The sequence below is a fragment of the Panthera tigris genome, chromosome X (assembly GCF_018350195.1).
Source record: "Panthera tigris isolate Pti1 chromosome X, P.tigris_Pti1_mat1.1, whole genome shotgun sequence".
Taxonomy (NCBI): Eukaryota; Metazoa; Chordata; class Mammalia; order Carnivora; family Felidae; genus Panthera; species Panthera tigris.
In genome coordinates this window covers 125,850,373-125,988,356 of record NC_056677.1, presented here as the reverse complement: position 1 = coordinate 125,988,356, position 137,984 = coordinate 125,850,373, and the positions used below count along the sequence as shown (strand labels likewise).

The 137,984-nt window shown below is 50.9% G+C and overlaps 2 protein-coding genes and 2 pseudogenes across 3 annotated transcripts; all 4 read left to right on the top strand.

Moving 5' to 3' along the window:
- The first annotated feature begins 16,412 nt into the window (after positions 1 to 16,412).
- Positions 16,413 to 17,418, top strand: LOC102970282 (annotated as a pseudogene).
- A 5,772-nt stretch (positions 17,419 to 23,190) lies between these two features.
- On the top strand, positions 23,191 to 30,501 carry LOC102970565 (annotated as a pseudogene).
- A 4,409-nt stretch (positions 30,502 to 34,910) lies between these two features.
- Positions 34,911 to 102,777, top strand: MECP2 (methyl-CpG binding protein 2). Of its 2 annotated transcripts, XM_042975277.1 has the most exons (4): positions 34,911 to 35,053; positions 40,163 to 40,286; positions 91,126 to 91,476; positions 92,645 to 102,775. In XM_042975277.1, exons 2-4 carry the CDS (start codon positions 40,261 to 40,263, stop codon positions 93,726 to 93,728), a joined length of 1,461 nt encoding a protein of 486 aa, XP_042831211.1. In that variant the 5' UTR covers positions 34,911 to 35,053; positions 40,163 to 40,260; the 3' UTR covers positions 93,729 to 102,775. The 2 variants fall into 2 exon arrangements, with proteins under 2 accessions (XP_042831211.1, XP_042831212.1); XM_042975278.1 differs by lacking the exons at positions 34,911 to 35,053; positions 40,163 to 40,286 and having other exon boundaries at positions 91,454 to 91,476; positions 92,645 to 92,699; positions 92,809 to 102,777.
- A 2,268-nt stretch (positions 102,778 to 105,045) lies between these two features.
- Positions 105,046 to 113,459, top strand: IRAK1 (interleukin 1 receptor associated kinase 1). Its single transcript, XM_042974805.1, has 14 exons — positions 105,046 to 105,190; positions 105,274 to 105,441; positions 105,563 to 105,694; positions 105,813 to 105,916; positions 106,122 to 106,310; positions 106,550 to 106,614; positions 106,807 to 106,921; positions 107,881 to 107,993; positions 108,479 to 108,686; positions 109,113 to 109,178; positions 110,658 to 110,894; positions 111,543 to 111,978; positions 112,384 to 112,527; positions 112,935 to 113,459. The coding sequence occupies exons 1-14, from the start codon at positions 105,055 to 105,057 to the stop codon at positions 112,994 to 112,996; spliced, it is 2,175 nt and encodes a 724-aa protein (XP_042830739.1). The 5' UTR covers positions 105,046 to 105,054; the 3' UTR covers positions 112,997 to 113,459.
- Positions 113,460 to 137,984: the final 24,525 nt, after the last annotated feature.

The window sequence follows — 137,984 nt, the reverse complement described above, 5'->3', positions numbered from 1 at the left end:
GCGTGGGGGTGCCGATTAGGAGCCCCGGGAGCCGACCGTCACCTTGATGCAGCTCCTGGCTCTGGCCGGCGGGCCAGCGGCTTTGTCATTAGCAGCCACTGGCTGCCAAAGGGACGGAGCGAGCAACCGCTCGGCCGTTGTCTTGGGCTTTTGTGTGCACGTGCGATAAAATAGAACATTCAAGTCACCATCCGAACCGTTTTTAAGTGTATGGCACACCCACGTCCCCACTGTCCACCCCCGGAAACGCAGCCCCGTCCCCATCAGACGTCGCTCCCCCGGCACCTGCCATCCTGTGTTCTGCATCTGTCAGTTTGCCTAGTTCTCGCACCTCGCAGGGGTGGAATCGTCCGGTACCTGCCCTTTTGTGTCTAGCTTATCTCACTTGGCATGGTGTTTTCAAGGCGCATCCCCTGCCTTCGGCTTTTGAAGACGTTGACACGCTTCGTCAGAGACCCCTAAACGTGCACCATGTGTACAAAGGCCAAAGGCAAGGGCTGGGCTGTTGCCCCGTTCCTGAGACGGTCGCGTGACTTCCTGAACCGCTCGCCTCAGAACCCGACAGCGATCAGATTTTCTCCCCCCTCCAGCCGACCGAGTCCCCATACCGCCCGTGTCCCCCTCTCGGTCCGATCCTCACGCTCCTCAGCTCAGTCCCGTAATCTCGCCCCATCTGCTGCGGGCCTCCTGGAGCGCTGCCACGCCTGCCCCCTGTGACCTTGAGCAAGTCAGTCAGCGTCTCCAGAGCACGTGTCCTCATCAGGGCCATGGGGATGACATTCACTTGCTGTGAGGCTTAAAGGACATCATCCTTTTGAAAAGCTCTAGCACGGTACGTGGTACAGAAAACTCAGTCCACGATTCATCCCACAGCTACTCGCCAAGCACCTGTTGAGGCCGGCGCTGTTCGGCGCCACAGTGTGCAGACCAGTCGGGAGACCCCTGCCCTTTGCAGCTGCCTGTCCAGTGGGGGCGGGGAACATGGACGCCAGCCATAATGCGTAAGCTGTGATGAGTAGGTTGGAGAACAGGGAAAGGAAAACGGGATACAGACGTGCCAAGAGCGGAAGGGAACGGATGGCCATTTTAATAGGGCATCAGGTGGGCCTCTCTGAGAAAGGCCTATGTGAGCCGGGACTCAAAGGAGGGAGGAAAGGAGCCATGCAGAGATCTGAGGAAGGCATCCCGGGAGAGAACCAGGAAGAGAGCGCAAAGGCCCTGGGGGCGGGGGCATGCCTGGCACGCTCAGGGGAACACCAAGGAGACCAGGGTGGCAGGAGCAGCACGAGGGAGTGCAGACTAGGAAGAAGAGACGTCAGAGAGGGGATGGGGGCCAGGGCGTGGATTAGCTTTCACTGTGAACGAAATGGGGGGCATCGCATGATTTTGAGGGAAAGGTGACACGGCGTGACTCGGCTGCTGCTTTGAGACGGGTGGGGCCCGGGCCGAAGCAGGGAGATCGGGCGAGAAGCGCTTTGGTGGTCCAGGTGAGAGATGGTGATGGCTCACCAGGGACAGGCCAGCAGGGTGGTGAGGAATGTCCGACTCTGGATAGAGTTTGCAGGCAGAGCCGACAGGATCTCCTAGTGGCGCAGGTGGCCGCAGTTGGAGAAAGGGAGGGGTCAAGGCCAAGTCCAAAGTTTGGGGCCTGAGCAACTAGACGATAGAGTCGTCCTCGGCGGAGAAGTCGGTGCCACGGGCGGTGGGGGGTTGCCCGGAGGAGGGAGGCCGTGAGCATCAGGATTGCAGGCGTGAACGGCCAATATGAGGAACAAAAGGGGCCATCGCCCGGGCGCTGGGGGGCTCAGGCAGTCAAACGTCTGTCTCTTGATTTTGGCTCGGGGCATCATCTCATGGTTCATGAGTTTGAGCCCCACGTCAGGCTCCGTGCTGACAGTGCAGAGCCTGCTTGGGATTCTCTCTCTCCTTTCTCTCTCTGCTTCTCCCCCAATTGTGCTCTCTCTCTCTCTCTCTCTCAAAAAAAGGGGGGGGGGGCGTCACCTAGACCCACAGACATTATTCAAACAGAATATGCTGAACAACTTATCCCAATCAGTGTGAAACTTTGGATAAAAAGGGCCAACTTCTAGAAGAACACAGCTTAAAACGGGCTCGAGAAGTAGAAGATGTGAAGGGTTCTGTATCTATTAAGACATCGAAGCCCGAATCACAAACCTGCCCACAAGGAACGTCTCTTCTGTTGCAGACGCAAACAGCCTCGCCAATTTTCAAGGCTCATCTGCACCGTCTTCCCCAATAATCCTCAGACCTTCGCCGCTCATCCCCAGAGGTCTTTGTAGCCACACAAACGAGCAGAATCAATAAGTCAGAGCTGGACAGTTTTGGTGCGAATATCCGAAATTTGAATGGATTAAAATTCGCCATACCCCCACCCCCGAATTCTGCTTGCTGTGGTAGCCATATGATCACCACTGAGGAGAGACACGAGTTTTGTTCATTTATGATATGAAGTTTTACTCCAGAAAAACCTATTGGGTTTCTGTTGCTTTTTTTTTCTTCTTCGTTTCTTTTTACTTGCATTTTTTAAGTTTATGTATTTATTGTAAGAGAGAGAGCGTGTGCAAGAAAGAAGGGGAGGGGCAGAGAGAGAAGGAGCAGGGTCTGGGCTGTCAGTGCAGAGCCGGATGCAGGGCTTGATCCCACGACTGTGACATCATGACCTGAGCCGAAGTCAAGAGTCGGATGCTTCACTGACGGAGCCACCCAGACGCTCCGTTGTTTCCTTGTATTTTTCAATCGATGTTCTTGTTTTTACTTGAAGCAAAAGTGTTTCATTTCTAATCTGGTCCATAGTTACAATCTAGTTCAGAGCCACGCCTTAAACTTCATAATTTCTGCTGCAGTTTAAAACTGTTTCTTGTTTGGGTATAGAGGGCCTTCACGAAGATATAGTCTACAAAGCCAATCACGACAGGACAAATACTATACGATTCCACTTATATGAGGTCCTCAGAGTAGTCAAAGTCCTCAAGACCGAAAGTAGAAGGGAGCGCAGTTAGTGTTCAATGGGTACAGAGTTTCAGTTGTGCACAGTGAAAACGTTCTCAAGCTTGGCTGCACAAAATTCAACACTACTGACCCGGACGCTCGGAAATGATTAAAATGGTAAGGTTTGTGTGATGCGTATTTTAGTACAATTAAAATTAGAAAATATACATTCTCCATTCCTTTAAGTACGGCCCGGCCAATGGTGACTGTACGTGTCTGCGTGGCACAAGAAAAATGGTGAAAGTCATCTCCGGAAACCGTGTGCCACATCAAGGGAGAAATGCTCCATCACCTGCACGTGTCAGAGCAATCCGGAGGAACACAAGAAGCCATTACGCAGTGGACACCGAGGGCCCTAACAGGCGTGAGGGTCTATGAGAGCCGCACCGTGGGGCGCCTGGGGGGCTCGGTCGGTTGAGTGCAGACTTTGACTCAGGCCATGAGTTTGAGCCCTGCGTAGGGCCGCGTGCTGACCGCTCAGAGCCTGGAGCCTGCTTCGGGTTCTGTGTCTCCTTCTCTCTCTCTGCCCCTTTCCTCTCCGCTCTCAAAAATAAATAAACATAAAAAAAAAAGAGTGGCACTGCTACTTTGCAAATATTGGTGTTCCTCTTGTGACCAGGCCAAACAGGCCAACCACACGCACATTTGGCTTTGAGCTTGAAGCTGGGCTGGGCCAGGGCCTGTCACTTCTTCACTACCTGGGTCTGTCCAGCCAGCCTCTGGCTGCACCTGGCCGATGCAGCCCGTAGCGTCCCGCACGCTGGGTGACATGGTGCGCACGAGGGGGAAGGCCCCGCTCCCGGGGCTGCACCCCTGTCCCCACAGCAGGCTTCTCTTTCCCCAACAGTATCGTCGCGCACCAGCTGGCTTCTTTATATCCGAGGACACAGAGAATTAGAAGTTCGCTTTCTAAATCCCGATCTTCAGGGTAAGAGAAAGGAGAGCCACAGGCTAGTGCGTGTTAAGTGGCAAATTCGATCCGAGCTCGTTTTTTATTTTTATTTTTAATGCTTATTTTATTTTTCAGGGAGAGTGCAAGCGGGTGAGGTGCAGACAGAGGAGGGACAGTGCCCGACGCGGGGCTCGAACTCACGAACCCGTGAGATCATGACCTGAGCCGAAGTCGGAGGGTTAACCGACTGAGCCCCCCAGGCGCCCCCTGAGCTTGTGGTTTTAAATACGCGAGTGTAGACCACGCACCGCATCCGTCTTTCCCTGTACCGCTGTCCAAAGAAGGACAAGGTGAGCCTGCAGCATGTCCTCTGCGCCGGAAACTGCGGGGACCGGCAAAAGCACACGGGGGCCGGCTGGAGGACGGTCCCCCCGGCCAGCCTGGCGACAGGTCGAGCGTCAGAAGGAATCTGCGACGGGAATTTCCGTGCGAGGCCCCGACTCCGTACCCGCGCGCAAGGCGTTTCGCTGTCCGCGTCGGAAAGGCTCGGGTTTCCCTGCGGGCTCCCCGGCGGGGGCCTGGCGGACGGGGAGGGCTCGCCGCGGGGCCGCGCTACGGCTCTCGCGCGCCCTCTCCCGGCGTCGCCGTGCCGCCCGCCCGGGGCCGCCTCCGCCGTCTTCCCTCCCGCCCGCGCCGCCCGCCTCGCCGCTCCCCGGCGTCCGTCCGCCGCCGTCCGCCTGCGGGCTCGGGCCCGGCCGCGGGGCGCGTCCTGCTCGCTGCGCCCTGGGGACCGCCGGGGCCCTTCGTGCCGCCCCGCTGCCCGGCCTCGCCCGCCGTAGCGGCTTCTGGTGCTGCGGCTCCCTCTGCTTGCTTCCTGGTCTCAAGAAACACGGGCATTGCCGGGGGCTCGGGGGGGGGGGGGCTCGGGGGCAGTGTCACTCGAGCCCCTTGTGTTTTTGTGCTTTTAGAAGCGGGGGGGGGGGCAGGGGGTCCGGGTTTTCTGCTGCCTTCGGAGTCCTGCCTGAACCCAGAAATCTCTGATCTTTTTTTTCAATCGACTTTTACATTGCGGTAAAGTACGCAGAACATTTACCGCCGTGACCATTTCTAGGTGTGCAATTCAGTGGCGTTGGTACGTTCCCGTTGTCTTTATTGTCTTCTTTTGCATTAAGATCGTTCATTCAAGTTGTGGTCCGGTTAATTGGTTTTTTATTTTCGTTTCCACCGACAGTGGGAATCGGACAAAAGCTTACACAATATACTTGCAATTAAAATTATCAACAAGATGTGCCCGTCCGACATGGTTCCCTTTAACTGTCCGCCACCGTTGGGGAAGATATCGCAAACAAAAGCCCAGGGTGAACCCATTTTAACAGTATTATTTCCTGTAGCTCAGGGTCTTTTGTTTTTATTGTGTATATTCCCTTTATCTCTTACTGCCTGTGTTCTTTATCTGTCCTCCCTTTTTTACACAGTGCAACAAGAGATACGCTTTGTTTCCATTGTTCTAGAAATGTTCTTACTGGCTTTGAGTCAGGGAGCCAAGGACAGAAAGCTTGACCCCATTGGGTCTCACTGCAGGGCCCCCTCCTTCTCTGCTGGTGTGACATATGCCCTCTTGTGCTGTGACCCTCTATGTCCGTAGGGGAGGCCGCAGGCCATTTTCCGGGCGGGCCCTCCGCACCTTGTTCTGTAAGGCCCAGGGTCTCGATCTGATTACTTAAGCTTTACCTTTACAAGTGACATTTCTGGTAAGGTGGTGATCGCTTATAGTCTACAAGGCAAGAGGGGTGACCGATTGGCTGATGCAAATAACCACTTTGCTCATAAGCCCAGCAGCCCGTGGGGAAAGGCCCAGCATGCTGCCCGGGCTACAGTGCTTAGGGTCAAGTTCTCCTCTGACTTGCTACAACCACCGCCCCCCCCCCCCACACCTGAGGTTTGTTACAAATGTCTCACAATTTGCGATGACCTGAATGTTTGTGTTCGCCCCCCACCGCCCTGCAACTCTTACGTCGAAATCATAATGCTCGGTGTGCTGGTCTCAGGACGTGAGGCCTTTGGGAAGTGATTGCGTCATGAGAGGGGAGCCCGGCTGAGTGAGATTACGCCCTTATCGAAGAGCCCCGAGAAAGACCCCTTCCCCTTCTCCCACGGCAGGACACAGTGAGAAGTGTGCCACCCGGAAGAGAGCTGTCACGCAACGGTGCTGGCCCTCCCGTCTCTGCCTTCCAGCTTCTAGCACCGGGAGAAACTACTTTCTGTTGTTTATAAGCCAAACCAATAGGTGGTATTTGTTATAGCAGCCCAAATAGGCTAAGACGGTAAGTTGGTACCAAATATCGGGGCGCTGGCGCTGCTGTAACGGACCCCTAAATGTGTGGAAGCAGCTTTGGAACCGGGTCATGGGGAGAAGCTGGAGCTCGGAGGCATATGCTGGAGAAAGCCTGTGTTGCCATGAAGGGACCTTCGAAGGCGATTCTGATGAGGTGCCAGACATTAAAGAGGAGAGCTGGGAAAAAGTCCTCATCTTCTCAGATGCTACCTAAGGGTCACGAGAAGAATGTTGGTAGAAATGAGGGACAAGAGGACATGTCTTTGGAGATGGCAGGAAAGGCCGCCCTTGCAGAACGGCCAAGAGCGTGGCGGAGCCGCGCTCGCATCGTAGCGTCGTGTGGAAGGCGGAGTTGGCGAGTGACAGGATTGGGTACTCTGCTGAGGAAATCTCTCAGCAAAGGGATGCAGCTTGCCTTCTCTTGAATGCTTGTGGTAAACTTCGAGAAGGAATGACTTCAAGATGAAACAGTCAGTCCAAAGGGAAGCAGAACTTAAACATTTGGAAAATCCTCAACCTAGCCGCGTCGCGAAATATGAGAGAGCACATTTGGAAGAGAATGCTACGGGCGTGGCCGGGTGAGCCTTTGGGAAGGCGTCTAGCGTGGGTGTGAAACCCCGGACCTCATCGGCCACCCCAGCGGGCACGCTGCCACTTTGCACCGAAGGGGAAGGAGCCAGGCAGGCAGGCAGGAAGGCCGGGGACAGGGCCAGAGAGCTCTTCTTCGAGGCAAAGGAAGGACCCCAAAATCTCTTCAGAGATTGTCAGTGCTGCCGCCTCGGCGTCAAAGGGGGGCCATTGCCTGGGTTTCATCAGGCCGATGCGCCCGCCCAGAGCTGTGGGGACGGGGCCTCCCGAAGCCCCAGAGACGGGGCTGCCCAAAGCACGAGGACCGACTACTGCCCGGCAGAGCTGTGGCGGGGCAGGGCTCCCTCCACCTGGATTTCCAAGGATGCAGCCCCTTGGAGATGCGGGCACGCGACCCCGGCAGAGGGCCGTGGCCAGGGTGAGGGCCAGCAAGAACCGTGGGGTTGGGGCCACCTGTAGCTCAGGGACCCGCACTGATAGAGAGGCTCCAGGCACGCGACTCCGGTGTGTGAGAGCTGCCATGGGGGCTGTGCCCAGCAGAGCTGTGGGGACCCAGCAGGACCCCCACCCCAGTGGGCCTGGTGGGCTTTGTACTTGCCCGGGACCTTTCAGCCCTTTCTTTCCAATTGCACCTCTTTAGAACGGGGGTGATTACCCTCTGCCCATCCTCCCAGCACAATTTGGAAGCCCTGAACTTGTTCGCTTTAAAGGCTCACAGCTGGGGGCGCCTGGGTGGCTCAGCCGATTGAGCATCTGACTCTTGATTTCAGTTCAGGTCGTGATCTCACGGTTCACGGGATCAAGCCCCACGTCGGGCTCTGTGCTGACGGCGCGGAGTCTGCTCGGGATTCTCTTTCTCCCTCTCCTCCGTCTGTCTCTCGAAATATGTAAATAAAACATTGAAAAACATTCACAGCTGGAGAGGAATCTGCCTCAGCATGAATCAGACCTTGAGTCTTACTCATTTCTGATTTTTAGAATATATAGATGAGACTTTGCACTTGGACTTTGGGTCAGAGCTGGAAGACCTTTGGGGCTGTTGGGACGGAATGAATATATTTTGCATGTGAGAAGGACATGAATCTTGGCGGTGCAGGGTCAGAATGCTAAGACATATTTGAATGACTAGAAGTCAAGGTGACTGCTCTCAGCACAAATTTCTCTCTCAAAACATGGGCGTACTTGTTGTCTTGAGAAGTACTACAATGCAGAAAACGGATAAGAAAACCCGAAGACACAAGTGTCTGAACCTCCATCCATTCTCATTGTCTTCAGGTTTTCGTATCCGTTTTCTGCATTGTAGTTTGTCTCCTTCCCGTGGTGGCAGCCAGGGAACGTGCTGTGATCCCGCTATCCGTGGGCCGCCCGGACCAGTCTGCACCGGCGTCACCTGGTAAACTAGAGGTAAACTAGGCACCGAGGATGATGCCAAAAATATCGTAGGAACAGTTTCACTTGATCCCCGAAAGGCCTCTGTAATTCTGCCCGACTCCCCCGGTCGTGGGCCAGGAGTCTTCGGTGTGGACTTGGTCCTAGGCGTCCTGGGCTTCAGTCCTTTACAAGCTTTTCAGGCGTGTTGTTCGAGAACTCTGGGGCTGTTGTCAGGACTCCACGTATATTCTGCGATTCGGTCTGGATCTCAAGTGTCTCTGCTGACAAGCCACGCCAATACTTAGTGGCCTAAAACAGCAATGATTTGTCATGTGTCGTGAGTTTGTGTGTTGACTGGGCTCTGGGGGGTGGTCCTTCGCGCCACATGGTGTCGGTTGGGGTCCCTCGTGTGACTTCGTCCAGCCGGGAGCACCGCCGAGGAGGCTCCGTCTCACGTCTGGCCGTCGGTGCTGGCTGTTAGCTGGGCTGTATTATCCTCCTTTGCGAGGCGGCTCGTCCTCTAGGGCCTCTGTCCTCGCGGCCTCTCGAGCACGACGGCCCAAACTTCCTGCCACGGTAGTGCTGGGTTCCGAGAGGGCAAATAGACTGCGAAGCCTCTTCTGGCTTAGGCCCGGAAGTCGCCCAGTGCCATCTTCTGCCACATTCCGCTGTAGTCAACCCGAGTCACCGGCCGGCCCTGGCCAAGAGAAGTGGAAATAGACCCCACCTCTAGTCGGGAGGGGGAGGGGTCAAGTACAACGTGCAGAACGGGAGCGACCGAGGCAGCCATCTTCGGAAAGCATCCACCTGTCCCGAGAGAAGTGCGCTGGCATCCCCACACCCGAGAGGAAAGCCAAGGGACCAGAAGAAGCTGTTGAACGGTTGGCACTGAGGTCTCTGGTATGGGCGCCTGTGGGTCCGTGACAGCGGCACCGCCCTTCCCGAGGGTTGGCGACCGCGTCGTCACCACTGGACAAGCCAGGCTGCGCGCCACGACCCCGTCCGGCTGGCCGTTTGTTTGCAACCACCTCGAGCCCGACAGTCTGTCCATTCTGTGTGTCACTGAAGCTATTAATAAACAAGGGGATTTTAAACGTTGGAATATGATCTCTCAGAAGGTATAAAAGCCATCGTGCCAAGAGAACTTGTATTTGCTCTTGCATAAAAACACGAGCATTTGAACATTCACCCGGAGAACTTTTGCAATTGCCGAAACACAGTTTGAGTGTTTTCTCCTTGAAGAGAAATTCATATGACATGCAATTCACCATCTTAAGATGTACAGTTCAGTGGCATTCAGCACATTCACAGTGTGGTACAACTATCACCACTAATTCCAGAACCTTTTCATCATCCCAAACAGAAACCCTGGACCCATGAGCAGTCACTCCCCAGTCCCTCTTCCCCTACCTCCCCGGCCGCTGGCACCCACCCGTCGGCGTTCGGCCTCCGCGGATTTGCCCGTCCTGGACATTTCCCGTCCGTGAAATCACGCACCATGCGGGCTTCTGCGTCCGGCTGCTCTCACTCCACCCCGCCCTCCAGGTCCTGTTGTGGCAGGTCCTGCTGTGGCAGGGGTCAGAACCGCATTCCTCGTTCCGGCCGAGTCGCCGCCGTCGCCCGGACGGACCGCATTCTGTGTGTCCGTTCACCTGTTGACTCGCTTTTCCACTGTTTCTGCCTTTTGACCTCTTGTGAGGTGCATACTATTTTTGAGATTCGCCTACAGTGTGTCAGCACTTTATTCCTCTTGGCCAAAACATATTTAAATTAACGACGTCTTAATAAATGCACAGGGGAGCTTTGATCATCCCGCTGCTTTTAATAACTGTGGCACATCGTGATCCTGCCTCATTATTCCCAACGGCCCCCCCTTTATCCGCATGCAGTGTACAATGGGTCACCCGGGCCAGCCAGAGGAGCAGACCTTGGCGCCACGGAGCAGCCTTCTAGCGAGGGCAGTGGCGTGGAGAACACTCTCGCGGACGTTATTAATGTGAGGACTCATCTCGGAGAAAGGCAGCATCGAAGAGAGTCGTCAGAGGAGTCTGGGCAGTTGCTTGGTAAGAGCACAGGTGCCCTAGAGCCAGAAACGCCCACGGCCTTGCCAGTGTAACCAGAGTCACAATATTTGATAACAACCCACAGGAGGAAGAAACATGATAACCAGTTGGAATTTTAGCTCCTCCTCTAAGAAAGAGTCTTGGCCGCTTGGTTTGCTTGTTTTCTTATAACTGGCCTCCGTTGTGAAGGACACACACCTCCGTTGACAGAGTTTTGGGCTGCGAGTTCCTACTAGGCTAGCGATTACTTCAGGACTCAGGCCTCTCTACCGTACGTAAGCTTGTAAAACATCTATTGACTTGGGGCGCCTGGGGGCCTCAGTCGGTGAAGCATCTGACTCTGGGTTTCGGCTCAGGTCACGATCTCACGGTTCTCGAGATCGAGTCCTGTGTCGGGCTCCTGCTGACCGTGCAGAGTCTGCTAGGGATTCTCTCTCTCCCCCTCGCTGCCCGTCCCCTTCTCTCTCTCTCTCTCTCTCTTTCTCAAAATAAAAAAATAAAAGAAAAACACATTTATTGACTTCATACACCTTTATACGTATTATGCAAATGAACACTCACGTCCAGTCACGGTAAAGATGTTCAGATGGCGATATTATCTAGAACTTTAAGTCTTTAGGGTTTTTTTTTGTTTAATTTTTAATGTTTGTTTATTTTTGAGAGAGACAGAGAGAGACAGAGCACGAGCAGGGGAGGGGCAGAGAGAGAGGGAGACACGGAATCCGAAGCAGGCTCCCGGCTCCGAGCTGTCAGCACGGAGCCCAATGCGGGGCTTGAAATCACAAACCGTGGGATCATGACCTGAGCCGACTGAGCCACCCAGGCGCCCCTAAGTCTTTAGGTTTTTAAAATATAATTAAAACAACTGGGTGTAGCACAAAACAATGTTTATACTATGGTGATTTTCTGAGTGTGAGCCGTATGTGGGGCAAATGAGTTTATACGCAGACAACAATATGTAAGTAAAAAGTGAGCAGTTCTCCATTTTCTGTCTGTATGAATTTTAATTCCTTTGGAAATTGCCCAGGTAGAGATTATGTACTAACCACCTCAATTTATTATTCACCCAAGGTCACAAAGTCAATGGATTAAGAAATTATAGTAGATTAGTAGATTGACATTGAAGAACAATATAATCACGCTCGATGAATAAAAAATAACCCAGTTTACAAAGTGGAGTAACTTTGGACAACTAAATAATTACTGGTATTGTTGGACATTTAAAAGGATCAATTTTTCAAATAAAGACATTAATTATTTTAACTCAATTTCACTCAACTCATGTGTACACATTTACATAACCATAGATATTCAGTGTAAGAAATGATAACATATCTGATCTATAGGATAAGTACGACAAGTTTAGGAAGTTCCATTTAATAAAGCTTCTTGTAAGAAATTAATAGTAAATGCATCTCAAATCTGGCAAAACCCCAAATGTAGCATTTGCATATGGTTTTTAATGTTTACTTATTTTTGAGATAGAGTGAGCAGGGGAGGGCAGAGAGAGAGAGAGACAGACAGAGAGACAGAGAGACAGAGGATCCGAGGCTGTCTCTGCGCTGTCTGCACAGAGCCCGATGCGGGGCTCAAACTCACGGACCGCTGTGAGATCATGACCTGAGCTGAATTTGGATGCTTAACCGACGGAGCCACCCAGGCACCCCTGCATGATATTTTATACTGTAATAAAATTTGGGAGGAGACATAACTATCTTTCAAATGAACATTAATAAAACAATTTATTCAAGGGTTTACCTTGCAAAGAAATATTGAAGGAACTCGGGAAGCTTGGATTGTTTTCTTGGCTTTATTTTACCAAGTGGAGTAGGACAAAAGCCACAGCTTCAGAAGTAGGGTCCGAAACTTTGAATCACAAGTAATGAGGGGTTGCGTCATGTGGAGATGGATGCAATGACCAGGGCCCGTGCCCCCCAAGGCCACCCAGTCCCCAGCTCGAATGGCCAGAGAATCCCATGACCGGTGGGGCCTGCGGCCCCCCTCCATTGGCCCCATGGAGGCACGTGGGGCGGGGTGAACCTCTCTGCCCTCCCTTTCCTGTCAGGCTGGAGGCCACTTCCCCATTTGTCTCTTATGTTGTTAAAGCCCCTGAAATATCAGTAAGAGTGTTTAATACAGGAGAGGTTCCCGAAGCTTCTTCGCAACTGTTGATGTTTGGCCTGATAGCGGTGTGTGTTTCCTCGGCCCTTATCCTCTAACTTAGCAACCAGGATATCATGGCAATTAAGACACACACACAACAAACCCACTTCTCATTTTCTCTTCCTCGAAACCTTTTTGAGAGAGAGAAAAACAGTGTATTGTGGAAACAAGACTACTGTTTCGGACTTTTACTGATAGCTTGGTTGGTTTATATGGTTACAACATACATATTTTATCCTCACTTATTAGAGTACGGTAACCAAAAATTCAATGATTTTATCGATCAATTTTTCTCTTTACCCTTTTGAGCACTTGGAGATTGCCTTTGTGCATAGAAAAAACCATGATATTAACGAGGGAAACAAAGGTAAGAAAGATGTAGTTTAAATTAAATTCCCCTGCAGCGTGCAGCCCGTCGGTAGATGTCAGACATCTGCAGTGAGTAACACTCCCCTAGACATTTATGGCTGCCTTAATGCCCTAACGTTTACACTCCCTTAAAAACTAAAAGCAACCTTATCTTGACACTAGCTAAATCTTCAGGGTCCTGTGAGACCCTGCTTTCAGCATCCAGAAATTCCTTGGAGACTCACGTTATCTATCCCTCCCCTCCCTCCACAAACTTAAGAGTATATCATCAGTCTCTCCTCACACTCCCAGCGCAGCTTTCTGCCCATGGGTCCTGTCCCCGTGCTGTAATAAAACCACCTCGTGTACCACAGACGTCTCAAGAATCCTTTCTTAGCCGTTTGCTCACGAACCCCACTTCAAATTTCATCAACGTGATTTTTCCCCCCTGCAAGATCAATATCTTTCATTTATTTAAATATCTGAACAGGCATACCAGAGGATAGATCCGCATTGCACGGGGACTGAAGTTCACACAATCGGGGTCCTTCTTTAAGAAAAAGAACACAGGGGGCCCCTGCGTGCCTCAGTTGGTTAAGCGTCCAACTCTTGATTTCGGCTCAGGTCACCATCTCACGGTTCTTGAGATCAAGCCCCATGTTGGCGTCCGTGCTGACAGTGTGGAGCCTGCTTGGGATTCTCTCCCTCCCCCTCTCTCTCTGCCTCTCTCTCTCTCTCTCAAAATAAGTAAACAAACTTAAAACAAAAGAAAAAGAATACAAAGTTAGTTTCAGAAACGTCTGTTTATTTGGCAAGAGAAAAGAAATCACAACAAATCGCTCCCTGCTCTGGCACCAGCCCTTGGGCTGTGGCCTGGGGTGTGGGCTGAAATGGCCCATCTCCCTCCTCGTGGCTGCTGGGTCGCTGTCAGGGGAGCGCCATCCCTGCTGCTTCCACTGCAGGACCATCCTCGTGACCGTGACCGTGACCGTTGCAGCCTCACGTGACCACCCTAACAACCCACCCTCAACCTGTGGCCCCGTCCCCTCGAGGTCAAAGAGAAGTCAGGCTCCTTGAGGAGGCCTTCGAGCCCTGACCAGGGTGTGATGGTAGCCTGGGCCTCTAGTGCCTGCTCCCTGATCCCGGGGACAGCCCTCCGAGCTGTCAGGGGACTGGCAGTGAGAGTTTTGCTCAGGAAACCTGCCTGGGCTCAAACCCAGCCTGTGGTTTCTTGTTTCCTAACCTTAAGGAGCCAGCACTTTCACAGCGTCAGAGGTGTGGGCTTACATTTGTTCGTTTCCTCCGGATGTGGGCAAACGTACCTTTTAAGGAAACTCCTCCCATCGATACGCATACGGACAAAATGCCCCACCTTCACCCAGCTGAAGAATCTGGAGACTGTCCAGCGGCCTCCTGCGGAGGATAGAGGTCCCCCCCCACCCCGCCCCCACCATGGCGACCGTGCCTGAATCGGGGATCTTCGTTGGGTACCAAGTTTCAGCATCTCCGTGACAAGCTCGCTAACTCCTGGGTGCAGACTGACGCTTCGTGGGGCCCCACGGGAAGTTGGTACTTGGTCGGAGCGCACTGCGGGCAGGCTAGGAATCGGTGCGAAGGTTCCACATCAGACTGGCATCCACAGCTTCCCCTGCCATCCCGCCTTAGCCTACATGTGTGTTTTCCCGAAATTCCTCCGGTTCTTCTGAGGGGGAGAAATAAAGAAAAACAGAACCAGCCTCGGGGAGCTTGGGTAGAGAGTGGGCTCATGAGCTGGCTGGAGCTCACTGCTTCCCTCCCAGTATAAGACTCAGAGCCGCAACAGCCACGCTCCGGATGTCACAGGTGCCCTGGACTCTGCCAGGAAGCACACTCCTCCAGAAGCCCATTCACATGCGGGCACCTCTCCTGCGAACCCGTCCCATTTCTACAGCTACTTGCATGTACCTTTCCTTAAAAGACACAGACGCACAGCACAGTGCGCCCCGGTCCCCTGGACGCCAGGGAGCAGAGCTCCAGGCAGGCAGAGACCACAGGAAACAGGCAGAACCAGTTCTGCAGCTAGAGCTGGAGGTTAAGTGTAAAATGACCCCCCCCCCCCCACGAGGCCACAGGGAGGGCCACCGGGCTGAGGCTGGCCCTGGGCACAAAGCATCAGCGCAGGGGCACAAAGACTCTGGCGTGTCACTTCAATCTGGGAGAAGGACACCTCACCCAGGCTTGTGATTTCTAAACTGGGAGACGGACCCGCTAAAGGGGTCCGGTCAGTTTTGCATCCTGGGACACGGTCACAATTCACAGAAACAGCATTCTCACTGTCTCTGCATGAAACACCAGAGAAACTAACAAGGACGGACCAGGAGACGGGAAACGTCAGGTAGCCACCAGACTTTAACGGACAAGAACCCAAAAGCAACACCCAACTCCCCAGTCAGTAGCCACCCTCCCGGAGGGAGGGCTGGAGACTCGAGGACCCTCACCCCCAGGACTTCGCAAGGGCCAGGGCTCCCCTTCGATGGCAGCTGTCGTGAGGTGAGTGACAGTGGGGGAAACCTCTAAACTGTGAAAGTGACAGATATGATATGTGATGAGGGAAACCAAGGCAAGAAAGATGTAGTTTAAATCAAATTCCCTTACAGCCCGTTGATAGACGTCAGACACCTGCGGTGTGTAACACTCCACTAGACGTTTATAGCTGCCTTAATGGTTACACTTCCTCAAAAACTAAAAGCAACCTTATCCTGACAATAGCTAGATCTTCAGGGTCCTGTGAGACCCTGCCTACAGCATCCGGAAATTCCATGGAAACTAACTTTATCTCTACCCTCCCCCCCCCAACCTAAAAGTATATCATCGGTCACTCCTTACAAGCCCAATGCAGCTCTTTCTGCCCACGGGGCCTGTCCCTGGTGCTTTAATAAAATCACCTTTTTTTTTTTTTTTTTTTTTGCAACAAAAGTGTCTTCAAGAATTCTCTCTTAGCCATTTTCTCGTGAACCCCACCTCAAATTCCATCAATAACAAAAGACGATAAGCAAAGGGCAGTGAGGCAGCCGGCTAGAGAAGGCTGCCTTAAGGTGCAGCTCTCAGGGACAGGCTGCAGCGGAAGAGGCACGTGTCAACAAACTTCTTACATAGGTGTAAAGCATGTTACTTTCCCAAGGGCATGATCTCAGGGTTGTGGGATTGAGTCCAAAAACAGGCCCCAAAGATAGGCTCCACGCTCAGTGGGATTGTCTCTCTCTCTCTCTCTCTCTGCCCCCTCCTGCTCTCTTTCTCTCTGAAACAAAAAAAAAAAAAAGAAAGAAAAAGAAAAAAAAGGAAAGGAAAGCACCCCCCCCCCAAAAAAAAGACAGAAAGAAATACAGTGGAAGCAAGTCCAGTTTATTTCTCGTGAAAAAGTCCTGCTTAGGTTGGGAGACATTCCATTTTTTTCTTAAGTTTAAATAAAATTTACCCACTGTACTTGGGGTCTTCGTGTCATTCCCACTTCAGACACCAATCTAGACTGTTTTCACCAGAATGGTGACATGATCGGTAGAGCAGGGGGCAAAGCAGATCTGCCTGGCGGAGGTGGAAGCTTCGGGATCATAATAACATTTGAAAACGCTGTTGAAATGAAAAAATTCCAAGAAAAAAACAATGACCAGTATTGACTCAAGAAAAGACAGAGGGTAATCAGAGCTCCTTCCACACGTGCGTCTGCGCCTGTTTCGTGGACTGTCCTCGCAGCACGGCCCCCAAATGCCAGTCGTCGCTCCCGCCGCCTGGAAGAAAGAAATAAAGACTACCTCCCGCCCCCAAGCTGGAGGAGACGTCCACCTGTCAGCACGTGCCGAAGGGAGGAAGGGAACAACAAGAAGCAGTTGAACATATTGATGAGGTACAAAATGAAAGAGACAGACTTAATGAAGAAGCCAGGGAGCCCGTTTTGGAAGTAGAATCGAAATGTAACAAACGCCGCCAACCACGTTTTCAGAAGCGGTCAGAGTCGATCGCCCGGATCCCAAGTTTGGGGGTGACGACGTTCATCAGCCATCCACAAGTGTGTGCTGCTTGGGGAGGAGGATGAAGGGCGCTGCGTTATTTGACAAGAGTTGAGGGGACAGAATTTGAAGATGTTAAGTCAGGCGACAGAATAGATTTCTATTTTGCTGAAAACCCTTATTTCAAAAATAAAGTTCTCGCCAAAGAATTCCATCTGAAGGAGAGTGGTGACCCATCTTCCAAGTCCACGAAAATCAAGTGGAAATCTGATGAAACGTTCGAGTCAAACGCAGAGTAGAGCCAGCGGGGAGAGACCGCGTGAGGGACCAGAGGGCAGATGAGTTACGAGAGGCCATCAAAGATGCTATTTGGCCAAATGCGTTGACAGCGCTACGTGGTTCCCGATACGGATGATGAAGGAGGGAAAGGAGTGGAAGATGACCATGACAGGGAGAAAGGACCTTTTGTACTGTTCTCCAGTCCCAGGGGGCAAGTTGCTGTCTTTACTTTTTCCCTCCTCTTATGCTGATTTTTGAAGTCTCTTTTCTCTCCCTTTATACCATGGTTCTCAAATTATTTGGGGGGGAAATACCCGGAGCAGAACAGCGTGGGAAAAGAATCTCCCTGCTTTTCTGTTCCAAATTTATTTTTAACCCCTCCCTGTCTCAACGCAAAGTGTATGGAATCAACACACTGTGCTTGCTCTGTGGGTGAAAAGAAAACCCTTCTGGTCCCCTAGCTCTGCCGGAAACGGGAGGCTGCGAGGCCCCTGCGCAGTAGTATGTATAATCCTAGCTGTCCCCTCCTTTCTCTGTATATTGTGCTCAGAGATGACATTGTGTCTCTGGGAGAATATGGACAGTTAGCATTTACCAACGTGTATCTGTCTGTTGTCTCTTGTTTAAAAAAAAAAAAGAAGAAGAAAACCCTTAGAGAATAGGGTTTTAGAAGGTCCACAAAGGGTGGGTTTGAGATATTTGGGTGGGTTAAGTGGGCACTTTGACAACATGGCTTCTCCTCTGGCATGTTTAATTGTGATGTTTAACAGATATCCTTGCAGTTGAAGATGACACTTTTATTTATTTATTTATTTATTTATTTATTTATCTATCTATTTATTTATTTTGGAGGAGACAGAGGGAGCACACGGGAGAGGCGGGGGGGGGGGGACAGAGAATCCCAAGCACGCTCTGCACTGTCAGAACAGAGCCCGACTCGGGGTTCGAACTCAGAAACCGTGAGATCATGACCTGATCGGAAATCAGGAGTCGGATGCTTAACTGACTGAGCCACCTAGGCGCCCCTGTTCCTGTTTATTTAAAAATTTTTTTTTTGTTTCACTGAAAAGGAAAGATAATGCTCAGTTTTAAATGTTAAAATGTACAGTTGCTTTTTTAAAATAAAACTTACTGTGGACACACACAAAGAAAAGGCAGAAACCCTACGTAGTCATATAATCATAAAATTATTTTTACCAGTAAATATCCCCCCTATAGCAAACTCCAGGCCCAGATGACCTTGTCAGCAAGATCTGTCAAATATTGAAGAACAAACGGTTCTAGTTTTATACACATTCTCTCAGAAAATAACAAAAAAGGATACAATTTTGTTAGAAGGCAAACATAACTCTGACTCCAAAATGTGTCAAAGACATTACAAGAAAGAAAATTATTGGCCGAGCTCACTCGTGAGCATAGATGCAAAAAATCCAAGCAAAATATTAGCAACATCTAAAGATGATAACACGTGGTGACCAGGTTGCATTTATCTGTGGAGTGCGAAGTTGGTTTAACAAGAGAATATAATTTATTGGGGCACCTGGGTGGCTCAGGCAGTTGAGTATCTGACTCTTGATTTCAGTTCGGGTCATAATACTGGGCTCATGGGATCAAGCCCTGAGCCGGGCTCCTCATTGAGCATAGAACCTGCTTGAGAGTCTCTCTCTCCCTCTGCTCCTCCCCACCTCTCTCTCTCTCTCTCTCTCTCTCTCTCTCAAAAGAAAAAAATAAAAATAAAAAAATTAAAAAAGAATCCCTCTTAAAAAGAGAATAATTTATTGTAATCAACCACATTAATAGGTTAAGGCAGAAAAATTACATGGTCATCACATTAGGTGCAAAAAAAAGCGCATTTGATAACATGTCTACTATTCATTAAAAAGAAAACTCAGGAAACTGGGAATTAAAATGAGCTTCCTTCGCAAAAGCCCTATAAAAATAGTGGTAGAAAATGAAAGCTTTGCCTGGAGATCAGAAGTAAGAAAAGGCTGCTCGTTACCATCGCCACGTTTGTTGACATTGTAATGTCCGTTCCAGTCAGGGCAAGAAAAATAAGTAAAAGCTAAAGGCGGGGGAAGGCTGTCATTATTCACCGGTGATTTGATGTGTATTACGATACACCAAAGAATCTAGAGATAAATTATTATACTTACGAGGAGAGTGTAACAAGGTCGCTGGATGTAAAATCCATATATAAAAATTATTTATATTTCTATGGGGAGCGAAGAGTTCAAAAATGAAATTTTAAAAAATAATACACCATTTGCAATAGCATTATATATTTTTTCAATGTGGAGAGAGAGAATGAACGGGGGAAGGGCAGAAAGAGAGGGAGACAGAGGATCCAAAGCGGGCTCCGTGCTGACGGCAGACGGCCTGATGTGGGGCTCCAACTCACGAACCACGAGATCGTGACCTGAGCTGAAGTCGGGTGCTCAACCGACTGAGCCTCCCAGGCGCCCCTGCAATAGCATTTAAAAAAAAAACACAATTGGGGCGCCTGGGTGGCGCAGTCGGTTAAGCGTCCGACTTCAGCCAGGTCACGATCTCGCAGTCTGTGAGTTCGAGCCCCGCGTCGGGCTCTGGGCTGATGGCTCCGAGCCTGGAGCCTGCTTCCGATTCTGTGTCTCCCTCTCTCTCTGCCCCTCCCCCGTTCATGCTCTGTCTCTCTCTGTCCCAAAAATAAATAAAAAACGTTGAAAAAAAAAAACTAAAAAAAAAAAAACACAAGATAGGGGCGCCCGGGTGGCTCAGTCGGTTGAGCATCTGACTCTTGATGTCAGCTCAGGTCCCAATCCCGGGGTTGTGAGTTCAAGCCCTGCATTGGGACTCTGTGCTAGGCATGAAGGCTACTTTAAAAAAAAAAAATACTTAGGAATACATTTATAAAAGATTTGCAAGCCCTTTGTGGGAGAAGTTATAAAACTTTAATGAGGGACGTTAAGGAAGAAGACCTAAGTAAATGAGACACATACATGGCCGGACTGGAAGCGTCAATACTTTAAAGGTGTCAATTTTCTCCAAGTGGATTTATTACACATTCGATGCGGTATCTATCAAAATCATAATACAACAAGCTGATTCTAAAGTTTACTCCCCTGCTTGCACTCTGTCTCTCTCTCCCTTTCGAAAATAAACAAACATTAAAAAAAAATTTTAAAAGGGGGCGCCCGGGTGGCTTAGTCGGTTAAGTGTCCGACTTGGCTCAGGTCATGGTCTCGCGGTTTGTGGGTTCAAGCCCCGCGTCGGGCTCTGTGCTGACAGCTCGGAGCCTGAAGCCTGCTTCGGATTCTGTGTCCCGCCCCCTGCCCCTGCCCCACTCCCGCTCTGTCTGTTGAAAATAAATAAACGTAAAAAAATTAGGGATATCATACAGGAATGAAAATCCATTAGCTGTGGCTATATTTAATAACATAAACATAAAGGTTAGTGAAAGGAGAGAGACACGAACTAATGTATACGAGGCAGTGACTATCACAACAGCACAGGCCGGAGTGACAGCCGGTAGCTGTGGACGGGCACCTGGCGGTGTTGATTTATTCAGCTGCGAGGTGGCGACACGGCTGTGTACCTCAGGATTGTCCTTTCAACCGTGCAGTATATTTGATGCACTGTATTTCAAACAGCTTTATTCGGATGGAACTTACATACATCAAAGTGTGTTGTCTAAAGTATACAATTTGGCACATTTTGACACTTGTTTACTCGTGTAAAACCACCACAATCGGGATGATGAGCATAGCCAGAACCCCCCGAAAGCTTCTTCGTGCCCGTCTGGTCTGTGAATCCCCCCTCTCACCACTCCCTTTAGCCCAATCCCCGTGCAACACCGATCTGCTTTCTGTCACTACGTGTTCCTTTGTCTTTTCTAGGGTTTTATAATAAATGGAATCGTGCAGTGTAGACCCTTGTTGTGTCTGGCTTCTTTTCGCTAGCATGATTACTTTGACGTTGTCGTTGAGTAGCATTCCCCTGCATGGGTGTATCGCGATTTCCTTCTCGTTCATCCCTCTGAAGGACGTCTGCCCTGTTGCACCTGCTGAGGGTGCTGAAATTCTACCCGGAACAGGGAGACCCTGTGAATGTCTCCAGCCTGGGTGCTCAGAGTGGAGACCCCTCCTCCGCACCCAGATCCGGGCCTCCAGGTGTGGCGTTAGCCATGTCTTCTCCGGGGAACTGGGGTGGGACTGAGCTTGTAGCCACTCTGTCAGAACTGAAGGCCCACAGAATGCCCAGCACGTGGGTGAAAACAGGTGCATCCTTCTAGATGCTGGAGGAAAATCACTACCAACCGGGACTTCTATAAAGTAGTCAAATTATCACTGATATCTAAAGGCAGAAGACAGGTTCCAGGTCTGGGGCGGCCAGTCTAGATCGGAAAAGTGTCACAAAAAAGACAGACATATGCGGTCCTTGATCCCCATCCCAGCCCTGCCGGATGCCCATCCGGGGAGCCCTGTTTTCCAGTGGTCACTCATGACCTTGCCCACTGGCTTCCCCAGAAAAGAACTCCCAGGGAAGGTGAGGCCAGACCCCGGCCCAGAAACTCTGTCCGGCTTCTCTCCAATGATGCGGTTGCCCTCTCCTTATTTATCGCTCAGCTTTTATATTCATCAACCTTCTCGTGCCTTTCTACCAAGTGAGCCTTCCCTGTCACACTGTCCAGACTTGCAACCCTCCCTCCGTGCATCCTTCTAGACCCGAGCTAGCAGAGTGAAGAAGTCTGATGAAGCTACTAGTTCCTTCTTGACACTGACAACAAAGGCATTAGGGACGCAAGTGTGTTTGGGGAATGTATCTGCTAGGGCACCTGACATTTGAGCGCTGACTGTGGGCCAGGCACTTTTCTGGTCCCGGAGAGAGCAGAGGACGAGGCGCAGCCCTGTCCTCATGGCGTTCACCTTTCGGTGCAGGGGACGAAAGCTAACACGCGTCCAGACTCTATAACACTGGGGGGAAATAGGTTCCCGGAAGGGAAGGAGAGCCAAGGCATAGCGCGGGCCAGCACTGCCGCTATTTTACTCGGGACGCGTAGTTTGCTACATAGACGACTAGTGTCACAGATTATAGTGTTAGCCAGTAGGGGCGCCTGGGTGGTCCCGTTGGTTAGGCGACCGACTTCGGCTCAGGTCATGATCTTGCAGTTTGTGAGTCCGAGCCCGCGTTGGGCTCTGTGCTGAAAGCTCAGGGCCTGGAGCCTGCTTCGGATTCTGTGTCTCCCCCTCTCTCCGCCCCCTCCGCTGCCCACAGTCTGTGTCTCTCAATAGTAAATAAACGTTAAAAAAAATTTATAGTGTTAGCCAGCTCTATTGGAAAGATTTTTAAATTTTCTGTGTATTATGATGTTTTGACATCCGAAAACGGACAGACAAAAAAACCCCTTTCTGGCCGGGGAGAGACTGCCCTTCCCATGGCCGGCCAAGTCTTCAGCTCGAGCCAGGAGCGTGTCTGTGGTATGCAAACTAGCTGATCCGGGTCAGGTCAGCCTCTAGCTGGCCCCTACAGCACAGCAGGCTCTGTTCCTCTGCCTTAATCATCCCAGGGTCGGGTGTCGGGCAACTAGAGACACCCCCCATAGCCCAGGGCCTACTGAGACTATTCAAATCAGTCAATTCTAGACTCTTAGGCCTGTCCTGCCTTGCCGTCCTCGCGGAAGCCCCGGTAAAGTCTCTGGCCTAAACCGTCCCCTCACTCCTGTCGTCTGCCTCCTGACCACCTGACTCGTCATCCCGTAAAAGAATACAAAATGCTAACTTATGTCCTTCTCTTTGTTTTGCCCCAAGAATAGGACTGTCCTACTTCCGCCCATTTCTTTAGGGACTTCCAGCAACTTGTGCAAGCTCTGCTTCAGTGAAATCCTGCTCTGTCCGTAAGCATTCATTACAGTGGCTTCTTGATGGCAACGTGCTCCCTTTATTGACATACACGGAGACTGTGTGGATGCCACTGAATATTCTCTGCATTCCCCTCTGTCAGACGCTAATGTTGCTGTTTCCATTGATTCAAAAAGAGGCAGCTGAGAGCAGACCGGTCTCTGAGGAGTTCAGCCGGTGCACGGGCTGTTCAAATGAGCCGGGACATTTGTCCGTGAAGACCGAGAACCGCGAGACACAGAGCCGCGAGGGTACAGAAATGAGAAGTCAGAGAACGGAAGCAAGCATGGAGGGAGGAGAGGTGAGAGAAAGATTCCCCGATGCCCTGAGCTCTCGACAAAAGTTGCCCTTGTCAGTAGATATCGTTCAATGTTGATCAGTCGCGTAGTAAAGGTTTGACTGGATTATTTAAAGGCATAAATAAAAGCACTAGAAGATCTGAAAGCAATACCGTAAACACAAAGTTCGCCAGAGAAGCAGGCAGAGAAGGAGGAGGGAAGAGTGTACTTACTTCCTAGACTTTCATTTATTTATTTATTGAGAGAGAGAGAGAGAGAGAGAGAGAGAAAGCGTGTGTGTGCGGGGGTGGGTGTAGAGAGAGAGGGAGACAGAATCCCAAGCAGGCTCCATGCTGTCAGTGTAAGTCCGATGCGGGGCTCGAACCCATGAGCCATGAGATCGTGACCTGAGCTGAAACCAAGAGTTGGATGCCTAACCGGCTGAGCCACCCAGGCGCCCCCGCTTCCTAGGCTTTTAAAGTTCACCCATGGGCCTGTTTGTCCTGAGATCCGCTGCTCACCTCTCCCTCACCCTGTGGGGAGAGGCCTTGCTGCCGGCCCTTCCCAGGCTTGGGGCTTAGGGATTGATCATGGAAGGCATGAGCAAGACTAGAGAGGAGGAGGAAGGGGACGGTCTTCCTCTTTGTCTCAGGGGCGGCAGCTGCAGCTCTCACCAGGAGCCCTCCTTGATTCCACCCTAGGAATGGCAGTGACCTCCTACCCAGGTGGATCTCTAAGCTGCCTGCACATTAACCTCCCAGTAGTCCTAGGTGACCCTTTCCTGGCATTCAATGCCCTCACTTGAAGTGGTTTCTGTTTTCCTGGGAGGACCTTAATGCCTAAAATAGCCAGTTTGAGACCACAATAAGGAAAAGCCCATGCTGGGCATCTTGGCAGAGGGAAGGGAGAGACGAACCACTGACCGCATACTAAGCCAGAAAGGGTCCTGAAGACATTTCAAAAAACAGAAAAGAATATGAACACATTGTTGGAATAGAATGTTAGCAACTAAAATGGAAAACAAAACAGAAGCCTACCTTTAGAATTTAAAGCTCCCTTTAAGGGGCGCCTGAGTGGCTCAGTTGAGCGTCTGACTTCGGCTCAGGTCATGATCTCACGGTTCATGGGTTTGAGCCCCGCGTTGGGCTCTGTGCTGACAGCTCAGAGCCTGGAACCTGCTTCCGATTCTGTGCCCCTCCCCCACCCAGGCTTTCTCTATGTCTCTCAAAGAATGAATAAACATTAAAAAAAATTTTTTTAACTCCCTTAAAAAAAAATCTTTCGTTAAAAAGAGTCAAAGAAAACTTGCCAAATGCCTAGAAAACAGGAATGATGAGAACAGAAAGTACTGAGCTGGTACACAGAGAAACCAGAGAACTGATAATCTCAAAACTGGTTCTTTGAGAACCCAAAAACAAGACAAAAAGATAAAACAGTAGCCAACCTACATAAGGGGTAAAAAAAAAAAAAATACAAAAGAAAACAAAATTAGGGGAGCCTGGGTGGCTCAGTCGGTTAAGCCTCCACCTCTGGATTTCGGCTCAGGTCATGATCTCAAGGGTTCGAGAGTTTGGGCCCCACGTCGGGCTCTGTGCTGATAGCTCTGAGCCTGGAGCCCGGAGCCTGCTTCGGATTCTGTGTCTCCCTCTCTCTCTGCCCTCCCCCGCTCGTGCTGTCTGTCTGTCTGTCTCTCTCTCAAAAATGAATAAATATTAACATTTTTTTAATTAAAAAAAAAAAGAAAACGAAATTAAAAGCCCAAACTGGGAAATAACAGATACCGAGGAAGTCTCTAATCCCTCCAAGACCTCACAGAAGGGCCATAAGCCCCCCAGGGTCACAAACAACTTGTGATGTAGGCAACAGAACCCTTAACCACAGAGAAAGTTCTCCTAAAGACATCCTTGATGCCTCAGTGAGCTATCGCCACTGCTTCAGAAGTCACCTCCGGACCCAACCCAGCCCAGGAGGAGCAGAGGGGCTGTGGCTTCCCAGAAGGCCCCAGAGGACTTCCCGGAACTTACCACGGGCCGGAGCCAGCTTAGTGGCCACCACAGTTTCCCACGCAGGGTTTCTTCCTGAGGCACACAAGAGCGGAAGCCAGAATCTAAGCAGGGCTCTACAAACAGGGGGAAAGGGGCATCTGTCCCGAGGGTGTCTGGGTCTCTTCGGGGCAGCTCTCAGTCCCACTGATCACTTGCCTCTTTCAGTAGCAGAGCTGTGCTGTCTCATCAACACGTCGAGTCACCGTTTCTGTGGCCCATCTTGCAGAGTTACTCCAATGAGCCCTAGAATCGTATCGTCACGTTCCATGACACTCGGGGAAACAATGGGCATCACTTCTCGGACCCCTTCAGAGCCCAATGTTTCTGTTCCCCTTCCCTCCACTCTCTTACTTCTCGGAGATTATCTTTTCACCTGTATCGGGATGACACGTAAATGTTAGCTCCGACAGCGCAAAGGTAAAGCGAGGCTGCTGTCGAGTGGTCAAAGATACATTTCTATTGAAAGTTAACAGCACGGGAGGTTCGAGTGTATTATTTATACTTACAAACAACTAAAGAGAGCAGTATGACTGTCGAATCTGATGCGGCAGGGGTTCCCCAAGGCCTCTCTCAGGAGCACACGGGCCTGCTGAGTCAACCCTTCACGCTACACATAAGGAGAAGGGGGCCGTGTCCCATCCTGCCACACAAGCCTGTCGTTCTGCGTTTTGTGCATAGGCTGACTCTACCAGGTGAAAACCAAAGACACAAATGCACGTTATGATGTTTATGTAAATATATATATTTTAATGTAATTTTTTATTTTTTAAAATGTACATCCCAATTAGTTAGCATCTAGTGCAACAATGATTTCAGGAGTAGGTTCCTTAGTGCCCCTTCCCCATTTAGCCCATCCCCCCTCCCACACCCCCTCCAGTAACCCTCAGTTTGTTCTCCATATTTGTGAGTCTCTTCTGTGTTGTCCCCCTCCCTGTTTTTATATGATTTTTGTTTCCCTTCCCTCGTGTTCATCTGTTTTGTCTCTTAAAGTCCTCCTATGAGTGAAGTCATATGATACTTGTCTTTCTCTGACTGACTAATTTCACTTAGCATAATAGCCTCCAGTTCCATCCACGTAGTTGCAAATGGCACGATTTCATTCTTTTTGATGGCCGAGTCGTACTCCATTGTCTATATAGACCACATCTTCTTTCTCCACCCATCCATCGAGGGACATTTGGGCTCTTTCCATACTTTGGCTATTGCTGATAGTGCTGCATAAACACGGGGGTGCCTGTATCCCTTCGAAACAGCACACCCATATCCCGTGGATAAATGCCTAGTGCCATTGCTGGGTCATAGGGTAGTTCTATTTTTAATTTTTTGAGGAACCTCCATACTGTTTTCCAGAGTGGCTGCACCAGCTGGCATTCCCAGAAATATATTTTGATGCCAGCTGAAGAAGAGACATGCTAGGATTCCATTTCCCTTGTATAAGTCAAATTTGGTGAGCCCTGGGCCATCAGGAAAGACTTGTTTCAGCATCGAGTTATTTGTCTCTTCTTACGCACCATCGGTCGGTAAACTTATAATATGTTTTGCTTTCTTTCCTATTTTGATTGTAAATTCCTCGTAAGTTCTTTTTTATCCTGTTTCTAGGGCTGTTTCTAGTTGTTTTTCCTTATTTTCTTGTACTAATTACCATCGTCGCATTCAATTTTCTTCCAACTCCCAATCGCAACAGCTAATACGTTGAGTTCACATACACACGCTCTTTTTTCAATTCTTGGAGTCCTCTCTCCCAGGGCCTGCCATTCTCCTAGTCCAATCCATGCTGATTGCCAATCAGGCCTTCTGCCCAGTTGGCATCTCCAGTATTTCCTATCACTGTGGTCCTGGATTAGATCCACTGTTTTGTGGATCCCACATTTTCCTTTTTCTTGGCTTCCACCCTTGTGTTGCTGGAGAACATCCTCAAGTAGATTCCTAAGAAAGTATATTTGGGAGGTGAGTTTTCTTAGCCCTTCCGTATCTAAAAATATTTTAATTCCATTGTCACACTTGATGGATATTTTGGCTGGAATTCTAAATTGAAAATCATTTTCTCTTGGAATTTTGAAAGCATCACCCTATTACCTATTATCTTTTTAAAACGTGTTGCCCTATTGTCTTTTATCATCCAGTGTTGTAATGAAGTCTGAGGTGACTTATTCTGATTCCTGTTCTTTTTTTCTCAGTTTTATCTTACAAGAACTCTTGTTAGTTGTCTGCTGGACTTCCTAGATCATTCTTTGAAGTCCTTATGTTTCCTCTCATATTTTTTTCATCTGTGCTGTTTTGTTCTATTTCCTGGGAGATTTCTTCAGTTTTGCCTTTTGATATTTCTACTGGAACTTGAACTCCAATAATCACATTTAATTTCCAATAATTCTTTCTTGTTCTCCACTCCTTTAAAAAAAAATTTTTTTAACGTTTATTCATTTTTGAGAGACAAAGAGAGGCAGAGTGCAAGCGGGGGTGGGGCAGAGAGAAAGGGAGACATAGAACCCGAAGCAGGCTCCAGACTCTGAGCTGTCAACACAGAGCCCGGTGTGGGGCTCAAACCCATGAACTGTGAGATCATGACCTGAGCCAAAGTCGGGCGCTTAACCAACTGAGCTATCCAGGCACCCTTTGTTTTCTGCTCCTTTCACATACTATTCTATTCTTGTTTTGTGGATACAATAGTTTCTTTCAGTTCTCTGAATATGCTAATTAAATTTAAATTTTTCCATATGTTCCCTGCATTTTCTGGGGTTCCTCTGAGCTCATTTTCCCCTACAGATTATACTTGATTTAAAAAAATAATAATTTTATTTATTTTTGAAAAGAGAGAGAGAGAGCCCAGGGGAGGAGCAGAGATTCCGAAGTGGGCTCCACACTGACAGTCCCCGACGTGGGCCTCGAACTCACAAACTGCGAGATCACGACCTGAGCTGAAGTTGGATGCTCAGCCGACTGGGCCACCCAGGTGCCCTTATACTTGGTTATTTTTAATGTTGAAGACCTTAAAATTTCTGATGCTCCTTCATGGCTGATTTAAATTTAATAAAGAAGGGCTGGGTAGCTATTTTGGATTTAATCTGCTTTAGGGCAAATAGGTGTGTTTTTCCTGCTACGACTCTTCTGTGTAGGACGGGGAGCCAAAGAAGCGTGTTCGCATTCTGCAAATGCTAGAATGAGGAGAAAATTGCCCAGGAGTTGCCAACATCCATGCTGGCAGCCCTGGCTCTCTACAGACATTTCATTCAAACTCTTTAGAGAACTGTCGGGTATTTTTCCTGCGGGCCTCCGCCAGCTGTCAGCCCGGCTATCCGGTAGAGAGGAGGAGGGGACGTTCCCACTCTCTGGTCCCATTGATTTTGATTTTGCCCTTGTACCACAGGCCCGCCGATTCAGAGCCTACTCTCTGGTCTTACATCGGGCGAACTCGCTCCCACGTCTTCTGTAGCTCCCTTATCACATATGCTAGGCTCGATTTTTTCCGCCTATTTCTTTCAACTAATTCCTACCTGCTTTCCAAAAAACTTGAAATCTGCCCATTGTGGAGAACCTCCCGTCTTCGCCACACTCTCTTCACTTTGATGGGTTTATTTCTTTCTGTACCTCAATACTGTTCTTATAGCGAGTTTCTTTGGGTCAAGAAGGAAAAACTCTGCGTGTGGGCACGCACGAGAGTGACCATGATGTATCGAAGTCTATTCATTCCTGGCCTATTTTCCTATTTTCTAGTACAGGTAGTTAAGGTTATTAACTTCTTCTAGATGACCATTTTGGCCACACGGCTTAGGTTTTAATACGTGGAACTGTCACAGTTGGTCGTTTCTGAAGAGCTTATCATTTTGGTTTCTGTTTCCCCTTTAACCAGAGAGCTATTTTGAAGTCTGTCTTAACACTTCCAAGCAGAGAGTGGTTTTTCGTTTCGTTTTGTTTTGTTTTACTTTTGCCCATTCTTTTGTTTCTGAGTTTTCATTTTATTCTATTGTTGCCAGAGACTGGACTGCACGCTTTCTATAGTTTGAAATTGACTGAGACTTTTGGTTTGAGGAGTCTAATTCATAAGTAACTTTGGGAAATGTCCCATAGTACTTGAAACGAATTTATGTTTTCAATTTTTTGTGGTATCATCTGAGATGCTAGCTCTAAACCTCTGGACTGTCTGTTTTTACCCTTCTTATTTTCCAGTGTCATTTTGCATTTCCTTTTTAAAAAATATATACAATCTTATCAGTTCAAGGGATTTTTAGACAGATTGAGTAGAAGTTGGTGCTCTGTCTGTTTTATCGATAAAATCCTTCTGGTTGTTGTTTTTCTGTCAACTGCTATTCATACTGTGTTTTCCTGGTTTTTATCTTGTACAGTCTGAATTTTGAGGGCACCCATTTAAAAAATAGTCTAACCCAATGTTTTAAATGACACATTTTTAGTTCTACCAGTGAATATTTTATTTTTTTTAAGTTTGTTTATTTATTTTGAGAGAGAGAGAGAGAGAGAGCACGCAAGCACACACACACACGTGAGAGATGGGAAGGGGCAGAGAGAGAGGGGGAGAGAATCCCAAGCAGGCTCCGCATTGCCAGCGCAGAGCCCGACGCAGGGCTGGAACCCACAAACTGTGAGATCGCGACCTGAGCCGGAATCAGGAGTCGGGCGTGTAGCCAACTGAGCCACCCAGGCGCCCCCCCCCCCCACAAGTGTATACTGAAAACTCTAGTATATTTTTCTACTTTTCAATGGTAAAAGTGCATTTGGATTATTTAAGCCTCATTTATTGAAACTAAGGTATTTAGCAAGACCCTCTTCATTGGTTTTCTCTTTAAAAAATGTCTTGACTTCTAGTCTTGTACACTTACTCTTCCCAATCTTGAGTGAACTTGCTCCAGTCCACAAAAACTCCTTGATTTTGACTTGGGAAAAAAATTTCCAGATTAATTCCTGAAGAATTGACACCTTCTTGCGGCGGCAGCTCCAAAGCAGAGTTCGCGCTGTGGCGGCTGGAGTCAAAGCAGGACAGGCATTTAGAGAGTTTCTTCCCCTCTTTGACCGGCTTTTGGTTGAAAGGAGTGCAGCCAAAACTGTAACTAAAGGAGGCATTGTGCTTCCAGAAAAATCTCAAGGAAAAGTCTTGCAAGCAACGGTCGTTGGCTAGGGCTCTGAAGGAGTGCCCTGAAGGAAAGGGTGGAGAGATTCAAGCGGTTGGTATGAAAGTTGGAGATCAAGTTCTCCCAGAATGTGAAGGCACCCAAGTGGTTCTTATTTAGAGATGGAGACAGTCTTGGCAAGAATGGAGACTGAAATACGTAATTATCGAAATGGCATCAAGTGAAGCTGCCCATTCCGGTGAATTTGTGAAATCTTTCATCAGGTAGATAATTTTCATGGCTCTCTTTTATAATAAACTAATGACATCCAGTGTCTCTCAAATTAGGTTTAGGGTACTGTTATAAACATCACCAAATAAAAATGCATAAATGAATGGTTCAACAAAATTGACATCTTTATTATGTCCACCTCCTTCTAGGAGTATGATAGTTTCTTTCTTTTTTTTTTTTTCAGGTCTTCTTTTATGTTTTTCGGTAAAGTGTTATAGCTTTTAAATATAGGTTTTTGAGAAAACATGAATAGACACTTCTCTAAAGAAGACATCCGGATGACCAACAGGCACATGAAAAGATGTTCAACGTCGCTCCTTATCAGGGAAATACAAATCAAAACCACACTCAGATATCACCTCACGCCAGTCAGAGTGGCCAAAATGAACAAATCAGGAGACTATAGACGCTGGCGAGGATGTGGAGAAACGGGAACCCTGTTGCACTGTTGGTGGGAATGCAAATTGGTGCAGCCGCTCTGGAAAGCAGTGTGGAGGTTCCTCAGAAAATTAAAAATAGACCTACCCTATGACCCAGCAATAGCACTGCTAGCAATTTGCCCAAGGGATACAGGAGTACTGATGCATAGGGGCACTTGGACCCCAATGTTTATAGCAGCACTCTCAACAATAGCCAAATTATGGAAAGAGCCTAAATGTCCATCAACGGATGAATGGATAAAGAAATTGTGGTTTATATACACAATGGAATACTACATGGCAATGAGAAGGAACGAAATATGGCCCTTTGTAGCAACGTGGATGGAACTGGAGAGTGTGATGCTAAGTGAAATAAGCCATACAGAGAAAGACAGATACCATATGGTTTCACTCTTATGTGGATCCTGAGAAACGTAACAGAAACCCATGGGGGAGGGGAAGGAAAAAAAAAAGAGGTTAGAGTGGGAGAGAGCCAAAGCATAAGAGACTGTTAAAAACTGAGAACAAACTGAGGGTTGATGGGGGGTGGGAGGGAGGGGAGGGTGGGTGATGGGTATTGAGGAGGGCACCTTTTGGGATGAGCACTGGGTGTTGTATGGAAACCAATTGGACAATAAATTTCATATACTGAAAAAAAATAAATAAATATAGGTTTTTGGCATTTCTTAAGTTCATTCCCAGCTGTTTTATAATTTTTGTAGCCAGAGTGAGTTGAATCTTTAATTACATTTTCCAGCTTTTCCAAAATATTTGTTTTGAGTGAGTGAGAGAGAGAGAGAGCATGAGTGGGGGGGGGGGAGGAGAGAGAGAGGGAGAGAGAGAGAATTCCAAGCAGGCTCCGCACTGTCAGAGCAGAGCCTGATGTGGAGCTCGACCTCACGAACCTTGAGATCATGACATGAGCCAAAATCAAGAGTCGGATACTTAACCAACTGAGCCCCCTGGGCACCCCACATTTTCCAGATTTTTATTACTTGCTGAGGTCTTTCTCTACGAGGTCTAATGGCTCTCCTCACAGTGAAACACAAAGGATGGGGTTTAAAAGAGAATCAGAGGAGGATACATGTGTTTTATTTTACATGAATGATGTTGCACCATAGCTCCTGTTCTGTTTCTTGCTTTTTTCCCACTTAACACCATTAAATATGATGTTTACACTAAGTTTTTTAATAGATACCTTTGATCAGATTGAGGAAGCTGCCTTCTATTCAGAGCTGTCTAGGTTGTTGTTTTTCTCGTAAGTAGTCATATTTTACACTTGTACTGAACACTTTTCCTGTATCTATTGAAATAATCATATAATTTGTTCCCCTTAAATCTCTTAAGGTTGATTTTCTAATTTTAAACCATCCTTGCATTCTTAGGATAAATCTCAACTTGGTTATATCATTATATTCCACTGGATTCTGTTTATTTGGCTAGAATTTTTACATGTACTTACACATCCTGTGGCACACTTTCATTGGCTCATTATAGTAGTTACATTAGTCTCATAAAATAAGTTTCGAGGTTTTTTCCTCAGTGTATGGTTGGAATTACCCATTCATTAACAATTTGGTAGAATTCATCTGTAAAGCTCTCTGAGCTCATTGTTTTTCTTTTTCTTTTTTTTGGCAGGGGGTAGATTTTTACAATATGGTATATAGTCAATTTCTTTGTGGTTATAGAGGGTCTATCCAGGTGTTATGTTTCTAGAGTCAGTTTTGGTAATCTGTGCTTTTCCAGGAATTTATTCATTTTGTTTATGCTTTCCAATTTTCCGACATACAGTTGTTCATAATATCCTTTTAAAAATGTATGTTTTATCTATTATCTGTTGTATAAGCTGTTGTATTTGTGGTTACGTCTCTTTTTCATTTCTAATATAATTTGACTTTTCTCTCTTTATACCTAGACTGTTAAAGGGTTGGCTCTTTCCCCCAGCTTTTCAAAGAATCAGCTTCTGGTGTTCTCAATCCTATCATTTCTTTCTGTTTCATGGATTTCTACTCATCCTTATTTTTCTTCCTTCTATTTTCTCCAGGTTTACTCTGCTGTTTCTTTGATAGCTTCTTGAGTTGGATGCTGAACTTGTTATTAACCCAAACGCCTACTCAACATCTCCCCTTGCACATCTAATGGGCGCTCCAAGCTTAACACGGCCAAAACAGGACTCTTGGTCTATACCTCCAAAAATGTGTTTTTCCTACAGTTTTTCCCATCATAGTGAAAGGCACCGGTTCATTCAGTTGCTCAGTGAAAAATTCAGGAATCATCCCTGTTTCCTCTCTTTCTCTATACTCCACATCCAATCTTTTCTGCCCAATTTTAAAAATATAGCTTGACTCTCACAACTTTGCAGAACCTCCCCTACCACCACCCTAGTTACTGCCACGATCACCTGTCCTAGACTGTTGTCAGGGCATCCTGACTGGGCTTTTCCTCCTAGTTTTGTCCCTCCATGGAAGTTCTCCACACCGCACGTACAACATAGATCTGATGATGTTAACACTCACTTCAAAATCCTCCCAAGGCTTCTCATCTCAGAAGATCCCAGTTCCCATGGTGGCTCTAGCTGCCTCTTCAACTGTGCACCCTACCATTCTCTAGCCACATAAGCTTTCTCCCCAATATTCCAGGCATAGTATCTCCGCAGGGCCTTTCAACTTGCCAAATAGATATCTCTCCTCAGATATCCATATGGGGGAATAAAATGAGGGCAAAAGCCTACAGATATCTAGATAGCTCCTCCTTCACCCTTGTTTTATCTGTCTCAAAGCCCTTATCATTATGTAACATTATATTATATATACTTATTTGTTGTATTATATGTTTAGTATAAATCTTTGCCACAAGAATGTTAGTTTACAGTCTTGTTCAGTACCGTGAGTCCAGAACCTGGCATATAGCAGGTATTTAATAAATGAAGTGGGGGCGGGGGGAAGAAGCAGAACTAGAAGATTCCTTGTTAAGCACAGAACTAGTACAAGGAGCATTGGATTGATTGGATGATGGCTGGAATCCGAGTAAGGTTGCCTTGAGAAATAGTCCTGTCCTGAACACCCCATTAGATAAAACTTTTCTCATAGTCTTAAATATTTTTTTCTGACACAGAATTGCTGGATCTTAGCTCCCAAATCAGCTCCTCTAGGAAGTCTTCCCTCTCCCCTCCTGGCAGAGCTAAGTGCTGCTTCCTTTGTGCTCCCAATGCCCCTTCGCCACACCTCCAGCAAACCATCTGATAAAATGACAGGTCTCGGTGCAGTCCTGGCATGCACCGTCTCCTCCGACCAGAGTTTCAGGAAGGCCAGGGCTGTGATTTGTTATTTATTCCTTGATCCTATGAGAGGCGGGCTCAGATGAAAGAATGCAATAGGTAGGCCCCTGAAACGAAGGTCCCTCGAAGGTCCCTCGTCTGGAACAACGTCAGGCTCCAGGGCAGGCAACTTTGCTGCTTCTACTGAAGGTGACGATATTGAGAAAATGCGGGTGCGGTGAAACTCTTATGGCAGCGCAGTTTGCGCGTTTGTGTACAGAGGGTCAACGGCCCGGAAGGGCCACGCAAAAAGACGTGCGAAGCCTAGGCCTTTACTTGCCCCAGCATCCGCAAGGGCCTATTAATCCTTAATATTCAAATTCCTCCCACTAAACCTGCCCCTCCGCGCCCAAGCCGCCTCTTTTCCCCAAATGACGGTCGACAGCAACCAATCGGGAGCTTGACACGGTTTCCACCCCCTTTTCCCTGGCCGGAACGGACACAAACCCCAACCAATTGGTAGCGTCGTCGCCGAGGCCCCGCCCCACCCTGGCCGCCGCACCCAATGGCGGGCGGGCTCGCGGCGGCGCCGGGGGCGGGGCGCGGGCGCGCAGGTGCAGCAGCGCGCAGGCCGGCCGGGAGGGCGGGGCGCGACGTCGGCCGTGCGGGGTCCCGGCGTCGGCGGCGCGCGCGCTCCCTCCTCTCAGAGAGAGGGCTGTGGTAAAAGCCGTCCGGAAAATGGCCGCCGCCGCCGCTGCCGCGCCGAGCGGAGGAGGAGGAGGAGGCGAGGAGGAGAGACTGTGAGTGGGACCGCCGTGGCCGCGGGCGGGGACCCTTGCCGGGGGGCGGAGGGTAGGGGCGGGACGTGGCGCGGGAGGGGCCCGCGGGGTCGGGCGACACGGCTGGCGGATGGCGTCCCTCCTCTCTACCCTCCCCCTCCCGCCGCCACCGGTGACGGCTCCCCCCTCGGCCCGTCACCCGCACTCGCGGTGACCGTCCTCGGCGCGGTCTCCCAGGGCAGCCTTCGCTTGGCGCCCCCCTCCCTCCCGCCTCCGGCGCGCATCCCGGCCCCCGGGCCCGCGGGCGCCCCTGTCGCCGGGGTTTTGCCTGTCGGGGCTGCGCGCGCGTCGTGCCCTTCTCGGGGCTTCGGGCCCGCGGCGTCGTCGCGCGCCCGCCGCCCCGGCCTCTCCCTGGATCGCGCTCTCCCCTCTCCCTCCCTCGCGCGCCCCCTCTGCCGTTACTCGGCCCCCCCACCGGCGCGCGTGCGCAGTCCGCCTCCCGTCGGGAGAGTGCGCCACAAGGGCTCCTGCGCTCTCACCCCCATCTCCAGGCTTTGCCTCCCCCTCCTTCTCGCCCATTCCATGACTTTCTGCCCCCACTGCGAGCGAGTCGGTCCACCATCTCCTTTTCTTTCTAGCAGGAGCAAGTAGGTGGGAATTATTGCCCACCCACCAAAGGGACTAGACATTGTGTTCCTGGTCCCACAACTCATCATAAAGAGGCGGTTATAGTTCCCATCAGGAGCCGTAGGTAGGGGACTGCGTGTCAGGGAGCACCAGAGGCTCTTCGGTGGGAGTGCGCCCCCAGGGTCTTTGGGGGGTTCCGTGGCCTCAGAATATGAGCGCCCTCCCATCCTCCCCGCCCCCCTTCGCCGGAGATCTTCCAGTTACATAAGTGGAGTGGGACATAGTATGTAACCGGCTCCTATGGTCCTGGAGCGCGCCCTGCTCAAGATCATCATTACGATGGGGGCAAGTTCATCGCATCGCTGTGGTTCCTGTCAATTGCCCCTGAAAGTTTATTTCCTTTTTAGTTTGGTTATAACTGAATCACCCAGACTGAAACTCAGGTGACTTTTACGTGGTGTGGCATTGTTTCTGTGGGTTTTGCCCTTAAGACTTAATGTCATCGTAAAGAGTCTAAAAAAAAATTGCTTTCACCGAGAAGACCGTTGATGACCTTGCTAAGTGGACCCGAGCCTGGGAAAGCTTGCTCTGGAATACCTACCTCTGTGGTGGTCGCCTGTGTCGTGAGTGTGTTCGTTGTGGATTGGTCACAGCAGAAATGGGCTCCACCACAAAAGTGATATTCCTGACTCATGGTCAGGCAGATGTGTGCTTTTGGTTCTTTTTCCAGGAACAGGAATGGACTCTGCAGAGCCATTCACACGTTGTGTCTCTGTTGTGTGGGATCAGTACCCCAAATTGTGAGATGGTAGGCTCGAATTCAGGGGGGTGGTTGGTGATGGTGGAAGCAAATCTAGCAGCGCGTGATGCCGAGTGGCTTAGACTTTGGAAGACTCTCACAAGTTTCAGGTGTTTTGTTATACTAGAAAAATGAAGCTTATTGGTGCCATGGTAGTAAAATTCACTGTTGTTAACAGGCAGTTATTGCGGAGAAATTTGGGGTTCGTGGCCAGAATTTTCATTTGGATCTCAGCGATTTCAGTTAACAAGATTAAGCTGACCTCTTGGGTATTTTGAAATATGCTAGATCCTTATGAAAACAAAAACGGTGTCTGGGTTTTTTTTTTAGGTCTTTTAGGAATTTCCACCAAGGATTTAGGGAATAGGCTTATTTATGGGTTTTTTTAGAACTTCTATTTCAAACTCCAGTCGAGAAGCCTAGGAAACACTTACTTTTATTTTCTTACCCGGACACAGAAGAACCGTAAGGGGCACAGCCAATCTAGTAGAGTACAGTCGGTTAAATAAGTTGCCACAGACACCGATTTGTGGCATGTCAGCTTCATGGCTGAACACTGAGGGACATTCCTATCCACAGACACACAAAGATTCCAAGGCTTGTGCATCTGAGCCTCTGATGTGACAGGATGAGGACTCTGCTTTGTTTTGCATCATTGGCAATGCGCTTGCCTCCTCGGGTGCCCCTCCAGTTAGCTGTCTGTCATACCCCCAGCCTTCTAAACAGCACAGGCTGCTTCCAGAGTATAGTTTCTTCGAAAAGTGCCTGGTGGCATCTGAACTCTGTATTCCGACAGCTTGACTCTATGGCTTTTTTGCTATTAGGGGCCTATCACACCGTCCTATTTCTTGTTACAAATGTGCCTGGGATGCTTGAAACCTAGAGTAGCAAGTCTTTATTTCACCTGATAGAGCATGATGTGCTCAAACCCTACTCCCCCTTTTGTGCTGTTTCCCTATTGGGAGGGTTAGAATACAATTTTGCATTCTATATGCAATCCCCAGTTAGAGTCATTGTTTCTTCTTTGCTCTGTTTCTATGTAGCCAAATCTAGATGGTGGGGAGGCACCCTGTGGAGTTTGGCTAGATAAGTCCAATATGATGTCACCCCCACCCGAATACTGCTTCTCCCATGTGGACATAGAATGAGAAGAGCAGAGGTAAAATTGTTAGTTCCTTACTCCAGTCCCGTTTCCACCGCTGATGTATCTGCCTGGGACTATTTGCATGATAAATGTGTGTCCTGGAACCTGTAATCTTTTCAAAAGGCAAATATCAGTGGACATCTTTTAATTGGTTAGGAGCAGTGTGTCCTAGGCCACTTGAGTTATCTATGAGAATACCTACCTCTGTGGTGGTCACCAGGAGAGAATCACAGAAAATGTTTCACGTTTGTAGTAACTACAGTTGACTTTTGAATGATGCAGGGATTGGGGGCCCTGACCCGCACCCCCAATGCAGGTGACAATCCACATATAACTTTTGACTCCCCCCAAATTTAACTACTAATAGCCTACTGTTGACCGGAAGTCTCACCATTAACATAAACAGTTGATTAATGTATTTTGTATGTTATGTGTGTTATATGCTGTATTCTTACGATATAGATAGTAAAGAAGACGTTATTAAGAGAATCATGGGGAGGAGAGAATACATTTACAGGACTGTACTGAAAAAAAATCTGCATATAAGTGGACCCGCATAGTTCAAACCTGTGTTATTCAGGGATCAACTGTAGTGTCTGTAGTGCTTTAAGTGCACAGGATTGGATGGGTGGGGGAAACACAGTCCTAGACTGGTGGTGAGTTCCAGGGAGCACAGCAGGACACCTGCTTGTTTTCACCACCCTCTGCTTTGGTGACGTGCGTGCAGACACAACCTGTTTTCTTCCGTAGAGCATTATTGCTGTTCCAACAGAAGGACCTTGTCCTCAATTTTTCTATACCAGCCTTCTCCAGTCAAATTGCCATTGTCACCACTGTGCCTTACCTTGTTTCCAGCAGGACAGATGTAAATGGTTTCTTCTTCCTTGGGCTCACTTACACAAAAGTTACGCTCTTATGCCTTTATCTGTTCTCTTCTGCCTTTCTCTTGCAAGGACCTTTTTCCTTTTGAAATCTTGATTCGCATGCCGTTACTAAGTACTTGGCTCTACCATTTTTGATGGTAGGTAATGGTGTTCGGGGGAACTGAATGGGAATTTGGCAGCAGGCAGGGTATCCCCACTCCCATAGCAAAAGAGGGGTGGTCATTCTCATGAACAAAGCCTTGGCCTTTATAATTTCTTCAAGGCACACTTATGTTGGGTCTGCTGGCATAGGAAGGTGTCCTCACCGTGGCTGTTTTGCAGTTACTCCAGATGTCTGAACTCTCAGGAGCAAGCCTTAGGAAGGGTTCACTTGTCTTCCTTGCCTAGGAGCTGGGAGCATCATATATAGAGACCTACAAATTACTGCTTTATTGGGTGTCTGTCTACCTGCTTTCATTTGCTGGCTCTTTTTTTCCATGAAACCGTGAGTTAATCAAAGATCTTAAAAATTTCACAGCTGGAAGGCACCTTAGTCCAGCTCCCTCAGTTTACAAGTAAAAAACAGATTGTGGCTGTGAGAAGTTGCGGCTTTGCCAGGGCCTCCCAGCCAGGGTACCAGTTTGATTTTTATGATATAGCTGAGTAGTACTGTTACCTTGACTTCTGGATTTCAAAGCATTCTATGACTTGACTATCTAAGGGAATTGTAAGGCCTCACTGCATCTCAACAGATAATTCTAGGTGGTATCCTGGTAGTTATAGACCAGTGGTAAAGACTTAGTTGGTGTTGCCCTTCCTCTGGGTTTAATTACATGAGTAATTGCTTGTGTGAATAGTCTCGAAGTCGTGTGCTCTAGGCTTTTTTAGTCTAAAGATAAAAGTGCTGCTCTTGGGCCAGTAAGGGTACCAGAGATTAGCTAATGTGGGGCGGTTTAGGTTTTAACAAGGAAATGATGGTTATATTGATGAAAAAAATGTGATGACAAAAGTCTTTTGAACATGTTCAAAAGCAAAACAGAAACTATCGAATTAATAACTTAGTTTGTTGAACATCACGATTTACTGATCTGAGAGGCTTAACAGTGATCGCTCTGAAGCACACGTGCGTATTTTGGAGGAGGGCTTTGGATCTCCCAGGGCGCTTGGTTTCTGTTGGTGCTGCTTTCTCTCTCTCTCTCTCTCTCTCTCTCTCTCTCTCTCTCTCTCGGGGTTAAAGCTCCTTTAAGCGATGTTACAGCAGCTCATTTCAAATTCAGCTGCTTGAAGAAAAAAAAAGGGACACTTTGCCTCTGGATTTTGCATGTTCTTTTTGGGATGACATTTTGATGTTGCATGTTCTGTTGAACATGTGTTCTCTCCCTGAGTATTTCTGCATGACATAGCGCAAGAAATACTTACCAGGGATCACCACTAACGGTCTGCTGTATAAAAGTGTCGAAATGTCCCTCAGAGGTGACAAGGCTTGTGATAGTGTTGATTTTAACACACACGAATCTTTATTTTAGTAATGTGTGTTATGTTCTAGTAATCGGTTTATCCTTTGTTTCTAGTAGGTAAGCTGGGAAATAGTATAGTACTTTGTCTATATGTTTATCTTCAGAATGTCCCAAATAGCCCTGGGAAAAAGGTCGTGCAGCACAATGGGGGCTTTCAACTTACGATTTTCTTTGTTTTAGGCTCCATAAAAATACAGACTCACCAGTTCCTGCTTTGATGTGACATGTGACTCCCCAGAATACATCTTGCTTCTGTAGACCAGCTCCAACAGGATTCCATGGTAGCTGGAATGTTAGGGCTCAGGTAAGTAACCTTCCTTTTTTTTTTTTTAGTATATGTCCTGGTTTGGCCATCTGTTTTTAAAAAAAAAAAAAAGGAAAAAAAAAAACAAGATGTACTACTCTTGGACAGTATAAAAGTACCCCAAAGACTAAAGATATAACTGTGCCAAACTGTGCCATATAATAAAAAAAAGTCACTTCCCTGAGCCCTGAAAGGTCAGTTTGGGTAGGGTTACTTGGTAGCCACAGCGTGATCTGGGGGCGGGCGTCAGATTAGAGCCGGAACTGGTGATCTGCAACTTCAGTTCACCTTGAAGCAGGTCAGCTGAGCTGAGAGCCCTTTGACTGAGCTCTTCACCTGCCACTGCTGCTGTCGCCTAGCGGTCTTCAGCATGGTGCTTTGTGTGCTTTGGTCTTGGGTAAATGACTTCCTGGTCAGTGTTAGTGCTCAGTGGGAAAACATGTTCAGTTATGGGGACTGGTGAGTGGTCCCCTAGAAGGACGGCCTCCTGAAAGCTGTCCCAGAGCAGCAGAGCCCATGGCTAATAAGGTGTGCACGGGAACTGAAGAGAGCACCCAGACACGGGTCTGGCTCTTGAGACTCTAGAGCAGAATGAATGTCTTTTGAAAAGCTGAGGATCTAAGCCAGACAAGGTCTGACACTCAGGTGCTCTCTCAGCCACACTTTGGGCCACGTTGGTACCATCGTGTGGACTTTAATTTTGTAAAAATTAGTGGTTCCTTAATTTCTCAACTGTCAGGCTCATTATCTCCAGCTTTTTTAAAATCAGTGGTCACTCCCCGTTTGATGTTTTGACACCTGGATTTCAAACATTCCATGTGGTAAGGCAGAACATACTAATTGAATTTTTCCGTTCTTTTCCTTAAGAAAAAATGTGAGTTTACACATATGCTGCCATTATGATTCCAGCTGAGACCCCCCCCCAGTAGCACTTTGTTGTGTCTCTCTGGTAGTTTCGGACGCCTCAGTCTAAAGCTTTATGGACATCCGTGACACAGCCTGTTTGGGGACTATGTAAAGGGCTGGGATTTGGGTGGAGGAGAATAGAAGGTGTGAAGGAGTGAAGAGCCTGGCACTGCCTGCAAGTCCCAAATTTGGTTCCACTTCTGATCCTGTGACTCAGATTGTCATTTCTCCTTGATTGCTGCGGGGTGTACTCTGGGCCCTGCTGACAGGACGTTCTTTGTGCACCACGTATTTATGCTGGTGGGAGTTGTGTGGCTGGCGCTTTGTGCATTGTCTCAGAAATTGCGTGGACTAAATGTCATATGGGCAGTGAATGGGTTTCTTCTGGTAGCTGTTAGGCCCGGGGGATGGTTTATGTTTTTAATAGTCTTTTTCTCAGATTATGAATGGATTTTATAAAACAGGCAGTGGTCACTCTATCTAGTTCCTTCTAAGAAATGTAAAAAATATCTCTTAGTACTTATGAGTGGGAAAGACACAGCCACTTAAGCTGCAAGAAACTTTGAAAGGAATTCTCCAAGGATAGAACCTGTGTTTAGTAGATAAGTGTTTGATATCTTGTTATTTTCCTTCTTTTAGAAATTATAAAAATAATGCATGCTTTTATGGAAAACAAACCATTTTAAAGCCTACCGTGTAAAAAGATGAAAGCTCCCTGTTAGTCTCCGTGCTCATTACCCAGAGTAACCACTATGAATGTAGATCCTTCTGAGTCTTCTCAGGCTCTACAAATATGCACTCTTTGTGTTTTTAACAAAATGAGGATAATATCATACATATTCCGCATCTATCCAAATCCACGTGATACGTTTCTTTCTGCCTCACTTCTGTTAAGTAGCAGTGTGAGCTGGTGCTGACTTACTGTCCTGCATTGTCCTCCTGTTGGTTTTCCCACTGGTTTGCTATTAAACATACTACTGGATTGAACTTCCTTGTGTGCCACTCTTTGAAGAACGGCTACCTAGGCTTGGAATTGCTGATGAGTGCCACCACATTGCCTTCCAAAATGGCTGTCTCAGTTCTCCTGACAGTCTGAGAAAGTACCGCTTCCTATACCCTCCCTGAATTGGATGCCCATCTTTTAAATTTGTGCTTCTTGGGTTATTACTGCGGCTGAACCTCAGTAATCATCAGCCATTTGTATTTGGTCTTTGTGAATTGCCTATTCATGTTCTGCATTTATTTTTCCATCAGGATGTTTCTTTTTACGGTGATTTGTAAGAACTTGTATTAAGGATAGTCTTTGTCGTCGTGCAGATGTTTTCCTACTTTGTCATATATCTTTTGATTCTCTGCTTGTCATGTTGCCGTATCCAATTTCTGTTATGTTTTCTTCTTTTGATTTTGTACTTAGAACGTCCTTTTCCCACTTAAAGAACGTGTGAATATTCGTCTATATATTTTTTCTTCCTAAAAAAACGTGAGGTACTGTATTGATATATACAAAAGAATCTTCTAGGTAAGTTGTCCTTTGTTTTTCGTATGGTTATAAAAATGCCTGGTTTTGTATTGAACATCGGGTAAGGATGGGATCGAGAGCCCACTTAGCCAGTCGTGTCATAGCCGCGTGGGGATTCGGTCAGTCATCTGGTCTTCACCTTTATCATATGTCGACTTCAAGTAAACAAACATCTCTTACTTTTCTCTTTCCGAAGTTTTTCTTTGTGAGACTTGATGGCAAGCCTGTCAGCAGATAATCATTTATTCATTCACCCAACACATATTCCAGGCAGGGGCAGTGTTGGGCCCTGCAAGTGCTGCCTTCTCCTTGACTTGGGGCAGGGCTCTAGGGGCTGCAGTGCCAGTGGCCGCGGCCGCAGCGCTCATTCCAGAAGACTCAAGAAAATAGTGGATCTTCACAAAGTAGGTTTTGGATCAACGAGGAGGAATCCAAAGGGTGTGTGCATGTGTGTGTGTTTAAAATTCTGACACAGAAGTTAGAGCTTAGGGTAGACTGAAACATAAGCATAGTTTGTTTTCTGTCTCATGTAATTGCGGGCTGATTTTCGTCTTGAATTATGATGAGGGCTTTTTGCTGTTGAAACAGTTCTATATTCGGCTATCTCGGTTGTGATGGAATAAAAGTTGTGTACTGATAAAAATGGTAATTTTCTTCTATGATTTTGGAGCATTTCTGTAATAGCTGATAAAAATAAAGTCAGGCTTTTGGTGAATATATTCTTAGGGGGAAAAGTGTAATTTTTTGCAGCTTGCATCATTTAAATCTAATAAATAACCTTAAAACTGAAGTGGAATCCTGGTTTGGAATGAGAAGTATTTTTTTACTTAGAGAAGGGATATGAACAACTTATGATTAAGGAAAAAGCTTCTTGTATGAGGCTGCTTTTTTCATGAATTTTAAAAATAAGTATATGATACAGAATGAGAAAGGTTGTATAAAAGGTTATGTGGTTAAAGAGCGCCTTGCCACCCTGTCCCCAGATATCCATTTCTCTCCCTGGAGGCAGCCATCGTTACCAGTTGTTTTTTTGTTAATCTCTGTGTGTATGCATGTATGTATGTGTGTGTGCAGTTTTTAAATTGTGGTAAAATCTACGTAACAGAAGATTTACCATTTTAGCCATTTTTAAGTGGACACTTCTGTGACACGGAGTACGTTCTTGTGCAGCCATCCCCATTATGCATCTCCAGGACCCTTTTCATCTTGCAAAACCAAAACCATCTCCATTAAACTGTAACTCCCTATTCCCCCTTCCCCAGCCCCTGGCAGCTACCCTTCTCCTTTTTGTTTCTATGAGATTGATTATTCTAGGTACCTCATATTATATTATATTTTATAATCGTGTTTATATATTTTGTGGGCATATGCACACAAACAAGGGTGTGTGTGTGTGTGTTTACACAAACAGTGAAATGCCATGCACATTTCCAAAATTTGCTCTTTATAGTGAATGTATCTTGGAGATTGTTTGCTATCAGTTTCTATAGAGCTGTATCATTCTTTTTAAGGGTTGCTTTACTAGTATAGAAGAAATTCCTAGAGATGGGGCTTGCTGGGTCAAGGGGTATGTGCATTTTAAACTTGGAGAGATATTGCCAAGTCAAGGGTGACCTTTTAATTGCATAGTTTTAAAGAAAAGACTACATATGAGGAGATGAGCACACGAATTTATGTCTGCAGTGCTATTTGTAGAGACTAGAGAGCTGTTAATTAGGCTAGGAAGAAATAATTTTTAGCAGTTAGCTCTAGAAAGCAAAACTTCGGAAGCTTCCATTTCATCAGATGTGACCTCATGTGAGCAGAGCCTGTGAGGCAAGACCCTTTACTTGACAAGGGGAACCTCAGCCAGTTCTCGTTTGTGAATATTGAAGAAAATGGAGCATTTTTATTTTGCTACTCAGTTGCAGTGGCTCCTTGGGACTTAGAGTTACAGGGTCTCCTGAAGCTGCTGGACCTTCTTTCTCATTTGTATTGTAATATGCATAAGGAATATACTGGAAGTATTCAGGACCAGAGTGCTGTTGCGTCATTCTCTTTGATACTTTATAGAGCAATACTTCATTAACTTACCCTATACCAATTGAGTGTCTATTCTGTCATTTACTGTACTAGACGGTACAGACTTCCACTATCCTCAGTGATCCTCTGATCTAAAGGAAGATACGGATTGGCAGACAGACGTTATTTACGAGGGGCCAAATGCTACGATGGAGGAGTACTGACCACTGAGGGAACACATCAACGTTAGAGAGGTCCCACCTAGACTTGAAAGTGAGATTGGGGAGGAGACTTCTTTGAAAAGTGACCTCCACGACCTGAACCATAAGGCAATATTAGCTAGTCCAGGAGAAGGTGGAACATAGGAGTGGGGGAGAGACCAGCATGCACAGAGGCTCAGACGAGAGAGAACTGTTGGGCTGGGCCTGAGGAGTTTGGAGAATGGAGAGGAGACAGGTGCGGCAAGCCAGGCCTAAGGGCTGGGAGCAGTTTGCAGAGTGTGCTGGTAGGAAATCAGACACACCACACCAGCTGTGCTAAGCAGGCTCTGCTTTCCTTCTAGGTCACACCCCATTCTGAGATGTTCCCACGCCCCAGAAGGCAGTGTAAGGAGCTCTGGCCATCCATCCTGTCCCCTTGCCATCCCCATGGCTCTGGAGGCCATCTGCCCTGAGCTGGCTTCCCACCCACCCATCAGGGCCCCGGGGCTCTCCCTCCAGGTCTCTTTATGGAACCTTCCTTCCCTCCCTCCACTTCTGCCCCAGGAGACCCATGAGGAGAGGGCTTCCCATTCTCCAGCACACTTCCTTCTGTGATACTCCATGCCGAGAGGAGGGCGGGAGCTTGTGTGGCGTGACCGTCCACTCTGGTGCCAAACTCACTGCTTAGTTCTTCTGATTTTTATTTATTATTATTATTTTTTACCAAGACTTTCATGGTGAAGAAAGCAGTGCATAATCAAGCTCACTCTGTCTTGTCAAGGGCCAGGTCCACCCTGATGAGCCACCACGGATGGCACTGCTGCGATTCCCACAAGCCTGGGCTCAGGAGGTTGGATCAGAGCCCTCTTTACCTCTTCTCTGTGTGGCTACTCCTTGGCCCTCCCTTAGGCCATCCTGACCCTCCCGTCTTTGAGGTCTTGCCTTCCTGCAGTCCTCCTGGCCCTCTTCCTCCCCAGCCTCTGCACTCTGCTCAAGCGTTAGCTACTCCGGTGCTTTCCACTTGGACCTCAGAAACGTTAGCGGTTTGCCCTGTTCACATCAGCCTCCTTTATGGAGCTCCATGTGACGGCTCCCGTGAAGTCCCGGGCACGGTTACACTTGCTTGCCCTGCCTCCCCGAGGTGGCCTGTCCTCCGCAGGTGATGGGGATGCTCTCCATGCAGGCTTTATGCTGCGTCACACGTGAGAATGTATAACGTTCAAAACTGTTTTTACAGGCTTGCGGGAGGGTGTCCTACTGGATGTGACATTCTGCAACTCGCTCTTTTCACTCGGTACTTGGCTTTTGAGTTTGGTCCGTGTTGCTCTGTACAGACCTTCATTCAACATGTCTCCTTGTGCTGTAGAAACATCTTTACAGCAGAAGCCCCACCAGAGCCCAGAGGGAGAATGGAATTTAGAGAAACGGGGATTGACATCTGGTTTATGTTTACATCCTTTGGTCCTATTAACCAAGAAGATATTTTTATTTCTTTGTTTGTGAAAGCTTTCCACACAAAAAAAGGCATCCATTTTCTAGATTTATTAATAGGGCAGTCCGAAGGTTTTATTTTTAGATTTGAAAGAAAGCAAAGCAGGCTTCTCAGATACGCACGTTTCCCTTTGTTCCCATCTTTGCAGCATTCCACACTGCTGCTAAAACACAGACGTGAGCACTTTAAAGCATGAGCTGACCTCTACATATGGATTCTTCTTAAATATTAAAGTATTTTGATTTCTTTGGGGCCTCTAGTGGTACTCAAGTTTTGATAGTACTTTGATAAGTTATATTTTAATTTTGTCTATACATATTCAATAATACAGTTTTAAAGTATAAATTTGTGTGTTTCTGGTTTTTGTGTTTTTGTAAACAGCAGAAGGTATCGGTCCATATTAGTGCTAATTTGCTCTAATATTTTCAGCTGTTTTTGGAATTGCACTTGGCAAAAAAACACAAACGTCTGCAGTTGTGACAGTTTGTCTTTTTGTTCCACTTAACTCCAGAATAAATAATTCTAGTGATTTTTTTTCTAGGCTGGTAAGAACATAGGAATGATTAAAGTCGTCATAATACTTAAGGAGTTAGGGAAAGTTGAAAAGTCTTTAAGTGGTCACCCTATAAAAAATGTTAATGTAGCTTGTACACAGCTGTCTAAAATTGCTTAGCCATTCTTCTAAGTTGTTTAAGACAAAAATGTAGTATTTATTAAGCTCTTTATTTTTTAATTCCACAAGTAATTTTATCATTGTGGAAAACGCATATGGAAATGACTGTGGAAATTCCACCACGCGGAGAAAACTGCCGTTACTGTTTGGTCTGTATGTTCTTAGACCAACAGTTCTGACTCATGGTTGAAAATGCACGGGTTCCGTAACCTTGGATGGGAAAAATACTTCATCTTGATTTTCACTAACCTCTCACTGAAAATTCAGTTTTCCTTCAATGACAAATGTAGGCCACAGACCATGGTAGTGTTAGGAGTACCTGTGACTTTGTCACCAGTAGAGGTGAAAGATGCTTTCGTACCACATTACAGTTACAGATATTTTGGAAACATCATTTGTCCTTATCATACTTCAAACTTAGGGTAGTTATTAGACCTAGGTGTTTAATGGCTTCCCAAAGAAGCACGTAATACTCCAGCACCATCTCGATGTGATAATTCATCAGTTTCTATGCATTTAATTTTATGCATTTCAAAACATTCTTCTGAGAAGGGTTGCGGAGAGCCAGACGGGCCCGCGGCAGAAGAAGGTTAAGAACACCCAGTGTGTATGTTACGCCGTGCGACTGCGGACATCGGAACTGCCAGCCCTTGAGTAGTCAGTATGTGGGGAAAAGAGTAAAGAAAGCCCTAGAGCACAAGTGCCAGGAAGGGAGACAAAATGGCATTTAAAGCTTACTTCAAACTATTCTGTCAAATATTTTTATGAACCCATTTAGTGTTTTTGCAAAATCCATGCAAAGTGTAATGCAACTAAAACTGTTTAAGAATGCTTAATACCACATAAATTTCTTGATAAATGATAGTCTTAAAGTTACCTTTGCTGTTGGCATTTTAAACATTCTTCTTGGGGCCCCTGCGTGGCTCAGTCGGTTAAGCGTCCGACTTCGGCACTCAGGTCACGATCTCACGGTTTGTGAGTTCAAGCCCCACATCAGGCTCTGTGCTGATAGCTCAGAGCCTGGGGCCTGCTTCGGATTCTGTGTCTCCCTCTCTCTCTGCCCCTCCCCCACTTGCACTGTCTCTCCCTCAAAAATAACCATTAAAAATTAAAATTCTTCTAGAGTCTTCCTTATGCACCCTGTGCATACGTACATACTGTTTTAAATAAATGGGATGATATTATAAATGTACTGTTGTAACTTGCCTTTTTTCCTCAGTGATGGGTTGTAGATATCTGTGTCAGTAAAAGTAGATTGATAACACCACCTTTCTCTAAGATGAAAATAACTTGTATTTACTAATTATAAAAATAATATCTGTTCAATGGAAATTTTTTTTAGAAAATAAAGAGGAAAAGTAAGAATTGCCCATAAATCTGGCATCTACAGATAACATCTGGGTAATGTCTTGACACCGTCATTTTTGATGATCACATGACATTTCATTGATGACTATGCCTCGATTTAATTTGGGGCATATCCATTGTTTATGTGTTTCCATTGCTTTGCTGGGTTCAGCTGTGTGCTGATGATTCCACTCTGTGCCTGCATATCTAGCCTCCCTCTTGAACCCCACATTGGATGGCCTCTTCAGTATTTCCACTTGAGTTCCTCAGACATTTCAAACTTAACAAGTCCCAAACAGTTCCCTTGCTTTTTTTTCTCCCCTCAAGTCTGCTTTTTCTCCTGTCTTTTCTAATTTTTTTTGATGTTTATTTTTGAGAGAGAGAGACAGAGCATGAGCAGGGGAGGGGCAGAGAGAGAGAAGGAGACCCAGAATCCGGAGCAGGCTCCAGGCTCTGAGCTGTCAGCACGGAGCCCGACTTGGGGCTCAAACCCATGGACCATGAGATCATGACCTGACCCGAAGTCGGACACTTAACCCACGGAGCCACTCAGGCGCCCCTCCGCCTGTCTTTTCTATCCCAGTAAATAGCATCAGTATCCATCCAGTTACCAATGCAGAATTCCAGGAGTTGTCCTTTGCCTTCTGTTCTTTCCCTTACCAGCGACTCATGTGGGGATCCGTGTTCAAAATGGACCTCACAGCCAGCCGCGTCTCACCACCTCTAATGCTAAGGCCTCAGTCCAAGCCCCAAGTCACCTCTGAATGGATGCAACGGGACTTTGGGTGACATTGAACAGCTTCCTCGCTGACACTCATGAAACACCACACATTTCATAGGACTATTTGTTATACTGACACTCAATTCTGAGTGACAGGACTGTTCCATATTTAGTAACTTTTTCATCTGGCTGATACAGTTCAGTTTAAATACTGAATTCCTTGCTGCTCCATGCCGAAGGATCTGCAGTTCATCAGGCTGTCCCCCAGCCATTCATCCCACGACGGAGTTAGGTGTCTCCAGTACCTCAGGCACTGTAGTAGGCAGGTGGAGACAGCTTGGTACCTTTCCTCGTGGAACTTAAGTTTGGCGAGAGAAACAGACTTAAATAATTCACAAGTAATTATGTAATTACAGCAGGTTAAGTGCTCTGAAGGCCAAGTGGCGGTGGTGGGGGGAGGGGTGGTTACTCACCATGCTCATGAGTAATGGGGGAACAGTGAAGCCTTGGGAGGGATAAGGAAACCTGTGCTCGGCAGGCAGTGCTGAAGCCAAGACTTGAGGGGTGAATAGAAGTGGGCAGGACACAGAGTGGAGGAGGGCTTTCCCAACTGGAAAGGGCATGTGTGAAGGCCGCGGGCCTGGCAGGAGCTTAGCCCTCTAAGGCACTTACAAAGCCCTGTGTGGCTGGAGCAGAGTTGGGGCGGGGCAGGTGGCGGTGATGCAGGCGGAGAGAGGTTGACAGGCGAGGTGCAGGATTTTTTGTGTTAATCTCAGAGCAATAGAAAACTACTGAAGAGTTAGGTGGTTTGGCGTTTGAGTTTTTATCAAAATATTACGGCCACTCAATAACAATATAACTCCTCAAAAGAGGTTATGGTGAAAACAACAGCCTACCCCTTCCCCTTCCTGCTCCACAACCCAGATAGGACAGCTTTTAACTGTTTCTACTTTCAGTTTCTTTGATGGTTACCTTCAAAATTAAATCATCTGCTTATCCATCTCTCTTGGTTTACCAACTTTGCAGAATTAACTCCCTGAAATGGAAGAGGATGGCTTAGCTTCCATCACCTCCCACGTTGAGACTCACACTCACGTTTTCTCTCTGACTCCGGACGGTGCTTCCTCTTCTGTCAGCTTGCGGCCGTGTGGCACTTCCCCTCTGTTAAGATGAGGATACTAGTGACCCTGCTCTTCCTCCCACCTTGACCTAAAAGCTATACTTGACCTGGGCACCTGGCTGGCTCAGTCGGTGGAGCATGCAACTCTCAATCTCGGGGTTGTGAGTTTGAGCCCCATATTGGTGTAGAGATTATGTAAAAATAAAATATTTAAAAAAATAAAATAAAAAATAAAAGCTATACTTGATCATATTCATTCTTACAATTACTAACATTTGTGCTCTGCCCTCCAACTACATCCACATGGTCGTAGGTTGATTCTAAAGTTGAACGAACACCTGTCAACATCCTTGACACCGTTACACGTACGTAAATATTGTTACCCTGAGGCTAAGTCACAAGTGCTAGGATTACATTCCCTTCTTTATAGGTCTGGAGTCACAGTCGCTAGACCACTCAAAGGAGAATGACCAAGCAAGGTAAAATGGATTCTCCTTTCTTACACTCCCATCACCTGCTTACAATCTTTGCCAGAATTTAACGTGCTTCATGTTTGGACCTTGGCCTTCTTGTACAGATCTTTGTTTTTCCCACTGTTTCTGATGGCCATTTGCTCTTCCTTAATAGTATTTCCTGGTTTTGTAAAATCTTTCCAGCCGTGCTGTTTCTTTCCTGTAGTTCTGCATCGTCCTCTCTCCTGCCCCCCTCCCAGAGGGGGGCAGAGCTCTCTGTCCCCCTCCTGCAATCTGGATGAGTACTTGCTCTCTGAGGTGGTACACAGCTGCCACCCGGGTCTTCCCTTCGCTGAGCTCTTGGGTTGGACCCACTGTTTCTCAGAAGCCGTGTCTTTTACATGGTTTATTCCTCATTTCCTGGATACTGGGATAGGGTGTGTGGGTAGTAAACTGTAATGGACACGGTTGTTCCTCACCACATCCATTCCCTCTTTTCCCGTTCCTAACAGGGCCCTGGTGTCATCTACCTTTCTACCTTGCTGCCGCCACCAGCAGGGATCCTTAAGACATTCCACACATTGCATTCCCTTGGCAACTGATACTGTGTTTTAATTTTTTTAGAGAGAGAGTGAGTGTGAGCGGGGGAGAGGGGCGGAAGGAGGGAGGGAGAGAGAGAGAATCAAGCAGGCCCCGTGCTCAGTGCGGAGCCCAGCACGGGGCCCAATGCAGGGCTCGATCCCACGATCCCTAGAATCATGACTCAAGCCAAAACCAAGAATCGGACACTCAACCAAGTGGGCCACCTGCGTGCCCCTGGCAACTGTTACTGATCCAGGTTAGACCTATGTTCTCAGTCCACTCAGAATGAAGGGAAGGGCTTTGATGGCATGTTCAGGGTAAACCGACCCTCACTGGGTATAAATAAGGAAGATGCTGTTGGCGGCTTTGGTGTAACCTCAGACTGAGGTATCAAGCCTGAGGACAGCACTTCCTCACCAAGGTTCGGGGGGCAGATGGACAGGAGGAGCCTGGGGCCTGCCCCCGCTCTGGGCTTCCAGTTGTAGGAGAGAATACATTTTCTTACTGTGTAAGCCAGTTTGAGTTGGCTTTTCTGTTACTTGCAGCCAAAAGCATTGTAACAGACAAGTCTTCCGAGTCACTGCATGTCTGAAATGCCCTTCTTCTGCTCTTCTACTCAATTGACTGAGCATAGAATTCCAAGTTGAAAATCATTTTCCCTCCTAATTTTGAAGGCATTGCTTCCATTGTCTTCTAGCATTCAAAGTCACCAATGGAAGAAACATCTGATGTCAGTCTGATTGGGGTTCTTTTGTAGGTGTCTTTCTTTTCTTTTCTTCCCTGGAAAATTTTTAGCTTTTTTTTTCTTTTTCTTTAGTGTCTTGGAATTTCATGAGAATGTGTCTGGAGTTGTGTCTTTTTCATTCATTGTGCTGGGGTCATTCAGTCAGAATACTTTTGTCTATTGTCAACTCTTTTCTAAAAAATGTTTCATTTTTCCATTTTCTCTTTTTTATGGAGATTCCTCTTAGCTTAATTTTGGACTTCTTATATTGGTCCTCTGTCTCAATCTTCTCTCATATTTTCCTTTTGTTTTCTTTCACTCTGAATTTTGGAATGTCTCCTAGACTCTATTTCCATCCCTTCTGTTAAATTCTTTATTTCAGCCAAATCTTTTTTTCTACTTACTGTGAAGCCTGTGTGCCTACTGCCTAGATTCAACAATTGTTAACATTTTGACATATTTGCTTGGTCTGTTTAGATGTGTGCATTTTTAGGGGCACCTGGGTGGCTCAGTCGGGTAAGTGTCTGACTCTTGATTTCAGCTCAGGTCATAATCTCACGGTTCGTGGGATCGAGCCCTGTGTTGGGCTCTGCGCTGGCAGTGCGGAGCCTGCTTGGGATTCTCTCCCCCTCTCTCTGCCCCTCGCCTGCTCGTGTGTAGGTGTGCTCTCATAATAAATAAACTTAAAAAAAAATGTGCATTGTTATATCTTTATGCTGACCATATGAAAGGAATTCGCGGACATCATGGCATTTCCTCCCTAAGTACTTCAGCATACATCTCCTAAAATTAAGGACATTTTCCAATACAACACAATGCCCTGAGCATACCTAAAAACATAAACAGTTCTCTAATGTTATCATCAGACAGCCATTCTAAATTCTGATTTCTCCCAGATGTCTCTTACAGCTGTTTGGGAAGAGGGGAGCTAGAGAGCAATTAAGATTTATTCGTTATATTTGAGTATGTTTCCTTTTTCTCTTTTGACAAGAACAGCCTCCCCACCTCCAGTCCACCTGTGACATTAGCTTTATGAAGCAACTAGCCCACTTGCTTTACAGAAGACCCACATTCTAGATGTGTCTCTTTTCCTGTTTATCTTTTATATTAATTGTAAATGAGAGGTTAGATTTTAGGGCTTACTTAGGCAAACATTTTGGGCAAGAGTATTTTGTATTAGTATCAAATCAGGAGGCACGTTCTGGTTAGTTCTCTTGTGGCTCCTGATGCTGTGTTTTACCACTTGGTTGAAGAAGCAGATGACTACCAGATCTCTCCATTGCAGATGTACAGTTTTCGCTGTAATTGATAAGTAATATGTGGTATGCTTTGGCACCATACAAAGATCCTGTTGCCCAGCAGTTCACCTAATGATTTAGCATTCATCGATGATCCTTGCCTCAATCGATTACTTCATTGGCAGTTACAAAATGATGGATTTTCTAGTTCTGTCCTCTCTTCTATATGTAGTATTGGCATTCTTCTGTAAAGAACTTTCCCTTATCAAGTAAGGAGGAACTATATTTCCTCCTAAAAAGATAGCATAAGCGCTAAATCTTTGCCTTTAATTACTAAATTAATTACTAAATTCCAGAGCAAGGAGTTGGTGTAATAGTCACCTCCAGGTGGTGGCAAACCCTTTGCTGTTGTGTTTTCTCTTCTCTTTTATATCAATATGGACTCATGGATTTTTATTTATTGAATGTTTTGCAATTCAGCTACAGTCACTATCTTTTTAATAAAATTATTCCAAATTTGATCAGTGGGAGTCCCTTCATACTGGCACCTGTGTCCTCTTGGCATACTCTCATTAATTAGTCTTTGAGTGATTCTTTGCTTTCTGGCACAAGACATTCCATGTGTGCTTTTCCTGACCCAGAACTGGTTCCAAGAGCTCTGATTCCTTTTAGTGGAAAATGGTATTTAGGAGCCAAGCTTTGGGTGCTAGATGTGCTCATTCTTACTGGGGTGACATTCTGTCTAGGTTCTCTCAATGGACAAAGCTAAAAACGCTGAAAAGATAATTTTTAGACTCATGAATACATAATGATGTCTTTGGTGGAAATTTAACATTTGAGGGTTTGTCTTTAACTTTTATTTTATCCTTCTATATCAACTGAAAATGTTGATTCCTAATTAACCTACTTATTTGCTTTATCTAGTAATATATAAAGTAGTTACAAAATTACAATACCAATATTACTACTAACCTGCAGTCTCAAGGGCTGAAGAATCACAGGACAGAGTTCACAGCAACCACAGCAGCTGAAAACCAAGAGCAGAAATCCCGGAAAGTAGATAGCCACAGGCAGGGGGCCCCAATTCTTCATATAACTCTGCTAAATTCCAGCGAAGGCAAAAGAAATGAACAGAGATTTCAGATGCTGCCCACCATAGGGAACACAGTTTGGAGTTTGAATTCTACTGAGTTGACTTCCTGTTAAATCCGTACTCTTTATTGCAATATAGCCGAATCCAAAGTCTGACAGTGTATCATTCACAATGTCTAGACGTTTGAAAAAATAGGAAAATGTGACCCTTACTCAGGAGCAGGGGTAAGCAAATTATTTTCTGTACATAGTAACTATTTTAGTCTTTGCCAGCCATATAGTCTCTGTTACAGCTACACAACTCTGCTGTTGTAGTGTGAAAGCAGCCATAGACAGTATGTAAATGAATAGGCCTGACTACATTCCAATAAAATTGTGTTTCCAAAGATAGTCAGCGAGTCATATTGGGCCTGCAGGTCATAGTTTGCCCACCCCTGTTCAAGAGAGAGGCAATCAGGGGCACCTGGGTGGCTCAGTCGGTTAAACGTTGACTTCGGTTCAGGTCATGATCTCGTGGTTTGCGAGTCCGAGCCCTGCGTCTGGCTCTGTGCTGACAGCTCAGAGCCTGGAGCCTGCTTCGGATTCTGTGTCTCCCCTGTCTCTGCCCTTCCCATGCTCATGCTCTGTCTCTCAATAATAAATAAACGTTAAAAAAGTTAAAAAAAAAAAAAAAAGAAAGGCAATCAATGGCAACCTACCCCAAGACGACCCAAATGTTGGAATTAACAGGATTTTATTTTATTTATTTATTTTTGAGAGAGAGAGTGAGTGCATGCGATGTGGGGAAGGACAGAGAGAGAGGGAGAGAGAGAATCCCAAGCAGGCTCCTCACTGTCAGTGCAGAGCCTGATGCAAGGCTCTATCTCAACGACCCTTGAGATCAAGATCTGAGCCAAAACCAAGAATTGGATGCTTAACCAACTGAGCACCCCCCCCCAGGTACCCCTAGCAGAGAAGGATCTTAAAGCAACTGTTGTAAACTGTGCTCAAGAATGTAAAAGAAAATACACTTGTAATGAAAGGACAAATCAGTAATCTTAAATCCACTCATGTCAATAATTACAGTAAATGAAAAGTGGATTAGACATTTTAGTTAAATGGCAGAAACTGTAGGCTGGATTAAAAAGCAAGGCCCAACTTTTGTTGTCTATAAGAGAAGCAGTTTTTTAAAGTTTATTTATTTTGAGAGAGAGCGTGTGTGCACGTGCACATGGTGGGGGGGAGAGAGAAAGAGAATGAATATTCTAAGCAGGCTCTGAGCTATCAGCACAGAGCCCAATGAGGGGCTTGATCCCATGAACCACGAGATCATGCCCTGAGCCAAAATCAAGAGTTGAACACTTAACTGACCGAGTCACCCAGGCATCCCTGTAAGAGAAGCAGTTTTAATGCTAGACACAACTAGATTAAAATGAAAGGATGGAAAAAGGTATACCGTGCAAACAAACAGTAAGCGTAGGAAAACTGGAGTAGCAATACTAATATCAAAAAAAGAGACTTTAAAACAAAGGATATTACCGGAGATAAAGAGACACACACTTCATAATGAGCAAAGGGTCGGCTCATCAGGAATACATTACCAGTCATGAATGTGTATGTGCCTAATTATAAAGCTGCAAAATACATGAAGAAAAATTGGCAAAATTAAAGAGAAAAAGACAAATTTCATAATCATACTTGGCAATTTTAATACTCTTCTCTCAATAATTGTTAGAACTAGACAAAAGAATTAGGATACAGATCTGAACAAAGTCAAAAGAAAAATTAGGAAAAATTTCAAGCAGTAACAAATTATAATGAAAATAAAACATGTTAAGATTTATAGGATTCAGCTAAAGGCGTACTTAGAGGGAAATTTATATGAGGTATGAACAGCCAAATTAGAGGTAATTAACAAAGCCAAAAGTTGGTTCTTTGAATATATCAACAGATAATCTGCTGGCCAGACTAATCAAGAAAAAAAGAGAAGTATGTAAGTTACCTACATCAGATAGAAAAGGGATATTACTGAAGCCTCTTCAGACATTAAAAGGATTATAAGGGAATGTTATAAACAACTAAAGTTGGCAAATTGGATGAAATGGATAAATTCCTTGAAAAACAGGACATATCAAAACTGACATAATATGAAATAGAAAGTATTTAGTAGTCCTTCATCTAGTGAAAATATTTAATTCATTATCAGGGCACCTGGCTGGCTCAGTCAGTAGAGCATGTGACTCTTGATCTTGGGGTCGTGAGTTCAAGCCCTACATTGGGCATGGAGCCTACTTAAAAAAACAACAAAAAAAATTTAATTCATTATTAAAACTTTCCCAAAAAGAATATTCTAGGCCTAGATGGTTTGGTTTCACTGGCCAATTTTATCAAACATTTAAGAAATAGCACCAATCTTAACATAAACATTAGCTTTTAGAAGAGAGAGGAGGAAGAAGAAACACTCCAGCATAACCCTGATACCAAATCTTATGAAGACATTACATGACAAGAAAATTCAGACCAATATCCATCATGAACATAATGTAAAAATCTTAATAAAATATTAGCAAGTCAAATCCATCAGTATATAAAAAGATAATGTGTCACAACCAGGTGAGGTTTATCCCAGGAACACAAATATGATTTAACATTCAAAACCAGTCTATAATTCACCATATTAAGAGAAAAAAGGAGAGGGATGCCTGGCTGACTCAGTCTGAAAAGCATATGACCCTTGATCTTAGGATTGTGAGTTCAAGCCCAGTGTTGGGTATAGAGATTACTTAAATAAATAAAAACTTTTTGAAAAAGAGAATAAAGGAGAAAAATATGGTTATCTCAGTAAACATAGAAAAAGCATTGACAAAATTCAGTGCCCATTCATAATAGAAACTCAGCAGATTAGAAGGGAACTTCCTCATTTGATACAATGCATTTATGAAAGCTACAGATAAACTATTTAATGGTAAAATATTGAACATGTTACCCCTAAAATCAGGAAAAAGGCAAAGATCTCCATCCTTAATACTTATGTTCAATATTGTACTAGAGGTTTAGGCCAGTATAATAAGGCAAGAAAAAGATAAAAAGCATGAATGTTAACAGGAAATAAAACTGTTTCTTTTTTGGAGGTAATGGAGAAAATTTGAGTCTATAAAAGAAAGAAAGAAAAACCTTTACTAAAATTAAAAAGTGAATTCAACAAGGTCTCAGGACACAAGGTCAATTATACAAAAATTAATTGGAAAGTGAAATTTATAATGCAGTACCTCTAAGAATAATTTAATGAAAAATGTACATGGTCTATACATTGAAACTGAAAAACTTGCTGAAAGAAATTAATGGCCTAAATAAATAGAAAGATATACTGTGTTCACAGATTGAAAGACTGATCGATCTTTGCAGTGTTAGTTCCCCCATATTGATCTGTAGATTAAACATAATTCCAGTCGGGGTGCCTGGGTAGCGTAGTCAGTTAAGCGTCCGACTTTGGCTCAGATCATGATCACACGGTTCATGGTACCGAGCCCTGCGTCAGGCTCTGTGCTGACAGCTCAGAGCCTGGAGCCTGCTTCAGATTCCGTGTCCCCCTCTCTCTGCCCCTCCCCCACTCGTGCTTGGTCTCTTTCTGTTTCTCAAAAATAAATAAAAACATTAAAGGTTTAAAAAATATAATTCTGATCATAACTAAAGGCTTTTTTTTGTAGAAATTGACAAGTCAATTCTAAAACGTATATGGAAATGCAAAGTGCCTAGAATTTTCAGAGCAATCTTGAAAGAGAACAAAATTGGAGCATTTACAGTACCTGATTTTGACTTACTATAAACCTACAGTAATCAAGACTGCTTGGTACTTGCATAGGATAAACACGTAGTTCAGTGGAATAGAATAGAAAGCCCAGAATTGACCAAAGTTCTATGATTATTTCATTTTAACAGAGGCACCAGAGCAGTTCGATGGGAGAAAGGAAAGCCTTTTCACCAGATGGTTCTGAATGATAGCAAATGACATTTATACCAGACAAAAATGAACCTTGACCCTATCCATATTAGTTTCCTGGAACTGCTGTAACAAAATACTACAAACTGGGTGGCTTACAACCCAAGGTGTCAGCAGAGCCATGCTCCCTCTGAAACCTGTAGAGAAATCTTTCCTTGCCTCTTCCTAGCTTCTGGTGGTTTGCTGGCAATCTTGGATGTTCCTTGACTTGCAGCTGGATAACTGCAGTGTCTGTCTTTCTCATCACATGGTGTTTTCCTCATAATATGTGTCTTTGCATAGCTGTCTTCTAATCAGGGCACCAGTTATAGTGGATTAGGGGTCCACCCTATTCCAGGATGACCTCGTCTTAAGTGATTGCATCTGCAAGGACCCTATTTCCAAATAAGGTCACATTCTTAGGTACTAGGAAACTTTAACATTAAAATTTAAAACTTTTGTTCTTCAGAGGATACCATTAAGAAAATGAAAAGACAGATCACTGAGAAAATAGTTGAGACAAGTCATAGAGAAAATAGTCATATATTTGACAAAGGACTTCTATCTAGAATATGTAAACTACAGTTAAATAATAAAAAGGGGCAAGATTTTTAATAGATACCTCGCAAAGGAAGGCATCTGAATGATGACCATGAGAAAGTGCTTAACAGTACCCATCGGAGAAATGCAAATTAAAACCACAATGAAACACCCCTACACACCCCCAGAATAGCCAAAATTGAAAATTGACAGTACCAAATGTTGAAGGGGATATTGAGTATGACTGAATGAGAAGTGGGGCCAGGGAACTTTCTGTGGCCATAGTGATGTTTTCTATCTTAATAGAGATTTGGCTTCTACAGATGGATGTACTTGGCAGAACTCATTAAATGATTTTGTCACTTTACTGGATGTAAGTTTTACTGAAAAAATGAAAATGAGTTTTCAACTCTAGTTAATGATACACATGCTGAAGTGTTTGGGTGTACTGGTGTGAGAACTTTGAAATGCATCAAAAATAAGATGGATTGATGGATAAATGGCTGATGTCAACAGCAGCAGAATCGAGGTGATGAGTATGTGGGTATTCTTTGTGCAGTTTGTTCAATTTTTCTGTATGTTTGAATATTTTCTTTATAATATGTTGGGGAAAAGTCACTTGGAATAGTTCTTTTCTGTGTGGTTATGTTATTTGATATACAGCTAGGTTTATTTGTTTTCAGTGTTGGTTGCGCTTTTCTCTGTTTTTGGAATATGTCAAGTATTTAATGGTTCAGAAGTCAAGTCTAATTTATTATGGGGATTGCTACTTTACTGAATGAACCTTGTTTAGTTATGATTGTAGAATAACAAAAAGTTAACGATTGTAATAGTGATTCTTTACGTTAAGGGTTTATATGCACACATTTTATATACATGTAAGCAACATTAAAATGCAAGTTGATGTCTGTTGAATCTAGTATAATAGACTTTAATTTTTTTAAAGCCCCGCCTATGTAAGAAATATACACTCGTAAGTCATATTTCCATTTTATTCCCTTGATCCCCTTTTAATTAAAAATTTTTTTAATGTTTATTTATTTTTGAGACACACACACACACACACACACACACACACACACACACACACACAATCTAAAGCCAGCTTCAGGCTCTGAGCTGTCAGCACAGAGCCCGACGCAGGGCTCAAACCCGAGAACCATGAGATCATGACCTGAGCCAAAGTCAGGACGCTTAACCAACTGATCCACCCAGGAGCCCCTAGGTGATCATTTTATTAGTTCTTTGCTCATCCTACTAATGTTTCCTTTTACGAAGATAAGCTATAGACACGTATTCTTATTTCTTCTTCTTTCTTACACAGAAAGTTAGCACGATGGATATACTGTTTCACATTTTGTTTTCAGTTTGTTTTCATTTGATCTGTCCTGGAGATCAATCTGTATCAGTGTAAATTCCCTCCTTTTTTATGGCAGTGTGGTGTTTTCCCTTCCTCATTCTTATGTCCCTGCTGCATGGACTCCGTTGTATAGATGAACTATGCTTTAGTCGAGCAGCTCCCTGTGGATGGACATTTGGAGCCTTTTGAGCCTTTTCCTATTATAAACAATGCCACACTGTTGTTTTGTATTTGTAGCTAATCCGTTTTTAATCTCTGAACTCTTTTATCGTCTGTTTCTTTGTTGTTTGTGGACACTTCTGCTCTGGTTTTAGGGCTATGTTGTCTTCTAGAATTTCTCCCAGAATATTATATTTCCTCTAGGGACAGAATTGGTCTCTCTTCCATGTCGCTGGATCTCTTCCCCTGGCCCTGAAAAGCCATTCAGGTTGGGGACAAGAGGCCTGGGTAGCTGGCACGCTGCCTCTGCTCTGGTGGAGTCCCCCACTTCCTGTGGGGTCTCTCCCCCAAAGAGGATTTGGAGTAGGAGTTCTATGGAGGGCAGGTAGGGCAGGTTAACCAGCAGTTGGCTTTGCAGGGTAAGCAGATAGGAGTCACCCTCATGCCATGGACTCTCAGAGGCCAGGTAGAGGCGGGCTTCACCTGGGCTGCTGCCTGCCATACCAGGAGCCTTGCCGGGAGGAAGGGAAGGTTCAAGCCACAGATTTAGAAAAGACCCTTGGTTTCTTGCCCACGGGAGAAAGGGACACCTTGCTACTCAAAGTGTGCTCCACTGACCGGCCCCAGTATCATTAGCCTCACTGGGAGCTTTCTGGAAGTGCCCTGCCCTAACCTTCTGGATCACAGTCTGATGCTCAACAAGCCCCCTAAGTGGTTCATGTGTATGAGAGTTTGAGGGGCTGCTTGTCCCTGGTCTCCTCTGCTCTGAGAGCCTCTTTGGGCTTCTGACTGGCACCTGGGCTCCCATCTTCTTTGTAGTACATTCTGTTCTGTTCCATTAGTCAATACATTCCTCCTACTTCCAGCATTGAGAAATTTGTGAACCATATCTGTTCAGAAGTCCCCTCCTGCTATCATCTCTGTTGGAGGTTTCTTTCTCTTCATACATCTATACTTTGTTTCTTCAAGGTTTGAAGGGCTAGGTAACAAGTGCATGTATATAGTTGCTTATCCTCTAGGAGCGAAGGATTTTTAAGCAGGGACCTAGCTGTAATATGGTGGACTTCATCAGAGGCGATGGAGACAGAAGCCAGGTTGGAGTGAGTGGGAGGTGAGGCAGTAGAGAGCAGGTATAGACAACTCTTCTTCTTCTTCTTTTTTTTAATATTTTTATTTATTTTTGAGACAGAGCACGAGCAGGGGAGGGGCAGAGAGAGAGAGGGAGACACAGAATCCGAAGCAGGCTCCAGGCTCTGAGCTGTCAGCACAGAGCCTGATGCGGGGCTCGAACTCACAGACCGTGAGATCATGACCTGAGCTGAAGTCGGACGCTCAACCGACTGAGCCACCCAGGCGCCCCAATATAGACAACTCTTCTTGAGAAGTTGGGCTATGATGAGGACCATAGAAATGGGAGTGGGGTTGAGGGTGATGGGGTTGCAGAGGGTCTTTTTCAGGTGGATGGCTATGAGAGCTTGTTTGCATGAAGAGGAGGAGACAGAGCCCTGGAAGAGCAGAGTCCTTGCACGGAGAGCGGCCATTGGAGGGTGGGCTTTGGGTGGGAACTTACTCTTTGGTAAGAGTGGGGAGAGTATGGGGCGCCTGGGTGGCTCAGTCGGTTGAGCGTCCGACTTCGGCTCAGGTCACGATCTCGCGGTCCATGAGTTCGAGCCCCGCGTCAGGCTCTGGGCTCATGGCTCGGAGCCTGGAGCCTGCTTCCGATTCTGTGTCTCCCTCTCTCTCTGCCCCTCCCCCGTTCATGCTCTGTCTCTCTCTGTCTCAAAAATAAATAAATGTTAAAAAAAATTAAAAAAAAAAAGAAGAGTGGGGAGAGTAGAACGTGGATCCTTGGTTAAGTCTCAGGAGTCCAGTGAGACTCACTAGACTAGAGCTCACACAGTGCTGGAGGCCAGAGGTCCAAAATCCAGGTGTTGCAAGGCCCCACTCCTTCCCGAGGCTCTAGTGAAGAATCCTTCCTGCCTCTTCCAGTGGCTGGCAACTGCCTGGCAGTCCTAGACTTTCCTTGGCTTGTGGTCACGTTATTGCAGTGGTGCTTCTGTCTGCACTTGGCTTCTCACCGTAATCTGGGAGGAACTCATCTGAAGACCTTTCACTTAACCATGTCTGCAAAGACTCTTTTCCCAGATAAGGTCACGTTCACAAGGCCTAGGGGTTAAGATGTGTACGTACCTTTTTGTGGCCACCATTGAACCCACTATAGAGGCCTGTCCATCACAAGGGCAGAAGGGCCCAGGGAAGGCCAGGAGTTCCCACAGAACAGTTGTTTTCCAGTGGAATCCAGGCCCTAAGCAGAAGGACAGTGGCCATTCAGTTCTATTTTGTGTAGCATGACCCACAGTATTTTGGCTAACAGAGTTCGTGGTAGACTTAATGAGATGTTTATCTCGTCCTGAGTAGTCTTCACACAGCACCCATGTAACTCCTGACTGACTGGCTGCCACAGTTTTGGGGAGCTATAACAGGACAACCTTGTTGTTCACTGCAAAGTTTGTGTAGTTAAAATCAAGGGTCCCTTTAAGTCTGTTCTCATACTCCTGTACCCTGTGCTATGACCAGACATGGAGATGGAATATTAAAAAATGAAAGTGCTGGAGCACCTGGGTGGCTCAGTCGGTTAAGTATCTGACTTTGGCTCAGGTCATGATTTCACAGTTTGTGAGTTCGAGCCCCACGTCGGGCTCTGTGCTGACAGCTCAGAGCCTGGAGCCTGCTTTGGATTCTGTGTCTCCCTCTCTCTTTCTGCCCCTCCCGTGCTCATCCTCCCCCCCCCCTCCCTCCCTCCCTCTCTCTCTCTCTCTCTCTCAAAAATAAATAAACATTAAAAAATTAAAGAAAAATGAAAGTGCTGGGACGCCTGGCTGGCTCAGTTGGTAGAGCATGTGACTCTTGATCTCAGGGTCATGAGTTTAAGCCCCACGGTGGGTGTAACGCCTCCTTTTTTAAAAAAAAAAAAAAGTGGAAGTGCTTACAATTGTGCTCTTCAAAATGGCTTTTTTTTTTTTTTAAGTTTCTTTTGAGAGAGAGGAAGAGAGAAAGACTGTGTGTGTGCACGGAGAAGGGGTAGAGAGAGAGGGAAAGAGAGAATCCCAAGCAGGCTCCGTGGTGACATGGGCTCAATCTCAAACCGTGAGATCATGAGCTGAGCCGAAATCAGGAGTCTGACGCTTAACCTAGGCACCCCTATATGACCTTTTAAAGATGCACGTGCTCTGAAGGATAGCCACACCTTTTTCTTCTTTCTCAAAGTCACACAGCTTTTCCAGTAGCCACTGGTGCCAAAAAATGTAGCCCTAGCCATTTCCATCATCTGCAAAAACAGAGATCCTTCTATGTGTCCAGCCGACTGCCTCTGTACCCAGCTCCCATAAGCCTTTGTCTTTGCAGGCACTCAGACACCAGTGAAGGCTCCATCTGCTCTCTGGCCCAGGCTTCCCTCGAATCCTCACTCCTTTCCTTCCCAGTGTGAACGGCATGGGCAGTTGTCTTAATTCTCTGGCATACCACCTCCACAGGCTCACCACTTTCATGCTTTGTCGTAGTCTGTCGTCGAAGCCTGAACCCTGGTGAAAGGTAGTCATCGCTTGCCCCACACCTGTTCTGCCACGCAGCTGAATAGAACCCCCTGCCTTCTCCGGCCAGCATACCGCAGATCCCCAGTCTCTCTCCCTGCCTCTCCCACCCACCCTCATCAGCTGTCTCACCATCTCGAAGCTGATACCTCATTTCCTAGTTCCTGGAGAGCAGGGAAGTGATCCAGAGAGAACATCAGCAGGCCCTGAGGCTCCTCGCCAGCACCTACCCCCACCCCATGCCCTCCTCTCCTGGGCCCTTGCTCCTGCTCTGGGCCATCTCTGCCGCCCTCTCCTGTGCCAGAGATTCTTTCCCCGATGCCGCATCCTTCCCAGCCCCCTTGAAGCTTACTGCTACCTCTCTAACTTGGACCAAAGTGGCCCTTGACCCCACCATCCTTCCAGGTTTGCTTCCTTTTTACCAGCGGGACTCCACTTTTTCTCTCTACATACTCTCTTGAGCTCTCTCTAGTCAGCCCTTTCCTGACACGAATGATGGCCTTTGTGTTGTTAAATCCAGGAGCCAGTTATTATTTCTCTCTCCTGATGCCCAGTTATCCACATGACTCGGTCCCTTCCCTCCCTTGACGCTTTGCACCAACGTGTGTCTTTCCAGTGGGGCCTACTCTGACCACCCTGGTTTTTTCTCAAACCACAGCTTTGGTCCCTTTCTAACAGAATAGGTGACCGACCGTATTTGTCTGTCATCCCTGCTGGGGCAGAACTCTGCAGGGCAAGATTGTCCACTGTGTTCATTAGTAGTCCTCAAGAGGTCCTTGGTGAGTGTGTGCTGGCTCTTCCCTGCACCCCACGTGATACTGGAGGGCCTCAGGCTCCTACTTCTCCACCTTCATTCCTGAGCTGATCCTGTCCACCCTTGGGGTTCTCTATCCATTTGCAAACTTCTGGCTACCAAATTTATATCTCCAGGCTGACCAGATCCCCTGAGCTCCAAACCCATGCTCCCAGTGCCACCTTAATATCTGTTCGTCTTCTAACAGGTTTCTCTGTCTGTCCCTGTTCAAGCCTGGGCTTCGACACCCCCCCCCCCACGGATGCGTTCTCTTTCCCTGTTCTTTCCCTTCCCAATATACAGCAACTCCCGTCTTCTTGTTCCTTAGGCCAGAAACCTGGTGCTAGTTACCCACAGTGCTTTCACATTAGGTCCCCTTCGTTCACAGGCCCTGTTCGTTCTCCCTGACGAGTTCTCCCCATCTTTGCCGGTCCCATCCTGGTTCAGGCTCCCAGCCTTCCTGCTTGCCACCTGCATCTCTGTTCAGTCCCGCAACGTGCAGGCCAGAGTGTGGCCCTCTCCTGTTCAGTACCCTGCCCTGGGCTCCCCTCTCACTCAGAATTAGAGCCAAAGTTCTTACAGTGTGATCACCTCTCCTGTCAGTCATCCACTGCGGCCTCCCTAACCTCCCTGCCTGGACCCTCGGGTTATACCTCTGCCCTTCCCTGTCTTGGGGACATTCTTCCCCCAGGTATCACATGGGTCCCTTTTTGGTCTCCTTCAAGTCTGCTCAAGTGTCGCCTTCCCAGCGTGGCCCTCCCTGAAAGTTGAAGCCTGCCTCTACCCCACCAGTTTTCCCTGCCTAGCCTAGCGCTTGTCACCATCTTCTGTATGCTCTTTTACCCATTGGTTTTATTTGTGTTCGGTCTCTGTCTGTCTCTCCCACTAGCATCTAAGCCCCAGGAGGGCAGGAATTTTTTTTTTTTTTTTACCTCTTTCCTTGCTGTATCTCCAGTGCCTAGAATGGTGCATACTTCTTGCATGGGTGGATGAATAGATGAATTCTGTAGTGGGACCTTGCCCTAAGATTTTGTCTTCTGCTGAGAGGGACAGAATAGAATGCAGACTGCTCTACTGTCGACTCATTAGCTTCTCTGTGGCCAAGAGGAACGATTTTGTTTATGGGTTAATCAGACCTGCAGTCGAGTCAGAAGGTACACATAAAGGGCAGATATGTGGAGTGATTAGTTTGAGTTACTTTTGGGGGGTTTGCAGTTATCTGAAAACATGGAACAAATTGATGAAAAGTCTACAAAACACCCACACAGTTCCCCCACTTTTTAAACATACATCTTCGAGGAGTGTATAATTTAATAGCATGGTTTTCCAGTGCAGCTTGGCAAAAGAGGAGAAATGAAGTTTAAAGGCTGTCAGGTATCTTTGCAACCCGTGGCTTCGTATTTGTGTAACAACATTTGTGTTTTCCCAACAGATGTGCTGCTTAAAGTACCCATGAGAATGGCCTTTATGGTTTTCTGCCTGACCAGACGGAACTCAGGAACTGATTCCTGAGAAGAGGCTGACACCCCCCACCCCAGCTCCCAGGCCTCAGGAGCCTGACCGCTCCCCTCCTTGGGCCCTTAGTGACCCCTACAGACATCTGGTGCAGCCCACATAGCTAAAAGGGACAGTGGTTTTCTGGCACGTTGCTCTTTCCCTAGTGGCCTTTCCCTTATGAGCTTCCGGAGCAGAGACCCCATGGGACCCCTCGGGACCCTCCCCTGTGTGGTACAGTGCCTGGCATGAGTAGCTGGCGGAGTCACTTGGAGTCTCCCGGGAGCGGTAAGGGGCAGAGTCTCCGGCTCACCACGCGGCCTCCAGGCACATGTGTGTGCGTGTGTGCGCCTGCTACCTGGATCTGATGTAGCCTGGATCTGCTACCAGGCTCCCTCAGCAGGCTTGGCTCCTTTTCCTGCTCAGTGGCCACAGTTTGGGAGAGCAGAATGATCTGGCTAATTGAACTTTCGGAGTCTCGGCAATTTGAACAATGTTTTTCTTTCCCTTCTGGACAGGTTCTGACACCCATTACTGTGAAGGCAAGGAAAGGAATCTGGTGTTGTAGGTGGTAGTGTGTTTTGTCATTAACTGTTTTACTTTTAGGTTTTTTACATTTTTTGCAACGAAACAGGTTTTTTTGAATAAATAATACTGAGAGCTTATCGCACAGAAGACATATGTGTGGTCCTCGGTACATTCTGAATTATCTGGGTTTGTTTTTGTCCCTCGAATTCACTTATAAACGAATCAAAGGCTGCATTTTTAGCCAACAGAAATAGGAAGAATCTCAGAATTTGTCAGTTTTCAGTAGCTTGAATTAATAGTGATTGTGTTAACTTCAGTGAAAAAGCCGTGTAATGAGTAAACCTCACATATAGCTTATTTTGAACATGTTGTCGTGGGTTTTGTAAGCACCTTGATACCTTTTTTGGTGTTAAATTCCCCATTTTGTGGATCTTGGGTAGAAGTAGACCTTAGCTTCTACTCAGGAAAGGGATTGTCTTCTCTCCTATGCCCTGCAGTCTGGAGGCAGGTTGCCCAGGGCCCCTGCAGTGGCTCCATAAGTATCTGGGATCCCTCAGTCTCTTTCCTCCATCGCCCTAACCAAGTGACTTCTGTCCTCAGGGCTGCCCGTGCTCACAGCGGGGCAGCTGCGGTTCTAGCCGTTGCGCCGCCCCCCTCTCCGAGCGGGAAGGAAGAGGCATAGAGGAAGGGCGGAAGAGCGGCTGCTGGCTCACCCTCCGGGCCCGCTCAGTAACTTCCGTCTCTAGCTCCACATCTCTCATTTTGCACTGAGGGACAGGCGGTGCCTAGGACAGCAGTCGTTTCTTTCTCACTCACAGGCCCAGGTCAGCTGCCAGCTAGGGTTCAGATCCGTTCCCGGGCCTGTCGTTCCAGGACCCGGGAGGGAGAAACAACTGCCGGGGACAGTCTCTTCTTAAGCAGATGTCATCCCCAAAAGGAACGAGGAGGGACACAGAAGCCATTTAAAGTCTCTTCCTCCTCAGGCTCAGCAGTGGAAGCCAGACCTGTGAGCAAGTGCAGGGCCAGTGCAGGGAGGTATGCTCCGCCCGAGTTCACGGGGCAAGAGCAGGCATGAAGAATAGGACGGGCAGGGCACTCTGCCACTGTCTCGTGGGCCAGTGTGTCATCCCAGCTCTGCTGGGAAGCTGGAAAATGTCTTTTCCGAGCACAGGGTCCTGTGAGGATGGCTGACGGCGAACCTGGGTGTGGACGGGTGGCTGGCAGCGCCTGCTACAGGGGACGGATGTTCCCTCTCCTTGCTCCCTGGAAGCTAGGGGATGGTCGTGAGACGTAGGCTTGGCCAAACCCATACTGTCCTCAGGCACCTCGACTCTCGAAGGACAGTGAGAGAGAAGTCATGGTGGTGGCACATGCATCAGGAAGCCAGCAGTAGGGGCTGATCCAGTGACGAGGTGATGATGGTGGTGGTGCCCAGGGTTGGGCGTCCACCCGGACGACCCCAGTGGTATAACTGTGGCTGTGTTTTCAGTTGAGCAGTTGCTTTTCTGGGCTTGGTTCTCTAGTCTTTTCTCCATTTCCAGATCTGCCGAAGAATTCCTTTGTGATTGAAGTTAACTAGCGTCAGTTTCTGTTGCTTGCAGCACAGGACCTTGATGTAATACATGGGGTCTAGGGAAGGTAAAAACATGCTACTTTCACAATTTTATCTTAAGTATAGTAGACAAGCATAGGTTCTTGAGCCATGTCACCTTAGGATTAAATCCCAGTTCTCGCCTACTACCTGTCAGGTCACTTCTCCCTCCTTGAGCCTGTGTTGCCCTTGACAACATTGCTTTGCTGTGTTGCCGAGCATTCAGTGAGATGGTCAAGTGATGATTGTGAGAGTATTGGGGAAACCGTCCTGGTCTGAGCTGTTTGGTTGACTATATATTGTCTGGGTAATGGCCTGGTAACTTAAGAGTACTGACAGCAGGTCAGAGGGCCCTTCTGGAAAGCAGGTGAGGAAGGATAGGAAGCACCACTGGTGCCCGCTTTGAATGACCCTGGCCTCCTTCAGAGCACAGTGCTTGACAAACAGAGGCTATTTGGTGAATGAATGCACGTATGCCTGTATGTTTGGGTGCAATTTTATGGGATTTGGGTGAGTCTGAAGTGTCAGAATGGTTCAGTTGCAGATCACCACCATCCAGTGAATCATTCTAGGCTTAACGCTTCCAGCTGGACACTGGGAACAATGATCTTAGGCTATTCCACAGTTGCCTGTTGTGAGTGCACTTGGGGAGAATTTTAAATTTCCTTTCCAGTCTAGACTTGAATGCAGCAGCTCTTACTGCAAACTTACAACTAGTCAGCCGCTAACAAAGAGCGTGAACAGGAAATTTATAAAAGAAGAGGCACAGGGGGCTTCTGGGTGGCTCAGCGGACTAAGCGTCTTGAGTCCTGATTTCAGCTCAGGTCGTGATCTCACAGGTCGTGGGTTCGAGCCACGCGTCGGGCTTTGCACTGACGGTGCGGAGCCTGCTTGGGACTCTCTCTCTCTCCCTCTCTCTCATGCTCTCTATCTCTCTCAAAATAAATAAACTTAAAAAAAGAAGTACAGCTTTCCAGTGAAGATAGCAAAAGAATTCTACCTCAGTGATAATCAGAGACACAAGTGAAAACAAAGATGCCATTTTTACCTACCAAATTTGTAAAGGTGAGAAGGAGTGAGAACACCTAGGGCCAGCTAATACTGGGGGTTTGCTCCTGCCACACAGCTCACTCCCCATCAGCCTGCACACCCAGCCAGACAAGGCCTTTCCTTGTCTACAGGCGTGTTTGGATCCACTGTTGAGTGGGTGACCTATTCACATTGTTCATAACTCACGAAGTGCACACTCTAGGGTGACCCTTGGTCTGTGAGTGTTCCTGCTGCCACCCTGGCCCCTCTGCAGGGAACAGCCGCTTCCAGGATCTGATGGAGTTCCTGTGAGGTGTTCTGTGCACGTACACACAATTTGAAACCTAATTTTATTTTCCCTGCACCTGCTTGGGTCAGTGTGGCTAAGGTATATTTTTGTCCATTTTTTCTGTTGCTAAGTTTACTAGCATGAAGTTGTGCCCAACTTTTATAAACTTCTGTAGCATCTGTATTTATGTCCCCTTTTTTGTTCTAGTATTGTTTACTTGTTCCTCCTCTGTTTTCCTTGTCTTGTGGAATTTTGTTGGTTTTATTACTTTTTCAAAGAGAAAACTTGGGGCATTTTTGTCCTGTATTGCTGTGTGTGTCTACAGTTCATTACATTCTGCTTTTATCTCTGTATATCTTCTACCTTCTTGGAGTACATTCTCTGGTTTTCTTTTTCTTGCTTCTCAAATTATAGACTTAACCCATTGATTTCCTTCTTTCCAAATATAAACACATAAAGCTGACCTGCAAACTATTTCACATGTATGCATCAAGTTTTGATGTGTACTATCATCACTTAAAGTCAGCTGAAAGGGTTTTGTAATTCCCTTTATGATCCTTTATTTGACTCCCCCAAATTATTTTTAAAAACTTTTAGGGGTGCCTGGGTGGCTCAGTCGCTTTGGCTCTGGTCATGATCTTGCAGTCAGTGAGTTCAAGCCCCACGTCGGGCTCTGTGCTGACACCTCGGAGCCTGGAGCCCGCTTCGGATTCTGTGTCTCCCTCTCTGTCCGTCCCCTGCTCGTGTGCACGTGTGCGCACGCACTCTCCCTGCCTCTCTCAAAAATAAACAGACGTTAAAATTTGTAAATAAAAAAAAATGTTTAACGTGCATTTATTTGAGAGAGCGAGCGAGCACACACAAGCAGGGGAGGGGCAGAGAGAGGAAGGGACAGAGAATCCCAAGCAGTTTCCATACTGTCAGCGCAGAGCCAGATGCAGCAGCTCGGTCTCGTGAACCTGTGAGATCATGACCTGAGCTGAAATCAAGAGTTGGACGCCTAAGTAACTGAGCCACCCAGGTGCCCCCGGAAAAACTATTTAGAAATGTGGGGTTTTTTTCTTTTTTTCATTTCCAAGCATGTGGTTTTATGGATTGTTTTCTAGTTGCCATTGTAAAAAAACAAGTTTCTAGCTAAACTGCACCGTGGTCTGAGAACGTTGTCTGTGGTATCTGCCCTTGCTGACAAGTACGTGGCTGCCTGAGCGGAATGTTGGGCTCTCAGGTGGGAGTGCGGGGGCCCCTGTGAGCTCACCTCCCCAGTCTCATTCACTGGGTTATGAAAGTATCCTCTCTTCTTACTGTCATTTTGTCTGCTTGATTTACCCACCGCTGGGGGACGTGTCTCAGTCTTCTGTGCTGGCAGACACATCAGTGTTTTCATAGGCTTTGTTGATTTGGGCTCTGTTACTTATTTTGAGGGAAATGGTTCTGTCTTCTGGGTGAATTGAACCCTTTGACATTATCAAGGGACTGTCTTTATAATTAAGCGTGCTTCTGGCTTGAATGTGACTTCATCTGGTGGTAGTAGCACCTCATCACCTGTGTTTTCCGTCAGCACTACCACTTTTCATTTTCTTCACTTCTGTGTCTTTGTGGGTTAGATGTAGCACTTAAAAAAATTTTTTTTTAATCTTTATTTACTTTTGAGAGAGAGAGTGTGAGCAGGGGAGGAGCAGGGAGAGAGGGAGACACAGAATCCAAAGCAGGCTCCAGGCCCTGAGCTGTCAGCGCAGAGCCCGACGTGGGGCTCGAACTCCCGAGCCGTGAGATCATGACCTGAGCCGAAGTCGGACGCCCAACCAACTGAGCCACCCAGGTGCCCCAGATGTAGCTCTTGAAAGATGGCAGATGGCTGGATTTTTATAAAATCTGTTTCATTAGTTAACATCTATTTAATTAGTAACGTAGTTTTGTTTATGCCATTTTGTACATTCCGATTTTTCCACATTTTCTGTTCTTTATTTTTTTCTTTCTTGCCTTCTCTTGGACCGAGGCTTTTTTTTTTATTGTGGTAAGATACATATAATCTTTACCATCTTAACCATTTTTTAAAAATATTAATTTATTTGGAGGAGAGCGCAAGTGGGGGTGGGGGGCAGAGAGAGGGGGAGAGAGGACCCGAAGCGGGCTCTGCACTGACAGGCTGACAGCAGTAAACCCAATGCGAGGCTCGAACTCACAAACCGCGAGATCATGACCTGAGCCGAAGTCAGCTCAACCGACTGAGCCACCCAGGCTCCCCCTGTCTTAATCATTTTTAAGCGTACAATTCAGTGGCATTAAATACATTCGCATTGTTGTACTACCATCTCTCAGATTGAGTTTTAATTGGTGTCACACAGTGTACATAGTGCCATACACTGTCTTTTCATTTTCCATTTAACAGTAGAAAATATCTCCATTGTTATGGACTAAAGTGTTTGTCCCCTCCCCCTAGGATTCATATGTTCCCTCCCTAACTCCTAATGTGATAGTATTTGAAGACGGGGCGGCCTTACGGGGGTAATTAGGGTTAGAAGAGGACGTGAGGGCTGGGCCCCATGATGGAATTAATAGCTCACTCCTGCCCTTCTACCATATGAATATGCAGCAAGGGCTGTAGCTCCTTATTTTGTCCCCAGAGCTAAGACTTTTCACTGGGAGTTTGGTTTTTGCATTCCCAGATTTATAAACCTAAACCTAAAGGTGGCACATGAAACACTAGAACCCAAAACTGAGCTCAGCTAAACTCAAGTGCCCCAGAATTTTTGTCCACCAAGTAAGAGTTTCATGGATGACCACACAGTGGTTTCCTCGGTACACTTCAATTTGATAGTTGGTCCTGGGAGCGCAGAGAAATCAAGGTCAGAGCATGTCTGGAAAACGATCATAGGCTGAACAAGGTACTTCTAATGAGTGAGTAGCTCTGTGAGCTCCAGGAAGCTCTGATCTTCCAGTCGGGGGTCCCATGGCCCCTAGAGATGGTGTCACACATGTCAAGTTAGCTGGGCAGGCCCTTTTCCACCCAAATGCTGCCCCTTCCCTGGCCCCACTTCAGGAGCCTCCCACTGCCCACTGGGCAGTCCACAGGTAAGTCTCTGGGTTTCAGCTGACATCCCATTAGGTGGCGACAGAGGGCACTTAAAAAGAAGTTGGAAGGAAATAAAACTTGTTTTGCTTCATGTGAGAAAAGGCACGTGGGGTTATGTGCACATTAGTCAGATTTTACCACCCAAGGCATTTGAAGTTTTTTCGCCCTTTTTTCTCCCTCCTTTTCTCCTCAACCCACTGCCTGCCCTACCACCTCCCCCAAAGTAAAGTGGATAGATCTGAAGACCAGACAGCCAAACCCCATATCCTCTGGTCTCTGTCACAGTGGATAGCAGCAGCAGGCATGCAAACTGGGACCCAGCCCCACCCTTCGCTGTCCACATCCGGGGAGCCAGCCCACCCTTGCCTGTTCCTTTATTTCTGCCACCTCTGTCTTCTACATCCCGTCCTCCACCAACCTGGTGCAAGCCCTCGTCTCCCAGGACTCCTGCAGTAACTTGCCAACTCTCCTCCACGACGTCCCCAGAGTCAGCTCTCACTCCCCTGCTTTAAACCCAAGAACAGCACCACTGTCTTCAAATGGCATTGGGGCCCCTGACACGACCCCTGCCTCTTTCTGTCCTCTTCTGTTGCTGTTCTTTTTCTCATACGTGTACCCCTCAGCTGCCTGCCCTCATACTCCTGGCTATGTCCATGGTTCCCTTGCCACATTTACCCCTCTTGCTTATTTTTTTAAGCTTATTTATTTATTTTGAGACAGAGAGAGCAGGGGAGGGGCAGAGGGAGAATCCCAAGCAGGCACCACACTGTCAGCACAGAGCCCGACGCGGGCTCGATCTCACGGACTGTGAGATCATGACTTGAGCCAAAATCAAGAGTCTGACGCTCGACCCACTGAGCCACCCAGGCGCCCCGCCCACTTACTCTTGAAGACTCAGTTCAGGTGTCTCTTCCTGAAGAGAGCCCTTACTAAGCCCCCGGGCCTTATTTGGGTTACAGCCTTCTCTTGCAGTCCTGGCTCCCTGCCAGTACCTCATGCCGAGAGAACAGACTGTTGACTGCACATTGGGGTCACATGGGTCACACAGCCCATAGACCCCAGGGAGAAGGAGAAGCTGTGTCCTCTGTATTCAGGATCCATGCTCATAAAAAGCACGCTGTGACACTCATGCCACTCTGCTTTGCAAGCTCACACACTCCCTGTCGGAGGCTTGTTCACTGCCCCAGACGGTCCCCCTCTGCCGAGGATTTGGTGCCAGGCCCACAGTCTTTGTTCCTGTGTCCCAGTCCTTTCCATTCCAGAGGTGACTTAAGTGTGCATATAAGATGGCCCTTAACCTCCTCTGTTGCAGTGACTTCTGCCACCCACTGCCATCATCACAGCCTGGACTTTGTCATCACTGGAAACTGCTCTACCCACAGAGCTCTAATAGCTCCACTGGTGACACAGACTTCCTGTGCTCCTAGCTCACTGATTCCACTCTCCCCGGGACCCTGTCCGTTTTCTCTCTCGTGACTCATGCCCATCGCCATACAAACATGTTGTAGAATCTCCCGTCTTCACTGTGCACTCCCCTCCTCAGCTCCCATGCAGTTTTCTGTTAGCCCTTTGGCCAAGCTCTTCAAGACTTGACTCCTCGCCTTCCCCCTCCTCACTTGCCACTCTGCTCAGCCCAGTCTGTGGAAGTTTTCCTTCCCCCACAGTCCACGGAGCAGTCTTGTTAGCCCCCCGTGGATGTCCCCCCGTGGGAGTCCATGTTGCCACGGCCAGTGGCGAGTCTTCCTCTTGACGTGGTTGTCCTCTCTTGGAAACCCTTCCTTCCTTGTGTGTCTCTTTGGAGACCCCACCCTTTCTGGTGCAGCATCACTGGCTTAGTTTTATTTTTTAGACACCTCATTTCACATCTGAGCCCCCTTCTTTGTTTGGGGGAACTCTCCCTCCACCTTACGAATTTGATGGGAGGCCAGGTGACCTGACTGTAGTCACTGAAATGCCAGATGCTTTCCTTTTTAGTTTCCCTTTCAGCCAGGGCAGCAGTCGGCAGACTATATCCCACGGTCAAATCTGGCCCACTGCCTGGTTTTATAAATAAAGTTTTATTGCATCCCAGCCCCACCCTTCCTTAATGCATTGTCTGTAGCTGCTCTCCCAGTATACCAGGCAAGTTGAGTGTTTGTGACAGAGATCATGTGGTCTACGAAACAGAAAGTATTTACTGTCTGGTTCTTTACAGAGAGAATGGCCTGAGCTATGCACAAGCGTATGGGTGTGTGCCCCGTATGCTGGTCAGACCCGTCCTCAGCGGGGATCAGGGCCAGGAGAGGAGCCTTTGCTCAGCGTCTGGGCTGCAGAAAGGACAAGTTCCTGGGCCACGCGTTGGCCGTGGTGCCAGTGGTCAGCGCTGCCCCCTGCAGGGTGGCAGAGGCAGCGCTAGCTGCCCTGCACCTGCCTGACAGCAGTGAGATTTGGAATGTTGTTCCTGGCCAGCTAGACTCAAACCTCTGCCTCCAGCCTTCTAAGGATAGTCTGGCCACCAAGGAGCCTTTTCTCTTTAATTTTTGTTATTGTGGTAAAATACACATAACAAAACTTACCATTTGAATCATCTTTAAGCGTACAGTTGTGTGGTATTAAGTACATTCTTGTCATGGAAACGTCACCACCTTCTATCTTCCAGTAGCCTATTGATCAAGTCCTTGTCTGCATGAGTCAGCCAGAGTTGGTCTCTGTCTCTTGCCACCAATAATCTGGGCAGATACACCTAACCGTGCTTCCTCTGCCTTGGTTCGCTTCCTCTACTTCCTTTGCTGACTCCTTCTCATCACAACTACAGATAGTGGGGAGAGGGTTGTCCACATTTGGCGTCCAAGGTGCCCCAACCTGCCTCTTCAGACCTCTGTGCTGAGCACCCCCAGATGTTTGTCTCTAGCCCAGACCTCTCCCGCAAACTGCGGACTCACATGTCCAGCTGCCCTTTAGATCTTTAGAAGGTGAAATGCCTCAGTGTTGAAAACATCAAATTTGGAGGTCAGAACCCTTGATCTGTGCTCCCCCTGCCCCCAGCGCACACACGCCCTCTACTGCCAGTGCCTACACCCTGCATTGGCCCCTTTGCAGCGCAGAGGTCACTGCAGGGAGTGCGGTCCGCAGGCGGCCTCCAACTCCTTTGGGCTCTGCTGGGCTCCAGCTGCAGAATCCTCCTTGCCGAGGTCATGTCGCCGCTTTCAGGGCAGCACTGAGGTGACTGAGGTGGGGTTACGATGTCCCACCCCGCCATCTCTATCCAAGGTGCTCAGGCACTTTGTTGGGCCTGTGGTACGCTTCAGCTTCTTCCTCTTCCCAGGTCCACTTCCTGCCCCCTTTTTTCACAGATGTCCATCCCTAGTAAACATTTACTACCCCAACTGTGAGCTCACCATGCAACATCTTGTGTCTCACTGTCCCTTCACCCCTCTTAACACTCTCTATCTTCCACATCGTTAGAATGATTTTTTAAAACTTTATTTGGTCATGTCACTCCTCTGGGGGCCTCTTATCTCTCAGAATGAAATCCAGGATCCATTGCCTGGAAGCAAAGCCAGCTTCCTGGGCATGTAGCCTGTACAACGTCTGGGGCCTAGAAGAACCAGGCTTGGTTTGTTTATATATTTTATTTATTAAAAAAAAAATTTAACGTTTATTTATTTTTGAGAGACAGAGCACGAGCAGGACAGGGAGACACAGAATCCGAAGCAGGCTCCAGGCCCCGAGCTGTCAGCACAGAGCCCGACGTGGAGCTCAAACCCACAAACTGTGAGATCGTGACCTGAGCCGAACTCAGACGTTCAGCCGACTGAGCCACCCAGGTGCCCCTAACCAGGCTTGGTTTAATGTCTTACTGTAGCCATCTGAAAATTCTCCATTTTTTAATTTTTTTTAACGTCTGTTTATTTTTAAGAGAGAGAAAGTTTGAACAGGGGAGGGATTGAGGGAGAGGGAGACCCGGAATCCAAAGCAGGCTCCAGGCTCCAGGCTCCGAGCTGTCAGTGCAGGGCCCAACACTGGTCTCGAACTCACAGACGGCGAGATCATGAGCTGAGCCAAAGTCAGACGCTCAACTGAGTGAGCCACCCAGGCGCCCCCTCGTCCATTTTTGGACAAGAGGTCCTGAGTTTTCATTTTGCACTAGGCCCTACAAATTACATGGGCCAGCCTGCCTCATTTTTAGTTCATTTTCTCCTCCTTGTTCACTTGGCTCCAGCCCACTGCTCTTGCTTTTCCTAGAACATGCCACATTGTTCCTAGGTCGGGGCCTTGGCTCTTTCTGCTCCTTATATCTGGGCCCCACTTTATATGACCCACTCCCTCATCCCTCACTTCCTTCAGGTCTGGGTTCAGACTCCTCTCAGAGAGGCCTCCCCCAGGGATCAGGCCCCTGCCCATCTCCCTGACCTCACCTCTGACCTCTGCTCGGTGTGTGTTGCACACGCATGGACACAGCACAGATGACCGTGCTAGGATTTGAGCTCATTGCAGGCTGGCCCCCGAGCCTGTGCTCCCACCACTGCACTGAGCTGCCTTGGGACCATACAGATGGTTAGAGCTCCTGGTCTGCTGATGTCTGCCCCTTGGAAGTCCTTGGAAGTCGCTTGCTTTTTCTTTTTCCCTCAGGATACCAGAAGCGTTCTTTCTTTCTTTGTTTCTTTTTTAATGTTTATTTAATTTGTTTTTTAAATTTACATGTAAGTTAGTTAGCATAGAGTGCAACAATGATTTCAGGAGTAGATTCCTTAATGCCCCTTACCCATTTAGCCCACCCCCCCCACAGCCCCTCAGGCAACCCTCTGTTTATTCTCCATATTTAAGAGTCTCTTATGTTTTGTCCCCCTCCCTGCTTTTATATTATTTTTGCTTCCCTTCCCTTATGTTCATCTGTTTTGTGCCTTAAAGTCCTCCTATGAGTGAAGTCATATGGTACTTGTCTTTCTCCAACTGACTCATTTCACTTAGCGTAATACCCTCCAGTTCCATCCATGTAGTTGCGAATGGCAAAGCAAGATTTCATTCTTTTTTGATGGCCAAGTAATACTCCGTTGTATATATATATACCACATCTTCTTTATCCATTCACCCATAGATGGACATTTGGGCTAAGCATTCTTTCTTTTATCCTTGAAGTGGAGGAGGTCGAGCAGAGTGTGTCTCACTGAAGTGTTCCTTATCACGTTTTCCTGGGAACACATTGTGTTCTTTCAAGATGCAAATGTAGCTCATCTTTGTTTCAGGTCTGTTCTCTTACATTTTTGGTAGCTTCTTCTGTTCCATTTTTTGGGTTCCCTACTATAGGGACACAAATTATCCTTATGTTGGATTGTCTTTGTCTCTCTTCCAATGCTGTTAGCTTTGCTCTAATTGCTTTAGCTCTTGTTTTTTCCATCTGCATTCACTGTTTGGCTGATTTGATTTTCAGCTATATATGTTCTGTTTCTGGCTGTTTGTGAATGTATTTATTAGCTCTGAAATGGTGTGTTTTAGTCTGAAGTTTGTCTAGGTTGCGAATTTGTCCCTTTCATCTTACTGTGTTTTATCATCTCATCTTTGCCTTCTTATTGAGAACATGTTCTTACAAAGTTGTGAGGAATTTCCTTCTCTTACTTGCAGTGTGTTCTCTTCTTGGTGGGAGACTTGGCCTTTCCTGAGCCATCTCCCTCCCTATTCCTTTTTCCCCCCCTCTTTTGGCCATAATATGTTTGCAGAGTTACCATGCTATTTCCAGATATTCTGTTTGCTTTGGTACAGTGGGGGAGTTCCTGGCTTTTTCTTCCTGGTCTCTTGGCATCCTTTCTCACCGCTTTCTCTTCTGGGCTCTCATGGGCCCAATATTGTGTGGTCAGCAAGAAGTTGCACACTGGGAGAGCCGCGCCCTGGGGTAGTCGTTAGCAGTATTCTGGATTCTTCTCTCTTTCCTAAGAATTGTGTTAAATGTCTTATAGCAGGGCACCTGGGTGGCTCAGTCGATTAAGCGTACAACTCTTAGTTTCAGCTCAGGTCATGATCTCACAGTTGTGAGATTGAGCCCTGTGTTGGGCTCTGTGCTGACAGTGTGGAGCCCGCTTGGGATTTTCTGTCTGCCTCTCTCTGCCCCCTTCCCCCACCTCGCCCGTGCAGGTGCAGTCTCTGTCTCTGTTTCTCAAAGTGGGTAAATTTTTTAAAAATGTCTTATACCAAGGTTCATTCCAACTGCTGAGGGACATCTATACCGTTCCTGTAGGGATGCACGAAGGGTGCACCCCAGGCTCTGGGCAGTTCCCTGGGTCTGTGTTCTACTCCAGAGCAGTCGAGCCCCCACCGACCCACTTTGCTGGGTACCTCCCAGCAGGAGGTTCTGTAGTCCCTGGGTCTAAAAGGAAAAAATGACAGACTTCCACCCAGTTGCTTCTCTCCAGCTTATTGGCTGAGGTCTCTGGGTATTTTTGACTCCCCAGCATGGCTTCTGGGGGCGGGGCAGGAACTCCAGTAGGCTGCTGAGCAGGTTTTATGTCCCTTTCCTTTGTTTGACAGAGTCTTCCCCTCACACGTCTTCCCACCTTTGTTTGTTTCTAGGTTTTATTAGAGATTGGGAGGGAGCAAGTCCGTGGGAGGTTGTAACCAGCCATTTGAAGCTAATTCTCTAACCCATGTGGAATTGATCCTGTTGTGTGGTATGTGATGCAGTGGAAGCGGAAGTGGTCATAGGAAGCAAGTCACAGCCCTGTCCCCCACACTTGCTCTGGCAGTTCACACGTGCTCATTCCAGGTAAATGCCAGGCTCCGAGAAGGGAGTTCCAGTGGGCTCTGGGCTGCAAGAACAGTATTCAGTCTTCCCGTTGTATTTTCTCCTTGGTTAGTGTTTTGACACAGGGAAGTGACTGAAGGTGCTGATTTTTTTCTTGTCACCAGGTGTGTTACTTTTTTAGCCAGTCCCCAGAGTTATCTATGGGGTGGAGGTTTTAGTCCCTGCTGCTTGCCCACTGCTTCCCCATGACTTTGAACCCCTGTCATCCAAAGCCAGGGTCAGTGTAGGGCGGGGGTGCAGGCTGCTGCTGGGGAGGTTGCTGGGACAGGTGGAACCTCCATCCGTACCTGTGTGTCTCTTTCTGGGCGTTCCAGCAGTGCGGGCTCCCTGGGGCACTGCGGCCCTTCTCTGCTCTCCCCCTTCTCGGCAGTTCCCCAGGGAAACCCCCCAGCCTATTAACTGGCCTTTCCGTGGAGGGCACTAGTGGTATTCCAGGCCCTTCCATTTGCCGCCAGCAAACTGCCCTCGGGCCAGCCTGGCTCCGAGGTCCTGTCGCTGTGCCCTTGAAGATTTCCTAGGGCTGTTGGGGAGTCCTGTGTGCAGACCTCGCTGACCGGTCCCTCCTGCACTCCCGTATCTGAGCAGGGTAGAGCGGTGCGACCAGTACGGGACTCACACGGAGCCCGATGGCGCCGTATCTACAGCAGTCTCTCGGAGTACCTCAGCCGTCGCTGGCACCCTTATTTGCCAGCACCGATAGAGATTTCCCTTCTTTTTTCTATTTTGTTGGCCGTTTCAGTGGGCTCAGACGTCATCACTGGGAAAAAGAAGCTTGTCGGGCGTGCAGATGGGAGGTGACCTACACTATAGGGGGAGACACAGTAAGGAAAACAAAGTGAGCTGGCTCTTCTGCAGAGTTCTCTCATCCGTTCCTGGAGATCTCCTTTCTGCCCCTTTTTTCCCCCAAACACATATTGTTTCCGTTGAAAATTTATTTTGGCAGATATTCTGTTCTTCAACAAAAGCAGCCAACGTTCTGATAAAAGTCTGTAAAACTTAAAGTATACCAAGGTAAGAAGAAAACCGCACCAACAGAAAAGTGGGGGAAGAGGTAGCTGTGGGAATGTACTGCCGGGGACCAAAAAGGCAAATATGTGAGTGCACGTGGAAACTGGCTGCTGGGATGTTGAAGACTGGATATTTGTCGGGGCACCTGCATGGCTCAGGCGGTTGAGCATCGGACTTCGGCTCAGGTCCTGATCTCGCGGTTCGTGGGTCCAAGCCCCGCGTCGGTCTCTGTGCTGACGGCTCGGAGCCTGGAGCCCGCTTGGGATTCTGTGTCTCCCTCTCTCTCTCTGCCCCTCCCCTGCTCCCGCTCTGTCAATCTCTCTCTCAAAAATAAATAAGTGGTAAAAAAAATGTTTTTTAAAAGATTGGATATTTGTCATGAGGACACTGGAGGCCCAGGGTCCGGGCACTCACGCAGAGGATCACCACGAGCACCCTGCGGCATGTAGGAGCAAAGGCACCGGGGAACGTGATGGAAGAGAAGTTGCTGGCTGCGGAAGGTAGAGAATGGAGAGCAAGGTCAAACAACATGGGCTTTCCAGGGAAAGAGACGAAATAGCAGAAACATCAGGAATGAGGATTGGGTTCTTGATTTCCTCCCGTTCTCCTCTCCTCTGGCCAGCTCCCCGCACAGTTGCCTTCATGGAGACAGCCGCGGGTGAAGCCACCCTGCTTGGGTTGCCGTCATGATCCACAACCTCACCAGCTCTACCATCTTGGACCCTCCCCTCCTCCCGCCGCCAGCAGCCCCACATCCTGGGGTCACAGTGTTGCCATTTCATCCATATTCTGGAGTTCTTCCCCTCCCTTCCGGGGTCTCCCCTTTCACAACACTCCTCACAACTGCCGATTTCAGTACTGTCTGCTTTAGAAGATGGTCAGCACCAGCAGAAGGAGAAGCGGGTGCCGGTAGAAAGCTTGTCTCTTTGCTGTAGCGCCCCCGGCCCTGGCACAGCTCATCTGCCGTACCTCGAAGGTGCTTGAAGGATGTCAGCTACTGAACGAGTGAGTCGGTGAGATGAAACGTTCCTTCGCGCCACTCCCAGCGGCCTCGCTGTGATCACTTCCGTTTAAAGCTTGCCCCTACCCGCTAAGCCTTCCAGAGTGGAAGCGGTTTCTGCTGCCCTCTGTTACTCCTGTCTAGTTCCAGACCATTTTCATCAACTCCAAAGGAAACCCTGTGGACAGCAGCCCGGCAGTTCCTCAGAAGGTTAAACATAGAATTCGCATAGGACCCAGTATTTCCACTCTAGGTACAGGCCCGAGAGAATTGAAAACACACACCCATGCAGAAACTCGTACACAGATGTGGTAGCATCTAAAAGGGGGAAACAACCCGGGTGTTCATCAGCAGACGTACGGGATAAAAAAGTGTGGTGTTCTCATACAATGGAACGTTGGCCGTAAAAGGGGATTAAGTTCTGATACACACTACAGCATGAATGAACCTAGAAAACATGCTGAGTGGAAGGAGGCAGTCACAAAAGGCCACATATCGTATGATTCCATGTATATGAAATGTCCAGAACAGGTAAAATCCGTAGAGACAGAAAGATTAGTAGTTGCCGAGTGCCGGAAGTAGGGGGGCCTGGGGGAATGACTGCTTAATGGGTGTGGGGTTTCCCCGAGGGGTGATGAGATGTTCCGGACTAGATAGTGGTGATGGTTGCACAATGCTGTGAATGTACTAAGTGCCGCTAATGGTGAATTTTATGTGTGTTTTACCACAGTAAAAAAAAAAAAAAAAAAAAAAAGATGGATCAAACACTCTCGATATTTAGCCAACAACCTTCAACTCGGCTAAATGCCTAGTCATTAAACTTTTTTTTCTTTTTTTGTCATTAAGCTTCTTGAACTAAATTCTTTCCAGCTGTCATGGTTACCATGTTCTGGGCTTCAGAGATGGCATTCAGGTCAGCTTGGTCCAGTCTACTGGCATGTATCACCCTTGGTTCCACGCTGGCCTCTTTTCCTCAGACAGACGGCACGGCCACTTGCCTGGGCTCCTCCTGCGGCCAGCCAGCCAGGGTTGCTTGGAGACAGCTGCGGGCTCTGAGTCCGCTGGGGCATCATAAAACCTACCTTTATGATTTAGGGCAATAGACAAAGTCAGGTGTCATTTTAGCGGGATGTTACAAAACTCGGGATCTAATTCACATACCGTGAAATTTACCCTTTAACGTGTACAGTTCAGTGGCATTTAGTACGTTCACGGTGTTGTGCGACCATCACCTCTGCCTGGTCCCAGAACATTTTTATCACCCCTAAAGAACTCTGTACTCGAGAAGTCCCTCCCTGTTTCCCACTATTCCCAGCCCCTGGTAATGACTGATCTACTTTCTGTCTCTGTGGATTTGCCTGTTCTAAACATTTCCTATGCATGGAATCGTATAGTATTTGTCTTTTCGTGGCTGGCTTATTTCACTCAGCACAGGGTCCCCAAGGTTCATCCATGTTGTAGCCTGGGTCAGAATGTCCTTCTTTTTTAAGGCCAAACAACATTCCAGTGTATGGATAGACCACATTTTGCTGGTCCACTCGTCCGTCAGCAGACACAGGTGTTGCTTCTACCTTTTGGCTGCTGTGAATCGTGCTGCTGTGAATACAGGTGTATAAATATCTCTTCGGGTCTCTGTTTTCAGTTCTCTTGGGTCTACACCTAGAGCGGACTTGCTGGGTCATGTGGGAACTCCATGTTGGACCTTTTCAGGAGCTGCCGCCTGCCTGTTCTCCACAGCAGCAGTGTTGGTGGGGCCCTGCTTGTCTTTGCCCACGTGTGACGGCCTCGTGCTGTGAAGAGGAGAGCTAGTGTGTGGCACCACGGGCCATCACATGGGGAAGATTCTCCCTTTGACTGTCAAGAGCTGTATTTTATTTAGTTTTTGAAAACATAGGCGGTTTCTCTTGCATCTTCTGAAAACTGGGGTATTAAAAAAATACACTGAATTCAGAGCCACTGAACTTCAGGTGCTACGGCTATAGCCTTTGAGTGGAACCCCATTTGCTCTTTTGCTCCCCAGACACCACTGAGACTCTCTTCCAGTGCCAGTTTGATTTCTCTCAGATCTCTAAAGGGGCTGAAGCTGGCATCTCAGAGTGCTGCTGCCTTTATTGATTCATGCAGAGAAGCCGCCTCGATTCTGAGATTCTGCGGCTCAGACCGAGGGTAGGAAGGATTGGAAGCACCGAGTGAATGACGCTGCAGGGTGGAAGCAGCCCCTGCCAGAAGGCCGTTTCTGTCTCCTCTGCTCCCTGGCCTTTCGCCTGAGGAAGTAGCCACCACCTTGCCCTCATGGGTCGCGGCCCCACTGTGATACTTGGGCTCCTTCTGCAACTCAGGGGAATGGGTGACTAGAAATGAAAGGTGCTGAGAAATGCTATATCCTGACATTGGCCCCATGCGAACATGACTGAGATTGGACCGGGATATTGCTGTGCCTCTAGAAGGTTCCCTGGAGCTCACTTTGGAGGGAGCTGGATGCCAATTCAGGTGAAAAACACCTTTCAGCCGCTGCTTTCACCTGGCTTTGTAGCCTTTTTCTTTTGTAATCCGAAAGCCTTGGGGACTGAATAGTCCCTCCTCAGTCTCAGTTGTTGGGCCAGCCGCACCTGCCAACCGTTGGTTGCCTGCACCCCTGTAATGTACAGGAGCCTGGGGCCAAACTAGTGCCGGGTGCAGCTTCCCAGAGCGGTCTTCTGCAGGGTTACTGTAGGTTCCTTCCGTTATCAAAGTACAGGCAGTGCTCTCCATCAAACCCCTTGGGATACAGTGATTTGGCTCGAAAACAAGATTCCTGCAACTCTGATTTTCCTTCACCAGATCAAAGAAAAGATTGGATCTAATGTTTGCGTTCTAGCAGCACAATTACTAGATGATGTTTTATTACTCAAGAGCTTTTCATGCTTCGTAGATACTTAAGGTTAGTGAAGGCCTTTCTGTTCCAATGTGATATGTGCATTTCTGGAAAAAAAATCCCGTGTTCTACAAATGACACAATAAAAAGAGTTGTTATGGGGAAAAATGGGTGGGGTACACCACGCCAAACCTATGTGATTTGGTAACCAGGGCTTGCTAACGACACCAGAGATGATTCTGGCTAAAATTTTCATTGAAACACAGAACACCAGGGCACACTGAGGTCCCCGCTGGCATTTGCGCCCAGCATTGCTGTCAGCCGACCCTTTTCACCGTGACCCCCAGATTTGTGCTTCTTTGCACATGAGACACAGATTCTACCGCACAGTTCTTTTGACATTTAAAGTAGGGTCCTAGGCAGGGCTGCCTTCAGCAAGGATTTTTTTTTTTAAAACACCGGAAAATATCTTGACACCTTCCCTTCATTCACGCTCACAGCTTCACCATATAGAGCATAACACTGTGGAAAACATCGTGGGCCTTTGAGCCACTAAACAAAGGCACTTCCACAGGGATTCCAGCTGTCCCTCTTAATGTATTCGTGTAATGTGAAGGTGTTCCCTTTAATTGTTAGAAAGCTTGCCCGAAACTGCTTCAGAATATTGCTGTCAACCGGCACAGCTTCGGTGACACGGATGTCTTCCACACACCCCTTTTCAACCGTGCTGCCGTGTCAGTACCACGCGTTTCCCTGAGTCACGGCCACTGCGTCACACTCCTAAGAGCATCCGGTGCATTTTGACCCTCAGGAGTTTGGCGCCGTGCTAACGTGGGACCACCTTCGTGTTCCCCGCATGCCCCATTACTACCCATTTAGTGCCTTCGAACCAGGGGCCGGTACCGGATCGCTTGTTGCCTCGTGCTGTCCTCTTTAATTGGGAGTAGCTCCCGAACTTTTTCTTCCAGGCCGCAGACGGTTTTGAAGGGTCCAGTTCCACAGTTGGGTGGAATGCCCCCCCTCTCTTTGGACTCTTCCAGTTGTTTCCTTATGACCTTAGTTACCTCTTCTTGCAGGATGGGACAGTGTTGATGGTCCTCCTGCATGGCACTTCTGCCATGGTCAGTGGTGCTCAGTTTGATCACCTGTTAAGGGGGGCGCCTGCCAGATTTCGCCGTACAACAGGATCCCCTACCTTCCTTCCCTTACTCTTTAAACCGTGTATTCCTTGCTTTTTCACCAGCTTGCAAGTGCAGGTAACACTTTTTAAAGTGTCTTCTCCAGTGTCTTCTGGAAGACGTTCGGTCTAGCATTTTATGTAGTTTGCACAGGAGGAGCGTCTACAGACCTGATGCTGATCCTTGGAAGCCTAGATAGAGCCCATCCTCCCAGTGTAGCCATCCTCCATACTGCTGCCCCCGTGACCCCACCCTCCCTGTCACCATAGACTGTCACTGCCTGTGCTCCCAGGCCCTCACTGTGACCGCCCCAGCCTCATCCCCTGCCAGCCCTAACCCGCCAGCGCTCAGCAGGCCACAGTAGCACCCAAACTCATCATTTATTCGCTTACTCAGAGCGTGCCTGCTTGGGTGTTAAGCTAGCCCGTGCTCGTCAAAGCTGTTGGTCAAAGGGATACGGCCATCAAAAGAAGCATAGGTAGTACAGCGTCTGGGTTGTGATGGCCACTTGGCACTCCTGTGCCTGGCCCTGTGCATCAAGTGGAGAGATGACGGTTAAGAAGGCACATGCCGTCTAGGGGGCATTGACCCACATAGTGGTGTATTCCAAGTACACTGGGGTGCGTAGGGCGTTCTTGCTCATGGGATTGGGGGGTGGGGCAGGAGCAGGGAAGGCTTCTCAGAAGTGCCATCTTAACTGAACCCAGAAGAAGAGAGAGGGGCCAGTCCAGAGACATTGCTTACACAGGATAGGCGTCGTTAGTCGCTCCTCCTCCTAGGGATGGGGCTGTTGATATCGCTGGCCTGTCCTGAGCCCTTCTTGCCAGCCGGTGGAGCTCCATCAGCCCCGAAACCCAGCTCAGGCCTTCCTCCTCCGGGGAATCCCCATCTCTGGGCTTCCCCTGTGCCTGGAGCAGGGAAGGCTGCCACTGTTTTTTTGTTACTTCGTTGTCCCCCTGACTAAACTGAGGGCTCTTGAAGACCAAAGAATGATGTTAATTCTGCTCTGACGTCCCAGCCCCTGGCAGAGTCGGGCTCAAGGCAAGGGTGGTTGATGAACACATCGACTCAACTGTGACCTCAGATGAGTTGTCTTGTGTGGTTGGACTTCCTTTGCATCTGTAACACTGAAGAGTTGGGTGGGTGGCTTTTCTGAGGGTACTCTCAACTCCAGAATATATGAACTTGGGAACTAGGTGCTCACTCCGTTCTCATCTCAAGATTGTGTGTGTGCATGCATATATAAGTGTTCTGATTCAAGGGATGATAAAGAGGGCTGTTTGGTGTCTGAAAAAGTATGTGTTTCAGCAAACTCCATAAACCCCTGGTGGGGAGGCCTTAGGGAGTTGGGGCACCCTAGGATTGAGCAGGTGGATTACCTGTTTTGCATTTTTACCTCCAGTCCACGCCCAGTGGAATGGCCTCCAGGCTTCTTTGTGGGCTTTTGTCATTTGTTTTTGTAGAGAAGTAGCAGTCAAAATAAAGTAGCCAACACCTGTGTGCACCTCAGTGCACAGAATTGAAAATCACCATATTGTCATAGCTGCCTCACAGAATTTTAACTTAAAAGGACTAAAATATGGGCACCTGGGTGGCTCATTCGATTAAGTGTCCGAGTTCGGCTCAGGTCATGATCTCACGGTTTGTGAGTTCGAGCCCTGCTTCGGGTTCTCTGCTGCCAGCACAGATCCTGCTTCAGATCCCGTGTCTCCCTCACTCTCTGCCCCTCCCCTGCTTGCAGGCACACACGCACTCGCTCTCTCACTCACTCTCTCAAAAATAAACATTTTTTAAAAATAAAAGAACCAAAATATCACAGAGTTAAAGGCCCTTTTATTCCTCATCTTTGGTGCTATTAAAAGTTCGTTTATGGGGCACCTCGGTGGCTCAGTCAGTTAAGCGTCCAACTCTTGATCTCAACTCAGGTCTTGATCTCAGGGTCATGAGTTCAAGCCCTGCATTGGTGTCCACGCTGGGCGTGAAACCTACTTTTAAAAAAAAGTTTGTTTATTATGCACTTAGATAGGGTTTAAAGGTAAATTTTATGTTATAACTGTTTTATCACAATAAAAAGCTTTTTTAAAAAACGCGAACAGTTCACTTGGGCCCAAGTCAGAGTCTGGGCACAGCTGGGTCTCCCCTCTGTGACTAGTATCAAAGAGCTACGTTCTCCTCTCCTTGAACCTCTGTCAAGGTGGCTATAACCAGCCCCTGTTCCTGGCCCAGGATTCCCTGTCCTCAGTCAGTGGCACCACCATCCTCCTAGGCATTGGCCATGGTCCTCAGTTCATCCCCTCCCCTCACCCACACCAGCCTGCCTATCAGCTCTGTCACTCCACCCCTCATCACATCCCAGACTGTCCGCTGTCCGCACCCTGGGCCACAAGGAGACCACTGCAAGAGCAGGCTTCTCAGGGCGCCTGGGGGGCTCAGTTGGTTGAGCGGCCAACTTCGGCTCAGGTCATGATCACGTAGCTCGTGTCGGGCTCTGCTGACAGCTCAGAGCCTAGAATGTGCTTCGGATTCTGCATCTCCCTCTCTCTGCCCCTCCCCTGCTCGCGCTCTGTCTCTCAAAAATATATAAACATTTAAAAAGACAGGCTTCTCACGGGTCCTCCCTGCTTTCCTCTCTGGCCTCCCCACAGTCTGCTCTGATCCAAAAGTAGAGTGATCCTTTGAAGATAAGAGCCCTCGTCCCACCCCCCACCCGAGGCGCCCCAGTAGCAACCTGACAAAGCCCTCCACATCTCTCTTGAGGCCTCTCTGCTGCCCAGAACCTTCTGGCACATAGCCATATGGCTTGCCCCCTTGCCTCCTGTAGGCTTTTCTCTCTTTTGTCCCTCATTGTGTTCCAGTCAGTGTGTCCTCTTGGATACTCCCCTTGCCACAGTGTCATCTAGTACAAGGAGCCCTTCCAGCCAGCCCCTGTGTCCTTTGACTTTCCCTTTCTCCTTCTAAGCACTCCCCTGCCTTTCCATCCCCACAGGCCACCTCAGAACCACAACCACCCGCTTCTCCCAGGGGCTGGCCTGGTTCCCTCCATGGACACGGGGTGCATTCCCTGCCCCTGACGTGTCATACTGGGTTTTAGATATATCCCACCAAGGATGTGCAGAGCACTGTGGTCAGAGATATTTGAAATAAATCTTTTCTCTGCGGTACGTTGTCAGTTTGATACACAGTTCAATTCATTTGTTTGTGTTTGTATTCAATATAGTATGGTTTTGTCACCTCTTATCTTCATTTTCATTTTGGTTATGATGTAAGCTCGTATGTGATTCCAAGACACCTTGTGCCTGTACCTTCCCTCATTCGCACCCACCCAGGACTAGGAAGCGCTTCTTACCTCGTTGATCACGCGAAAGGCGAAAGGCGGCCTATGATCCATCGATCTGTAGGCGATCTGCAGGGGCTCCACCCTCTCCAGCTGCATGGCTCTCCACGCTGTGGCCACGGTGTTGCCCATTCCTCACATCCTTGCTGGCAGCTGTCTTGAGTTGTCTGCAGTATCGGGCCACGAAAAATAATGCCGTTACAAATAACCTCCTACACCTATTGTGTTTTGCATTTCTGGGAGTGTCTCTTGAGGATAGAGTTCTAGAAGGGATTGCCATTGATGGCATCAGCACCCTTGATTGTATCTAAGAGGAGTTCCTGGGACGTGTGGTTTGTACTTGACCTTACAGTGGTTAAACTATTTGGGGAATATAAGTGAGCATTCTGAAGAAGCCAGACCTTTCCCACGGGTGCAGTGTTGTTCTCTGACTCCAGGACTGTCCAGTTTCCAGGGAGCAGCCCTGGCCTTCAGCAAGCAGCGCCCCTGTAGACTGTGTGAAAGTGACTGTTCCAGTCCATCCACCACTCTGATGCTGACAAGCTCCCTTTCTCCCCTCTGTGATAGTGGGTTGCAGGCCACGCCCAGCTTCCCAGGATCCTTCTTCATTTCCTACTGGGAAGCTAAGACTGTGAAAATGGAAAACTAAGCTCTGGGAAAACTAAGCTCTGTGCTGTAACAGGCTAGGGACCCTCACTTTTCAGTAAGAAAAAGTCTCCTACGGGCCTTGGACTGAATCAGGGTGACCGTGAGAGCCAGGCTCAGAGCCCTGAACTGCTAGAGGAGGACCCAGGATGCGGAGAATCTCAGGGGTGAGCCTGTCTCCCTACCCCTGACTTGAGCTGTTCAAAAAAGGCATGTCCTAATGGTGCCAAGTCCTGATACTAACGTGCCTTTGGCAACTTACCCACATCATTTGAATCGGGTTTGCATTGCACACCACAGTGCCTTCATTGGAGTCTCCCCAGTGTGAACAAGGGGGAAGTTGCTTGGGGCAGACCGGCCGTGAGGCAGTGACCAATGCTGACACAAGCCAAATGGGACCGGACAGCTCTAGGGCTAAGATACTGAGGACAGGAATAGTCTGATTCTTTTCTAGAATGAATTGCTGAGAGACCAGCAGACAGCCGATCCCGAGCCCACAATTCCTCCCAAGCCTCCCCGGCCCCGGGTCATGTTCCAGCCCTCTAAGCCCTGCCTGAGAACATCGTGGCCAGGCTCTGATTCCAGGGCCCAGGGCCTCGTGGTGATCATTTCTGACATACCCAAGGAAGGGACCCTGCCAGGTGGATCCGAAGTATGGGGAAGGAGCTCTGCCAGTTGAGGAGGAGCGGGGAGGGTGCTCCTCTGTGCCTTGGTCTTTGCCTCTCCGTTCCGGTGGTCGTTGGGTGGTCATTGGTCGAGGCCGAGGCGGTCCTGTGTTAGAAGGGAATGTCAACCGTTTCCGATTGCCCGAGTTGGCCAGTCTTTAGATAGTGCCTCTGGGATGTTGGTACCTATTGTCGAGATGAGGAAACTGAGGTATGGGATGTTGGGGTCACTTGCTCAGGTCCATGTTTAGAAATTGCCAAGTCAGGATTTGAGCTCAGCTTGGCTGGCTCCAAACCTGCGTGTTCTTACCACAGCACTGTGCTGTGTGCCACCTCCCCGGGGGGTAGCGCTAGGCTGTGTCACCATCAGCGAGTCGTCCTATGCCCCACAACTGCTTTTGGTCAAGCACGCATGGGAGAAAATCTAAAATACAGAGGCCATAGTAACACCCAAGCCAGGCCTTCATGAAGAGTAGCCCTGCCCACGTTTTGGGTGGGCAGCTCCCTCTCCGGCAGCCAAGGGCCTCTTGTTAGCCAGCAAGCCCAGAGGCCCCTGGGCACGGCTTGTAAATTGGCCTCTTCCAAGGCAGTGTACTAAGAAGCCACATGGTGTTTCTATCCGGAAGAATGCCACCTGTACAAGCTGTTTACTGTCCTGCATGCTAGGGGTGGGCGTGGGGCAGAAGGCCTCACAGTGGTCACAGCAGGGGGGCAAAGCCCAAAGCCCCCAAAGACCTCCTGAAGGGAAAAGGCGTCAAGATCCGATGAGCTTCGGCTGGCGGGGGGGCGGCGGCCCTGTCTCTCAGAGCCCCGCCCGCGCCGGCGTGCTCCAGGCCTGCCGATGCTGACGTTTTCTACAGACTGCTGTTGTGTTCCCTGTGATGCTTACATACTTATTTAACACTTCAGGGAAGAAAAGTCAGAAGACCAGGATCTCCAGGGCCTCAAGGACAAACCTCTGAAGTTCAAAAAGGTGAAGAAGGATAAGAAAGAAGACAGAGAGGGCAAGCATGAGCCCCTGCAGCCACCTGCCCACCACTCTGCTGAACCAGCAGAGGCAGGCAAAGCGGAGACCTCAGAAGGGTCAGGCACAGCCCCAGCCGTCCCGGAAGCTTCTGCCTCCCCTAAACAGCGGCGCTCCATCATTCGTGACCGGGGACCCATGTATGACGATCCCACTCTGCCTGAAGGCTGGACCCGAAAGCTGAAGCAAAGGAAATCTGGCCGCTCCGCTGGGAAGTATGATGTGTATTTGATCAAGTAAGTAAGGGCAACTCGTGTCGTCTGCAGAGCAGGGAAGGCTGGGTAGGCAGGAGGCGGGGGGCAGGTGCTAAGAAACTAATGGGGATCCCTTAAGAACGGCAGCTCTTCGTTGCTTGTCGATCAGGAAAATGTGTGTGCATCAACCTATCTTGGGTCCGGGGGGGGGGGGGACTTCCCTAATGAACACCACTCGCGGGCCCAACCAGGTAGGTTTGGAATGACCGTGTGCAGAGATCACTGCCCTGAGTGAGGCATGCACAGGGTAGCAGGGCTTTACCCCACCAGCCCTTGGGTCTTGTCTGAAGATGGCATAGCAGTAGGGCCTGCCCAGGGCCACAGCGAGGGTTGGAGTTGACGGGGCTCGGTCCACTCTGTGGATCACGTTGGGAAAGGTGAGCTCTCTGACAGGGCCTCCGGGGAGAGACACAAGTGAGCATCATGTGCCTTTCCAGCTGTCCTTTGTGCATTTGTCCAGCTTCGGGCTGGTCGTTGGGCATTTTCTATTGAAACAGAGTAACTTCCAAGCCAGAGCTTCAGAGGAAGACTGAATGAGTAGTGCATTTCAGTTCTGGCCCTTAGACGATCCAGAAAAGGTTAACAGACTTTGAAGGACATTTGCAGACAACCTCGTTTGATTCCAACAACTCTGAGAAGGGTGAGCAAAGCATTATCCTATTGACAGATGAGGAAACTGATCCCAGAGAGGCTAAGCGGCATGTCCAGGTTCAGACAGAGGAGTGCTCTACTTACTGCCTGGACCCAGGCACCAGCCAGCAGGGTAGGCCCCAGCCTGGTGGCTCAAGAGGGTCCCTAGGCCTGGCCCCTTTGGGGGGCGGCCAGAGGAGGGGCCTTGGTGGCAGACGGATCCTCAGGGGCATCCAGGCAAGAGCCAGAGAGCAGCCAGCACCGAGCTGTTCCGTCATTGGAGCACGCCCTAAAGGGGCCCACCACCACCCAGCGCGACCTGACTGTGGCCGCGCCCCTCTGTTTTAGCCCGTTTGGCTCTTCTCTAATGTGACTGTCCTCTCGCTCAATAGCACCATCAGGCAGGTCGTAGCTGCAGAGCATCCTGTCGGAGAGTTCACCACATTCTGCTCTGCCCCATATCTGACATTCCTGTGGAAGCTTCTAATCGTTCTTTGTGTCTCTCCATTTGTTCCCACAGTCCCCAGGGAAAAGCCTTTCGCTCTAAAGTGGAGTTGATTGCGTACTTCGAAAAGGTAGGCGACACCTCCCTGGACCCTAATGATTTTGACTTCACGGTAACTGGGAGAGGGAGCCCCTCCCGGCGAGAGCAGAAACCACCTAAGAAGCCCAAATCTCCCAAAGCTCCAGGAACTGGCAGAGGTCGGGGACGCCCCAAAGGGAGCGGCACTGCGAGACCCAAGGCAGCAGCATCAGAGGGTGTGCAGGTGAAAAGGGTCCTGGAGAAAAGTCCCGGGAAGCTTCTGGTCAAGATGCCTTTTCAAGCTTCGCCGGGGAGCAAGGCCGAAGGGGGTGGGGCCACCACGTCAGCCCAGGTCATGGTTATCAAACGCCCCGGCAGGAAGCGAAAAGCCGAGGCCGACCCCCAGGCCATCCCCAAGAAGCGGGGCCGAAAGCCAGGTAGTGTGGTGGCGGCCGCCGCCGCGGAGGCCAAAAAGAAAGCAGTGAAGGAGTCTTCTATCCGGTCCGTGCAGGAGACCGTGCTCCCCATCAAGAAGCGCAAGACCCGGGAGACCGTCAGCATCGAGGTGAAGGAGGTGGTGAAGCCCCTGCTGGTGTCCACCCTCGGCGAGAAGAGCGGAAAGGGACTGAAGACCTGCAAAAGCCCCGGGCGGAAAAGCAAGGAGAGCAGCCCCAAGGGGCGCGGTGGCAGCGCCTCCTCACCCCCCAAGAAGGAGCACCACCACCACCACCACCACTCGGAGCCCCCGAAGGCGCCTGCGCCGCTGCTTCCGCCCCCGCCCCCGCCCCCACCCGAGCCCCAGAGCTCCGAGGACCCCGCCAGCCCCCCTGAGCCCCAGGACTTGAGCAGCGGCGTCTGCAAAGAGGAGAAGATGCCGAGAGGAGGCTCGCTGGAGAGCGACGGCTGCCCCAAGGAGCCAGCTAAGACTCAGCCCGCGGTCGCGACCGCTGCCACGGCCGCAGAAAAGTACAAACACCGAGGGGAGGGAGAGCGCAAAGACATTGTCTCGTCCTCCATGCCGAGGCCAAACAGAGAGGAGCCTGTGGACAGCCGGACGCCCGTGACCGAGAGAGTTAGCTGACTTTACACAGAGCGGATTGCAAAGCAAACCAACAAGAATAAAGGCAGCTGTTGTCTCTTCTCCTTATGGGTAGGGCTCTGACAAAGCTTCCCGATTAACTGAAATAAAAAATATTTTTTTTTCTTTCAGTAAACTTAGAGTTTCGTGGCTTCAGGGTGGGAGTAGTTGGAGCATTGGGATGTTTTTCTTACCGACAAGCACAGTCAGGTTGAAGACCTAACCAGGGCCAGAAGTAGCTTTGCACTTTTCTAAACTAGGCTCCTTCAACGAGGCTTGCTGCAGATACTACTGACCAGACAAGCTGTTGACCAGGCTTCTTAGGGTGTGCCTGCACCTCCCCTCCCACCCGGACCTCCCCCCTGTGTGGTCATTAGGGACAGAGAGTGCTTGAGAGGACACGCCCGTTTTTCGGTGCCGGTGCCGTTGGTGCCCCAGTCTGCCCTCTCCTCTCCCCCTCCCCTGCCCCACCCCTATACCCCAGTTCCCCACCCACATTGGGACAAGGAGGTGTGAGGCAGGAGAGACAGTTGGATTCTTTAGAGAAAAAGACAGAGATGGCCAGTGGCTACAGCCTGTGTGATCTCACCCATGGTGGCACAAATCTGGCCCCACGCCAGCCCCAATCCAAAACCGACTAGGACATTTCACAGAACAGGGAAGTAAGCACCTGTTCGCTCCAGTTCCGGCATGGCTAGGAGGGAGTCAGTCCTTGAGCTGCTGGGTGTAGATTGGCCTGAGCCGCAGGAGAGAGGACGGCCGGGGGGGCCGTCCTCCAGTGGGTGGCGCTAGACAGAGGCCGTGGAAGCCGCAGGACAGGGCGCGGGCAGGCTGGCCCCGGCTCCTCCGGGTGGCAGAGAGCAGTGGGGCCGATGGAATTCCTAGTCGCTCAGAGCAGTCTGTGACTGGTAGACAGAGGCCTAGTGGACAGGTTGGGGGGCCAGGGGAAAGGAGGGGAAAATGTTCTTCCAAAACTTTCCAATTCTACTCCTTTAGGGACAGCTTAGAACTATTTGCACTATTGAGTCTTCATGTTCCCACTTCAAAACAAACATGCTCTGAGAGCAAACTGGCTTGAACTGGTGACACTTTGTCCCTCAAGCCACCAGACGTGACGGTGTTTAGAACTACCTGGATCTGTATATACCTGCGCTTGTTTTAAAGTGGGCTCAGCACATAGGGTTCCCACGAAGCTCCGAAACTCTAAGTGTTTGCTGCAATTTTATAAGGACTTCCTGATTGGTTTCTTTTCTGTCCTTCCATTTCTGCCTTCTCTCATTCACCCTTTCATTTCTTCCCTCCTTGTTCATCCCTTCTGCGCCAGGTACCCACAGTCTCCAACTTTACCTGAGTTGATGCTGGTCAGCTCAGTCCCCCAGATCTCACCCTGCCCTTGGCCTTCCCACTGCCAGCCCCAGCCCCAGCCCCAGCCCCAGCCCCAGCCCCAGCCGCACCCTGTTCTGAGCCCTGAGGAAGCCCTGGGCTCTGCCGAGTCCACCTGGCCCTAGCACCTTGGCTTCTCTGAAGGGCAAGAGAGCAGCACGATCTTGCTCTCGTAGGGAGCTCCCTTCCCTGGTCAGACCCTGCATTCTGGGCCTTCTGAACCTTCTACTTGAGAGAAACAGGCAGGAGAAGTTGGGCGGATTTGGATTTGGGAGCTGAGGGTAGCACAGAGGCCCCCTTGGCCTGCCGGAGTCATTGAGTAACCCAGCCCTGACCTTGGCCTCCTCCAGGCCCGGCTAGCACAGTGCAGTGCAACAAGGCAGCAGGTGGGAAGGAATGTAGGTGCCCCAGATCTGGGCTGGGACCAGCGCCTAGCCCCCTGGCCCCTCCGCTCCTCCTCTGAGTTAACCACGAGTTCTCTTCTGATGGAAAATGTGTGGCTTTTGCTTGCCGGAGACTGGGTGGGGCCAGCCCACCCCAGGTTTCCACCTCTCTGCCAGGGCTGTGGTGTGGGGGCTTAGAGGCTTGGCTTTGCTGTGGGTGTTCCTTGATCAGTCTCCATTTAGGACCCCATCCCCTCATTCTCTGTTCAGGAAGTCCTTATCTAGCTGCATATCTTCATCATATTGGTATATCCTTTTCTGTGTTTACAGAGATGTCTCTTATATCTAAATCTGTCCAACTGAGAAGTACCTTATCAAAGTAGCAAATGAGACAGCAGTCTTATGCTTCCAGAAACACCCACAAGCACGTCCCATGCGAGCTGCTGCCATGAACTGTCAAGTGCGTGTTGTCTCGTGTATTTCAGTTATTGTCCCCTGGCTTCCTTACTGCGGTGTAACCATGAAGGAGTGAAACATCCTAAAAACCGTCTAGCACTTCCTTGCCAGTCCTTAGTGATCAGGAACCATAGTTGACAGTTCCAATCAGTAGCTTAAGAAAAAATCGCGTTTGTCTCTTCCGGAATGGTTAGAAGCAAGGGAGTTTGCCCCCATTCTGTTTGCAGAATCATAGTTGGCCTTCGTAGTGTTTCTGTACCCATCCCCCTATGCTGCAAAAGCAAGTCCCACAACCAGACCCGCTCTGCTGTCGACCCTCTGGGCTTCACTTCTGACTCCTCCCCAGGAAGGGAAGGGGGGGGTGGTTGGAGGAGGAGGCGAGTCCTTCAGGACCCCTCTTCCTTCAAGGACAAAAGGCTCCTGACCCCGAAGTAGCCTCGCACTCCCGGCACCCACAAAGGATGCCTATCCACGCGAGTACAGCGTCCGGCCAGTTTGTCGTGGAGACGCCGTCCGTTCTGGTCGGTTGGGTTTTTATGCATTACACTTAGTCCGGTGGAATGTGACTCCTGGAACCAGTGTCAAGACAAGAGCTGGCCTCCCCATCAGCTCAGTACCATCTGGTCCAGGGAAGACGAGCGTGGGGCCCACCATGCCCCCCCCCCTTTCACCCAGGACCGTTCAGGGGCTGCCTGGGCGTTGGTGGTTGAGGGCACAGCATTTCAAGTGTCATTTTCCTTCTACCCGGCCTGACCTGCAGCCCCTCACTCCCCGGCTGCTTCTCCTTACAGTTCCGAAGCCGCAGGCAGCGCCTGGGGCTCTGTAGGGTTTTCTCTCCTTCTCCCCTTTCCTCCACATTCCCTCTTCTGCACCTAATAAAGGCACCACGAGTAAGTCACCATTAAGCAGGTCGCCGTGGTGGTTTGTCGCCCTGGCAGGCAGGGGCCCTGCAGCTCCCGTGCCACCCCTGTCCTGGGTCAGGTTGATAGGAGGTTGGAGGGAAAGCCAGGCCACGGGATTCTCACCAGCTGTGTCCAGCCCAGTTTGGGGGTGTGACCTCAATTTTGTGTGTACTCGGCCACCCCGAAGATTGGGGGCATCTTTTAGGGACTGTGTGAAGAGTACAGAAATTAACCAACAGCTTTTAGATACCTGTCTGTGGGGCTAGGTCACAGAGTCCCTTTCAGTCACCCCAGCCCTCGTTCTAGCTGTTAGTTACTACCTCCTCTCCCAACAGAATGCCATAGGCCCTCGAGCTCCTCCCACAATGCCTAGCCCAGCTCTGCCCTGCCCACTGGTGGGCCTGCCCTAACCAGTGGAATTGCTGGCCTTGACACTGTAGTGAAGCAGGGCACTGAGCCACAGCCAGGCTCTAAGACAGCTCCCTTCTGCCGCTGCTGTATTCCCACATCAGAAGGCACAGGAGACACCTAGAAATGCCCCGTTCCCCAAGTCCGTCAGTGCCAAACTACCCAAGGACCCCAGCCCCTCAACTTCCTGGAGGGTACAAGCCGTGGTGGTGGCCCGGGGACCCTGGCCACAGCCGGCACCTGGCTTCTACTCCTGAGACCCCGTGCAGGTGTGGGCAACAGTCCGTTCAAGGGCACCGTTCCTGGCTCGAGGCCACCAGTGGTGGCACTAGGACCCGGAGGAGCCCCAACTTGTCACCTGCTCCTCTGCCCAGCTTTTCACTGCTGTGACAAGGGTGTGAAAGAGGGTACTAGTCCGAAACAAACTGCCATGTTTAGAGGGAAAAGGGTTTCTCTAGCTGACAGGACCTCTGCATTTAAGTAACTTTTAATAAAGCAGCCGAAGCGCAGGAAGGAGCAAAAGGTATGAACTGAATTCACCAGGTGGGGCCGACTGGATCTTGCAGGGCCCAGGTAGAGCCCGGCAGCCAAACTCCGTATCCCCTTCCCAGAGCATTCCCACCCGGCTCTCTCGGGGCTGATGGAGCCAGGGAAGGTCACAGGTGCCGGTTCTTGGAGAAGCCTTTTGCGCACCCTTTCCTAGCCAGTGTCCCCCCGAATCGTTTCCTGATCGGAGTTTCACACACAGATTCTAGGACTGATGGGCCAGACCTCAGGAAGCGAGCTATGTCTAGAGCCCTGCGGGCCTTTGCCTAGCCAGTTCCAGGAGTCCTGGCTCGTGGGGGTGGGGGTGGGGGCAAGCATGGCAGCGTCGCCCCGCCTGTGGTAGAAGCCCTGCTCCTGTGCCCCTGCGGCCCCACCGTGTCGCGTTCCTGATCTTACTCTGTTCTCTGTAAGGGCCCCCCCTTTGCTCTCTTCATCAGTAAACTCGTCCACTCTGGAGGGGTTTGTTGAGTCTCCATTTTTGCGTCTTTCTCTTTCAGCTACTGTTATCGATCTTTAGAAAAGGCATAGTCTAATTGTTATCAATCGCTAGGATACTGCCTCCCCCAGGGTCTGAAGTTACATATTAAATGGTAAAAAAAAAAAAAAAAAAAAAAGTGAACACTGAAACCTGTTCTTGACAATTCAGAAGGAAAACCTAGAAAACATTTGGCAGAAAACCACATTTCAATGTTGCTGAATGAATAAGACCAAGCTTTTGCAGAAATGCTGATCTAAAACAACTTGGAGCTTGGCCTGACATGTGGTGAGTGCTGCAGGAAAAGGGGAATCCAGCCTGAAGCTGCTGGGTCTGAGGCTCGGGGCCATCCTGTCCTGTGGGGCCGCCCGCCTGGTCCCAGACCTGTAGGAGCCCAGCGCTTGGTGTGGGAAGCAGAGTTTCACCAGTGACTCCAGAGGCCTGCAACGTCCTCACCACCGAGCACCACCTGTTCTTTGCTCCTTTCTCATCTCGACAGGGCCCTCCCCAAGTGCTGGTTTTTCAGTAAAAAGGGAGTTCTAGGGTCCTAGGGCCCAGGCAACTAGGAAGGTGAGCGTGAGGTGTCCCTTTCAGCCTTGGCCTGTGCCCTGAGGACATTCCCCCCGCTCTGCTCTCCCTGGGGCCCAGGGCCTAGGTGAAGCGGTGCTCCCTTCTGCGCTCGGAGGGGAAGACAGTGGCCTGAGCACCCACTGTGGTGCGTGTCCCCCTCGCCCCTCACCAGCGAGAGCCCCTGGGCCGGAGGGACGGCAGGCGTAAGAACAGGTGCCGGGCGGAACCGAGACCCTCCGGAAGGGAAGTCCGGCCTTGGAGTTTGAGAGCATCCGGGAAACCTGCAGATTGCCTTTGCTCCCCAGCCCCCTTCCGGCTCCCCTTTTCTCAGGTCCTCGGCAGCAAGAGACAATGAGATGAAAAGGCCAAGAGGTTTGGCTCCTGCCCACTGGTAGTCCCTCTCCCTCAGTGTTTGTGTGTCCAGTGACAGAGCTGTTCCTCCTGGTGACCCTGATTATATCCAGTACCTTATAGACTATACGCATAGGCCTGCTTGGTCTCTATCCTGGGCTTTTGTTTTGCTTTTTAGCTTCGCTTTTAGTTTTTCTGTCCCTTTTATTTAAAATGCACCAACTAGACACACAGAGCAGTTGAATTTTTATATATATATCTGTATATTGCACAATTATAAACTCATTTTGCTTGTGGCTCCACACACACACACAAAAAGACCTGTTAAAATTATACCTGTTGCTTAATTACAATATTTCTGATAACCATAGCATAGGACAAGGGAAAATAAAAAACAAAAAAAAAACAAAAAAAAAAACAACAAAAAAAAAAAACAAAAAACTACAAATCTGTCTGCTGGTCACTTCTTCTGTCCAAGCAGATCCGTGGTCTTTCCTCGCTTCTTTTAAGGGCTTCCCTGTGCCAAGCTAAGGAGGCTCCAGGCAGCGTCCGGGTTTTGCACTGTTTCTCCCATGCTCGTGAGAGAAGTCCCAGGATGCTGGTGCGAGTCAGTTCACCTCAGCGGGTGGGCGCGAGAGCGCTTCCTTGCCCTGGCAAAGTCTGGAATGTAGCTGGCACCACCTGGCTCCCTTTGCCGTCTGGGTGGGGCAGCTGGAGTCCACGGGGAGGGGGTGGCCTGACCCCCCGCCCCCGCCCCTCCCGGTGACGCAGTCAGAGTGATGGCGTCTGGAGGGCCGGCTCAACAGGCCTCCCCACCAGTAGGGCTTCCGCTTTGCCGAGACTGGAGGGGAGCTGGGGGGCCTGTCACCTCTCTGAATGTGTGAGCTGCACCAGGTAGAGCACCAGGGACCCCAGAACCACATACGAGAGTCCACCGGGTCCCCTCTAGGAGGTGGCAAAGACTCCAGAAACATCCCTTTCTCTTCTCCCCCGTCCTACGAGTAACCGCATTTGCTTTTGTAATTCTTAACGAGCAATATCTGCTAGAGTTTAGCCGTAACACTTCTTTTTGATTGTTTTTTTTAAGTAAGTAAAAAACACCAAAAAAAAACAAAAACAAAAACAAAAAAACAAAACCCAGAAACTTGTTCTTCCAAAGCAGAGAGCATTATAATCACCAGGGCCAAAAGCTTCCCTCCCTGCATCAGTACTTCTTCTGAGGCCTGAACCAAAAGAGAAACGCTCATAAGCCCTTTGGGTGGCCAGGCTAGCCGTGGGCCCCTCGGAGGCCCCGGGCCGGGGCAGCCTGTGGGCCCAGCGTGGGGCCGGCTCCAGCCTGCGGTCAGTATTAGCGGTGGGTCACAGCGTCCTTCCCACCCAGCCTGGGGTGGGGGCAGACGAGGCGAGGGGGCCGTTGCCGCCGGTGTTTGCCGCTAACAGGTGGGTGTCCACGTGTGTCCACTGAAAGCACGTGCTTTCCGACTGAAATCAGCGCCCGAGTTAGCCTCACGCGGTGACCTCTCGCCCGCCTGGACGGAGCAGGGCCCACCCAGTCGAGTGTTTCTGGGGAGCTGGACGGTGGAGTGCAAAAGGCTTGCAGAACTTGAAGCCTGCTCCTTCCCTTGCTACCAAGGCCTCCTTTTCCGTTTGATTTGTCACTGCTTCAATCAATAACGGCCGCTCCAGAGTCAGTAGTTGATGAATATATGACCAAATATCACCAGGACTGTTACTCAATGTGTGCCGAGCCCTTTCCTCGCGCTGGGCTCCCGTGTACCCGGACACTGTAACGTGTGCTGTGTTTGCTCTCCTCCCCTCCTCCTTCACCCTCCCATTGTTCTGGGGTTTTTCCGTTTGGGTTTGGTTTGGTTTTTCCTTCTCCTTTTGTGTTCCAAACATGAGGTTCTCTCTACTGGTCCTCTTAACTGTGGTGTTGAGGCTTATATTTGTGTAATTTTTGGTGGGTGAAAGGAAATTTGCTAAGTAAATCTCTTCTGTGTTTGAACTGAAGTCTGTATTGTAACCATGTTTAAAGTAATTGTTCCAGAGACAAATGCTTCTAGACACCTTTTCTTTACAAACAAAAGGATTTGGAGGGAGGGGATGGTGACCAAGATGAGGGGGGCTGTCCTTTTTCCCCAGGAGGGGAGTTCCGAAGAGATGACCCCTGCCGAGATCAGCCAGAAGCCACCCAAGGAAGTTAAGCCTAAACCAACGGACCAAATAGCTGATGTGTTGCCATTTTCAAAGAGCAAAACCAGGTTTCGTTCCACCCAGTGGATTCTATTGCCTTTTTTCCCCCTGAGATTATTAGCATCATCATTACTTTCAAGGACAGACGAGGTTGGTGTCCCTTTGAAGGGAGACAGGAGGGGTGTGGGCAGAGCCGACCTCGCATCGGCGGGAGGAGGATAGGGCCATCCCGAGCAGCACAGCTCAGACCAGACGAAAGGTGGTCACCTCCCTGGGGACCTCCACTGTGGCCACAGAGTCAAGTGTGTGTTCGCAGGGCAGATGGCCACTCTCCACCCGATGCGGCTCTTCCTGGTTGGGCCAGGTGATGGGCATTACCATTCGGGACACCTCCATCACATCCCACCCTGTCCCGAAGTCCACAACACTTCATGCGACCTGTAGATTCTTCACCATCCGGGATGATCTGATGATGGGGGAGGGGTGCACTCTCTTTGCTGTCATCTGATCCCCAGCAAAATTTGGGCATGACAAATTCGTGCTTCCCTTTCCTTGGCAAAACCAGATCCTTCTGAAAAAAGCCGTTACCCACACCATTGTTCTGGGCTCATGGAACAGGGACAGATGTGTGCTCCCTTAGCACCCAGCCCCCCCCCCCCAAGGCGAGGACAATGCTGACTGTCAAGACTATTTGCACATGGGAAGAACCAAGCAGGGTGGCTGCCCCCTCCCGATTCGCAGTGACACCGGTCGCCCTAGACAGAGGAGCTCCAGCCGGAAACCCGGCCAAGGGTGGGAGAGAGGTGTGTGCGGGCCGGGGAGCAGCCCAGGACAGACTTGGTTAGAGATGTCTCCAAAAGCCCTCCATCACATTCACCTTTGGTTTTTGTGTTTTGGGACAATTACTTTAGAAAATAAGTAGGTTGTTTTAAAAACAAAAAATATTGATTGCTTTTTTGTAGTGTTCAAAAAAAGGTTCTTTGTGTATAGCCAAATGACTGAAAGCACTGATATATTTAAAAACAAAAGGCAATTTATTAAGGAAATTTGTACCATTTCAGTAAACCTGTCTGAATGTACCTGTATACGTTTCAAAAACACCCCCCCCCACTGAATCCCTGTAACCTATTTATTATATAAAGAGTTTGCCTTATAAATTTACATAAAAATGTCCGTTTGTGTCTTTTGTTGTAAAATCAAGTGATTTTTTCATGAGGTTCTTTTACTATTTGAAAAGATGGGCAGCACGCAGTTTTATTTTATTTTTGTAAGTTTTTTAATACGTGTGAAAGCAAAGAATACTCAGCATGCCTTTCTAAGTGACGCGTTTGCACCTTTTGTTGGGAAGTACTGTATCCTGTGCTGTTAGCATTCTCGATAAATCTCTCTGTGAAAGTGACTCAAGGTCTGGGCTTTCATTATCAGACAGCTCACAGGACAGCATGGTGGTGTCTCCTGATTCCATCTGGCTGCCCCCGAACACGACAGCCAGCCGCTGTCGGGACGGCCTTGGGAGGAAAGAGCAGTCTCCTCCATACACCACCTCCCCCTGGCTTCCGAGGCTACGCCTTCCAGGCACACTGCTCCTGCGTGTGACGGGGCGCCCTGGGGTGGCAGGCCGGGAAGGGCCCGGCGCGGGGGCGGCCCGCCGTGCCGCAGGTCCAGAGGCCAGCGGGCCGCAGGCCTTCTGCACGGAAGCGCAACTCTCCCGCTCCTGGGGGCCGTGGCGGGGGCGCCTACTCTGTCCAGGTGCTTTGGTTAACACCCAGCCATCCCCCGGCTGCGGCTCCTCCTGCGCCTGCCGCCCGGGACCCTCCTGAGGCCTCTGCTGACCCGGCCCCCCGCCCGCAGGGGGCGCTGTCATCACCGTGGGTGTGCAGACCTTTTGCAAAGCCCGCGTTCGGGAGCCGCGTGCCCTGCCGCGGCAGTCCTCAGCAGGCCGTTGCCGGGCTGGAGGGAACGACGCCTCAGAGCCCGGCTTCACATGCAAATGTGGACACAGCTGCTAAAAGGTGCACTCCAATATCCTGGCCTTGAATGTTAAAACAAAGGGTTGAAATGCGACCTGTGTATACTGAACATTTCTCGCGTGCCGGCCCGTCCTGGGAGCCGCTGTCCAGCAGTGAGCAAGGAGGAGCGCCGTTGCTCTTCCCTTGGAGCTCAGTGTGTGCGTGCAGGAGGCTTTCCCGCGCCAGAGTCGGTTGTCTTTGTAAAGGCTGTCCCATGAGAAGCCACTGGGGCTCAGGGTGTGGCTGGCAATGGCTGTGGCTTCTGGGAAGAGCCTCCCATCGGAGGCCCATGTCCGGAGAACGGCCTGGAGGGGAGCCCCACTACCGGTCGGGACTGGGGGCGGGGGGTCAGGGAAGGACACCTGTTGCCTTGCAAGCACGCATCCAACTGGAGAAACAAGAGGAAGGCACCGCTGCTGCTTGCTGGGGTCTTCCCCCATCTAGTGGGGGAGGCAAACAAGTGCAGAGGCTCCAAAAGGACGCCCCAGGGGCAGCAGGCAGCTCTGCCCAGAGGGAGCTAGGGGCCGAAGGTCCCCCAGGCAGGAGGGAGCAGTGAGAGCAATGGGCCTGTGGGGAAGAAGCGGACTCCCGAGATGTTCAGGGAAATGAGCGGAGGATAGTGGCTGCTGGAATGGAGGAGCGCCAGAGAACCCAAAGAAGTCCATGGCTGCAGAGCACTGTGGGAAGGGGCAAGAGACACTAACGTGGTGAAGACCTCAAGGAGGCTGGGAGCCGAGCTTGGTGCCGGGGAGAGGCTGGAGTCTGCGGTCCTCGCAGGGGGGAACGCCGAGTGAGCCAGAAGCATGGCCACCAGAGGGAGGAGGGACGGCGGAAGCTGAAGGCCTGTTTTTAAGAGGCGTAAACACGTTTTATGGGCTAGCGGGAAGAGGCCAGCAAAGAAGGAAGACTTGCAAACACCGCAAAGAGCTAACAGTTGCTGGAGCAGGTTCCTCAAGGAGCGGAAAAGATAGGATGCAGGGCAGAGGAGGTGGGCAACAATGCCCTGAGCTGGGTAGCCTGCCCTGCAAGCCTCCAGACGCTTCTCCCTGCGCCCGGCCTTCCGGCCAGCTGCCGGGACTCGGCGGGGGTCCTCTGTGTGGCCCGTATCTGACCTGGCCCTGCCTGGATCTCTGACGACTCTGCACTGCCTCCCACATGAAGCCAGAAGTTCCTGCGGGGACCTCCCGGTGACTCTCCCAAGGCCCGGCTGTAGCCCGGTCTGGCGTGTCCCGGGCCGTGCCTCGCCCTTTGTCCCACGGCTCGGAACCGCGCTCCTCCATCCCTCGGGGCCCCATTCAGGCGGCCCCTCCTCCGGGAAGCCCGCCCGGCCGCCTCACAGGGCGAAGGGGCGCGGCCTCCGCGGGGAGACACCACGCGCGGCGCCCCCGTCTGGCCGAGGGTCGCGGCGGCGGCGGCGGCGGCGGCGGCGGCGGCGGCGGCGGCGGCGGCGGCGGCGGCGGCGGCGGCGGCGGCGGCGGCGGCGGCGGGCAAGATGGCGGCGGACGCGGACCCCGCCCCTTCCGCCCCGCCGGGCGCCGCACGAGGCCGGCTTAAAGGGGAAGTGAGTCAGTGTCCGCGGACCCGGCCGGCCAAGGCCCGCGCCCGCCGCGGCCCCGAGAGGCCCCAGGAGGCCCTGGCGCGGCGGCGGCGGCCATGGCCGGTGGGCCGGGCCCGGGGGACCCCGCGGCCCCCGGCGCCCAGCACTTCTTGTACGAGGTGCCGCCCTGGGTCATGTGCCGCTTCTACAAAGTGATGGACGCCCTGGAGCCCGCCGACTGGTGCCAGTTCGGTGGGTGGCGGCGGGCCGGGAGAGGCTGGGGCGGGAGGCGCGCGGGCCCCGGGCGCCCTGGCCTGACGCCTCCCGCCCCGCAGCCGCCCTGATCGTGCGCGACCAGACCGAGCTGCGGCTGTGCGAGCGCTCCGGGCAGCGCACGGCCAGTGTCCTGTGGCCCTGGATCAACCGCAACGCCCGCGTGGCCGACCTCGTGCGCATCCTCACGCACCTGCAGCTGCTCCGCGCGCGGGATATCATCACGGCCTGTGAGCGAGCGGCCCCGGGGACCCCGGGATCCCGGGCTGACCCAGGACCTCCCACGGGACTTCTCCCTCCTCCCCCTCCCCCGCCTGGGCCTAACCGCCCTTTTCTTCCCTGGCATCCCAGGGCACCCTCCCGCCCCCCTTCTGCCCCCCGGCACCAGCACCCCGAGGCCCAGCAGTCCCCCTGCACCCTCTGAGGCCGAGGCCCCCCGCCCCCGGAAGTTGCAGACGTCAGCCTCCACACTCCCCTCCCCAGGTAAGAGGGGCCCGGTGTGGGGCTTGACGGTCTTTTGGAAAGGTCCGTCTTGACCATGGCCACTGCCGTAGACCATGCCGCTGGTCTCTCCCTGCCTCTCACTGGTGTCTTTATGAAGTTTTTCCAGGCTCCCAAACCCATTCTGGGGCTGAGCTGGGTCCTGTCCCAAGCCCTGCTGCCCTCCAGCCACCACCACCATATCCAGACCCTTCCTCTACCAAGGTAGGTGGGGCCTGGCGGCAGAGAAAGAGTCAAGACGAAGAGCAAAAAAGGTAGCCTTTGGTACACTTGTGAACCCCAGCCAGCCAGGAGGGCCGGCCAGGAGGCAGCTGGGGTAGCAAGAGCTTGTGAGTTTCAGGCGCAGGGGAGGGTTTGGGGCACAGAGGAAGACAGAGGACTTCACCTGATCCGGGGTATCTTCCCACAGCCTAACCCGGAGAGCCCAGTGTCCCTCCTGCAGGGGGCCCACCCCTCTCCATTCTGCTGGCCCCTCACTGAGATTTCCCAAGGCACCCACAACTTCTCAGAGGAGCTGAAGATCGGGGAGGGCGGCTTCGGGTGTGTGTACCGGGCTGTGATGAGGAACACGCTGTATGCTGTGAAGAGGCTGAAGGAGGTGGGTGCAGCACCCCCGCAAAGGCCCTGGCCGGTGGTCAGCAGACCCTCGCTTCTCTGGGCCTTCCCCGGGACACGCTGCCCCGTGTACCTCCTTCAGCCCTCTGATTCCCCCGGTTCAGGGTCCCCAGCCCCTCGGTTGTTCTGGGCCCGGGACAGGTGGCAGTGAGAGTGGCCGTCAAGCCTTGGCCGCAAGGGCTTCACGCTGCCTCCCGCCCTCGTTTTCCTTGGGGGCCACAGGGGGCAGACCTGGAGTGGACCACAGTGAGGCAGAGCTTCCTGACCGAAGTGGAGCAGCTGTCTCGGTGAGCCTGGGGCGTCCCCTCCCGGGTGGCGGCAGAGGGAGAGCCGCGTCGGGGCCCCGTCGGCCTCCAGGACCGCGGACCGCGGTGCCCGGCTCCCTCGAGCCCCCGGGGACTGCCCACCCCCACGACGGCCAGCTGGAGAGCGTGCTGGAGGCTGGAGGCCAGAGCCCTCAGGTCCCACTTTTGAAGCAGGTTCCGTCACCCAAACATCGTGGACTTTGCCGGCTACTGCGCCGAGAGCGGCTTCTACTGCCTCGTCTATGGCTTCCTGCCCAGTGGCTCCCTGGAAGACCGCCTCCACCTCCAGGTAGGCCTCCTTGGCCGCGCACGCCTCTCCGGCCCCACAGCGCTGTTGGCCCACCCGGGCGCTCGGGCTCCGTGAGTGGGTCCCACCAGCAGGCAGGTTTGGGTCCGGGCTTCGGCCCGAGGTGGGTTGCCACATTCCCCGGCACCCTTTCCCGGGGCCTCCCTCTGGCTGCTCCCGCGCGCTGGGAAGCCTGGGTCGTGATGCCCCTAAACAGGGGGTCACTGGGGCACCCGGGTGCCTCGGGTTAAGCGTCTGACTCTCGATTTCAGCTCAGGTCACGACCTCACGGTTCGTGGGTTTGAGCCCCGGAGGCGGGCTCCGCACTGACAACATGGAACCTGCTTGGGCTTCTCTCCCCCTCTCTCTGCCCCTCCTGTGCTCCTGCTCTCTAAGTAAATAAATAAATAAAGTTAAAGATAAAGAAATAAATAGTTAAGAATCAATCAATGAATCAAATCAAATCAAATCAAAGGAGGGTTATTGACTCAGTGGCCGGAGTCAAGCTTCTCCCTTTTGCAAGCAGAGTAGCTGAGGGGTCTTGTCAGGATTGCCCCCGGAGAAAGGGGGCGGCGGACCGCACCATCTGGACCCACGACTGAGCCCCCTCTCGTGACGTGCCCACAAGATCCAGCGGCTCACGGCGCTCGGGGACTTCAGCTCTGGAGATCAGCACGCTGTGCTGGGGGAGGTGGAGAAAACGCCTCCCTCCCCCGACATCCCGCTCACTCCAGGAGGAAGGGTGCACCCCAGCCATCCTCCCCTCCTGGGAAGAGCTTAGCCTTGACCTTCTTGTGAAGTAGCTCATGGACCTTTGGCTCGTGGTTTTCCAGAAGGGGAGACTGTGGCCCAGGCAGTGAAGTGACTCGTCTGGACCCCGCAGTGACAGGCGGAGGGAGGCTTGGGGTCCAGGAACGGGGGCCCTTCCAGCCTCTTCTGTGCCCCTCTGCTTCCTCTGCCAGGCCTGCCCCCCTCTCTCCTGGCCTCAGCGACTAAACATCCTCCTGGGCACGGCGCGGGCGATTCAGTTTCTACATCAGGACAGCCCCAGCCTCATCCACGGAGACATCAAGAGGTGAGGAGGGGACGCGGCCAGGCCCCTGCGGCCTCTGACGGCTGTCAGAGCGGAGTCTGCCGCAAGGGAATGATGCTCCCCAACCTTCTGCCGGCAGGGAGCAGTGGCGCTCGCTCTCCGAGTCCCAAGGAGCCCTGCTCTGGGTGTCCCCCATGAGAATAGGCCTGTCCTCTCCTGCCTGAGGCTGAGGTGAGGGACGGGCTGCAGCCCCGAGGCCCGGGCCATCGGAGCCGAGGGCCCCGGGTCACGGAGAGCCGGGCGCGGGACAGGTGTGGAAGCAGAGGCCGAGGACGGGCCCCACTGAGGAGCAGGGGCTGGCCCGCGTGAGGGAGCCCCCGGGCAGCGGGACCGCCGGCCGCCGCCAGCCACTTTCCGTGGGCGAGGCGCAAGCTGGCAGCCCGGAGTCCTGTTCCGTCGGCGCCAGGCAGGTGTTGGGGTGCGGAGCGGGCCGGGGCCGAGCTGACACCGCCGCTTCCCTTCCCCAGCTCCAACGTCCTTCTGGATGACAGACTGATGCCCAAACTGGGAGACTTTGGCCTGGCGCGTCTCAGCCGCTTCGCAGCGGCCAGTCCCGGTCAGAGCAGCACCGTGGCCCGGACGCGGACCGTGCGTGGCACTCTGGCCTACCTGCCCGAGGAGTACGTCAAGACGGGGCGGCTGGCCGTGGACACCGACACCTTCAGCTTCGGCGTGGTGAGCCGCAGGCCCCTCTGCCGCCTTGGGGAGGCGACGGCGGGGGGGGGGGGGACGGGAGGCCGGGCCCAGCGAAGGCACCGGGGCCTGGAGAGCTCCCCGTGGGGCCAGAGGCCGACCTGGCAGGAAGCTAACGGAGCTTCGGCTCCGGGGCCCCTCCCTCCCTGACACGGGCCCTCGCCTCCGCCCTGCACCTCACTCCCCGCGTGTGCTCCCGCCGGAGCTCCGGTCCCATAACGCGCGGCTCCGTCCTTGCCGGCAGCCGGTCCCCATCTGCGCGTCCGAGGGCCAAGCCCCTGTCCGCCCGGATCTGTGCCTCAGCAGCCTCTTTGGGCCGGTCCACCCCACGAGCCCCCCCACCCCCGCGTGTGGCCCTCCCTGCCATCCCAGAAGCCACCGCCACACTCTCCGTCCCGCCCTCTCCAGGTAGTGCTGGAGACCCTGGCTGGCCAGAGGGCCGTGAGGACGCATGGTACCAAGACCAAGTATCTGGTGAGTCTCCTGAGGTGGGGCAGCGAGGGAGGCAGAGGAGAGAGAGAGACAGAGAGGCGAGGAGACAGCAGGGAGAGAGGCAGAGAGGGAGGCAGGGAAGCGCTACTCCTGGTAACCAACAGGTGCAGCCCTGGAGGGTGGAATGATCTGGAATGCAGTGCCCCACAGAAGCCAGCCTCTGCTACTGCTGACTCATCTTTGAAAGCAGGCAGGGCTCCAAACAGCTTCCCTTGACCTTGCCGAGGAAAAACCTGTCTGTCTTCTGCAGATGCTATGGCCTCTCCAGCCCCTACCCGGGCTGTGGGCGGGGAAGGGGGTGGCCCAACAGGACAGTCCCAGAGCTCGGGGCCAAGAAGCTGTGGTGGGAAACAGAACCCAGGGCCCCAGGGGAGGCAGTGGTGGGAAATCGGGCCAGCTGCTTTCCGTTCGTCTCACCGTGGACTGAGACCTGGCTTCTAGTCCCAGCGTGACTGTCTTGGAGCAAATCCCTGCTCGTCACTGGGCCCGTTTCCCCACCTGCAAAGAGACTTTGTTGTTTGCTTGAGAGAGACGGAGACCGTGCAAGTAGGGGAGGGGCAGAGAAAGGGTGAGAGGGGATCCCAAGCAGTCTCCGCGCCGCCAGCACAGAGCCCGACGCGGGGCTCGAACCCCCCAAACCGTGCGATCGTGACCGGAGCCAAAACCGAGTCGGACGCTTACCCGCCTGAGCCCCCCAGGCGCCTCTCCCCTGCGAACAGACTTAATCCCCGCACCGTGCTCAGACACTTCCTGGGCTGCTCCATCAGTGTTGGTTCTGTACGTTTGACAACCGGTGTACCTCCTGCTGCCCCTGTTCCCGCCTCGGGGTTGCTTCTGTCCGTTCCCAAGTTTCACCGGGTCTGAGCCGGAACCGGGGAGCCGGACGGGAGCCGTGCTTCCCTCGCCGGCCTCATCCATGAGTACATCCCTCTGTCCTCCAGACTCAGCCAGCTCCCTGCTGCCTGCCCCAGGGCCTTTCCATGAGCCCTTCCTTCTGAAAGACCCCCCACCCCCACCCCAGGTGCTTCCTCCTGGTCCTTCCCAAGTCAGAACTCAAGATGATCTCCAGTCCTATTTGCGCCCCTGGGTACCTCTCTCTGGGCCACTCCCCTCCCTTCTTAGCTCTGACCTCTGGCGAGTTCGTGCCTTCAGATCCCAGCTCGAGTGCTACTTGCTCAGGCCCTCGTCAGAAGCCCCACGGGCCTGTCCTTTGAAGTGTCCCATTGCTTTATGGGCTTGTTGGTATCTCTCCCACACCAGGAAGTCAGTTCTATGAAGGTGGACCCAGAGCGCTCCGTTTGTCACTGTGTCCCTAGGGTGTGTCCCGGCAGTGCTGGGCACACAGTGGGTGCTTAATAAGTCTGAACAAAGACCACAGGAGTCCGTGATGAGAGCCTGGGGAATGGGACTGAAGGCACGACCTCCCCCGCAGTGGCCACACTCATAGTATCTGTCCCACAGAAAGACCTGGTCGAAGAAGAGGCTGAGGAGGCCGGGGTGGCCCTGAAAAGCACCCAGACCACACTCCAAGCAGGTCTGGCCGCAGACGCCTGGGCCGCCCCAATTGCCGCCCAGATCTGTAAGAAGCATCTGGACCCCCGGCCCGGGCCGTGCCCCCCCGAGCTGGGCCTGGCGCTGGGCCAGCTGGCTTGCTGCTGTCTGCACCGGCGGGCCAAAAGGAGACCCCCCATGACCCAGGTAGCCCTGCACAGCGGCGTAGGGTGGGAAGCACTTGGGACTCTGCTGCCCGTGGGGGACAGCAGCGTGTCGGGAGCCCTGTGTTCCCGGTGCTGCTCCGCGGGGAGCCGGACGTGGCAGCTGCCGGACCTCTTTCTAGAGCCAGGGTCTTCACATGTGTTTCGCTTGCCCTTCAATTCCGCTTGGGGTGTCCGGAGCCCCGCCGAACCCCACCTGCCAGACACAAGCAAAGGGTTTTGCCGCGCCCCCTTCTGGGTACACTGTGCCACTGCATCTGCCTTTCCCTGGCCCCTCCCTGCCCCTCCCCTCTTTCCCTCTGCCCAATTTGAGGGCAGGGGGGCAGTGAGGTTTGCTTTCTGGAAGAGAGGGAAAAGCCATTCTTGGTCCTTTATCTTAGGGGCCGTGACTTCTCGGCATTCCTTGCGACAGGGACAAAAGGGCAAAGGACAGATGCAGGGCGTGCCGGCTCACTGGTCCCCGCAGCCCCCCAGGAAGCCCGAGCCCCAGGACAGACCATGGGTGGCCCGGAGCAGGGCCCTCTTATGTGAGGGCCGTGACCGGTCCATGTGGCCAGTCCTGGCCTGCCTGCGGAGAGCCACGGAGACCCCACCCAGGCCACCCCCTGAGAGGGTCTCTCTGTCCTCACAGGTGTATGAGAGCCTGGAGAGGCTGCAGGCGGCCGTGGCGGGGCCAGCGCTGGAGCCCGAGGCTGCCGGCCACGGCCCCCCTTCCCCCCAGGAGAACTCCTACATCTCCACGGCCGGCAGCGCCCCGAGCGCTGCCGGCTCGCTGCGGCCCCTGGCGGTTCCCCCGGGAGCCCCAGCCCCGGCTCCAGACTGGCTCCAGAAGGGCCCCAACCAGCCCGTGGAGAGTGACGAGAGCGTGTCCGGCCTGTCTGCTGCCCTGCATTCCTGGCACCTGAGCCCGAGCTGCCCCCCAGGCCTGGCCTTGCCCGGCAGCCCCGGGCAAGGCGCCGCCGTGTGGGCCCCGGCACCCCTCGGGAAGGCCGGCGGTACCGAAGGGGGTGCCACCCAAGCGTCGAGCTGGGGGAGCGGCCCAGGGCCCCGGCTGACAGCTATGGAAGGTAGCTGGGGACCAGTGCCCAAAAGAGAGACCAGGGGCCTCCTTTGCTGACGGTCCCCATACGCCCCACCCCCAGCCCTTTGGCAGGAGAGAACTGGGGGCCTGCTCTTAATCACCCTGTGTCCTTAGCGAGCTCCAGACCCTGACCTCCAGGTGGGTGAGAAGAGGCCAGGAGCTCACTCCCTGAAAGCTGGGAACAAGGAGGGCTTTATGCAGGACGGGGTTCCTGGCCTGGCCAGGAGCTGGGGCAACGGCGCGGCCCCTTCCGGGCCCTCCCGTCAGAGACGGCACCGAGGACACGTGTCCCCAGGGGCAGGGAACTAAGCTGGGGCTGGCCAGGAGCGTCCCTGACGAGTTCCCGGGGACAGCGGCCCCTGCAGCTCAGAGGACACTCTCTCCACCCCAGGACCGCTCTTGGGTAGCTCTCTGTCATCACAGCCACCACAGATCGTCATCAACCCAGCCCGGCAGAAGATGGTGCAAAAGCTGGCCTTGTATGAGGACGGGGTCCTGGACAGCCTACAGCTGCTGTCGTCCAGCTCACTCCCAGGTATCCCTGGGACCGGCCCCCATGGGGCCAGGGGCTAGAGGCACGGGTGCGCCCTGTGGCCGGCCGGCCTCCAGGGCCGCTCGGGCTCGCCTCCTCACGCTGGCCCCGGACAGCAGAGCGTTTGTTCCCGTCGGCATGGACGCGGCGCCTGCTCCCGAGGGGGGTGGAGGGGGTGGGGGCAGCTCCGCGGCAGGCCACCCCTTGCGACGAGGGCTGGAGACGGGCCTGCCCCCCACACCTCCCTCTGGAAGCTGTGTATTCGGGGCGAGGCCTCGTCCCAGCTCCCTCACCTTCTCTGCCGAGAAGCGCAGAGGCTGAGACGGGAGCACAGCCCGGCCCTCGAGCCAGGCCTTCTGGCGGCCGGAGCGCCTCCCGCACCTGCTGACTGCCCTTTCCTCCTTCTGCAGGCTTAGGCGTGGAGCGCCAAAACAGGCAGGGGCCGGAAGAGAGCGACGAATTTCAGAGTTGATGCGTTCACCTGGCGGATTCCCCGAACCTGGAAGTCAAAGTTCTCATAGTTGGAAGTTCTCGTGGCTCTCGGATCCTCAGCAGCCCGTGGGCGGTGGGGGGTGGGGGTGTCCTCCTCGCAGGCTCCAGGCGCGCGGGCACGGGCTGGGCTCAGAGCCGGCTGCTAGCCGTCGACAGGCAGGACACCGCAAAGGCCTGCCTTCGTTCCGGCCTTTGGGGGACGGGCGAGCTGTTCTCATCGGAGGGGTGCAGGGGTGTGGGAGGAATGCGTGTCTGAAGGCTGCCGGCCTCGCAGGCCAGGGGAGAGATGTGAGTGTGGCTGCCGGGTGGAGCAGGGAGCTGGCTCCCCTAAGAACTGGGCAGGGCGGCCCTTAGCCCTTCCCTTGGGACTCAGCTGAAGCCCTGGGGGAAAGGGGCCACCGTGTGGGACAGAGCCAATGAGGCTGCGCCGCTCCCCCCGCCCCCCCCCCCCCCCCCCCCCCGCCCCGGGCTCTTGTGATTCGGAAAAGTGAGGTGTGGCCGTCCTATGGTTCAGCTCACTAGCTAGAACGAGAGTTCGGAGCCACCCCAGAGAGCCCAGAGGTGTCCCCTCACCGGGCTGGTGTCTGCGGGCTTCACCGGGGACCTGGGAGCCAGCCTAGCGTGATCGCCTGGCACTCCGGCCCACCCCCGGGGGCGCCTCCCGACGGGCGTCGCGCCAGCCCCGGCTCCGGAGGCCACAGGCTCAGCCTCCGGCCCGGGCGCCGATCGTGACGGAGGGGCCACGAACCCAAGGCTGGGCTAAGCCCGAGCCTTGCGTTACCTGGCCAGCGAGGAGCCCCAGGAAGGGGGGGCGTTGGAAGCGAGGCGGAGAGGGAGGAAGAAAACGGGACTCACGTTGTGAAAAGCAAGTCCGGTTTCGTGTAACTGAGTGTCTTCAAAAGCAGCACGGGCTCACAGTGATTCTGTGTCTGCGGTCACGAGTCACACTACGTGCCCCACGAAGCTAGGCGTTGGTGAAGTCCAAGCCGTCCCGGAGGAATAAAAGCTTACGTTTCCATCTCTGCCTGTGCTCGTGCAGTTTTTTTGCCCTGAAAGCCTCGAGTTCTTCCAATGCTTTTCGTCTCGGGGTTCATAACTATTCAACCCAAAACGTTGGATGCGCTCGCCTCGCCCCAAAGATCGTCTGGAGCCTCTGGTTTCCGCTCCCATGCATTTGATGGGTTTTGATGCTACGGTCATTGGTATCGTCCTTTCAATTTTAATTGGTCATTGAGAGTTTCTGGAAATGCAGTTGGGTTTTTAGGAATGGCTTTGCATCTTGAGCCTCGCTCAGGCTCACTTATTGGCTCTAGTAGGTTTTTTAATGTATTTACTTATTTTGGTGCCAAAGCCAAGGAATGAACCAACCTCTAGTCGTTTTGGGGGGGCGGTAAATACCTTGCAGTAGTCTACTTACACAGTCAGTTCTTCTGGAAATACAGAGACTTACTGCTTCTTTTCCGATCTGTGTGCCTTTCTTCTTTCCTTGTTGCACCGGTTAGGGCCTCTAACCAAGTGTTGAATAGAAGTGGTGAAAATGGACGTCCTTGCCTTGTACTCAAACTTGGGTGCAAAATGTTGTCTTTCACCATTGCTGATATCCCTGGGGAGGTTTTGCATCTATGTTGATGAGGGAGGTTGACCTGCAGTTTTCTGGTAATGTGCACCTGGCTTTAGAAAGCGTTCCCTCTCCTCTAACGTTCTTTAAGGGCTCGTGTATGCTTGGTGTTACTTCGTTAAGTGACTGATGGGTTTGCTGATGAAGCCGTCTCCACGGGAGTTTTCTTTGTGGGAAGGTTTTTAGTTACAATTTCAGTTCCTTTAGGGGCACCTGGCCGGCCCAGTTGGTAGCATGTGTGACTCTCGATCTCAGGGTTGTAAGTTCGGACCCCATGTTGGGGTATAGAGGTTACTTTTAAATCTTTAGGGGCACTTGGGTGGCTCAATCGGTTAAGCATCTGACTCTGGATTTCGGCTCAGGTCATGATCTCACTGTTTGTGGGTCTGAGTCCCACGCTGGGCTCCATGCCGACAGCACGGGGCCTGCTTGGGATTCTCTCTCTCCTTCTCCCTCTGCCCCTCTCCCCGCTTATGCTCTCTCTATATAGAAAGAAGAAAAAGGCATGGAGCCTGACGTGGGGCTCGATCTCACCACCCTGGGATCGTGACCCAAGCTGAAATCAGACGCTCAACCGACTGAGCCACCCAGGTGCCCCAATCTTTTCCAGCTTCTTACAGTATAACCTCAGGTCATTTATTTTAAACCTTTCCTGGGGCACCTGGCTGGCTCAGTCAGTGGAGTGTGTGACTCTTGATCTCAGGGTCATGAGTTTAAGCCCCATGTTGGGCACAGAGCCTACTTGTAGGAAACAATTAAAACTTTCCTTGTCTACCTAAGCATTTATTTTTTTTTTTTAATTTTTTTTTTCAACGCTTTTTATTTATTTTGGGACAGAGAGAGACAGAGCATGAACGGGGGAGGGGCAGAGAGAGAGGGAGACACAGAATCGGAAGCAGGCTCCAGGCTCCGAGCCATCAGCCCAGAGCCTGACGCGGGGCTCGAACTCACGGACCGCGAGATCGTGACCTGGCTGAAGTCGGAGGCTCAACCGACTGCGCCACCCAGGCGCCCCTACCTAAGCATTTAAAGCTATAAATTCCCTCTAAGAACATCGTTAGCTGTATTCTATGCCCTTAGATATGTTCTATTTTCATTATCATTGAGTTAATAGTGTTTTTTTTCATTTTTTTAAGGTTTATTATTTTTTGAGAGACAGAGCATGAGCAGGGGAGGGGCAGAGAGCGAGGGAGACACAGAATCAGAAGCAGGCTCCAGGCTCCGTGCTGTCAGCACAGAGACCGACGCGGGGCTCGAACTCATGGACCGCGAGATCGTGACCTGAGCCGAGATTGGACGCTAAACCAACTTGGCCACCCAGGCGCCCCTGTTTTTTTGTTTTTAATTAAGTAGGCTCCATGCCCAACATGGGGCTTGAACTCACGACCCTGAGATCAACAGTCACGTGCTCTAGCCGACTGAGCCAGCCAGACGCCTTGTTATGCATTTTTAATTACATTGTAGGACAGAGAATTTACAATGTCTAATTTCATTTCTTTTAAAACGATTGAGACTTGTTGTATGGTTTAGCAGATGGTTTAGCTCGGCGAACATTCCGCGTGTATCTGAAAAGAGTGGATATTCCGCAGTTGGTGGCGCGAACTACAAGTGTCGTTCGGCTCGAGGTGATTGGTAATGTTGCGTATGTCCTCGGTAGCCGAGCGGATCTTCTCTCCACCGGCTGTCTCTGGCCGACTGAAAGAAAAGTATCACAGTCTCAAAATGCACTTGTGGATTTGTCTTTCTCCTTTCGGTTCTGTCAGATTTTACGGCATCTGATCTGAAGCTCTCTTTGGGTGCGTACGCCTTTAGGACTACCATATGTTCTTGATAAGTTGACCCTTTGACGACCAGGAAACGGCCGTCTTTTTCCCTGGTAATGTTGCTCCTTTCGACATCTGCTCTGTTCGGTGTAGCCACTCCAACTTCCTTATGCTTACTTTATTTCTTGGTGTGACTTTTTCAGTTGTGTTCTTTTAACCTGTCTGTGTCTTCCTTTCAAGTGGCACCTGTAGACGGCCTGTGGCTTGGTCTCGCTTTTGTAACCAGTCTCATAATCTCTGCCTTTGAATTGCTCTGTTTAGCGGCGCCTGCGTGGCTCAGTCAGTTGAGCGTCTGACTCTTGATCTCAGCTCGGGCCGTGGTCTCACAGTTTGTGAGTTCAAGCCCCAGGTCAGGCTCTGTCCACGCAGAGCCTGTTTGTGATTCTCTCTCTGCCCCTCCCCCACTTGGGCTCTCTCTCCCTCTGTCTCTTTCTCTCTCTCTCTCTCTCTCTCTCTCTCTCAAAATAAATAAAGAAACTGGGAAAAAACAAGAGTCAGACACTCAACTAAGTGAGCCACTCAGGTGCCCGATCCATTAACACTGTAATGGTTGGATTTAAGTCCACCATCTTGCTGTGTGTTTTCTATTCAAATGTTTCCGGTCTTCTGTCTTTTCTCCACTATTGGCTCGTTAGCTGTAATGGCGGAGACCACGAGTCCTACTCAGGACACCCCTTCCCGCACCGTGATCTGAGAAGTGCCTCGAGGCAGAAGTCCGGCCGCTCATACGAGTCACGGCATCGGGTCTCCTTGTGATCACGGTCCGGCACAGCCTGTCGTCTGCGCGATTTTGCCTAGTTTTCTAGCTGTTTACTACCAGAGGGCTATTCTAGTGGTTGTTATCCCACCATGGCAGAATCACAAGTTTCTCGTCTGTTCTGAGGAATTCTTCACTCCTGACGTCACCCCATCTTTCTCCTGCGTCCTCAGATAGGTCCCAGTAGCATCCACTCTTGAAGAACTTCGAGGCAACACCCCTCTCCAGTCACAACCCCAACTCTTCGCTCCTCTTTACGGCCAAACTTCTCCAGACACTTGTCTGTTTCCTTACTTCTTCCTGTTGCCCCTCCAACAGGAGAGCTTCTAACCAGGCTTCTAACCTGGCTCCTACCCCACCGCCCTGCCAAAGTGGCGTGTCGAGGCCACCAGGGATCGGGTTGGCTAGTCCCTTTCTGACTTCATCCTCTGGGCCCCTCGGACTGCTCTCCTCTCGTGACCTCTGCCACACCGCCCTGTCCCCTCTACAAGGTGGGAGTCCCTGGGCGGGGCCCCCTTCGCTACCTCTGCTCACTCCTGTGCTGACCTCGCTCATTCTCGTGGCCCTAAACACCGTCTGTGGATTGATTGTTCCCAAACGACATCTCCAACGATGAAGTCTCCGCTGAGCCTTTCACCCGCCAGACGAGTCCTGCGTGCCGTCTCACAGATATCACAAGCCGGACGTGGAACTTTGGCCTCCCGGTCACCACCGGCTCCCCGTCTCGGTGTGTGGCACCACCCTCCATCAGCTGTCCAAGCCCGGCGCCCCAGCGGTTACACTTTGTTCACAGACTTCATTACGGAGGCACGACTTGAAGGCAGGCGAGTACTCGGCGTCTACCGTACGGCTCAGTGACTTCACAGGGGTACACAGCCACGTGATGGCCACGGCCTGGGCCAGGAAACGTCTGCTATGTACCAAACCACCCCGAGATTCAGGGGGGAGGCGATGACGTGTATTTCTCCCACAAACCCGCAGTCTGGGCAGGGCTCAGACAGGACAGCCACCTGCTCCGCTCAATATAGCTGGCCGTTGACGCAGGCTGTCAGCGGAGGACCCCCTGGGGCTAAGACACCTGAACATTCCACGGGGCTTCATCCTGGGGGCGGCTCTGTCACCTCTGGTGGCCTGGCCTGTGCCGCAGTCCCTTCATTGGAAGCAAGTTGCTAAGGGCGGTCCATCGTCAAGGGGAAAGGAATTAGTGTCCCACTTTGGATGGAGGAGGGCCAAAGAATTCGTCGGCGTGTTTAAAACCAGCACAGGGGCACTTCCATCATTCCAGAAGGATCCCCCACACAAAAGAAGCACACACATAGATTCGTTTTCCGTGTTCTTAAGCTTCGCTTAAAGGGGACCGTGTAGGGGCACGTGGGTGGCTCAGTCGGTTAAGCGTTTGACTTCAGCTCAGGTCATGATCTCGTGGTTCATGAGTTCGAGCCCCACATCGGGCTCTGCCCTGACAGAGGGACTCTGCCCCTCCCCCACTCGTGCTCTGTCTCTCTCTCAAAAATAAACATGCATTAAAAACATGTTTTTTAATGGACTCACATAGCACAGGCTCTTGCGTCTGGCTGCTTTCACTGGCGACCGTACCGAAACGTAGTGCTGGTTTTGACTTCCGCGTAGCGGCCACTGTGTGACGATAGCACGCTGTGTCCCTGCGGCCCTTGACAGACATCCGCGTTGTGTTCAGCGGCGGCCGCCGTAAATAAAGCTGCCGTGAACATTGTAGTGCATGGTGACGCGTGCCCTCGTTTCTTTCAGGTGTGTTATCGGGGCCAGCACAGCGAAGACAAGAATAAGTACAGATAGGGTCAGGCCTGGCGGGTCCACAGAAGGCTGTGACTTCCGCACCGCCTGCGGGCCCGTGGGCCTGCGGGTCGGCGGCACTGGCCCCCGGAAAGCAGACGCGGCCCTCTGCGGGGAGCAGACCAGCCCAGCCCTCATCCAAACGCCGACCGTGCGGGTGGCCTTATGGAACCAGCGGGCACCTTCCTCACGGCCTGTGCCCGCCCCGGGCCTGGAATCTGGAACGGCCGGGATCGGTCCTGGCGGCCGCCACCCGGGCCGCACGACACCCGGCCCTACACCGGCCTGTATGGCACAGGAACGCGTGCAACAGAGCTCTCGCTGGCCGAGCCCCACGCGGATTTCTCCTGCGGCCACCCCTGCCCCAGGACCGCACAGGGGACGGGATCCTGAGGAACGGGGCTTCGGCAGAGCCAGACCAACACGGAGCGAAGGTGGCACGGGCGCCCGTTCGGGCAGCAGGGGTGCTGCTCCTCGGGGCCGCCTGGTGGGCCCTTCCGGACACTTCCGTGTTCCAGGCGCTCTGCATCTTCCGCAACGCTTGACGGCGTCAGCGTGTCCGACCCGGGGTCGTTCCGACAGGTGCCTCGCTGTGGCCTCTGCGTCTCCGTGATGGCCAGCGTGGCCGCGAGCAGCGGCGCACGCGCTCACGGGCCGTCTGTACTCGAAAGGCGCATTGCCGGCTTCCGCACGTTGTCATCCTCCTTGATATGGGCTATAAGGCTCAGACGTCCTCTGTCGCTCCAGAGTTTCACCGTTTCCCTCTCCTAATGCCGACCTTCGATGAATAGCTCTTAATTTTAGGGAAGTCCAACTTATCAATCTTTTCCGTTTTGGATAATGCTTTCTGTTCTCTGCGTCAGAGGCCTTTGCCTGTCCCAAGGTCATGAAGATACTCTCCTCTGACTTCTAGATGCTTCCTCGCTTTCCCTTTCATATTTAGGTCCATGCCACATCTCCAATTGATTTTTGTTTCTGCTGGTAGACAGCCATCGAGATGTCCTTCCACCCACTCCCCCCCCCCCCGGACGTCCACTTCGTCCCATCCCAGTCAGTAAAAAGAGCATCTGTCCCCAGGGAACCAAAATGGGGACTTTGTCATCAATCTGCCCGCTGTGCCCACACAGGCCTGTCTGTAGCCTGTGTTCTGTCACACCACTGTATCCAGGTAGCGCTGTCCCAACAGCACACTAGGCTTGTTACTGTAGCCGTAGAGTGAGTCTTGATCTGTTTGGGCCGTAAGCCCACCAGTTCGTTCTTCCTTATCGTGTCACGTATGGTAGGCCCTTTGCATTTACATGTGGATCGCAGAGCAGTGGCGACACTCATGCACTGCCGGTGGCGATGTGAAACGGTTTGGCCACTTTGGGAGACGCTTTGGCAGTGCTTTAAAATGTTACCATCCACCCTCACATGTTACCATCCACCTAAAAAGGGTACCATCCACCTAAAAATGTTACCATCTACCTGGAGTGCCTGGGTGGCTCAGTTGATTAAGCAGCCGACTTCCACTCAGGTCATGATGTCCCGGTCAAGGAGTTCGAGCCCCGCATCGAGCTCTGTGCTGACGCCTTAGAGCCTGGAGCCTGCTTCGAATTCTGTGTCTCCCTCTCTCTCTGCCCCTTCCCCAGTCACACTCCGTCTCTCTGTGTTTCAAAAATGAACAAATGTTAAAAAAATTTTTTTAACGTTACCATCCGTCCTCAAATGTTACCATCCACCTATGCTATTTGATACAATATTCCACTTGTGCGGTGCGTGCCAGAGAACTGAATTCATACATGCACACGAAGACGGGCGTTCACAGCAGCTCCGTCCACGATGAAACAGGCAGACCGTGCAAAGAACCCGGATGGACGTCAGGCGCCTGGAGAGACAAACGGTGTGTCGGTACGAAGGAAGACTACTCAGCAGTAAGAAGAGAACTCTTCTGCTCTCACAATAAGTACGCTGAGCCAAAGGAGCAGACCGCAGCATACGCACGGCCCGGGCCCACCCGTCCCTGTGCAGTCGTAGGCGGTGCACGCTCACCTCTCGGGACAGCACCCTGGTCAGCGGCGGCCTAGGAGTGGGTGGGGCGGCAGGGGCTGCGGGGCGAGGCTACAGGCTTTCGAGAACCGCGCGACGTGCTGTGTCTCCACTGGACCCCGGTAAAGCTGTTTTTCAGAAATACAGCGTGTCTTTCAAGCAGCATTTTGTTGTTTCTTTTTCCCCTTCAACCCGGCCTTGCCATCGGTGTTCCCACCGCCACGTTACCACATTTACCGACTGGGTTGCGCGCGTGTGTTTATCGTGGCAAAACAGGCGATGCTTCTCGTTGCAACTATTTGCACACGATTCGGCTGCGTCGTCGAACCGTAGCCACCGCCTGTCGGAAATGCTGCAGCTCCAGAGCCACCCCCGCGCGCCCCCACATGCGCCCCTCCCCCTTGCCTTTGACACTGTTGTTTTCCTAGATCCCGAACCCCAAAGGCATGACGGGTGTTGAACGCTCCACTTTTCTTTGCGCTTAGTCACGCGTGTGCCCTTTGGAGGGCTCCACGCGCCTTCTTGCCGGTGGGTTCCTGTGTCCGGGGTCCCTCCCTCCCTCCTTTTCTTTCGCACATTACTTCGTTTCTTGGCAGAGAGTTAGGTGAGGCCACGAAAGGGAGGGTAACGTCACTCCGGGGACACCGATGAATATTCTGGTCTCGGCGACTCCTATAAACACCGCCAAAGACCCTGTGTGGGTCCCACAGCGGAGACATGAGGATGTTTCCGGTGGCGGCACACACGACAAACACGGTACGGGGGACGCGCGCGTGTGCTCCGGGTGTTTCTTCAGGGCTGGGGCGAACGCGCCGAGGTGTTGCACCAGCGGCCGCGGGCGGGAGTCGTCCCCGACACTCGCTACTGTCCATCCTTCGGACGGCGGCCGTTCCGGTGGGCGCGAGGTGCCACCCTACCGCGACTTTCCCTTCCGCCCCGGATGACTGACGGTGTCGGGCGTCTTTTCGGGCGCAGGACCCTCTCCCTCGGCCTGAAGGACTACCTGCGGTGGTTTTATTTTTATTATTATTTTATGATATTTGTTTCAGAGAGAGAGAGAGAGGGCACGAGAGCGAGCGTGGGAGGGGGCAGAGGGAGAGGGAGAAAGAGAAAATCTTAAGCAGGAGCCCGACGCGGGGCTCGATCCCATGATCCTGGGATCACGACCTGAGCCAAGACCAAGAGTCGGACGCTCAATCGACTGAGCCCCCCGGGCGCCCCTTGCCTCCACGTCCGGAGGTTCCTCTGCCGGGTACAGAACTCCAGGTTGGCCGCCTTTCTGTTTCTGACGCCGAGCCGTCACGTTTGGCCGTTCTGGTTTCGGAAGGTTCTGGTCATCCCCTCCGCCTCCCGTCCCCCTCGGTCCTTCTCAGGCACTACCCTCATCGGCCGGGTCGCTCTAGGTGCTGGGTTGTCCGGCCCCGACTGCCTGGTTCCCCTTGCGGGAGGGCGTGGTCTGTGGCCGTACGGGTCCTTGTGGGTCACACGTTCCTTCCGAGGTCTTATTTTTAGCCAGGTCTTTACTGCCTGAGGGGACCCTGAGGGGAGCGGGTGGGGTCTGGTACATTCTCAGGAGGAACCTTAACGCTGGGGGGGGGGGAGTCTGCCGTGGTCACACGCTCCCAGCCTTGTTCCAAAATCTGTCCTTTCCCGCCAGTGGACCTCGGGTCCTCACCTCTCCCTCTCTGCCCCCCCCGAAGGCCAGCTTTCCCTGTCATGACGTGCCTAGTTGTGATTTTGTTCGTAGCTCTGTGGTTTGATGTTCGCGATGCCGTAACCTCCCGGAATCCGGGGTTCGGGGAGATTCTCGGCCATCCTCTCCTCGAGCCCTCACGTCAAGGGCCGGAGCGCCTCGAGTCGTGCTCCCGCCGACCGTTGGCCGGAACATACCTGCAGCGCAGCGCGCTGCACCCTCTTCGGCCCCCGCTCGCGCCCACAGCGGGGGCACCTCACGCAAACCACACGTTCGACTCCGCCCGTCGGTGTACCCTCGTGCAGGACAGATCTGTGCCCAGGCTGCTTGACGACCCGCATTCGGCGCGTGGGTTGTCTCAGTTGGCTTTCGGGTTTTTTTTCTAAAACTCGCCGAGGGCCAAGCCCTTGCTCTCGGGCCGCTGTCACGGCCACCCGCGATGGGGGGGAGGGGGAGGCGGGGACGGGGGCGAGCCGTGCGCCGTCAGCGGGACCGGCCAGAAGGCAGCGCCCGACTCGGGGCCGCCACTCGGCACCGCCAACGGCCGGCGGCGCCCGGGACCGGGGTCCCCCGAGGACGGGCCAGCGCACGCAAACGCCGCCGCCGCTCTCCCCGCCCCCCCCGGCATTTCCCATCACCTCACGACACTGCAAATGTGCCACCAGAAGGACTCCCCCGCTGCTGTTTTTCTAGAAGAGCATGGGAGTCGGCGGGCACAACCGGTGAGCGAGGCCTCCCTCTTGGGTGGGGTTTTCTGCTGAGTCACTGGCTCCGTGGCTGCCCGAGGTAACCGACTCCCCCACGTTGAGCTCGTTTCTAAGGCAACCAGCGAGCGGGCCGGGAGCGAAGCCAACCTGGGATCACACGGAGTCCGGCTCTCGGCCACCATGCCCCCCCCCCCTTTCCCTAGCCAGGACATTTTGAGAGACCAGTTTTTGGAGACAAACGTTTCCTTTCAAAAATACCTGCTCGTTACAAACACGCGCAAACGGTACAGACGTGTCCTCACCATCTCAGCCTGGAGTGTCCTCCCCCAAGAGTGGCTGCGCGAACCTCCCGTCACCTCCCGTGACTCCTACACCCCGGCGCGGGACCTTCCGCCCCCACCCCCCCACCCCCCCCACCGTCCATAAAGGCTGTTCCCTGTGGCACAGAAGGACCGCACTCCGTTCCTCCGGTGACCCCAGAGCAGACACCGTGTGGGCTGACGACACATGCACTGCGCCGGGACTCTCTGGGAGGTCACCCAGGCTGTTCCCAGATTTTCTGTCTGTCGTGAACAATCCGGAGTCCTTGCGCGTGTGTTTTTGCACACTTAGGCCAGGCTATGTTCAGCAGAGACTTCTAGCAGCCGGATTGCTACATCATTTTGCCAGATGTCGCCCAAGCGGCCTGCAAAACGCCGGCTTTGGCCAGAAGTTTCACCTTCGCAAATGTCAGTGAAAAAGCTGAGCTCGCTTTTCATTCGCAGTTTCTTCATTATGTTCATCAGCCTCTGAACTTCTTTTCTGCGTACCATCTAGTCCTATCTGTGCCAAGAGTTCCACAACGTTTTCTCTTTTTTTAAGTTTATTTTGAGAGAGAGAGCACGAACAGGAAGGGGCAGAGAACGGGGAGGGGACAGAGGGAACCCCAGGCAGGCTCCACACTGTCAGCTCGGAGCCCGACGCCAGGCTTGAACCACGAACCTTGACATCGTGACCTGAGTGGAAATCGAGAGTCGTGACGCTTAACTGACCGTCTGAGCCACCCAGGCGCCCCTCACAACTTTTTCTTGTTGGTTAGGAGAGTTCCTTGCATAGTCGGGATCATAGCTGTGACTTACCCACGCACGTGTGGCGAATATTCCATCTAGGTTGACGATGCATCTTTGACTTTGTTTGTGGCGGTTTCCATGCAAAAATTTACTAATGTTTTTCTTCATGGCTTCTGCTTTGCACCATCAGGCTTTAAATGGCTTTTCCCACTTCGTGATCATTTTGAAAGGTTGCTCATGTTTCCTCTCTTATGACTTTATCTCTTAACGTGTAAATGTTTTATTCAAAAGACCCCACAAACAGGATACGCACTTTTCCAACGTGTACAAAACATTCCAAAAACTACCGGCTAAGCCAAGTGGATATTTTAAAACACTCTTCTAAATACAGTTCAGGTTGGGGAAGAAATTCAAACAAAAACTACTAACTACTAATGATAACTATGCCAATACCTTTTAGATGAACAACTTTCTTTGCAAAAGAGAGATCTCCAAAACTGTCTCCAAAAGAAGTCAAAAACTCAATAGGACAAAAGTGACACATGCAGCCACAGCCTCCAAAGGTCCGGAGGCACAGTCTACGCTCGTGGTAAGTGAACCGTCCTTGCCTTTCAGACAGGCAGTCACGCAAGGTGGCGAGCCCGGAAAGAATGCTCGCAGGCCCTGCGCACAGGTGAGGCGTGCAGGGGATCGGGGCACCCGTCTGGCTTCCGACACTTTTCTGCCTTTTGGGCTGATTCACTCGGGAACCGAACACGTTTGTGGTTTCTTTCCACCTTGTGCGCAGCCGCCAAAGCCACCAAGCCCGTCAGAGGTAACAAAGGGGGTCCCCCCCGTTTCCCAGTTGTAGCTATTGGTGGCGGGTCCCCCAAAACGACCACCGGAAAACCCCGTTGAGCAAACAAAGCTGAGTCTACTGGGGTCAGTGCAGTAGAAACAGACACACAGAGCCTCGGAGCCTCAGAGCCTGCGGCGATTTCAGGGTAGGAACCGGAGGCCAGGCCGAGGCTATGACATCGTCACCTTGGATTGGTGCACACAGCCTAGGGGCGTGACTCGGGAAGAGCCCAGATGAGGCTCCAGGAAGCGTTGGGTCTTACCTTCCGGGAGCGGGTATGTTCTGGAGCCAGAAGTTCATTTACTTTGGTCTCACCCAGTTTGACGGTGGAAGGGGGACAGGAAGTCATGTCTGCCGCCAGTGTGGTTTAACACGGGGCTAGGAAAGGATGTTGGTTTCACATTTCCCAGCCAGGACCCCTACGCCCGTGGTGGCTCCCACTCCCCCAAAAGTCAAGCGAAATCAAGCTTCTTGGAAGTGTGAGGTCAACGGCGGGGTGTTTTCAAGTAGGTTTGTCGAGTCTGGTTTAAGGCAGGACTCTCAAGGACAGCATCTGATGGGGGTTGAGCGAAGTTGTTTAAGATCAGTGGCTGCCTCAAAGCACAGGCTTTGGAGGGAAGGTCCGAGAATAAACGACCCCCTGAACAACGCACCGGGCGCGCTAGCGTTCTCAGGTGGGGGCTCTGACCCTGGTGAGGGCTGGCTGACTAATTGGCTGATTTAAATTTCATGTCTGGATAAATGGATTTGGGGGAAGTTCCTGAAATAATCAAGTTATTTGCAACTTCCTCTTCCTAGACAAGAATTTCCTGGCATAGTAAAGGCATGTGAGTGCTGGGACACCAGAAGCCGGGTGACTGTCTTTGGTTTCAGTTCTCTGCTGAGCTGCTCACATTCTGAGGTCAAAACCTGCCGCATGTGGGGGAAACCACTGCTCCGTGGAGCTTGCCGGGAGGCGTAACCGAGCAGAACTGGCCCTCCCAAGACCTCCCGCTGTCACACTCATGCCCTGGCAACAAGGGGCTCCGGCTGGTGTGACATTTGACGGGAAGGCATGGGGGTCTCGTCCCCTGCTTGGGTCACCCTGTCTCATCTAGAAGTGGTGGAGGTCCCGGCGGGCGGGGCTGGCGCGACGAGTAGCCAGGGAGGGCCCAGCCACGGACAGCCCGCTGGCCACCATTCGGCACAGCCAGGAGACGGGGGTTTCCGGTGGCTTGTCTCACTGGCTCTACCCACAAGCATGTCCTACTGAAAGGGCCGCTGGCAGCAAGGACTGCGCGGTAGGTAGGGCTGAGGGGCGACTCGGGAGCCCTCGCGCCGGGGAGCGCTTCGAATCGGGTACAAGGGTCATGCTTGAAGATGGCCACCATCGTAAGAACCAGAATGACAGTACCTACAGGAGTCCTGGAAAACGATGCACTTGGCTTCCGACAGCTTAAGGGGGACTACGTGTGTCTGTTTCCATGGCATTGAGGCCACTCCCGAGACTGGTTCAAGGGGTGAACCCGATGCTCCAACCGGACGAGCCCCAAGAGAAAGGGGGACTGGCCAGGCTGCTCCGGCGGACGGGACCCCAGGACCCTTCCCCGACTGGTAAAGGCGCCCGCTGGGCTCGCCGCCACTGCGCCGTCTCCCGCCAGTCAGAGCTGGGGCCGGGGACCAGCCCTCGACAGGGGTGGGGCCTGGTCATCAAGAGAAACGGCGACTGACATCTCGGCAAACGACACTTTTTGCGGGTGGTGGTGTCGCTGCAGGAATTGGGTACCGAACAGGGTTCCCCACGGCATCCTGTAACTTGACTCTGCGTAGAAACCACTCTGTTTGGGGGTTAATTCTGACGGCGTTCGCTTCTTTCCTGGAATTCTTTGGCACTTGATTCTCTTGGAATTCTCGGCCGTACAGTCATCTGACTTGCCTTCTGCCTTGTGGCTTGATACATATATATATAAATATATAAACAAAATGTGGCTGGAATAATACTTCCCATCCCACTTGCTCTTCCAGAACATTTCCACTACCCCATCGAGAGGTGGAGTGTCCTTGACCCTGGGTGGCCCTGTCTGTGCCTTGACCAGATGGGGTCTGGGAGAAGGGGAACTAGTGACCTCCGAGGCCGGATCCCTCTCGTGGGATGCCCTCCCTTGGAACCGAACACTATGCTTCGCTCCCAGCTGACGTCCGGCACCAACCTTTCTTCTTATATTTCGCATCGTGGCAAAATAGGCACGTAAAATTTACCGTTTCGGCGCGCCTGGGTGGTTCAGTCGGTTAAGCGTCGGACTCTGCCCTTCTCCTGCTTGCTCTCAGGCGCGCTCTCTCTTTCTCTCAAAAAAATATTTACCATTTCGACTATTTTAGCTGTGCCGTTCACAGTTCAGTGGCATTTAAGTCCAGATCGTTCACCCCCACCGTCCATTCCCTGAACGTCGCCATCTTCCCCGACTGAACTCTGTCCCCGCAGAGACCCGCTCCCCAGCACCCACCCCGTGCCCCCACACCATGCCCGCCACCCTACTCTGTCTCTCTGTTTGCCTACCTCAGAGATCTCATAGAATGGAATCGTACTCTATGCATCCTTTGCTGTCTCGGCTTATATCACTTAGCAGGCTTTCCAGGTTCACCCGTGTTGAAACGTTTATCAGAATTTTATCCCTTTTTGGGGCGCCTGGGTGGCTCATTCGGTTAGGCGGCCGACTTCGGCTCAGGTCATGATCTCGCACTCCGTGAGTTCGAGCCCCACGCCGGGCTCTGTGCTGACAGCTCAGAGCCTGGAGCCTGTTTCGGATTCTGTGTCTCCCTCTCTCTGACCCTCCCCCGTTCATGCTCTGTCTCTCTCTGTCTCAAAAATAAATAAACGTTAAAAAAATTAAAAAAAAAAAGAATTTTATCCCTTTTTGGGGTGCCCGGTGGTTCGGTCCGTGGACCATGCGAGTCTTGACCTCGAGATTGTGAGGTTGAGCCCCACGCTGGGTGTAGAGATTACTTGAAAATAAAATCTTTTTTATTTAAATATGAAATTTATTGTCAAATTGGTTTCCATACAACACCCAGTGCTCATCCCAACAGGTGCCCTCCTCGATGCCTGTCACCCACTTTCCCCTCCCTCCCACCCCCCAGAAAATAAAATCTTAAAGACATAGAATTTTGTTCCTTTTGAAGGCTGAAGAACGTTTCATTGTATGTCTCTTGTCACATTTTGTTTATCCATATGACATTTTGTTTATTCATTCATTATTGGCTGCTTGGGGTACAAATATCTGTTCCAGTCCCGACTTGCGATTCATTTGAGTTTACGCCCAGAAGTGGAATTGCTTCAAATATCTTTTAGACATCTACTGATGTCATGTTTTTGCCCTCTGATACATTCATATTACTAATTATAGTAACATAATTCCTAATTGAATCATCTGTGCACTTTCGACATGAACTTCACTTGATTCACTCTCCTTCCTTCCTTTCTCTCTCTCCTTTTTTTCTTGCAACAGTACCCTTTTATTATTCTTTTTTAATGTTTATGTACTTATTTTGAGAGACAGCATGAGCGGGAGAGAAGCAGAGAGAGAGGGAGAGAGAGAATCCCAAGCAGGCTCCTGGCTGTCAGCGCAGAGCCCGACGCGGGGCTCGATCCCACAAACCGTGAGATCATGACCTGAGCCGAAATGAAGAGTCAGACGCTTAACTGACTGAGCCACCCACATGCCCCTCCCCATTACTCTTGAAATCGTTGTTCTATAGATAAATTATATGGGCACAGTTCAATACAGTGAAGCAACAGTTATCATTTCTATTGTATAGGTTAAAGGGGGAAGGTTCAGAGAGGTTAGCTGACCTCCTCAAGGTCACACGGCTAGAATTTGTCTGTTAAAACACAGGTGCAGAGCAGGCCGAGTGCTATTTCTTGTGCCTGGAAATAGTCCTTGTACCCCCACCCCAAATACAAATGTCACACTTTCTGACTACATATTTGGGGGGGGGGGCTAAATTATTTTTTTATTAAATCCCTCTCCTCGGGGAACCTGGGTGGCTCAGTCAGTGGAGTGGCTGACTCTTGATTTCAGCTTGGGTCGTGATCCCAGGGTCATGAGATCGAGCCCCAGGTCCACACCCAGGGTGAAGCCTGCTTGGGATTCTCTCTCTTTCCCTCTGTCCTTCTCTCCTGCTTGTGCCCTCCCTCTCTCTCTCTAAAATAAAAAAAATAAATAAGTTCGTGTCCTCTATTAGATCAGGGGCCCCAGGGGAGCCCAAACCAGACCCGTCTCATTCGTGACTGTACTGCAAAGTATATTTACTTCTTAATCTGCTTTGGAAATTATATCAGCCAATATTTTTATTTTCAAAATGTGCGTTACTATTTATCAGTGATAGTGATCCGCAGTCTTCCTCGTTGTTGTTTTTGTCAAGTCTGGACACCAGTTGCATCCATTCGTCAGCCCGGACTCTTGGAACGAACCCACAGACGGGGCATCTGTGGCGCTAATGTTCTCCTGGGAGGAGAGGTCCTTCCGCTTTCATAAAACACATTTGGAAGCTTTTCTTTCTTTTCTTCCACACACCAGAACTACTTGCTTCTGAAAGGTCTGAGACTGACGTCTCTCCCCATTTTCTTCTCCGCTCGGCTGTTCTCTTTATTCTGGGGCCCATGTTGGCAATGTCCGTTTCCTCGCCTCCCTAGCCGTCCCTTGCGGGAATGTGCCTTAAAACCCCGAGGCCCCTGCCCCGGCCCACGGGGGCATCGGGGCCCCTCCGTCTGGAGCCAGGAAGCCTGGGGCAAAGGCACAAGGAAGCCTGTGCCCAGAGCCCGGGAGAGAGTGAGGAGCCCGGAGCCTGGCCCCTGGGGGGGGGGGGCAGTGCTTCTCTCAGCTGGTCTCTGCCCCTCCCCCGGCCTTCCTGCCCTCTCCTTCCCGAAACCCCTCTTCTCCCGGTCTGTCTGCCGCCCTTGTCTCTGGCTCTGCCCACTCTGGCGGACCGAGAGGAAGAGAAGGTCCACCTCCTGAGTCAAGGGGAAGTGCAAGAGAAAACCAGAAGACAGTTCACACATACCGACGAATGCCTGACGCTAGAGGGACTGGTCATACCAAGTGTCGGTGAGGATATGGACCCGGGGCGGGGGGTGGGTGGGGAGGGTGGGCTGTGAGCTGGGACAGCCACTGTGGATACCTTATGAAAGAAGTTCTTACGGACTTGAACTTCACCTACCCTAAGCAATTCCACTGCTAGGTTCTACCAAAAACACATGAATGCGTCTGTCCCCACAAAGACGTGTGGGTGACTGTCTGTAGCAGCTGCAAAGAAACCGAATGCCCGTTAGCAAAATGAACAGATCGACAAAACTGGTGAATCCGCACTGACGCAGGCTGGCTGGGTCCGTGGACTCAGAGGGGGTCCCGCGGGAGCAGCCCAGGCGGTCGTTGGTTTCGTACAGGATAGAAATGAAATGCGAGGCAGAGGAAATGAGAGCGGGGTTGATTGAGAGAGAATGTACATACAGACGGAGCATCGGGGACGCTCAGAAAGGAGAGGGGGAGGCGTCTCATCTTTGCCTGGGGCCTGGCCTTGTTACTGAGGACAGCGGCCCGGTGCACGTCTTCTCCGTAATTCAGGAACAAGGGCGAGGGTCGACGTGTCCTCGAGAAGTCACCGGCGCCCTGGTGCCAGGGGTCTTGATGAGTCCGTGGGCTTGGAAAGCCCTTGTGACAACCCCGCCCGTGACTCCTTAGATGTCACCTGCTGTCCTGGAAGACTCCAAAGAAAGCATTAGCTCTTGAACAGAAGCAGGAAAAGCAGGGGAAAAATAAAGCAGTTTTTCACAGGGTCCCTCTAGTTTCCCTGTGTCAGTATTCTGGGACGCCACTCACTTCTAGAAAGGAATAGATGTCCTGTTATGTGTACAAATGTCACAGGTCATATGCTTCCATTTAGGCGAAGTTGTCAAACATGCAAAAGCAATGTGTAGGGATAGAGGCCACAAGGGTGTTTACCCTTGGGGGTTGGTTTCACGGAGCCTCCGCTGTCCACGCAGGGAAAGGTCAGGTCGCACAGTTAATATGCTTTGGCTCAGTGGAAAAACTTTACTTTTATTAATGTAGTTCTAAGTATTTTTAAATTCTCATCATGATCTTGAAAACTTTGCAACGTATGGCGATTGTGTGTGTGTGTGTGTGCGTGTGTGTGTGCGCGCGCGCGCGCGTGTGCTACTACTCCTGACCTAATTGTGCTGGGCTCCAAGAATGCTCTGTGGCTACAATGCTCTCATTGGCTTCGGACGCCGCTCACGGACATGGGGGGACAGCAGCCTCTCAGAGCACCCCGAGTCACAGGCTGGTTCACATTTTCTGCAGCGTCACAGACTGTTTTCTGTTTGACTCCCGATACCTTCCAGGGAAGCCCACAGAAACCTCCACGATGTTAGATTTGTCTATTTCTCCCTGGAGTTCTGTCGATTGTTGCTTTATGTATTTTGAAACTATTTTAACATTATTCCTAAAATGTTGTTTTGTGCCAGAGTCGACTCTGTCCCGCAGCTCTCCAGTTCCCTGGGCTAGCAGGTGCCCAACGCTATCTTTTTCCTCATCCTTTCACACGTAATCTTCTGCAGTCACGTGTTAGGCGTGCCTCTAGTAAGCAGCGCATGCCTGCATGTTGTGGTTTTGATATGCCATGACAATCTCTCACCGCGCCCCCATCTGAAGTCCCCTCAGAGGTGACATCTGTCGGGCCTGCCTTGTCCGCACCTGGCCCACCACGCATCCTGCCACGTGAAAATCAATCACGATCAAACACCAATAACAAAAGCCGGCGGGGCTGTGGAGAAATTGGACCCTTCTGCCTGGCTGGTGGGCGTGCGAGAAACGGGCTGCCCCCGTGGGAAACGGTGTGGCGGCTTCGACAGTCACACGTGGAATTAGCGTATGGCCCGGTCCTGCCACCCCAGCTGTGCTCCCAGGAGAAAGGAAAACATCCGTGCACGCCATGGCGTAACCCACAGGGACCAAAAGGTGGAAGCGGCAGGACGAACGGATAAGTGACGGTTGTGCGTGCGCACGACGGAATACTCTGGGGCCCTTACAAGGAAGAGAGACACCCCCACAAAATGGATGAACCCGGGAAACACGCTGACCGAAAGGAGCCGCACACAAAAGACACATACTGAGTGATTCCATTGCTATGACATGTCCATAACATGCAATCCATGGAGGCAGACGAGTGGGTGTCAGTGGCCGGGTGGTGGACGGGGGGAGAGGGACTGACGAGTGACTGCTCATGGGTCCAGGGGCTCTTTTCAGGATGATGGAAACGTTCTGCAATGAGACAGGAGTGATGGTTGCACGACCCTGAGCATATACCAAAACACCACTGATTTGTACCCATTAAAAGAACGAATGGCATGGGGTGTGATGTAGATCTCAGTTTAAAAGTGTATTTTCAGGGCACCTGGGAGGCTCAGTCGGTTGAGTCTCTGACTTCGCCTGAGGTCATGACCTCACAGTTCTTGGGTTCGCCCTCCCTACCCCCCCCCCCACCCCCCCCACCCCCGTCGGGCTCTGTCTGTGCTGACGGCTCGGAGCCCGGAGCCTGCTTCGGATTCTGTGTCTCCCTCTCTCTCTGCCCCTGCCCCGCTTGCGCTCTGTCTCTCAAAAAGCAATAAATAAGCATTTGAAAAATAAACACTTAAAAAATTAAAAAAATAAAAGCGTATTTTCAAAATGAGATTTGGATCCCAAGTCACGGTAGTGAGGGCTTCAGTCACAAACAAGAAAGTAACAGCCAACAGCCAAGGGAGGGAAGTCTAAAGCCCCGGGGTAAACCCCACCTTGATTACTTCCTACCTCCTTGAACTTGAAGGTCATTCAACTTCTCTAAACTCACTTTCCTAGACGGTAAGCCGTGGAGAACTGTTAGCATCTGGCAGTGTGATGCGCGTTTCCCGTCTCCAAGGCCAGCCGGCTGTGGGGAGCCGGGGCCCCCTCCCCACGGACCCCCGCTGAGCTGCTCACCAGCACCCTCCCCTCGGCAGGAGACAGAACTTCCAGAGCACACCCCGCTGGTGAAAGGCAAAGGTCGACACCGAGTGTTTTCTAATGTGGTTAAGTGCAGAAATAAAATGTATCATTTGAACCATTTGTAAGTGTTCGGCTCTGCGGCATAAAGAACAACCGTCCCAAAGTGAAAGTCCGTCCCCGGTGGACGCCAACTCCCCCTCCCCCCCCCCCCCCCCCCCCCCGGCCCCGCCCCGCCCCCACCCTGCTTCCTGTCTCTCTGAATCCAACTGCTCCGGGCAGCCCATAGGAGCGGAGTCCTCCGGGATCTGTCCTTTCGTGTCTGGCCTCTTTCACTCACTCAGCCGTGTGTCCGAGGTTCATCGATGCGGGAGCAGGTGTCTGCCTCCCCTTCCCTTTCTTTCTTTTTTAATGTTTACTTATGTTTAAGAGACAGAGAGTGAGGATAAGCAGGGGAGGGGCAGAGACAGAATCCGAAGCAGGCTCCAGGCTCCGAGCTGTCAGCACAGAGCCTGACACGGAGCTCGAACTCACGGGCTGAGCCGTGAGATCATGACCTGAGCCGCAGTCAGACACTCAACCAACCGAGCCACCCAGGCGCCCCATCTTCTTCCCTTTCAAGACCGTGTTAGGTCAGCGGCTGGGGAATCCTCCGACGGTATCCGGTACCCCGTGCGCCCCTGCACCTGGCTACAAGTTGCCAAATGGCTCAGGGAAGAGGTTGCCGAAATGGCTGTGGGTTCACAGGTGCAGGGGCGCACGGGCAGATACCCTCGTGAAGGGCGCACATACAAGGTCTGGACCATGTGGCGCAGTTACGGAAAGTCACAACGCACGCCCTAGGACTTCTCACCCGTGGGAAAGGTATGAGAGCATGTGGGGCAAGGGTGTCCCCATCTCCGCACGGTGCGTTCCTCTGGGGCAGGAAGGCAGGGACGGGGCTCCAATTTAATCCATCGGGTTTCCCCTCTTTCAACGGAAGAGACCTGAGCCGGCGAGATGGCGGCAGCGTGTACAGCCCGGCAGAGGCCCGGGTGGAAGTGAGGCAGGGCTGAGAAAGAAGAGGCAGAAGTCGAACCAGAAGTCAGCGATTCTGAAGAGACACAGAGGGCGAAGATCAAAGCGAAGGGCAGGAAATGGAAAAAAGACTAGAAAAACACGACCACGGTTGGAAGCACCTGCCATGCTCCTGGGGCCCAGGCTGCAGACGGCAAGCGGGCTTGGGCGGCTCGCCAGACCCCCAGGGACCAGGCCCCGGAAATCAGCGAGCCGCAGGCCCAGTGCACGCAGCGCTCGTCTTGGCGATGGGCACGGCGACCACGGAAAGGACCCGGGATACAAGCCTCCACTCAGAAGGGGGAGAGTTGCTCCCTAATCACATGGGTATCTGGGGGCTCAGCGGAGGACATAAATCACCCAGTTTATCCTCATGCAAAGATTTCAAAAGAGGAGACATGGAAACACACCATAAGAGACTCTTAGCAACAAAGAACAAACTGACGGTTGACGGAGGGAGGTGGGTGGGGGACGGGCTAGATGGGTGAGGGGCATTGAGGAGGGCGCTTGTGATAAGCACTGGGTCTTGTATGCAAGTGATGAATCACTGAACTCCACTCCTGAGACCAATATTGCCCTGTGTGTTAACTAAATAAAATAATTTAAAAAAAATTTCAACTTACGGAGATCTTCCCAGGTGAGAGGGAGCTGTTGTCCCAGAGCACCGGCTAACTCTGGTTTGGCAAACTGTCATGTTGACAATAACAGCCGCTCTGTTTTATTTCTACACGTAGATTCTGACTGTTTTTACAATTACGGTTTTTACTAATTTTTTAAATCTTTAACACCCAACGTGGGGCTCGAACTCCCGATCCCTAGGTAAAGAGTCGCAGGCTCCACCGACTGAGCCAGCCAGGTACCCCTGTTTTGAATAATCTTTGAATAATTTTGAATAATTAAAATTTTATAATGAAAGAGATCTGAAGCAGCCATAGGAGATGTTAAGGTTTGACAAGTATAATCTACGCACCCAGAAAAATGTTTTCAGCAAGACCTGAAACCCAAAAACTATGTAGAAAAAGACAGACATCTAGACACACAGGACTCCGTAAATCTTCAACCGTGTTACTTTAAAATATCCACAGAGTCAAAACACAAACGATAGATAAAGAAAACGTATTTACCATCTGTATGACAGATGATTGGTTAAGATCTATACTATAAAAAAGAGCGCCTACAAATTAAGAAAAGACAGTTGCATGGGGCGCCTGGGTGGCTCAGTCACTTGAGCGTCCGACTTCGGCTCAGGTCATGATCTCGCAGTTCGTGCGTTCGAGCCCCGCGTCAGGCTCTGTGCTGACAGCTCAGAGCCTGGAGCCTGCTTCTGATTCTGGGTCTCGCTCTCTCTCTGCCCCTCCCCTGCTCACACTCTGTCTCTGTATGACAGATGAGTGATTAATGTCTATAATATAAAAAAGAGCTCCTACAAATTAAGAAAAGACAGTTGCAGAAGGAGGGAAGGATATCAACAAGCAACTGACAGACAAATCCAAACTTGCAACAGACGAGCCCCTGAGCACTAGTTGCACACGTGCGTGTGCGCGTGTGTGCCAGTGTACGGAGGGGGTGGCAGGAATTAAAGTCGAAATAAGATCTCGCTTTGCCACCATCAGATTGGCACAAAGTGAAAACGTGCGCTCACACCTCTCTGGTACGGGGCGGCCGGGGGTGGCCTCCATGTCACTGGTAGAAACGTGAATCATGAGCGTCAGGTGGAAAAGCAGCCCAGGGTTTTCAAACCCACATGCCCTTCGATGACACTCCTGAGATGGACCCAGATAAAGGCGGCTCGTTCCAGGGCGTGGAAGCGGGGGACTCTTGCAGGCAACGAAAGCTGGGAAGGAGTCAGAGCACCAGATGAGGACAGGGTGAAGAAGCCCACGATTAGCCACAGCCATGGGCACGTCACTAAAGCGCAAGGGGCCCTCGGGCAGTGTCTGCACCTGTCACGCAACTGCACACGCCTGCGTGTCCGGTGGCAGGGCCCCCAGAATCCCGCCAGTCCTCTCCATTGACTCGTGGTCCATCCCCCACCCCCACGAGCCTGTATCCCATCCATGGGCAGCAAAGCCAATACAGCTATTTTCACCGGGGCGGTGGGGGGTGGTGCGGGTTCCCAGGCTGTGGTACAGGAAAGCAAGGAGGAGACCAGGCTGAAACCCCACCATCGCCCTTTCCGGGGACAGGCAGAGCAGCGCCATGGGTGGGACTTTGGGCACGGAGGTGGGATGCCTGCATTTCTGATGCAACCGTCAGCCAAGTTGGACCTGTAGACTTTCAGTTTCTGTGAAGTGAGGGAGTTGGGGCAGACGGTTTCCGAGATCCCTCCCAGCTTTGGGACCTCTGAACCGTTTAGGCCCAAAGCAGGGAGAGGGCCCCTCTAGTGACCACCAGCTTCTCAGCGGGAAGAGGGACGCCACACTGCAACAGGGCCAAGGAGAAGAGGGAAGGGCGGCAGAGCTCAGTGGGCAGGGGCAGGGGGAGGGCGGGCAGGGGCACAGCCACCTGCCTTCTTCCTCCAGGGGCCCCAACCCAGGGGTTGGGCTGAGGAACAGAAGTTTCCCGCCCTCTGGCTTTGCTTGGATCAGCTGACTTAGCAAATAAAAAGACAAGATACCCAGTTAAATGTGAATTTAGGATAAATAATGAAACAATTTTCTTACTACAAGCATGTGGTATTTGGGACAGGCTGGCATTGAAACATCATTTGTGCTGCTGCGTTTTATCAGATAACCTTGGACAGAGACCAGCAGGATAGAGGGGTTCAGGTTTCTGGAGGTCCCCGCACCCTCCCGTGTCCCCTTGGGTGCAGCCCTCCCCCCCCCCCGCACCAGGGCCCCCCGGCCCCCCAGCGGTGTGCACAGTTCTCCATGAAACTGTCCTGAATCACCCTAATCTGAGCCTGCCACCTGTTTCCTGTGGGGACCCAGCCTGACGCAGGAGTGGAATGAAAACCAGAAGGTTCTCAGGCTTACTTATTAAATAAGTATTGGTAAAAACGAAATGAAACAAAATGAAAAGTTACTGCTCAAAGGTGTGGGATGAACACAGCTATGCAGAACCCTGACACTTCTCAGGGGACCCACCCCGTTGGTGACAGAAACAGCTGCCGAGAGCAACCCACCCCATATGAGACCCTGGTCCCCTCTCCCTCCACCCACCCATCCTCACCTCTCACTGGGCCCCCACAGTACAGGACGCAGGACTCAGGACGCACATCTCCGGTCCTTCCTCCCTCTGGCCTGAGGGAAGGGTGGCCGTCCTGGTGACCCCCAGAGCGCTGTTCCCCTTCTAAGGCATCCGGAGCCTTTAACACACTGCCATGGAACAAAGCTGTTTCCCCAAGCAAATGCCAGCCTGTTCCTCACGCACTGGCACGTCCCGCCTCTGGGCCCCAGACCCCGGGCCAGGCCACACCATCCGCCCAGGCCTTGCGGGAGGGGCAGAGCTCGGCTGGCCGCTGCCCAAGCAGAGGCAACGCTCGTGGGCCCCCACCTGTGGGGTTCTTCGGGCGGTGGCCTGGTCAGGACCCCCCACCCACTCGAGGGGTGCCCAGCTGGGACAGAACATCCAGTACGGGGACCCGGTTT

Bases quoted from the DNA above. Each gene is read 5' to 3' on its own strand.
- IRAK1 (XM_042974805.1), top strand. From the start codon at position 105,055: ATGGCCGGTGGGCCGGGCCCGGGGGACCCCGCGGCCCCCGGCGCCCAG. The intron at 111,979-112,383 runs GTAGCTGGGGAC...TCTCCACCCCAG, and splicing joins CCGGCTGACAGCTATGGAAG to GACCGCTCTTGGGTAGCTCT. The intron at 112,528-112,934 runs GTATCCCTGGGA...CTCCTTCTGCAG, and splicing joins GTCGTCCAGCTCACTCCCAG to GCTTAGGCGTGGAGCGCCAA.
- MECP2 (XM_042975277.1), top strand. From the start codon at position 40,261: ATGGTAGCTGGAATGTTAGGGCTCAG. The intron at 40,287-91,125 runs GTAAGTAACCTT...TTAACACTTCAG, and splicing joins GCTGGAATGTTAGGGCTCAG to GGAAGAAAAGTCAGAAGACC. The intron at 91,477-92,644 runs GTAAGTAAGGGC...TTGTTCCCACAG, and splicing joins TATGATGTGTATTTGATCAA to TCCCCAGGGAAAAGCCTTTC.